The sequence below is a fragment of the Anopheles coustani genome, chromosome X (assembly GCF_943734705.1).
Source record: "Anopheles coustani chromosome X, idAnoCousDA_361_x.2, whole genome shotgun sequence".
Lineage (NCBI taxonomy): Eukaryota > Metazoa > Arthropoda > Insecta > Diptera > Culicidae > Anopheles > Anopheles coustani.
In genome coordinates this window covers 6,949,376-7,072,865 of record NC_071290.1, presented here as the reverse complement: position 1 = coordinate 7,072,865, position 123,490 = coordinate 6,949,376, and the positions used below count along the sequence as shown (strand labels likewise).

The 123,490-nt window shown below is 45.8% G+C and overlaps 6 protein-coding genes across 6 annotated transcripts; 4 read left to right on the top strand and 2 right to left on the bottom strand.

Annotated features, from left to right (window-relative positions):
- The first annotated feature begins 14,030 nt into the window (after nucleotides 1–14,030).
- Nucleotides 14,031–33,033, top strand: LOC131269156 (otoferlin-like). The gene is made up of 17 exons (XM_058271484.1): nucleotides 14,031–14,660; nucleotides 21,420–21,478; nucleotides 22,197–22,398; nucleotides 22,532–22,599; nucleotides 23,881–24,644; nucleotides 25,776–25,959; nucleotides 26,050–26,112; nucleotides 26,587–26,671; nucleotides 27,191–27,347; nucleotides 27,419–27,605; nucleotides 27,710–28,082; nucleotides 28,155–28,367; nucleotides 28,739–31,526; nucleotides 31,604–31,850; nucleotides 31,921–32,171; nucleotides 32,252–32,767; nucleotides 32,853–33,033. Exons 1-17 carry the CDS (start codon nucleotides 14,582–14,584, stop codon nucleotides 33,031–33,033), a joined length of 6,417 nt encoding a protein of 2,138 aa, XP_058127467.1. The 5' UTR covers nucleotides 14,031–14,581.
- Nucleotides 33,034–34,503: 1,470 nt separating this feature from the next.
- Nucleotides 34,504–36,444, bottom strand: LOC131268920 (TNF receptor-associated factor 1). The gene is made up of 4 exons (XM_058271217.1): nucleotides 36,358–36,444; nucleotides 35,724–36,158; nucleotides 35,010–35,639; nucleotides 34,504–34,833 (listed from the first exon to the last, which is right to left on the bottom strand). The coding sequence occupies exons 1-4, from the start codon at nucleotides 36,442–36,444 to the stop codon at nucleotides 34,504–34,506; spliced, it is 1,482 nt and encodes a 493-aa protein (XP_058127200.1).
- Nucleotides 36,445–38,090: 1,646 nt separating this feature from the next.
- LOC131268683 (UDP-N-acetylglucosamine transporter) lies at nucleotides 38,091–41,638 on the top strand. The gene is made up of 2 exons (XM_058270936.1): nucleotides 38,091–38,310; nucleotides 38,410–41,638. The coding sequence occupies exons 1-2, from the start codon at nucleotides 38,295–38,297 to the stop codon at nucleotides 39,483–39,485; spliced, it is 1,092 nt and encodes a 363-aa protein (XP_058126919.1). The 5' UTR covers nucleotides 38,091–38,294; the 3' UTR covers nucleotides 39,486–41,638.
- A 2,574-nt stretch (nucleotides 41,639–44,212) lies between these two features.
- Nucleotides 44,213–104,997, top strand: LOC131268917 (E3 ubiquitin-protein ligase Ubr3). Its single transcript, XM_058271215.1, is given in 13 exon segments — nucleotides 44,213–44,399; nucleotides 55,262–56,432; nucleotides 77,989–79,140; nucleotides 79,229–79,464; nucleotides 80,086–80,241; nucleotides 95,107–96,573; nucleotides 96,575–96,665; nucleotides 96,719–100,468; nucleotides 100,806–101,054; nucleotides 101,142–101,569; nucleotides 101,650–101,781; nucleotides 102,410–102,549; nucleotides 102,623–104,997. Coding segments are annotated over 12 exon segments (8,214 nt in total). The 5' UTR covers nucleotides 44,213–44,399; nucleotides 55,262–56,137; the 3' UTR covers nucleotides 102,741–104,997.
- Nucleotides 80,440–83,735, bottom strand: LOC131269123 (uncharacterized). Its single transcript, XM_058271447.1, has 5 exons — nucleotides 83,144–83,735; nucleotides 82,821–82,962; nucleotides 81,957–82,545; nucleotides 81,524–81,889; nucleotides 80,440–81,444 (listed from the first exon to the last, which is right to left on the bottom strand). Exons 1-5 carry the CDS (start codon nucleotides 83,702–83,704, stop codon nucleotides 81,096–81,098), a joined length of 2,007 nt encoding a protein of 668 aa, XP_058127430.1. The 5' UTR covers nucleotides 83,705–83,735; the 3' UTR covers nucleotides 80,440–81,095.
- A 1,118-nt stretch (nucleotides 104,998–106,115) lies between the features above and the next one.
- LOC131269122 (uncharacterized) lies at nucleotides 106,116–108,995 on the top strand. The gene is made up of 2 exons (XM_058271446.1): nucleotides 106,116–106,334; nucleotides 106,431–108,995. The coding sequence occupies exons 1-2, from the start codon at nucleotides 106,249–106,251 to the stop codon at nucleotides 108,634–108,636; spliced, it is 2,292 nt and encodes a 763-aa protein (XP_058127429.1). The 5' UTR covers nucleotides 106,116–106,248; the 3' UTR covers nucleotides 108,637–108,995.
- The last annotated feature ends 14,495 nt before the right edge of the window (nucleotides 108,996–123,490 follow it).

Genomic DNA, 123,490 nt, shown 5'->3' with positions numbered 1-123,490 from the left:
CCCGCGTGTATATAGATTGTTTGCCGGCGGAAACAAAAGCGTTGGCTTTGTTGGGCGGGAACCGGGAAAAAAAACCGGGGGGAGAGGAGGGAGGAGGGGGGGGGGGGGGGAGGGCAGCGGCAGCTATTTTAATTATGAACCATGTTCCAACATATCCGCGACCGGCCGGGGTCGGTGCCTGCTACCGACACCGTCGATGGCGTCCTCGGTCCTCGGAAAGATTTGTCACTGACAGCCCCGGACCGGATGTTGGACGGGGGAGGGCAGGCGGGGGAGAACGGGTAGACCGTGAAGATGACGCTCGTTGGCAGCACAGCGGCACGCCCGGAAGGAAACGAAATTTGTCGCGACGGAAAGATAATTTCGCCTTGAAGATATGCAAATGAATTTCATCTTCGTTTCGCGCCCCGGTCTACTGTGCGGCGAGGAGGCGGGATAGGGGGTGGCGTGGGTGGGACGAAGACCTACTTTCGCTTTGACGTTCGACAAAGATTGATTTCGCTTGGCGAGCTTGGCTTACGGCTCTAGCCACCCTTGGCGAGAAGTTGGTCCAGTCCAGCTCCAGGAATCCGGAACTGTTGTGGACTTCAATTCGCTTTAATTCGATTTGCGACGACGCGGGCCTCACGTCCCCCTCCCTCCCCCCCCGGGGACCTTCAGCTTCCGGCGTGGTCCGTCCGGGAAGCAATATGAAATTCATTTCGGCGCCACACCAAACGGCATTCCCTAAAGTTATTCGCAAGGTTGAGCGAGATCCAGGTCCCGGCGGTACGGGTTTCCCCAAAGGTCCGTAGGGTTCCTCGCACGGTGTGGGAATCGTGGCAAATATCGACCGAAAAACCCTGCCACGTCCTGGACGCTTCCAAGATTGATGGTAAATCATAGGCTGTACCTAGCTCTGAGGCAAACAAGATAAGCAGAAGGTAGCAAACAACATGTATCGACCTTTAAACTTCGACTTCGACGACCCGAAACGTTTAGTTTCCTCGCCTTGTACGAGAAAGTTAGTTAGGAGTTGAAGCTATGGCATGTGTGGGAGGTTGCAAGATTTGGCTGTGGGCCTCGAGCAGCTTCCCATTTCCCGAATTGAAGATTAGCTCCACAACGTTTCTGAACAATGCACATCATCAATGGTTTTTTGCGGAAATACGTCTACCGTGTATGACAGTTGGTTTTGAGTAGCTGCCACTTCCCAGAATTCAAGGTTAGGTCCTGACAGGCTTTGAAGAATTGACTTCTTCAATGTTTTATATTGGAAAGTTGGTTCCCACACTTGAAAGTTGGCATCGAGCAGGCTCGCATTTCCAGAACTTAAGGTTATGTCTACAATGTTTTGGGAGACTACAATTCATCAATGTTTTTGGGGAAATGATATTACTATGTTTGAAAGTTGGTTTTCACTTGCTTTCACTTCTTAGAATTCAAGGTTAGGTCGTTACATGTTTTGAAGAATTGTCTTCAGCAATGTTTTATATTGTAAAAAAAGGTTCCCACATTTGCATTTTCAGAACTCAAGGTTATGTCTACAAAGCTTTGAGAGAATACAATTCATCAATGTTTTTGGGGAAATGAGACTACCATGTTTGAAAGTTGGTTTCCAGTAGCTTTCACTTCCCAGAATTGAAGGTTAGGTCCGTACAGGTTTTGAAGAATTGAGTTCATCTCTTGTTTTATATTGGAATGTTGGTTCCCACACTTGAAAGATGGCATCGAGCAGCTTCGGATTTCCAGAACTTAAGGTTATGTCTACATAGTTTTTAAAGAATTCAATTCATCAATGTTTTTGGTGAAAGGAGACTTCCATCCTTGAAAGTTGGTATTGAATAGATTCTCATTTCCAGAATTGAAGGTCGGAGGACCTACCTCACGTCGTCAATGTTTTGTTTTCTGCGAAAACGGTACGGTTTAGATTGAGTGCTGAAACAAATGAAATGTTCATACCGATGGAATGAACCAAATTTTAATCTGCTAATGTTCGGTTTCATCCGGGTAGTCGTCTGCGGCAGATCTGCGACCATCTAATCAACTGCAAAACGCCTCGAAAGCGTAGGACATCTGGCAGCGAAGTTTGCGCTTCGAGTACCGTCACCGGACCGACATTAGTTTTATTGCGGGCGTTATGTCGTAACATCTTCCGCACGGTATATGGTTTTTCCTGGCGTTCACCCTCCCCTCCAGTGAGTACTTCTCCCCTCTTCTCGGCGGGATGTTACCCATATGTGTGCATGACTATTTTGGCTCAGCAATCAACCCACCAACAAGTGAGCTCACACCGGGCACTGAATAAAATTAAATGTCTCAATTTCCCTTCGTGCTCGTGCTGCCCTTTTGATTTATCGCCCAACAGCGTGTTTTCCCAAACTCGTGCCGGACTTTGGGACTTCAAAAAACAAAAAAAACCAATCAACACACACGCGCACACACACATGCGTCGGCGTCCGAGCGTGGAAATTCCCATTCAATTTACCCTTCAACGATTTCCCGCTCGTTCGCCCGACGCACGTCCTCAAGCCCACACCCTTCGCAGCCTCCGCACCGAGCTGTTGTTGTGTATCGGTGTGTATGTATGCGTGTGTGTGTGTGTGTGATTATTCGCATTTATTTTCATCGACTGGCGACACGCACGTGCTCGCTCATTTGCATTGAATGGCAGTGTCGGCGAATCAAGGACATGGTGAAAATGGTGTCCCTGCTGAAAGTAAGTAAGTAAATAAATAAATACGAAACGGAACGGAAAGGGCTCCAAGCGCAAACACACAAAGAGCACAACGGGGGACGCGCGGGCGAGCGAGCGGAAGCGAGTAAAATGGAGGGGGGCTGAAGGATACTAGCCGAGTGCGAGTAAAACATCGTCCTTATCTTGTGCGAGGCAACCTTTCGAACAGCTACGAACGCTACGATCGTCGGAGAGTGAAACAGGCGCCGCATAACGCTTCGTGTTCTGCTCATCCGCGTTTGCCTTCGGTGTGCTCGCTCGCGTTTGCTCACCCAATCGCCGTAGTGTGTGTTGGGGTTTGTGCGAGCAAAGAGATAAGACAATAGAAAACATATCAAGTTCTGTCAAACTTAAACTAAATAACACTATCAGCTTTTCTTCCACATACTAGCCGTATGGAATTTTTTAATTAAAAAGATTACCAAAAAACGAGCAATGACATTGTAATTCGTTTGTGGCTGTTACAAGTACAAATGAAAGACAAGAATTTAACAACAAAATATAGAGGACATATTGCACGATGTTAACAGATAGATGTCAGCAAAAGGAACCTAGCCAATAATTATGATTGTGCAAGGTAAACTAGCAAAACAATCATGCCCGTAGGAGAAAATGTTTGGATTACTCTCATTACCCAGCGACCGAACAACGAATTTACCTTCCACTACAATGTAAACAAATCTGTTAAAGTATGAAGCAGAGTGAATTAGTTCGAGATCTTACTCACAATCTCATAGTGTTCATTTGCAAAACTATGAAAGCAGGATGAAATCGATTCCTATTCTACCATGTTTCAAGTAGTTTCGAAAATGTCAAAGTCCTTGCAATCAACAGTTAGTATTTAATAGATCAATAGCAACTTAGTGCAACAGTCGACTCTCGATAATTCAAACGTTCGATAATTCGAAACTCTCGATAATTCGAAGTATATCAGTAGTCCCTTGGAAAACTCTCACTATTTCGAATAAAAACAATACGATTTGGTACACTCGATAATTCGAAGTAAAATTCAAAGCTAGTTTGCTCTCTTCACGCGGTAATTCGAAGCTGTACCCACTCAACTCGCAACAATTCGAAGTTCTGAGCAAGTTGAAACGTGGTAGAACGCGTCACATTGTGGGTGCCCTGTAACACTCTGTTGAATGGATACGAAAATGTTCGTCCGAATTAGACTACATGGTGTAGACGGACGGACGGACATATTTGGGGCACAACTGCTTTGTTGGAAGGTGCACAAAGAAAAGTGAAGAAAAACAGTTAGCGAAAACCGTAGCTGCTTATTTCCTACCACTCTTGGTAATTCGAACTCTCGATAAATCGAACTTTTTTCTGGGTCCCTCCAACTTCGAATTATCGAGAGTCGACTGTATTTAGTGGCATAAATTCGTTACGTAAACAAACTGAGCCACTTCAACCTACCTAAGATCATCTCAACTTTAACACTGTCCTTTCCCATTAACTATTTTTCCTTTCTTCTAATTCTGTTTTGCTTTAATTTACCTTCGTTCTGCTTTCTTCACTACAGCGTAGATTTGGACCTTTCTGCTTCTTGTTTACGGTATGAGTTAGGGTTTAGTTTGGCAGTCTCTGTTTGGTGTGTATTAATTTAAATTACCTAAAAGTGGAAGCTCAGGAAGCTCCTGTTGCCCGTTTTGGACCCGGCTTGCGCTACGGGTAGTGTTCGGCCGTACGCTCTTGCTCCTAGTGAGCGAGCAGTTGAGTGAGTGGGAGTATCGCGCGCTCTGGACGCGCGTGTTCTGGTGGTGGCGGGCCTGCGAATAGGTGTACGTCAGTCTGGCGCGTTCGTGGCACTGCGACTGGTTGCGATTGGCCTCGTCAGTCGTGAGTGGATCGTCGAACAAAGCGAGCCTACTCTGGCTCTAGTTCCCAGAAGCGGGACCTGCCCTTAGGATCAGTCCATAGTTTCAGTCGTCAGTTCGTTCCAACGCACACGCACACGCGCTGGTAGTATAGTGCTGCTAGTGTCGGGGCCACTGTTGCTTCGCGTTGCTGCAGGTGGTGCCTAATTTTCGCCTGCCTGCGTGCCGTCTCCCGCGCCAACCGTGCATCCCCGCCTGCCCTGCGGTGTCGTCATGCGCACCAAACCCGGGGTCGCTGCCACGAGCAGGCGGAAGTAGGGCGACGTCGGGCCGGAAGGGGACGTTTTGACACATTGTTTGAATTTCGGAAACCGCGGACGAACTGTTTCCCCTTCCCCCCCCGCTCTCTCACTCCGGTCCCGCAGTTCAGTGACTGGAAGCGCTATAGCCTCTTCGCTACTTCGTAAAGCTCACGCCATCTTGCCCGCTCCGGTTTGGGTTTCAACAAAACATCACGAAACAAAAAAATACAACACACACACACACACACACCCACGCGTAGAATGTTCTTGTGATCCCAGTCCTAAACACATGCTGCAGCAGAACGGTGCACTCATCCGCACATAGTGTTCCATCCGACACAAAACAAAACGACGTCGTTCGGATTCGGACAAAAAACACGGAACACACAGATCACTCACACGAGGCGAAGCGTGACAATGCGGCATTCCCGTGTCCCGAGCGATCCGAAGCGAAAGAACGGTACAAAGGAAAGGCAACCGTGCGTATTGTTCTGAGCGATCCAGCAACAACACCAACAAGCACACAGGTCAACCGGGAGCTGGAAACACCGAGAAACACATTAATAGTAGCAACAGCACGTAGTGGTAAGTGTGTAACAAGTTCCTTTCCCCCCCCCCCCCCCCCCCCACCATTGCCCAACGTCCAAAATGCAAGGGGCATCTTACTTCGCGCCACCAGCCTTCGACCGTGACGAACCTGCCTGCCAACAATCAAACCTCCTTGCAAACGTTGCCCTGCGCCCTTTTCCCACGCGGGGTCAAGTGGTTGTTCTCTGCCCGCCATTCGCCACTCGGTGCGAGGTGAGTTGAGGGAACCGGAACAGGAAAGAAAACGTACGTCCTGCCACGAGCATGTGCGATTGTCGGATCTTATTGTGAACGTCCTAAACGGGGAAAAAGGATCCCCCTTTCGAAGCCACACCGGGATGTCTGTTTCCACTTACGGGTTTTTATCTAACTGCCCGGGATAAAGCTGTCTTCCACCCTTTTCCGCTTTATTACCCAAAACTTTAGCGTTATCAATGGTTTGTTTTCTTTCAAGAACGCGAAAGATGGCCTCGTTTTGCGATTCACAAGGTTCGCCTTGGGTTCGCTTTGCATACCTCTCTACTCTATAATTACCACGCCGGACTTTACTTGCCCATTTTTATACGTTTTTAAAAACGTTTTCTGTTTTGTTTTTCCTTTTTATTTCCCACTTCCAGTCGCTTCCCATGCATGTATATACTTTTCTATTCCATCCACCTCGAGCGAAGCCCGTAAACCCCGCACCTGAGCATAAGTAGGGATTACAATAATGCGGTGGAAAATTAATGCAAACAAAAAACAACCGAGGAAAAGTCCGCCAGCGTGCGATTCGCTTTCGCCCTTTTAAAAATATTAAAAAAAATACACACATAAAAAGCTTTCGCGCTTGATCCCGAACTCCAGATAATGACTATTTCTAGCCCCCCCCCCTCCCTCTCCACTCCCCCGAGCTTGGATTCTGCCCCGAGTTCGTGGTCATTCCCGCGGGGTTTTTATGATTATTACCACCAGCAAACCGACACCAGACGCCCGGCAAGCGTTGCGCGCGCTATACGGCTTGCATAAATAAATATAAATAAATATGTTTTTTCGCCCTCCCCCCCCCCCCTCCCCCTGTTTTTAAATACAGATTGAATTATCCAGATCCCCTATCGGTTCCCCCCCCCCTGGGCTGCCCCATTTCGTCCCGTCTTTTGGGAAATGGGGAAAGGCTGGGTTCGGCTGATGGAAATTCATATCTCGAATGGTTTTACGATGGTTCCGAAGGAAGAAATACACCACACGCCGGAGGAGAGAGAGAGAGAGAGGGAGAGAAAAAGGAATGTGAAAGGGTCTTCGGTTCGTTCCGCTTTAGGGTTTTCAGTGTAGAAAAACTTTTCTCGCTTTCTTGCCCCCCCCCCAAAAAAAAAATAAATAAATAAAAAACTAAAGCCAAGCCACATATCACCCGACTTTTACGATGTAATGTATCGTCCATGGCTGTATTTGCAAAACCATTGTGCGGCGTTGTGGCGGTTTTAAAGGTTTAACTTGTTCCCTTTTTGCAACCTACCGCCGTACCGTGTGATATTTCGGACTTTTCCGCTGACATGCCGGGAAAGCCGGGAAACGCCGCGGTCCCCGCAAATCCCGCGCGCGGAAAAGCGTGCATGTCGGGTTGCAGAAAAAAAAGGTGATGATGATTCCATTCCGTGCGCCCATCTATCACCAAGTTTATACATTTATGGCCCTCGACCCGACCCGACCCGAATGTCACGTTTTTCTAGCTCAACAACGGTGGGAGTTGCTCTGCGTGTGTGTGTGTGTGTGTGGATTTTATTTTTCTTTTTTTTTCTTTTTTTTTGCTTGGTTGTCGTCGGTTTTGAGTCCCTCACCGAAATGGTGAAGTTATGTGGGGATTAAAATTCACACACACACATAGGGCACGGTTAGTTTTGGGGTTCTAGTTCGCTTTCCCGAGCTCCCCGAGCGCAAAACGTGCGACACGTGTGTGGGATCAGCCAGCTTTTTTGAAGGCACGTTTGGGTACGTGTGTGTGTGTGTGTGTGTGTGTGTATGCAACGAGGGAAATGAACGTCGGCCCTCGAGCAGAAAGCGCACGGCATACAGCAAGAATGAAATAACATTAAAACTCCCCCCCCCCCCCCTCCCCCACCAAACTCGTGCGTCACGGTTGTACAGGTACTTGAAAATTCCGAGGAAATGGGAGGCAAGCTCACCAGTTAGCACCGGATGTGTGTGCATGTGTGTGTGTGTGAGTGTCCTGCCAATCGAAAACCGAGCGGGCACACAATCAACCCGCCCTGCAGGTTCGTGCACCCCACCCTGGCCTAATTGTCGAAGCAACAATCTAGCACGGGATGCAACCACTCAGCATTCAACTGGTTAGCTCGTACCTCGGACGGCCGAAGCCCGCCACGCTTTCCCATCGCATGGCGCATCGATCGAAACCCGACCGACGGCAACAAAGGGAAAAACGAAAAACGACTCCACCACTCTCAGCTGGATGGAGGCGCCCGGTGGCGCGTGCCCAGCGTGGTGGAGGCGCCCGGTGGTTCACCTGCCGCGTCCCGCCTGCCACCATACGGTTGAGGGGCGCTACGTGTTGCTTTGGTACTGGACGCGCGCGCGTGCCAGCAGTACTCGTCTGCGGCGTGGAGGCAGGTGAATAATGGCCGAATTGCCAGTGAGTGCGCGCACCTTGCTGCCGACGAGTGAGTGGTAGCGCAACAGCAGCACGGCTTTCCGTCACGAAATAGTACGCTCGCACCGTTCGTTATCGATTGCCGAACCGCGTGTGGAAATGTCGAGTTGATTATGCGAGCCAATTCACACAGCGTCAACCCGTGCCAACTTCGGACGCTTCAAAACGTTCACTCCCTTCTGCTCCGTTCGGTTCGGATTTCCACTCATTACCGTTTTCCCTCCGACGATTATGCTTATGAGGGGGGGGGGGGGGGGGGGGGGGGGGGGGGGAAAGGGGGGAAAGGGTTCGGAATATCTGCGGTAACGCAGGTTAAAAATAAAATCCTTCATTCACGGCACGGCTTTCCAACGAAGCTTAAGCACGAAGCTTGCGACAACAGGTCAAAAAATGAGTTGGAAATAGAATTTTACAAACATGCTTTACTGGAACCAAATACACGATAAAGGATAAAGCAAATTTCACTTTTATTGCTTTCGACCTTTCTAGAACAAACCTCCAACGGGTCGTCTGAAAATTATAGTTTTTCGTGCCCGTGCTGGAATTATAGATTCTCACTGAGTGTTTTTTTCCAATGTATGTATTTCAAGCGTTTCTTGTTTCTAGTATTTCTTATTATCCTCTCTTGGCTGCCAAAATTATTATGCGAAACTCCTGCTATTTATTCAATCTTCACAATAACAAAACACAAGAGTGGTGAAAACTATAAATATCTAAAGCATGCTAAAAACTATCAGAAATTTAATTGTTATAGTAAATTACGGTAAACATTGATGTATTATGTTTGATAATAGTTTAAAATATTCTAGTCTCATATAAGATGCAGAATTTTTTAAATTACAAAAAATGTTACTAGTACCACATGTATGTAATGATAAACTAAATTTTTGACATCTTCCTAAATGCAAATGTTTTCAAGTTTCTGTTCCTCTGCTGATGGACAGGAAGAGAGATACTAGGCGTCTCCATCGCTTTGTTCATGTTGTAAACTTCAAGTCTGCTACAGGCTTGTGTTGTACACTTACATTTATATTTGTTGGGCCATCAGCTTAATTTTTGTGGAATTGTTATTCTGAGATGTAGGAACCGGTTTGTAAATAAATCCTACAATAATTTATAAAGATTCAAAATAGATAACGTGATAGATAGATAGAAATAGATGGACTTTTAACATTTTTCAAAGATGTAAAACCATCGGTAGAAATGGAAATGAACGAAAACAGGTATTGAAAAAGATCGCGCGTTCGACTTTGAATGTCAGATACGTACAGCTACGAGAACATGGTTCGACGCAGCAGCTCGCGATGGACGTGGACGGAATAGGAAAATAATGAAAGAAGGGTGTGACGAAGAACCAAGAAAAAATGAAGCAGCGAAAAGACGACGGGAACGAATACGAAAACATAAAACTGTGAGTGTGAAGAGCTAGTGGATGGTGGTGGAAAAGAACACCCTGATGCAAATGTGAAACCAAGCGGTTCCGATGAGTCGAGAAGAAGAGGGAAACAAGAAAGAGAGGATGGGAGCGAAACGAAAATGCCTCTTACATAAAACAACAGAAGGAAGCGTTATCTTTCGCAGATTGTCGGAAGTTTCCAGCACGTATATTTCCATCCGCGAGGCTCGGCACGCCGCGCACACACTATCGATGTTGACGGTTCCGGGTTCGTGTGAAAACGGAGCGAACAGACAAAGAGGGACGAAAAAATAAAAGGGCAGACGAGAAGGAAATAATGCTGGCACAAACAGCTCGCGCGAATGGTAGCTCAACCTGTAGCTCATCGTGTCAAGAGCACCTTTTGTGGCTGGTCCTATTAAACAGAAAATAAGAATAGCAAAACAAACACAATAACAAGTTCTCACACACCGTCACTCCCTTCACCCGGCGGTTGTGCCCTTCCGGTTGCAGTTTTCCGGTTGTGTGTTTTCTCTACCCAGCGACACTTCCCTTTTCCGAAACGGAAAAACCACTCGTTACAAAACACCCGCTTAAGCTGTTCGTATGTTTCGCTTTCCCGCACGTTTCTTACGCCGTTTTCATCCCATGGTTCGAGATTTTCCCTCACCTTCCGCCATTTTAAGTCACCGCCAGCTGCGCTCGATCGAGGGGGGGGGGGGATTTGCCCTTTTTTCCCGGTACTCTTTCCAGCAGGGGCTTTTTATCCTCGATCCCCGTTGCTAGCGATTAGTTTTCCCCACTGTTTCCTCGGTGGAGGATGTTTTCCGTTCACTTTCCCACAAAACAGAACAACAAAAGCATGGTTTAGTGTAGTGTGCGACACTGCAGACAGAAAACAAACAAAACATAGTTCATCGGAAACCATTTTTAATGTTGTCTTGTTCCAAACATATCGCTATTCCAAAACAACTATTTGCTCGTAAATTTCTCGCAAAACAGGCTTGCAAAATTGAAAGTTAAAAAAAATGAAGAAAAGTGTGCAACTCAACTTCGAAAAATAAAATATAGAAAAAGAAAAAGATGTTTTTGAAACATTTCGTTCCCGGAAGCATTTTTCAAAAAGAATTCTTTATGTTCTTCTTCGAAGTAATGAGCGTTTCCGGTCGTGTATATCAATTAAGGGTTTTAGTAGGTTTTTCCTGTTTGTGTGCGCGTATAATCAGTCCTGAAAAAACGTGTTTTCTCGTTTGTCTCGCACAATTTTTATATACATTAGTTCGTTTGAGAGTGTTTTTTCTAAAATGAGAAGTTTTATCCTTTATAAACACAAAAATCAACGTATTTAATTAGGTTTCTCATTCCTAATATATCGAATTAATATATTTCAAGCTCACATGAGTTTTTCTAGTGCACTTTATGTTATCCCACTTTCCCCTACCTTGCAGCCAGCTTCCTATCTAGGCTACAAAGAGCAGCTTTGCTCGCCATCAAAGCCCGGGTGCAGGTAGGCTTTCCCTTTTCCCTCTTTTCCCCCGGTGTGCGGTGGTTTCGGGGTCTACTCCATTAGGCCGGCTTTCCGTCACCTTCAGTGTCCATTATGCGGTCCGAGCCTATTTTAAGAGGCTCAGTTGTACTCATCTGTGTGAATAAAATGAGTCCCGGGTACGGAGTCGCCTTTCGAGTTGGGTTGAGGAAAGGAGAAGGAGGGGGGGGAGAAAAACCCTGTCGTTGTATGCAATGGAAATTCGTACCCGGCCATCACCGGGGGGGCCGGATCTCGCTCGTCCTTCGGATCCGTTTCCGTCACTGATCCAATTTTCCTCCCAAACGGCCCGAGATTAGTTTAGTTTTCCGAGCGTGGTAAAATCTTTATTGTACAAGCCGCCCGTTTCGGGGCATGCGGGTAGGAAGGTAATTGAAGGCCGGGTGTGCCATCATGACTTTTCCGGGTCCCTTTTTGACCTCCCGGGCCCGGCGAGACCTTTTTCTTTTCGGTGGCGGGAGGACGCAAAATGCGATGCGGTTTGGTTGCGGGCGAAAGTTCCCTTCGGAAGACGCTTCGTCGATGCTGCGGGCAGGTGGGAAAGCGTTCCGACAAAGACAAAGAGCCTTTAAAAACGGCCGACGCCATAAAACGTTCGACCTGCCACGGGAGGGAGGCCAAAAGGACAGTGGGAAATTTCCATTGCGCGCGCGAGCAGAGCGACGATTTTTAATGTGCAAAGTGGTTCGAACAAATGTTGTGAGTAAAACGCTTCACCGCCGGAACACATTGAACTTTTCACCCACCCATCCCACCCCGTGCGCAATGGCATTCCCGGGAGCGCTCTGCTGATTCTTGTGATTTGATCGCCGGAAAACCTCGCGGAAAAAGCGGGCAACCGCACGCGTTAAGATTGAAACTTTTAAAGCGTTCCTTTTGTCTGCTCCTTTCCTGCCGTCCGCTTCGGCGAAGGTGTGGAAATGTAACGGAGCGGGAGAGGATGGGGCGGGATGGGACAAAACCAGCAACTTTATCCGAAAAATTCGTGACAAAGTGCCGTAACTTTCGCTTGCCGCTCGGAAAAGAAAGGAACGTAAAGTGCGTCAGTGTAGTAAATTTAGCGGGGAGGAAAGCCCTTTTTTAAAAATTTTCATTCCAGCTTTCAACTACATTTGCTCCGGGGCAGCGTTTTTAGGAACAAAAAAGGAAAAATAAAACCTTTCGAAACAAACCAGACAGATTTACCACTCGTCTTGTTTCCTCGGTGGAAAACCAATCGCAATTTCGGTTCAACTTCGGCAGGCAGTGAAAGTAAATAAAAACTTAAAACGTTAGTTAACATCGGCGGCTTATGGAGTTGCAAATGGGTCTGCCTTTTTCGTGCCCTGGGTTGATCGAAGCTGATCGAACTTGAGGCTGTTTTTGGCAACTTCAAAGTTTCGCTTCCTTCAAATGAAATTATAATTTAACGAAAATGAACTTGAATGAACAAGCTAAATGATAATTACTTTTCCTTACTATAAGTTACGTCTTCAACATGTTGGCAGAGGCGGATCATAGCTGCTCAGGGCCACGTCCTTTTATCCCCTTTGTTTTTTTATTGAAGCTATGTTGCAACAAAGTTGTTTTTTTATCGAATGCGTGTCCACTTTGTAAATTTATCTTCGAATCAAAGTAAATAAAGAATATGAAAAAGTGAGAATGATCCAAAGAAATGGAACTATATTGATACAAAAAATGAAATTGATGTACTAACTCAAAGTAAATCAAAGGAACCAGTGTAAAGATGGAAGAAAAGGAACATTTTCCAAATAGAGGATAATGGACATGGTATTCGTGGAAAATGGTTCTCATGGAAAGTTATTAATGGTTTCGCATGCAATAAGGCTTAAAAAATCAGGCTTCTGGCAATGAAAACTTTTCAATTGAATAACATTAAGAAAACTTGTAACAAATTTAAATTTGATTCCTTATTAAAAATGTGTGGTTTACTCAAAATTGAAATTTTATAAATTTTGAAATGGTACGAGTATTGCTTGTAAGGCCTCAAGTCTTCAACGTGTAGTGTAACGAACGTGAACCTTTTGTACCTTTCATCTTATCATATCGGATTAATTCCGTTCATTCCTTCCCTCTGAAAATCTTCTGACAAACGCTTTTACAAATATCGCTTCACTTATCTTTAAATTTCTTTATGTAAGCAATTAAGGTTTAAGGAGACATTTTTGCGTTGTTTACTGTCTAAAACCTCTTTTTGCTGAAATTTTATTTAAGTTCCAGATATAAAAAAGATAGATTAAAATTGATTACAGTAACAAATACTCTTTTTTCTCTTCCAAAAGAACATCTTTTCAATAATATCTTACTCTAAATAGACGTGTCAAATGCGGTTGATGTTCATGTAATCAAAGCGATAAAATTTACATATTTGGTTAGTTTGTGAACGCAATAATTAAACCATCGGGTAGAGCAGTAGAATATTTTGGGTTTATCCTTTGTAATATTACTTTTAATTTCATACCCCAAATCCCCTCTCCACCATTAAGTAGCTGCCTGTGTGATTTCCTTATTGAAATGGAAAATTCTCGAGCACGGAAGCAACACCGAAACGTTCGTTTTGCCGTCTGGTTCGATTGCCCTTTTCAATAACACTCATCGGGCCCGGCTATAAAAACCCGGCTGTAAAGCCCTCATCAACGTTGGAAACAGTTGACAGCACGGTCGGCTCGTCAAAAGTGCTAACGTACACTAACTTTAGCCCTCTCGTGCGAGCAAATGAGTGCTTGGCGAGCGAAATGACACCAGTTGAAAGCAATTCAATCAAGTCGGTCAACATGGCGCAGCCTTGATTGGCCTGTACTGTGGAAATGCGATAAAATTGCATGGCACGAATGCAAATGCCACTGTTTTGCGATTCCCTCGCTTCCGTCCGGCGGCAGGCAGTAAATTAATGTGATTGAACATTTCTTTCCCCCATCTTTCTACTTCTCTCGATTTTCAGATACCGGGCGCCAATTCCATCAGAAAGTGCGAAAGTTGAGTGTCAAGTGAACTGCCGTGCAAGCAACGCTCGTAATGAATGGATGCTAGGCGTGAAAAGTGAGGGAAAAAGAAGCGACATTGCAAGGGCTTCGAAGCAAGAGCACTTTGAGACGAACGGAATTTCAATAAGCCGCCCGGCCAAAGGCTCGGCCCCGGCCCGAGGACTGCTGGGAAAAGATGAAACGTCCAGCGCTGCAGAACGGCTGAAACTGGAAACCTCAAACGCTCGGGAAAGCGCGTCCGGATGCGGGCATGACAGTGCGTGCAGTGCGGGTGTGTGTTTGTGTGTGCGTTTGCGGGTTTGTTTGTGCGTGCCGTAATGTGAGTAGCCGCAACCGATTGAAGCTTTAAAACTCAACGACATATCATCACTACCAACCCCTTTGTATCAACCTGGCGACGATCAACCGAAAGGCCGACGCTCTCGAGGGCGTCTGAGACGCCGGACTGATTCCGAGTGTCCACAGCAAAAAAAAAAAAAAGGGAAAGAAAGCAAAGTAGCGTAGAGCAAACAACTTAACCAGTTTACGGAGGAAAGAAACGGACCCACCCACAATCTCGACCCGAGCCCGACCGGAACGCCAGCCATGTCGCTCACGGTGCGGATAAACAAGTTCCAGCTGCCGAAGTCGAAGGCCAACCTGCTTGGCCGGGTCGAGTTCCGAGGTAAGCAGCACCATTTTTTCCTCTTATTTCTTCATTTTCATCATTTTGCCACAAAGTAAAAAAGCCAGAAGTCCCAAGTCGAACAGCTGCACTTTGCGAAACGAGAAAGGTCTAATCTCGTCCGACGTTTGACTGTCAAATGTTAATGAAACATGAAGCATAGCAACTCTTAGGGCGAGTTTTGGACACTAGAATGCTAGAATGTCCCATTTGCGAATCTTCAATTCTCGTTCTTGTTCATCGTAAAAAAAAGAGAGAACGATGTATCAAATAACAAACTCAAGAAAAAATATTACTTTACTCATTTTTCCATTCCAATCTGATTCAGACAACTGGTTGGAAGAGCATAAAAATGGTTTATTATACGTTGTTTTCCATCACAACGACTCGTTTGGTTATAGAATGAACATGTAAAATTATTTAGAAATTGTTTATCTTCTTTGTAATGACAAAAAGGATAATTTAAGTCAAATCTCGTGGATTTTAAAAACATACTTCACTTCATTGCAACTGTAGATGATTTGATAAATTGTTAATGCTATCACGTGTTTCTTTTACTAAAAATAAAAGTCTGTTAATTGGACTCAAAATTGAAATTTGAGCGCAACTTCACTGATTCCTGAAATGCGATTCCAGCATCACATGATTCATGGAAAATGAAAAAATGGTTTCCATTTCACGTTTGATGTTTAGTTTTGCTTTTTTTTTTTTTGTAAAAACCCGCAAAAAAAGCGATTCGCATTGAAGTACAAATGGGCGCAAAAACGGTTTTTGCGATAGGATTATTTTTCAACCTGCGTTCTCCCATCCCGGGAGTAATTATTCGTCCAGGATTTGCGAGAATCGAATCGAAACCATTCCAATTTCAACCGACAAACTGTAAGGAAAAAAGAAATGAAGCCGGTGAAAGTACGGGAATCCATAGCAAAGGGACGCAAGTTAGGAAGCAATAACGATGATTTTAATAGCAAACGTGATGAACATAACCAAATGAAAAAAAAAGAAATCAATCGGATAGCAAAAGGAAATTACAACCGCAGAAAATTAAAGGATAGCAAGTAGGCAACGAGCGCCTGTTTTGTGGGTGTAGGGAAAAATGGGGCCATATACACCGTTGGAAACTAATAAAATCAGCTGATTTGCGATAAAAAGCGAAAGATATTTCTCGCGTTTAGGATTTTCTAATGAATACTCCTCTCATTATTCGTAACTCACAACTGTAAAAAAGAGGTGTTGTTTACACACATTTATGGTTTTGGTAGATAGAATTGAAAGATTCAACATAATCTATCGTTGATTGCCTGTGTTCACCGACCTGCGAGACAATATCTTTCACACCTCGGAGGTGCATATTGCCTCACCTTTCCGTACACCATAAAATACGCTTTCCTATCGCCCCACGCACGCAACCGGTGAAATCGAGTTCAGCGAGCCAGCAAATTTGTCTCCTGTCAGCGGGGCTTTTCGCCATAAATATACATTTGTCAACGATCTGCGAGGGCTGCGCGACGGTCCGGCGGCTTTCGCCTGCCCGGTTTCATGATGGAAATTTCATTTCCACCTTCACTCATCGGTTGTGCTGGCAGCCAGCACAGTGAGCGCAGGAATCATGCTGAAGATTACCGACGTGGCAGGACACGGACAGCTGCTGTTCGGTGTCGTCGATGCAGATGGGACGATTTTGTCAGACAGTGCTAAAGCCGATAGCGGTACGATTTTGTGCGCATTGTTGTGTTATTAATACAGTTCTGTTTCTCTTTCAACTTTCTATTCCGAACATGCAAGCATCTGCAAAATAGAAAAAAACATTCGAAACGGATCGATTCCAGTGTACTACATCGCTTTTTCAAAATGAAACACAGTGTGTTCTATCTTCAAGATGAAAATATTAAAGTTACAGGATTTCTATTCATATAATGGAGCATTTCAAAAGCATAGGGGATATTTTCAACCGGTAAAGATAACTTTGCAATCATATAGGGGAATGTGGCAGACAGCTAGGGGAATCGTGCAATGTCACTGGGGAGCTTTGCAAACGGTTAGGGGAGCGAGCTGTTAATTTCACTAAACTCATAATCACGGAATGTTATAACTGTGGATAGTAAAATATTCGAAAATCGTATAAGTTATTTTCAACTAAAACACAACAACATTCTCCAATTTTGCATCTGTTTCGTTTCGTTCGAACGGTTCTGTGAAACACTCGATCCGCTTTTAGATCAATAATTAAACTGCTGGGGGGGCTTAAATCGAAGGAATTACAGAATGATGTGCACGTTACTTCAAGACTCTTATCAATGTTAAGAAAAAATAGTATTTTATTGAAGATAATTCACAGTTTCGAGTTCAACTAGTTCAATTTTTATGATTTTTGTCAATTAATTCAGTACAATCATTAGTACTGTGCAGTATATTTTAGTTGAAGCTATACATTTCTTTTAGTTGAAAATAACTTATACGATTTTCGAATATTCTACTATCCACAGTTATAACATTCCTTGACATAAAAATGATGAGTTGAGTGAGATTACCAGCTCGCTCCCCTAACCGGTTCCGAAGCTCCCCGGTGACATTGCACGATTCCCCTAGCTGTCTGATACATTCTCCTATATGATTGGAAAGTTACCTTTACCGGTTGAAAATATCCCCTATGCGTTTGAAATGTTCCCTCTACCTATTGAAATATTCCATTATATGAATCGAAACCCTGTAATAATAAGAGAAAGGTAGCTTCTGGAATTTCAAACAAAAACAGTGAATTATAGAACCTATCTAAAGACAAGGAATGGATGAAAAAAGGCCTTTTAAGGCCATTTAAGAGAGCACCTTGAGCATTTTGGGAACGCTCCAGTCCCCAGTGGGGATTATACAGCTTCCGTGCAAACAAATTTGCAAACCTTAATTAAGGCAAACCGTAAACTTTCACCAAACTACACTCGAGCGCGCCCGCTTGGCCCCGAAAGTGACAGTTCAAAGTTTACCAGACGCTGTTTTGATTTACGAGCAGGGTTCGATCGTACCAACGATTATTGTAAATAATTAATCAGATCGTTCACAAATCGGCCAGATTGCCGGTTCGGGCTCCGAAAAGGGCCAAGGGTGGCCCGAAAGGTTTTGTGGCCGGGAAAATTCGTACCGACTGATTTCGTACTTGCATTGATTTATGGTTTTCCGAAGAGACAGTCTGGCCTGTACTGGTAGTAAAAAGAAATAAACCTCACTTCAATCCGGTATGGCTTTTCGATGTTCCATTGTTGGCCGTGTCCCAATATAGTTCTCGATTAAAAAAGGATTAAATCGACCGGGGTAACTTTTATCAGCATTTTATTTTCCCTACACTCATCGCATGTAAGCGGGATTTTTCGATTATTCGTAATATTTATGGAGAAAAACCTCTAACTCGGGGAAGTTGTTATCTGAATCGGTTAGAGTACGTTGCAAACTATTCCCAGAGATGGGTTTTCCATTAAGCTTAAGCCGAACGAAACAACCGGAAAGGAAATTATGACGAAACGCAGTGAGAGCTCTCAGGCTCTAAGCAAGCACTAATGATTGTTGTCGCGCGATTAATAGAAGCTGCTGTGTGCAAGCAATCATCTCCCCATTTCCGAACACCGTCTTGAGTCGAGTGGGTTATCCACTCTATCAATTTCCGATTAAAACAGGCAGCTGCCAGCCCACTGTGCCGTTTCGGAATCTGCTCGGGTTTAAGCAGGTTTTGTATTAAATCCTACTTAATTCACCGAGCTGCAGACTGGAGGCGTACATATTTCTTTCTAAACACACACACACACACACACACACGTTCGCAGGAAAAAAGCAGACGAAGATTAATAGCAACCATTACGCGGTACCCGACCGTGAGCGTTTCGTGTGACTTTTGGGTGCTTGCATTAGCAGGTTTGAAAAAGAACCAAACGAACAACCACTCTCGAGGAGGCTCGAAGGCCTGCTTTTACAGCCACCGCACTCGCACTCGCATGAATGGAAAACCGACTTCAATTTGTTGCTTAGAGATTGCGGCCCCGTTCCGAAACCGGCCGGAGATTTGCGTTTGCGAGCTGACGGTAATCCCGATTTTTATATCCCCCTGTCGCACGCCGCAAAAGAGCATGCCGGGCCAACGGTTAAGGTCTGCCGTGTCTGTGGTGTCATCTTTAAAAAACAAAAAAAAAACCAAACACACCACCCACTTGCGAGTGCGAGTCCGGGCCAGCCTGAGTGGATTGGCGTCGAGATATATCTGGACGGGCCAAATGGAAACGGGCTCCCAATATCGGTGAAATTGATTGCACGAGACGGTGGCGAAGTGAGCGGTCGTGGGGGGGCAAGGAGGAGGTTAGCCGAAATGATTTCCGACGAAAAAAAAAAACCCAATCAGTAGCCTCGGACCGCTCGTGCCTCGGGGGAGGATAAGCAACATTGGGTTTGTCTTGCCTCCGCTGCTCATTCGGTGCTACGCGATCTTCGCTTGGAAAAAAAGGAAAAGAAAAACAAGCATCTTTTATGTTTTTATTACGCTTAGATAACCATTTACTGAATATTTATCGCTGCGTTGGCGAGCAGTGAAAAATGAAATAGAAAAGTGAACGGGAATGCTTAGCGCCGCCACGATTGACTATTAAAGGAGCACAGGGAAGCCTTTCGGGGGGGTGGGCAAGGTTGACCGAACTAGTATTAGATGATCAAACACAAACACGAACCCTTCACACCATGACACGTAGCCCTATGTAAACTTTACCTAGTGTGTTACGTACTTCTTAAAGGTCAATTGCAGCGCTGATAGCAAACATCGTACAACACGATGGGAAAATCTAATCTCTTGGTTGTTCAATTTGGTTTTGTTTTGTCAGAAAATTATATACACCTCGATCTTTCACAGATATAATTTGTGATGTTTCCTGTGATTCCCATTTAACAAAATAAAAACCTACACAAATGATAGTCCTCAGTTGAAAAGCGGTAAACAAACACGACAAACTGTATGTTTCATATTTCGGTAATTGTTTGATTACTCTTTGCAAACTTATATGTTTCTCATAGTAAGCAAAACAAAGTCTGAAGACTGGTTTTGACTTTAATATGGATGAAATCCTATTAAAGCTGCTCCCAACCAATGTTACAGCATGCGGCATGGAGTAAACAGCGGGATGAAATAGTTTTTCAATGGCTTGAATGTCAGACTTTTTTGTTGTAACTTTATCCCCGAAGTCTTTGTAAAAAACTTTGCCAAATCAAGTCTTACGCAGGAGAGTGAAACTACAAACGAGAAGCATAAAGTCAAGAGGAGTTGAGTGCAGGTGAGAACATGGAGCTTAAACTTCACAGAACTGATATCAAAATAAAATACTTTTACTTTAAGACTGTAAACTTTTATTACTAAGATCAATCGCTATTTTATCAGAATGATAACTCGCACTTTGCGCTACATTTTGCAAAAAGCATTCTAACTTCTTTTCTAACTTTTCGAGCAGTTTTGTTGTCAAGTATAGAAAAGAAAAGATTGGTGGCATATAATGCTGAGAAAGAGTACAATAGGCGGATTTCCACAAACGACAGCGGTTGGAAAAGTGAAAGAGTGCATTATCATGGACACAAGCTAGAACTTTTAACGATGGAGACGCCCAGTACCTCTGCAACTAGGGCATAACTGTAACAATAGGGTGGAGACATTTGCAATTTTGAAATAACCTTTGAATCTGCGCTTATTTACATACAAACTCCTCCATAACATGATCATTCGTTGGGAAAAAAGGATTGGTTACGAATTCTCAACCTTTTTTTATTTTGACTAGATAAAAAAATAACATATTTATCCTCTTTCGGGGTGAATTGGAAAGAAATATTTGCAAAGTCAAGTGAAATTAGTTGAAAGTCGATAAATAGTTGAAATTAAAAGAAAAAATGCAAAGTAAAAGACTGTAATTTCGTTGAGGCTAGTCAGCACCGTTAACGATGGAGACGCCTGGTGCCTTTGTCGTTGGCATTAAGTTAGAAACAAATTGCAAGCTCTTTCCAATAAGCGTAATTTGTTCAACTATGACCGTTTTTTCTTTTAACGATGTTGACATTCAGTTTTTAATAATTTCGAAGAGTTTTTCATCAGTTTTTTCAGTAACCGACTTTTTTTGAAAATGTTGGAATGAAACCCAAACTTAAAAGTGACTTGTGATGGAATCCCACAGTGTGCAATATTTCTCCGTACTGTTTTAGATTATTCCGGGTAAATATTCAGGCCTTTTCTTGCGGCAAACGCGTCGAGTGCCAACGATGGGCAAACAGTTTGTATAATTTATTCCGACCGAAACGTTGTCGTTATGGTGTCGAAATGGGTATCTCAGGGTCTTGTCATCAATTGATCTACCTCCAAGCTTAGGCGGCTCAGATCTAAACGCCGCTGGAACACGCCTACATGATCCGATATGATTTGCATAAAATGTTTTTCTTTTAACAAACTGAAGTGTCCTGCTCGGAAGAAGGCAGCAATGTTGAAGTTCCAATCCCCCAGAGCTGAATTGGATTTGGACTTGTACGAGGTTCTTGTCCTAGACACAGAGGGATGCTGTAAAATATCAATGTCGTTTGGTTTAAGGAAGGTCATTCAACAAACAACAAAGAACACAATCTTTAAAAAAAATCACGTTTCAAATCAATTTAGAAAACGAAGCTAGAAAACATATTGTTTATATCTAAGAAAGTTTATTTCATCTGTAAGTCAACCTGGTTATTTTTTTATTCTTGTCTACTTCTTACTTACAGGGGTCGCTCACACCACGACTGAGCTTAACTGCGGCTCGGAACATGTGGAAGTTAACCAGGTAAGTTTCTTAGAAGTAGAGAAGAGTTATGGTTTTTACTCTTTCAATGAGGGTTATGTTTTAATTTAATACTTACAATAACGGCATATTTAAAATGGTGTTGTATTGAGTTAGTAAATCGGAGCTCATTAAAAAAGTGATCAAACAAATCTTCAAAAACATTTGCAGTGCTTGAAACTGTGTGGAAGTATTAAAATATATAATATGTAATAGATTTTCACTATTCACAATACTATTCACAATACTATTCACAAATACTAGTTACATCAAATATAAGTCACACTAGATGATATGATGTATTACGACTTCAATATCTGTTAAAGAAGACTTTAAAATAGCGAAAACTATTTGTAAAATATAAAACTGAAATTTGAATCGAAACTTAACAAGTTAATAAGAAAAGCCTGTAAAATATGTACGTAACTGATCCGTAAGTTAAACCGCAACCGGATAATTAACGAACGCTATTACAAAGTTATGACGAACCTGCGAGGATGCGTTGGCACGGAGCTACCTAGCTTCGCTCGTAATCATCGCCAGCGTCTGCTCCGACGGCTTCGCCCTGGACACAACTTCAACCTCCAGCGTCCAGAGGGACGACAAAGTTTGCGCCCCGCAGCGCACCGGCAAACATAAATAAGCTCGCCGTGACCCTCCCCAGAGGGCAAACGAATTAATTCCCTTTCGACGCCCTTCTTCTGCCGTTCTCGGGTCGCAGAGCTTCATCTGGCCGCTGGCGCGGGCGGCGGACGAGGCGGAAACGATTACCGTCGAGCTGCGGCAGCAAACCACGAAGATCCTGCTGAAGACCGGCATCGGGATCGCGTCCGGCGGCGGCAACGGCTCGGGCGGGCCCGCCAACCGCGGCAGCATCACCAGCAGCACCAAAATCATCGGCCGATTCGTCATGCTTGCGCAAGGTAAATCTAATTTCCCGGAAAAACAGGATGGGCCTTTCCTGGTTGGGCGAAGGTGACCGGAAAACACGGGCCTTATTATATCCAGCCACGGGCGTGTCCACTCAAACCGACTTCCGCTTTTCCCTCTTTGAAGCTCTTATCAACGAAGGCCGGCTGCGGATAGAGGACCGTCTGGTGGATCTATCAAACAAACCAATCGATGTAAGCATCTCACCCGTGCCACTCGTTTCCGCTTTTAGTTGGTAGTTGAATGTCGGAGAATATCCCCAAACGACTGTAGAAGCTGTGTCTTTTCCCTCTCTACTCCTTTATCCTACCTTCTGACATTTAACATCTACTCCCGTTCGCTCATTTAATACAATTTTCATCAACACAATTGACCCTTCAGCGATCCATTTGTGCGAGCCGTAATTATGAAAGGCCGATGGATGGTACAACTCCACTCCGAACACATTAATAGCCCATAGCACTCTCGCCGGGAACAAACCGAGTCGAGTTTTTCCCGTTTTTCCTCCCCCCCCCCCCCCCCCCCCCCCGCCCGTTTCGGCACTTCAAAGGGTCATTTTGCCGCTAATTATTTGGATGAGACCGGTAGACGTCGGACGTTCGCCTTCCATTTTGGATTTGTTGTTTTCACTCCATTTTGGCCTGCGTCGGTTGGCATTTTGCTGGTAAAGTGCTCGAGATGATTTACAGTGGTCGGCAATCCTTTAAGCGTGATTCGATTTCGAATAATGATCCTTTTTTATTTTGGTAAATAAATGTCAAATTACGATTTGGCGAATTAATCAATCAAATTTATTATGTAAATATTGTCACAACACAGAAAATCAATTTGGTTGTGGTTTCAAACGTGAGGCACCCTTCTCAAATCACCCAAAATAGTATCACTTTTTAATTACCTTAAATATATCTGTTGAAATTTACTTATAAAGTTTTTTGCCAACATTGTTTTACATCTATTTCGACCGCTGTATTAATTTTATAGTTGAATTTTTCTCTTCGTATCGATGATGGTGATGCTTTATACAACTTTGTTTCGTTGTATTTGTCTCATATTCACTATTTGAAACGCTCTAGTGATCTATTGAGCGGTATTTAAAGCTCGATTAATATGTTTACTGAATGGAAGGGTGTTTTTCTTTATAGATAGATTTAAACCATCACAGATAACTTTTACTGAACTGCTTTGGATTTATTAAACGAAGAATTAATTATGGCTCGTCACAGAGCCTCTTACCCACTTGCTTATTTGCTTTTCTCGATGGGAACTTTCTTTGCTATGATTCGCATCCCTGTTTAAGGATTTAAATATCTTTTGTTGAAATATTACCACCACCCCTTTCCGATTTGACAACCTGTTCGTTTTGTTTGTTAGAAATGGTAGTTTATTTTGACAGCCTGTCGCTTTACATTTCAGTGAAGAACTGTGTCTCATATTTATTGTTCGTTTTGGGGTGTTTTTTTTTTCCCTTTGCTCAGGCGTACGTCAGCTTTGACGTGTGCTATCAGAGCCCGGAGGATGAGTCCGGGAACTTCTACGCGCCCCGCGTGGTGCACTCGCTGCACCAGCAGTCCAGCCTCGACGACGACCAGCAGATGCTGCTGGACATCGAGCAGAACATCGCCAACCTCGAGAAGAGCCTGTCGCAGAGCAGGACGGCCGACCAGCCGTCCTCGTCGTCCGGCCGGACCCGCTCGAGCCGGGCGCCGAGCAGTGGTGGTGGTGGTGGTGGTGGTGGTGGCGGTTCCGACCGGAAACCGAACATCATCAAGCGCGTGATGTCTTCCGGTTCGGGCATCGGCGAGCGAAGCGGCGGGCCCGCCAGCAATCAGCCGTCGGATCACGCTTCCTCCGATAACGAGGCGTCCGCCCGGCCGGCCAAGTCCATCTCGGACAAGAAGGTGACGCTCCGGACGGTGCGGAACTTCATGCGGCTGGGCCGCTCGAGGCACTCGTCGCGCGAGAGCACCGCCAGCAGCACCGAGGACGAGGGCAAATCGCTGATCACCAGCACCGGGCACGAGCGGGAGCAGTCGGCCGAGCCGGGCCGGACTTCCGGCGGCGAGCAAGGGCACGCGGCGCCAGGGACGGGGACGGGGGCGGCCGGCGAGAGCCCGACCAGCGCGACCGGCAAGGGGGCGGTGCCTCCTGGCGGCTACGAGAACGTCTCGCAGACGTGTAGTACCCACTCGAATGCTTCCAGCGACGGCGAGGACGTCACCACTAATGAGAAGCTCAAGAAGTAAGTGCAGCCAAGTTCATTCGCTTTGCCTCGGAGTTAAAGGGTAGGAAGTGCTCAGCTTTTACTAGCTTTTACACCATTCATTTTGGATTATACTTGTAGAAATGGGAATATATTATCCAAGCAAGTGCGCAACACTATTTCGACGCTCTAAAGACATTTCGTCAACAGGCTCTATTTATTTCACTTTTCACATTAATGTTGACAACTTTTTATATACTCACAGGTTCATGACGTCCCGAGAATAGGAATACTCTCTGTTGTAAAGCAAAGCGGGGTAAAAATGTGCACTTAATGATTTGAAAATGATTTATCAGTGACGTAAACCATGGAGAAAGTGATTGTTCAGAGGACCAAAATGTATATCGTTCCAACAGCATGTAATTCTAGAACTTTGAAGTACTAGTTTCAGCTTTGAAAACAATTGATGACTTAATATTTATTATTTGCAACCTATCGGTAGACTATATTTTTCTATTAAAATTTTGTATCAAGACTTCTATTATGGACGCATTTGTATTTTTTTTTTAATAACTACAAATAACACTTAATATTTGTGTTATATTTATCACGGGTCTTCTAATTTTAGCATTTAAGGGCATATGAAACATATTACATGTCAACGTTATTAAAACTCACCTTAGACACATTTAATTATTTTTTAAATTGAAAAAAACAACTTGATTAAAAATGAAGCACTTTCTTTCTTTGATTCACTGGAAAAGTTTTGCTTCCACTGGCAAACCGTTTAGTGGGAAAATTAAAGGTTCAGATGTAATTTAAAAATCTCGTTGCTTTAATCGCCTACTTATAAGAGAGGTGCGATATATATGCAGGTATATAAGAAGTGCGCAATTTTGCCCCACTTCACTCTGTATTTTGTTTGGAAGCATTCGGTATTGGAACATCTGATAGTTCTAACTAACACTTACTATCTAAGGCACGTAATGGCAACATCGAGGGAGTATAGCTACAGCACTGTTGGGGATTCAAAGTTTTGCGAACTAAGACATGCACTTGCCCGCTTAGTTTCAGCGAAAGAAGAAAGGCTTACATCGAATTCTACTTGCATCGCCTTTGCGAAAACTTCCAATGACACGTACCCATCTTCTCACTTTACCTTTCGCTCAGATTAAAAAGCATGGCCAAGGGAAATGATCATCTGAAGTCGCAGGACTTCCAGGTGTGCGTCACCATCATCGAGGCACGGCAGCTGCCCGGCCTGAACATGGATCCGGTCGTCTGCATCCAGGTTGGGGACCAAAAGAAGTACACCAGCGTGAAGGAGAGCACCAACTGTCCGTACTACAACGAGGTTAGTCAGAGAAGACAGTCGGAGCCTGAACATAGCGCCTGCAGATACTTACCGGCACTATGTTGCTCATCGCTTTGCTTCCATTTGCAGTATTTCGTCTTCGATTTCCACATGCCACCGGTGATGCTGTTCGACAAGATTATCACACTGTCTGTAAGTATCCGCCATTGGTATTACCCCCGTTCACAACCCGTGTCCGGAAGGGAGAGAAACCTCCCCCTCCCCCACCACCACCCTCCCCTCCCCCCCGTGAGCAAACAAGATCATTCGCTTCCTGTCCCGCGAGTCGTACTTCTGAAGACTGTTGACCTAATTTCTCGCTGTAGAATATTGTTTGCATTCGATGCTAGTTAGACGCGAAATTGGCAAAAGGACATGACAGCGGACGAAAGAAAGTAATTACAAAGTACAAAGTTAGCGGGCAGCACTTATCGCTTGCCTAACTTGTAGCGACTCGCGTATCAGGAGGCACCACACAACTGTACCGAACCCTCGATTCCAGCGCATGAATCCCGCGCCTCGAGCGGGATAGATTGCTGACTCTTCTCTGAACCACGTCACGAGTTCAGATGCGGAGTGCGGAGGGAAAGCTTACCATTAACATTCATTCGCTTCGCCTGTTAACAGGTCATACATTCTCGCAAGTTCATGCGCTCCGGAACGGTGGTGGGCTCGTTCAAAATCGATCTTAAAACAGTCTACGATGCGCCCGGTAGCTACCTTCTATTTTAACCATTACTGTGCCCAACCAACTTACTTTGAATTCGTCCTTCTCCTTATTGTTTTGTGTATGCTCGCCTATGTGTGTGTGTGTGTGTTAATTTTGGTTTTGTTTTTTTTTATCACAATGGAGGTTGTTCCCTTCAGAACATTTTATCGCAAAATACCGCCACTCAAACAACGTTTGCCTCTCTATGCGTGCGTCTCTGTGTGTGTTTAAATTATTTTTTTCCAATCACTCCATGAATGCCTTGTTGCGATGGTTTTGTTTCCTGTTTCTGCACCGTTGCACCGTTTTTTCTCGTCCATATCTGTTTGTGTTTTCTCCATTTCGTGTACATCTTTCGTTGTTCTTAAGATCCACCCTATTGTCATGCTTGTCTCAATGCTGTTAGTATCATCGTGTTCGTTTCGTTTGGGCTTTTCCCTCGACGCGCCTGACTCCCGTCTCTATCTGCTTTTCATCTTTTGCGTCGACCCGCCGGCCTTTTGCTTCCCGCGCCACCGACAGACCACCAGTTCTACCACAAATGGGCGCTGCTGTCCGATCCAGAAGACTTTGCGGCCGGCCCGAAAGGCTACCTGAAGTGCGACGTCGGCATCATCGGCAAGGGCGACACGGTGAAGGTGCCGCCCAAGTCGGAGAAGGATCCGGACGACATCGAGGCGTACGTTGGCGTTTTCCGGTCGGGTTGGCACCGCTTTGATGTGGCCATATCTTTTATCTGTCCATCCGCAGGAACCTGCTGCTGCCGGACGGCGTTCCGATCGAGCGCCAGCGCGCCAAGTTCATCGTCAAGGTGTACCGGGCGGACGGGCTGCCGCGCATGAACTCTTCCATCATGGCGAACGTGAAGCGAGCGTTCACTGGCGAGGCGAAGGATCTCGTCAATCCGTACGTGCAGGTGTCGTTTGCGGGACTGACGGTAAAGCGACTCTTCCCCTTTGCTTAACCACGCGCGGTCCGGTGAAATAATAATAGCTTGTGTGTGTGTGTGTGTTTGGTCTGAATCTCTGAATATGTCGGCAGGGTAAAACGAACGTGAAGAAGGCCTCCTACAACCCGGTGTGGAACGAGCAGCTCGTGTTCACGGAGATGTTTCCGCCGCTGTGCCAACGCATCAAGATCCAGCTGCGGGACGCGGACCCGATGAAGCCGGCCATCATCGGTACGCACTACATCGACCTGAAGCAGATCTCCAACGATGGCGAGAAAGGCTTTCTGCCCACGTACGGGCCGTCGTTCGTGCATCTGTACGGGTCGACGCGGGACTACAACCTGCTGGACCAGCACTCCAACCTCAACACCGGGCTCGGCGAGGGCGTCAGCTATCGGGCTCGGCTGCTGATAGCGATCCGTACCGAGATCACCGACAATGTGGAGCTGTTCGCCGACAAGAACGGTAAGTAGCGCGGTGTTCTGGTCCACAAGCCCAAACCATACTAACGCACCTGGCACACTATTACCTGCACAGTGGAAGTGGAACCAACGCTGCCTATATGCGAGTCGTCGTACTGCAAAAACGATGGCTTCTTCCTGTTCTCCACCGTCCTGGAGGCGTCGATGCTGGACAAGAAGGTGTGCGATCGGTCGGTTTACTTCGAGCTGAGCATGGGTAACGCCGGCAACTCGCTGGATGGCCACAACGAGAGCGCCACCAACAACATGGACGACGACGAGGAACCTGGTGAGGGAGGGTCGCGTTTGATTTTAATCTAGAGTTGTGTACTTCCGATTCAAATTCATCAATCTGAATGATTCTTGGCGTCGTTTTTGAGATTCATAAAACTTTTAGTGAGAGGTTCCTGAATCCCAAAGATTCATTAATGTAAAAAAAGTCGCTTTATTCGTGTCAGTGCAAGAATCACGAAGATTTGTGAAACTTAATGAAGGTTTAGAAAGATTCATCTAAATTCGAATCCCAGAAGATTCATGAATCAATCTGAATGCAAATGAATCTCTCCTAAAGAGCCATAAGGCACAACACTATTTTAATCCTTATTTGTTTTACAAACTGAAGGATCTCTAATGTCTGCCAAAAAACTTTTATTTCCACAGTGTCGATCGATACAACTGCGTACAATAGCACGACGAGTGCGTGCAAGCCCATCACGCATGACAAGAATCACTACTACCTACCGTACTGGGACTACAAGCCGTGCATGGACGTTCGCGCCTGGTTCCCGGACCTCCGGCGGCGGATGTACAATAGCAACATGATTTCGAAGATTACGGAACGCATGGAAGTTGGGCTGGCGGAGACGAACCTGCTGCTCGAGGAGGAGGACCCAACGGCCGAAGTGAAGCTGCGGGGCGTCCTCGAGGAGGTGGCTTCCAGCTGCAACAAGTACGTCACCATCACGAAGGGGGCGCTGGTGGGACCCGGTACCGGCAAGACGAAGCTCGACAAGGAGCGAATCAAGCTGTGCCAGCGCGAGGTGGAGTCGATCGGCAATATGTCGCGCAACCTGCGCGCCCTCGTCACCAAGAGCTCGATGAAGGAACGCTACAAGACGGCCCAGAACTACCTGGCGAAGTTGAAGTTCCTCATCGAGGATCCGCAGCACGCCCTGCCGGACGTGTTTGTGTGGATGATTGCGAACGGCAAGCGCGTCGCCTACCATCGGTTGGACGCGCGGGACCTCATCTACTCCACGATCGAGGAGGAGACGGGCGTGTTCTGCGGCAAGGTGCAGACGGTCTTCCTGAAGCTGCCGGGCAAGCAGGCGGACGGACCGGCAGGGTGGCATGTGCGCGCGAAACTGTCGCTGTACCTCTGGCTCGGTACGCTCAAGCACAAGAAGTTTTTCTACTCCGGCCTTCCGCGGGGCTACGAAATGCTGCACGAGCTCAAGAATGCCGAGAAGAGCAACGTACCGGCACCGACGACGGTGCACTACGTGGAGAAGTACGTGTTCCAGCTACGGGCGCACATCTATCAGGCACGCTCGCTGATCGGCTCCGACGCTTCCGGGCTGAGCGATCCGTACGCGACGGTCTACATCACCGAGTACTCCAAGACGACGCAGGTGATCGAGGAAACGCTCAGCCCAACCTGGGACGAGCTGCTGGTGTTCGATGAGATAACTATCTACGGCTCGAAGGAGGAGATCAAACGGGACCCACCGACCATCGTCATCGACGTGTACGACCAGGATAAGGTGGGAAAGTCGGACTTTATAGGGCGCGCCATCGCCAAGCCACGCATCAAGTTGAAAGAGAACCACTACAGTACGCCCGTGCTGGAGTGGTTCGAGATCACGCGCGGGCTCGACGGTGCCGGCGAACTGTTGGCGGCTTTCGAGATGCTTGAGCATGGATCGGACGATGTGCCGCGTCTGTCGGATCCGAAGTACATTGCTCACGGCGAGTATCGGGGAGCCGGAGAGACGTCGACGGCGATGCAACAGGCGCTAACCATTCTCCCGGTGCCGCAAGAAGTTCGTCCCAATCTGGCCCGCTTCCGCATAGAAGTCCTCTTCTGGGGATTGCGTGATCTCAAGCGGGTGCATTTCATGACGGTCGATAAGCCCCGCATCGACATCGAGTGCTCGGGCAAGATCATGAACTCCAGCATCATCCAGAACGCCAAGAAGAACCCGAACTTTGCGAACATGTTGAAGTTCTTCGACCTCGACCTGCCGATCGAGGAGCGTTACGCGCCACCAATCACGATCCGAGCCGTCGACTGTCGCTCGTTCGGACGCTACACTCTGGTCGGTACGCATCAGATCACGTCCATCCACAAATACATGCACCGTCCGCCACCGAAGGAAGACCCGAAGCGGTTCAACCAGGATGGTCAGGTAGTGCTTTCGCGACGCCGAGGATCGGCGGGCAACCTCATTTCACCAGCAGCGGATTCCGCCGCAGTCGGTGCCCTCACCAACTCGTGGTCCGGCGAAAACCTCACCCTGTACGGTGCCGCCTACGTTGGCAAGGCACTGCACTCGAAGGGCAAGAAGGCGAAAAAGAAGCTGGAGTCGCAGGACGCCTCGTTTGACGCGCAGGGCGGCGGCGGTGATGACGACGACGAGTCCAGCAAAGACTGGTGGACCAAGTACTTTCTGTCGTACGAGAAGCTGATCGAGTCGACGAAGCACTCCACCTCCTCGCGGCTGCTGGAGCAACAGCAGCAGCAGCGGAACCAGCAGTCCCACCAGCAGGGTGGCGCCCACGACTCGACCGAGAATGGCCGGAAGCTCGGTGTCAAGACGTCCAAGTTTGTGTCGAAGCTGAGCCCCAAGTCGACGCCCCAGAAGAGCTGCCCCGCCGGGTCCCGCGTGGCCACCTGCAAGATATACCCCAACGAGCTGGAGTCGGTCTACGAGTTCAACGACTTCAAGGAGTGGCTGCTGTCGTTTCCGCTGTACCGCGGCAAGAAGACGGGCGACAGCACGGAGGACGAGACGCGCATCGTCGGCTACTTCAAGGGTGCGATCAAGGTGTACAAGCTGCCGATCGAGAAGGGCATGGAACCGGCGTTCGCACCAACACTCCCGCTCAACGATCCGATTCACGTGCTGGTGCGTGTCTACATCGTGAAGGCCACCGATCTCCATCCGATGGACCTGAACGGCAAGGCAGACCCGTACGTGGTACTGCAGCTCGGCAGCAAGCGTATCTCGGATAAGGATAACTACGTCAGCAAGCAGCTGAATCCGGTGTTCGGCAAGTGTTTCGAAATCGAGGCCACCTTCCCGCAAGACTCGATGCTGACGGTGCAGATCTTCGACTGGGACCTGGTCGGCTCGGACGACCTCATCGGTGAGACAAAGATCGACCTGGAGAATCGCTTCTACAGCAAGCACCGGGCCATGTGCGGTATATCGACCAACTACGAAGAGTAGGTTTCCTGCTAACCTCCTCCAATCTAAACTTCGTCTACAGTGATTTTGTTTCTTCCTCCCATTGCCTATACAGCTCCGGCTACAATATATGGCGTGATCCGATGAAACCCACCCAAATTCTGTCGAAGTTGTGCAAGGAGAACAAACTCGAAGGCCCACAGTACCTGCAGGATCGGGTCACCATTGGGCGCTACTGCTTCATGTTTTCCAGTGAGGAGATCCAAACCTGGTCCAATCCAACCTCGATCAAGTACCGGGACGAGCATCTGGCCCTTGCCGTTCTGCACCGGTGGGAGGAGATGCCTCGCGTAGGTTGTAAGGTAAGGCATCTAGTGAAAACCCAACAGACCGAACTCGATCACCTCGATGTTTTTGCATTCTTGCTGGTAGATCGTGCCGGAACACATCGAGTCCCGCTCGTTGTACAACACCGACAAACCAGGCATCGAGCAGGGTAAGCTGGAGATGTGGGTGGATATGTTCCCGATGGATATGCCGCTACCGGGTCCACCGGTTGACATCTCGCCCCGGAAACCCAAGTCCTACGAGCTGCGCGTCGTCATCTGGAACACGGACGACGTGGTGCTGGAAGATGATGCCTTCTTCACCGGCGAGAAAATGTCCGACATTTACGTGAAGGGGTTCGTATCTCTCCTTGCTGGCTCACCATATACCGCCTACTCCTATATCTTAAAGACATGTTTGGGTAATTTCTCTTCAGATGGCTGAAAGGACAGCAGGATATGCAGGCAACGGACATCCACTACCGCTCGCTGACCGGCGAGGGCAACTTCAACTGGCGCTTCATCTTCCCCTTCGAGTACCTAGCCGCCGAGGAGCGCATCGTGCTGTCGCGCAAGGAGTCGCTGTTCAGCTGGGACGAAACGGAGGTGAAGATCCCGGCCCGCCTGGAGCTGCAGGTGTGGGACGCGGACCACTTCTCCGCCGACGACTTTCTCGGCGCCATCTCGCTCAACCTGAACCGCTTCCCGCGGGGCGCCAAGTCCTCCAAACTCTGCACGCTCAACATGCTGCGCACCGACAACGTGCCGACGGTGAACATTTTCAAGCAGAAGCGCGTCCGCGGCTGGTGGCCGTTCTTCATCAAGAAGGAGAACGACGAAATGGAGCTGACCGGCAAGGTGGAGGCGGAGATTCATCTGCTCACGAAGGAGGAGGCGGAGAAGAACCCGGCCGGATTCGGGCGGAACGAGCCGGATCCGCTGGAAAAACCGAAGTAAGTAGCAGTTCTGCTGAGTCCTTGCCTCATAACTTTCTGCTCCGTCACGAACTAACCTGATCCGATGCGATTTTCTCTTCAGCCGACCGGACGCATCCTTCATGTGGTTTCTCAACCCGCTCAAGTCGGTGCGCTACATCGTCTGGCACAACTACAAGTGGAGCATTATCAAAGGGCTCGTCATTATCGGACTGGCGATACTTCTGCTCCTGTTCTTCTACTCCGTGCCGGGCTACACGGTGAAGAAAATGCTCGGAGCGTAAGGCGGCGCCCTTATTTACAAACACGCACAGCCACACACACGCACACACAGCTGCTAGTTTATTTGTGCGCGAAGGTGTAGGAAAGGTCTTTGAAAAGTGCGCCCGTCGTCGAACGCAACTGTTTGCAGGTATCTTAAACATAATCAAGCAAAGATAACAACCACGAAGCGAATACCCCGTTACGCAATTATGTTGTTCTCGCAACGCATCGCACGTAGTCGGTAAGATGACCGAACGCCAACATTCCTGGAGCAGAAATGGCTCGCGACAAGTGCGCAAGCGAGTGACAATTTCTCCATAAATAATATCGACCATCGATTAGCAAACATAGTAAAACCAAACATAGCCAGGCCAACGCTTAACAGGTTTAGTTTAACCATGGTAATGAAAGCAACGAAAAACCGCAATCAGATGCACCTATAGTGGAAGGTAACGAACACGCAAAACTTATTAGAACACACTCACTAACCAGCGCACACCGATAATAATGGAATTTTCACCGTACAAAGCTAGAGGCACACGTGTACATAGAGCGGTGAAAAATAATGAGTAAGAGCCACGGCGGCAGGAAAGGGGAAGCGGAAGAGAATGCACAAAAGGTATGGCTTCGTTTGAACGGATTGTCACACGGGATTTAACCCAGCGCATAGAGGTGTTTCGAACATATTTCCACAAGAAGCTACTTTGTTCCTAGGACCAACAATTTTGTTGCTATTAAAACGTCAACATATAGAGCTTAATCAAAAAAGAAACGGAAATTTGCAACAACAAACGATATATACACGCATCAAGAGAGCGGTGTACTTTAAATAATTGTTTTATCGATAGTTAAAATATTACAAAATATATTAACTGTTTTCCAGAGTTCACAAAAACATTTCATATACAATCGTAGGATCGTAGCATAGAACACATACACACGTTTATGAATATTATATTATTATATTATATATTATATTATATTATATTATATCAAGTATTACAACTACCCTCACAATTCGTTGTAAGCGTATACTGTGAAGTAGATAGTAAAAATCCAGTTTATCCAAATTTACTAACGCATCCATTGTGCGCTAGAAGGCATTCAAGCTAAGGCCACTTTTTTAACACCACAATTGAACCTTCTTCTCACCACTCCTATCTCTGTAACGTGCACCACCAGAGCGCACACTATTTTACCATCCATGCAACGGTTACTGTTATTTTCACTTGAAATGACTATTACGAAACAAAACTACAAAACATGTATCAAGACACAGATAATAGCTTTAAAATAAACGAACACAATCAGAATTCTAGCGTACATAGCTCGGAAGCGTGTCATGCATTTCTTTAACGTCTATGATGAAACCAAACGGCAGCAGGGTCGAAGTCGATGGAATGTATGGGGTAAGACGACGTCGTTGGAGTAGAACGGCTTGAAAGTGAGCGTGATAGAGACGGAGGCGGGCATTTGCATTACAACAGGCATTATGGAGCTGCTGACTCCTGATACTCTTGGTCGAGTATCACCTCTATGAAAATGGTATCGTCCCGGATGAAGTGACGCGACCGCAGAACATCGTGCGGTACGTAGATGAACTGATGTTTATCCATCTTCTGGTCCTTGCGCTTGGCGATGATCGACTTGCAGATGTCCATGGCACCTGATCGCTCCTCCGGCTGATCCCGCAAACGTATGGTACCAGTGAGCATGCATGGCCATTGCAGAAGCGCGTCATAGGAACCCTTTAAGATGGTAAGTCCGGCTATTAAGTTACGTCCACGCCATGTTCCTATGCCGTAGAGACTTGCTTCTAGCTGATGGGAAAAAGTAGAGTGAAAGAAAGTGTTATAAAAAAAGTTGATGCACCGAATTCTCATTTTACGAAAATCTGAAGCCATAGTTTCTGACTCAACTTCTTCGATTCTGTAGTCTTAGCCTTCATATTTACATCTCTTTGGTGTAATATGGCAAACAAATATTAATGACATACCTGCAGCACGTAGCCATATGGCTGGTTGGTAAAGATGGGACCCTTCAACATGGTGTCATTATCCTTCGACTCTAGAAACCGCTTCTCGAAGTCATCGATGCGCCATATAACACGCCCGTCGGTGCTGCTGAGCGCCGCCAGCTTCTCTTCCAGCTTGAGGTTAGCCTGGAGCGCATCGAGGCGCTGCTTGGTGTAGTACGTTTCCCGTCTGTACCGTTCCAGCTGCTTTGCCATCTGTAGCACCCGCTCCTCACACTCGAAGGTCTGCTGCAGTGCCTCTTGTAGTCTGCAGGCAGTTTTTGCGTTTTTCTCCACAACCTCAGCCACAACGCCTTTGATGTGTTCCAGGTCGGCGGTTCTATTCGTCTCTGTTTGGGACTCGCTCAACACTTGCTCCTGTTTGGAAGCCGCCATTTTAGCAGACTCTTGCTCCGCTAGGAGATGGGCATTGGCAAGCCTCTCGGGAGCCTGAAGTCGTACCAGTTCGTGCTCAACGCGATCCAATTGCTGCTGCAGGGCGCATACCTCATCACTGACCGAGTAGGACGGCTCGGACTCGGCAGAGCTGTACGATTTGCTTTCGATGCTGTTGAACCGAGTGGTCAAGTCAAGCCGCCACAGCTCAAGTTGCTGTAAAGTAGACAAAGATGGCCGATTAAAGTATGTACTAAAATCTCGGGGTTCAAGCCATCCCCCCGATTGCTTTTCACTTGCGTTTTGGCGCTGCTCGAGCCCGGAAACATCCACACTCCGTCGATTCGACTCGTGGCTGACCAGCTTGTTGAACGACATCAGTGCGGCGTTCACCTTAACCGTCCACTTATCGGCCAGCTCCGCACGTCTTTTCAGCTGCTGCAATTGCGCCATCAGCTCCGCTCGCTGGTTCACCTCCTCGCCCACGGCTAACCGCACGGTATGGAGCTCGTGCCCCAGCATTTGCACCTGGTCGTAAATGGTGGGCGATGGCGCCATCTCCGCCACGGAGCCATCCACGTGGTTGTCTACGTCTTCGAGCGTGCTTGTTCGATCGGAATCGCCAAACGCCTTCACACAGCGTCTCCAGTGAGCCTGCATATGTTTGCGCGGCAGAACAGTGCCACAACCGTCCGGACATGCGATCGATTTTCTGCTGCATTGGATCAAATGGTCCTGAAAGCCGGTAGACACTTCATCCAAAATGTTGCACTTTGATGTTTGTATTTGCAATGCACGATTGCCGTAAGTTCTCCTTCCCAACAGGGGAGGTAAATATTAATCATAATTCATTACGCAAATAAAGAATGTCCCACGATAAGACCGATACCGCAACCCCTCAACCACCACGCGGTTCTTTTAGCCCTCTACTCACGTCGATTTCGTCGTCATCCAGCCATTCACTACAAAGATAGCAAGACGTCTTGGAATACCTCAAACGAGCTTTCGCTGAATCAGCCATTTGTTTGGTGATGATAATAAAACGTGGATGCTAATTATATCTACAGCCACACTTGCAGATACCGATGTCACATGTGCTCTCTATAACTGAACCACCATCGGTCTAAAACCACCCGAAAAATAATAAAGAATAAAGATCGCACCAAATCTTTTACAAAAATCTATCACCCTTCAAATGAGCGAGTTGAGAATGAATGCAAGAAATAGTTTTCCCTTGCTAATGAAACGATCGAGTAGAATCTACTGACCCTACATACAGCTGCCAAAGGAAGTGCACGTCTTAGAGGTGCTGCTGCTGATAAAATACTGATAGTAGAGTCAGTGCTCCGGGCGCTTTGATAAACGTAAATTAACCCTTAAATTGCCATTAGTCATTAGATTCCCTTTAAAACCTATGCATACCCCACAGTGTACATATCTCATTACTTATCTTCACCTACACTTGATAAGATATTTCACAAAAATTTATTAATCTATCAATTTTGAACTTATACTCAGAGCCTGAGCCAGAGAAGTTTCGATTGTATTATTAATACGTGGCCTTTTCAACAACCTGCCGCGTAACGATCAAGAAAAGTAACGGTAAAATTATGTTTTTGAAACATCAAACGCTTGCTTGTAGACCAAAAGTGCGTTGGATCACATTATTCTTCAGACTAAGGCGATTGCTTCAAACAAAGGTTTGCCTTATCACCATAAATATTCATCGTGATTTTAGAGAATTTTTGCAGGCGTTTACTAGAAATACTTTAAATTTTCTTACAAGTGATATTCAAAATCGTTATTTGTGTGCCAACGTGCAAGCTTGCTGTGTTTTGTACCAACCAAAGTGGCTATGAATTAATTAGGTTAAGCAAAAGTTTGTATTTATGGCCACAATGCCGTCGAAAGCAATTATGCGTAAAACATGAAAACTCCTTAAATAAAATGTATATACAGTTGGTCCCCGCAGTACGCGAATGTTTGGGACCGAACGCAATAGCGTATATCGAATTTTCGCGTATTGCGGATTTCCTCTGCCATATCGTTTATACCTCATATTGAAGAGTTGACACTGAGAGGGAACCGCTTATTTAACATATCTTTTATCCAAATAACTAATAAGTGTACCATTTTTTATATTGCATAGTTATATCTCTGTTAAAAAATGCATATTAAAAACTTCATTCTACCAAAACAAAGTAAAATTGACTAATCAGAACTCGAGCAACGCTATGAGCTGTCAGTTTTAAAAAATCGCGTATTGCGAATTCGCGTATATCGAGTATCGCGTACTGCGGGGACCAACTGTATATTAACATTGACCAAAATGAGAATAATGAATACCTCAGACCGATTCCTTCCGGGACAGCCTATCTATATTCCAGTATATTATCTATCCTATCTATATTCTTTTATTACATTGTAACCTGTGACTAATTGTTTGTGAAATGCATAAAATCTGTAGATAGACGTATAGTAACAATAGCGTTTTTGATGATAATATTTTAAGCAATGTAACAATCAACAATGTGAAAGTGTCTTTAACCAAACGTCAAACGCTTATTTACATCTTTGCTAAGCAAGTGTCAAAATTATGCAGATGTAACGACCTTAGCTTGAATTGCTAGCTTTGTGTGTTTGGACGATTCGGTGCATATCAACGTCATTCAACAAACCAAGTATTTGTTTTCGTCATCTGCCGACGTCGGGATGCGGATTTCAGCCGAACCGGATAGGCGGTGCATCAAACTGTGTCAACGTAATCACTTTTTGACATTCGATAAAATCGTGCAACGGCTGAATGTGGTCGCTGCTGCTGTGCGGAGTTTGGATTGAAAATTTGTCCCGTGTACCATACAACTGGTCAAGATGAAAGTTGCCACAAGTGAGTATTGTTTGTTATTGACCTGTCACCCCGAGGCCGGGAATATTGCTGACGTTGACGAGTTTCACATACGCTGCCGTTCCGGTTTCGCTCCCGTAGGCCACAGTAACAACCTGAAGTACCTGAGTCTCGTCACGCTCACGCTGCAGAATGCGATCCTCGGGCTGAGTATGCGATACGCCCGGACCCGTCCGGGGGACATGTTCCTGAGCTCGACCGCTGTCGTTATGGCGGAGGTGGTGAAACTCTCCACCAGCCTCGTGCTGGTGTACCTCGAGGAAGGTCGCCATTTGCCGCGGCTTTGGACGGCCCTGCACCAGACGATCGTGAAGCAGCCGGTCGACACGTTCAAGATCTGCGTGCCGTCGCTGCTGTACATCATCCAGAACAACTTGTTGTACGTGTCCGCTTCCCATCTCGATGCCGCCACCTATCAGGTAACGTATCAGCTGAAGATTCTAACCACAGCCGTCTTTGCTGTGCTGATCTTGCGCCGGCGCCTCCTGCCCACCCAATGGGCCGCCCTTGTCTTCCTCGTCGTTGGCGTCGCGAGCGTCCAGTTGGCCAATTCCAGCGGTGACGGCGAAGTCCAGGCTGCCACGCGCCAGCAGACCATACCGACAGGGAACGGCGACCAGAACCGTCTGGTCGGGTTCAGTGCCGCCCTCGGTGCTTGCTTCCTCTCCGGGCTGGCCGGTATCTATTTCGAAAAGATGCTCAAGGGCGCCGACATATCCATCTGGATGCGTAACATCCAGCTGAGTCTGCTCTCGTTGCCCTTCGGCCTGCTCACCTGCTTCCTAAACGATGGTGCAGCGCTGTCCGCTCGCGGCTTCTTCTACGGTTACGATTCGTTCGTCTACTACCTCATAGTGCTGCAGGCCGTCGGTGGGCTGATCGTAGCCGTGGTCGTCAAGTACGCCGACAACATTCTGAAAGGTTTCGCCACCTCGCTCGCCATCATCATTTCGTGCGTGGCGTCGATTTATCTGTTCGAGTTCCATCTATCGCTGCAGTTCACCGTGGGCGCGGCGCTCGTTATCGGTTCCATCTTCCTGTACGGATACGATCCGTCATCAGCGAAGGGTAAAGCGACGGCCACCGGACACAGGGGCAGTACCAAGAGCCAGGCCCAGCTCGAAGCAGAAGAACGGCTGCTGGCAGAGAAGGTGTAGACAAACACACAGCTGTATTTGCACAGCTATCGCTTTTTAGATCGATTTTCTCCCTTTTTATTTTAGTTACCCAATCGCAGATCTCCTGTTGGCTAAAAGTATAACAACGTCGAATGGAAATAACCTACAACATCGGCAATCTAGCTTGCAAATACCTGTATAGGTTATTTTGTTCTAGAATGTTTAGAAAAAATTGCATTATATTGCGATGATAATTTTCATGACCGTTAAGTTTATTTCAAATATTACCACATGTTCTACCGTAATCGGTAAAAACAAATCATATACAGTAGACTTCTGAATATCCATCGTATAGGATAGCACGTAAACCGCAGATAATCAGCAAAATGCTGGAAATATGAACTCGAAAAAGAAGTTAAGTTTCAAACGCAAACGCAAGATACTTTTGTCCCTCTCAAACTTATGTAGGGGTAAGCGGTGGGACTCATCATCATCAAAACACACAAAATTACGAAGTCAACAGTTGCCGTATTTTCGCGTGTATAACACGACCCTTCTCGTCCGCGATAGTATGCGTCGAGTAGGGGTGAATAGAATTAGACTTGCTGTTATTTTTGTATCAATTTTTTCTACCGCAATATAGAAGGTACACCTAATGGAGAATTGGTGTTACCAATAAATGTCAGGGACTGTATAGACCGTGTACAATATAGCTTCATGTATGCGAGCTTGCGAACACGGGTCGAATCCTTGGGAGAATACTATTACATTGCTAACGTATAAGGGGGATGAGCCGTAGAGCATCAATCCGTTGATTAGATAACAGAGAACTTCGTTAAAGTTTGCAATTTAAAAAAGTGTACTTTTGATTTCTTTTTGTAAATAAGTTAACACAATTAACTTTTGTAGGAGTTACAAATATGAAATGCAAAGCTGAATGCCGACTTTCCAAGTACATTCATTCTGCATTGTTGCATTGTCCAGACAGAGAAAAAATCATGTAAATCATAAAACAATTTACTTCTGCACTTTCGAAGAACGAACGGAATGCAAATAATTGAAAAGAACGTTCAAAAATCTAGACAGAATGAAGGCCTCACAGTAAAGATTTATAAGCTCAATCGTAAGTTTTTTTTATTTTAGAAAACAAACCAATTGTTTCTTCGGTTTTCTGTAGAATGTTGAGCAAATGCAGCAATACCGGCTTCATCGATCGCGGTTATTCGGGAGTTTACTGTACATGTTTTCGAAAATGACCATACACAAAGTGACTTCATAGAGAGAGAGATCTGTTAGTATTAAAATGGAAAAAATATATAACATACGTAGAGCGGTAGGTATGTTTTTAAATATTCTTATTTTTGACGTAATATGAAAGGAATGTTACTTAGCACGTGCTGTGGAACGGAAATATCTCCGATGTCGAATGCGATTCACATTTGAGCACCTTAAAAGCGAGGAACTTACGTTCAATGTTTATTCAGCTTCCACTGTTGGTGTCCCAAAATTTGCAAAACAAAAAACATGAAATGCGCATAACAATACGAAAAGGGCATTTGAAGTAACGAAAGTTGTGAAAAAGTTTCGATTTATCTTAAAAAGAAAGCCAATTGATAATGACAATGAAGGGTGAAGAGGTTATTTTTCTGCGATGTGCATAGCGTAAGATTCGATTGAACGAAACATCCACACACACCGCGAAAGGTGCCTCCACTAGAAAATACTTTAATTCTGCAAACAGTGATTATATGACTAATATAATAATTATAACAATATTTGTAGTAAAGAACTGTCAAACTGAAGACACGCATATAAATCACGAACAGTTTGTTAGTACTTGGCCCATAATTTAAAACGTAAATTCGTTTCTGCAACTGCTTTTTTAAATGACAATGCTAATTGAATTAAGCTATGGTAAGAAATGGGATCTTCTTACTTTCCAGCACCCCATTGTAGGCCTTTTTCAATACGAAAGGTATTGAAAATATCTCTTCGTGGCGACAACTTTTCCGGTTTGAGTGGAAGCTTCGTAACGTTCAAAAATATTTTATCCAAACGATTCTAATGCGAAATGGTAACGTCAGCATTATAGTTAGTTTTTATTGTAAAGTAAAATTAATGTTTTAAAGTATTAGTTATTTCAGAAACAATAATTTTAATGGGGTTTGATTTAATAAAATTTACAACGAAGAAAAATTATTATAAAGAAAATAATTTGCATATCTGCTGTGTTCGGACGGGAATGAATATTTTCGACATTTTCTTTTCGCATTATCGGAAAGAATCTCATCGTCCTCCTTTTTCCAGATTCTATCGTTTCAATCGTTTTTTACTGTTTTGTGGTTTAACTGCTCTCCTCTATTTCCATATCAAATCATGAAGTTAGGTACATTTCGATAGTTTGATCGTGTCTTTTGAAATTGGAGAAGTTATGGATCGGACATGACCAAATGATGATCTCGTCGTCGTGCATTCAATGTTCCTTGAACATGTTGGAGCGAAGCTGCGATTGGTCGATATAATTGTTCTTCAAATTACCAATGAAATTTCCTACGCTTTAATAACATTCTTTTCCAAAACATTGATCAGTTTTTGATCGGTTTATCATTTGAGTGAGAGGTTTGGCGTCCACAAGGCGTTGTTTCTAATCATTTCGGTTGAAAATTTATAATTAAAGGGTGAAATTTTCCAACGATCGCATGATAAACATTTAGCTCGTGAAAGATCAGGCATATTGAATACTATATTGAGATCTATTTCGTGATCAGAATTCTTATAATTACTTTATCGTTTACTTTTTGTAAACGTGACATGTTATAAACATGAATTGTGCTATAAAACTCTGCAGTTTTTTACCAGGAGTGTCTACTGATGGGCAGAATGGGTATGTAGGACTCGGGTTCGAGCCAAACCCGGCAACATTTCGATCCGAGTCCGGATCCACAGGTGTTCTTGTGTTCATACTGTCAATTTGCTCCCCCCTGCGAATCCATTCCGGAATTCCTATCTCTAGCGTAAACCAATTGGCGGTTCCTTAGACACCCCTTTTTCCGAGCAAAATGGTCCGATACGAGAGTGAAAAACAAATCTTTCGCTCCTACCACTTCTCTGAGCTTTCTAAAATTTTCTCTACAATTGATTTGTTGGAAAATATTAAGTTTTCGTGGAAAACTGAGAATTGTTTCATCAATTAGTCGTATTAGAAATACACCGACCCAGATATTGTGGGATCTGATATGAAATAAATTGAATTCATGAACTGAGCTAAGGTCACATACATCTCGATCCGTTCTATGAAGCTTTCGCATGTGACCGCAGGTCTACACGGCGCTGCGACTTTCCTGCGACCGGGGTTTCTGCGACCACGGAAGTGTCAAAGTAACCAAAAAATAGCCTAGGTCGGCCATCTCGTATGTCAAAAGCGTCGCAGAAACTCCCGGTCGCAGGATTGTCGCAGCGCCGTGTGGACCTGCGGTGACCGTGGTATGAATTGCATACAGTCCCTTACGAAATTCAGTCGCATCCCAATAAGATCCAAATGCTACCTGTTATGGGTTCGAACGAGTGTTGTGCATAATGAATCTTTTCGCGAGATTCATTCATATGAATCTTTCACCTAAGAATCATTCAGATGGATTCATGAATCTTTGCGGATTCGAATCTTCAAAGCTTAATCAATCTTTCGAAACCTTAATGAATCTTCATGAATTTTTCATCGATCTGTCACGAATCTCCTCGATTCTTTCATAGGCGTGGAAAATGCGACCAAAAAAAGAGACCCCAACCCATTTTTGGCTGGTGACTTTTCATCAGTTGGTGTGGCTCTCGACGAAAGATTCATGAATCCCTTATAAGGCACAGATTCATTCAGATTCATTAATCGGAATCAGATTTACACAACTCTAGTTCGAACCTCTTTTAACTTGTTCGTTACTAATTAGAATGAAAATTGCAACTACTACACCAATATGTATGTTCATCTTGAGAACAAATAGAGTTTTGCAGAACCCAAAGCTTTTGTAAACTAATTTTAATTAGATAAAGGTATGATCATGAACTTACGAAACGATTCAAGGACTCACTCATCCTGTTCCAATGTATTATAGAATCCAATCGATGGAGCATCTACGCTAGACCGGAGCCGGAACTGAATTCACAATCCGGAACAATTTCTTATAAAATTGAGTGGCACATAGAGTTGGGTATGTCGGAATCAGATTCATTGATCAGAATCCGGGCTTTTTGTAGCGAATGAATAAATATGAAACTTTGTAGGAGGGTTTCACTGTTCTGCTAGGTTGTAGGATAGTGTAAATGGATTATGATTACAAATTTCTGTGCTACAGATTTGAACGAAGCCATATCCGTTTCAAGAATTTAGATTAGAAAATAACAACAATATTTTTCGAATGAACTGAACTCGTCTATGGACCTACTGAATCCTACAGCTAGGATTGACGTAGCGATACGGACTCATTATTAAACCTTACTAACTCAGTTGGCCACTCTAAAAAAACAATATAGCACATTATTTGGTTTTATCGTAAAATATATTAATCATTTACGATCATTTACAACTCAGCTGGACTGAATGATTTAACCTAGCACGGAGGGTGACGGCTATGTGCGTGAGTAATTTTTTTACATCAATGGCAGCCCTTCACACCCTTCCTTGGTTCATTCACAACCGGACCGGGATGAGAGCTTGCGCTTGAGTTCGCGTTCGCTGTAGCCAGCAGTCAAATGATAGACGCCGTACGCGAAGTACGTACGCGTGAATTCGAACGTGCGCAAAGCGTTGCTTAGCAACGCCGGTAAACGTCGTCCGCAAGTGACAGTGACCGTGCCGAGAGTGGTTGTGTTCAGTGGGTTGGAAAACCCGTTTTTTGAAGCACCATTTGTTGTGCGTATACCCATGTGCATAATGTAATTCCACTTCGCAAACGATCACCGGTCGGTATTTGCTAGCGTGTTTGCTGATATCGTTCGATACGAAAAGAATTTCTTAGCAAGAAAAGAAAACGTCTTAATAAGCACCTAAGATAAAATGTGAAATTCGAGATGCTGTACACGTTGCGACATGTGAAACCGTAAAATGTGAATATCGCTTACTGTGGTGTGTGTTGTGTTTGACTGGTGAAGCCGTGCGAAATGTTGGGAAGGGCGGGAGAGTTACAGGGGGGGAAGAATGTGCTACGTTAGACTCGGTTCAAAATATTCAACATTGTGCAACCGACGAATAAAATCGATCAATTATTTGCCATTTTTCCGGGCTATTTTCCAAACATCCGTAGGCACACACATGCACCGCACACCCGGTCCTCTACCTATCCGGCTCTATTGCTCTTACTCTGTTCCCATATATCTCTCTTTTTCTATTCATCAATCTGCCTTACGGTCGGTAAAATGCTCACACATCGGCCCGATTGATCCAAGGAAGGTAAACCAAAATGAGCGCCATGTTCATCCCATGGTCGGACACGCATGAATACCAACATGGCACGGTATCGCTAGGGAGGATAAAGTCGGCATAAAACGTGGCTTTCGTTTCCACGATCGATTCAGACTGTTGCTTAACCCATTTCAGGGCGAGTATGCCGAAGCATAGATCCTTCGGCATTCGCCCTATGTTGGTGCTCGATATTCCTACAGCAGATGCACGGCTCGCGTTTCAGCAACTAGCTGATCCATGTTTTAATCGGCTGTAATGTTTGTGTGTGTGTGCAATCGCTTTTGCCTGGCACAGATGGCTACTTGGCAGCGCAGGTCTGGTACTGCAAAAGGTACCGGAAAAATCTGCAACCCGGCTGGGTAACAGTTCTTTCTCGGGGTTTTGCCTGCCTGTTTACCTAGGGCTAGTTTGACCGAACAGGCATACAAAGAAATAAGCCTTCCAAATCCAAACGAACCTGCAAAGCAGTTATTAAAGTTGCTGATTCATCGAAAAGATGCAATTGCCTTCATTGGCTGTTTATAAACAACAAATTAGTTGATTTGCTATACGAGTCTCCGTCTCCTTAGTCGGTATAGACCACACCGGGTTGCGTGCAATCGCACGTTGTTGGTTCAACCCCGGTAACTACCGATTGGGCTCTTTAACAGCCCTTTTAGCCTCAAAATTTAGTTAGTTTTGTTTTTTTTCTTAATTCTTTGTCATTATTGCTAACACTTACAGAGGTGGTCGTAACGCTTGCTGTCACTTGAACAGCTACACGCGTTCCGCCGCGGTTTCATGGTATGCGAGCATCCTCAGATCGTTAATTTTTCATCGGGCCCGTATTCGCCGTTCATCTCCGTGAGTCAGATGTGTAGCGCGAAGGAACGTGGCCACTGGCCACCGTGCTGGTGTTGGTGAAACGCCCAAGGTAGATTAGATATTTGTGCGGTCGGCGTAGAGCGGCCGTCATTTCATGCTCGCTACCTCGTGTTGCTATATATGGCGATTGGTCAATGTGGATGGGTTATGTACGCCACGACGGGTACGCCTGCGCACCCGATCCATGCATCATCATCATGCTTTGAGTGACCTCGAGTTGTGATGCTGACCCTCGCTGCGAATGTCCTGAAAATTAAATGGTTCATTATTGGTTCATCAGCGCTGGGTTCCTGGCAATCCGGAGATGCGGTGAGCCATCTCACCTAACGTCAATTGCTGAACCTACACAAGTACAGGCTCGTCCAGCTCCGCGATAACCGTGTTTACGGAGATTTAGCTAAAATCAAAGGGGTCATATATGTTATCGACAAATGCACTAAAGGAAATAAAAAACAAACAACATTTAAAACATCAAACTGCGTTTTTAAAGCCCGTTTTCCCCACGGGTAGAAGTAACAGGTGAGACGACGTGAGAACTGTCAAGAGATGCCACTCGTAAGAAAATGACAACCGAAACCAAAACCTTATGGTAAAAATACTTTGATTGGATTGCAAATACTTCAATTCAGAGTTTTTTCTGATTTTTAAGTAGTATTCCGTTCCTTTTTCTCACTCTGTGTTGTGACTGGACTTTGCTCTGTGTGGGTGTTAAACATCAAAAACCGACCGCTGACGTAACAGCACAATCATCTGCACGTTTGATGTTTGAAAGTCACTACGATCCTTCTAAAAGTAAACAAAGCAAAACTGTTACTAAACACTCCAATGTGAAGCAAATCCGATTCGAGGGTGCATGATTCCGTTTTTCAGAGTGGTTTTAGATGTCAAACACGATTTGACAGTGAGACCACCCCCAATTGATGGCAGCAAAAAATGGTTAAGGGGACGGCAACTTCCGGTCCGGTGCAACATTTAATGGAAATATTACACTGACTTGTTTTCGCATGTTATTGCAGTAAATATCTTATCACCAGAGTGGTTTATCAAACTCGCTGGTCATTGCAATTAATCGCTTATTTTAAGCTATCTCATACCGATAATATGTGTCTTATCGTTTGCGATCAGCTGCGAGAAGAGTAATTGACTGTGCACAGGCAGCGATCACGAGACTACAAATGATGAACTCAGGCGTCAATCCACAGGGAAACGATTGATCACCAGTTCGACTTTGGCCTTAATGTTTCTTCTTCTCGTACATCCATTCAAGTACCTGTAGCAAAGGGTCAAAGAAGACAAGCAGATGATCTGTCAGTGTGAACTTTTGTTTCCTTAATTTCGCAGCCTGTCAATGATTCAAATACCGGGAAGGATCGTGTCGGCTGCATCATGGGTAGCCTGTGAGGGTATGATATAAATATCTGACGTTCCGTTTCATCATGTGTTTTATCAGGCAAATGGAGAAAGAAACAGCTTAAAACAGAAGCAATAGAACCCATACTGTGCTGTAATGTGGCACTTGTGAATTTCCGCAAGCATTTTTGACTAAATGCTAAATAGCATTTTTAATCAATTACGTCGGGGTGACTTGGATATAAATAGGTGTAAAGTTGAGTAAAAAAAGGAAGGAATAATTGAAATATTCAGTAATAATAGATAATTGTAATAGAAAAGACTATTAACTTTCTCGATGGAGGCGCCTGGTAGCTATGAAGACGCAATGAAGGAGAAATAATTGAAATAACTTTTCAATTAACGATTATTCGGAGAGAAAATCATCATAACATGAGAGAACATACACGACACCTTTACCCGTAGGACCACCATTTACTGTTTTTACACAATTGAGGTACCAAGTCAATCAAGCATCTCTCTTTTTTGGCTCGTTTGGGATCAGCATTGCAAATTTACGGTAAGATGTATAAAACGATTTATACAACCATTGCCTGGATTTCAATTTGGTTAACTCTCACAATTCTGCTAAAATATATGAGCATTCCCATATGCATATATATATCCGCCCTTAAAGTATGCCAACCAGACTAAAGTTTATTTCCAGAAATAGAATTTCCATACTGCTGCCGACTTTTGAGTCGTTATCAAGTTTCTTCGAGTTACTGACTTGTGTTTTGTAAGGCTTCTCAAAAAGAACGCTGTTTGCGTAACGGGTGTAAGAAAAATTGTTTCCAAAAATATCAACACCGATTTTTTTAGCGTTTGTCACCTGCAATCTTTTTTTTTCCATGCAGCTTAATGACACGTGTACACCACGCGTCATACCTCACTTGCAACAAGTGACGGTTTTTACGATTTGCTAGCAATTAGCTATGGCAACCTTCGTTTTATGAAAAGGCAGTTATTACTGTGCAATAAAATACCAAGCACCATTTGTTGTAAAGTTTTTCATTTTTTGAATGACTACTTCGAATAATACCTCTTTATTGACATGCACTGAGCGGTCATAAAACGTGCCCTTTGGATAAGTTTTCGCAACAGAAGAAAAAGTTCAAAACTTACGTGCTAAACTCCGCAGGTCTTGATAATTCCCTCCATACTAGGTAAGGACCATTCTTCCTGTTCATCAAAAAGTTTTGTTATGAGATTGGTTACATGTCTGGTGTTGGGTGGCAGATGTAAATGTTAGCTGGTCTAAGATTTACTGCTTTGACCTTAAATTACAGCAAGTCTCACCGAGTTGCTTTGATGGTAACAATTCTGCTACTCTTACTAGTCTGTGTAAGACTGTTTGGTTGGTTTAGGACTTTTTCTTTGACCGCAAAAGCCACTCCAATATGCTGTAAAAATACTGCTTACACTTTAAAAAAAAGCTGTTCATGTTTTCATGTTTAGTCACATGAATTCTCTAAAACCGAGGTAACAGTTTTCGAATGATGTTCAAATAACGAGTGTATAAAAAGAAACAGAACCTGATTTTTCTTTTAGATCATTATTTTGGCTTTAATTGGCTTTTTGCTGGAGTGCATAAGTTGACAAACGGTTTGTTTCATCTCCTTCACCAAGTCAATTGCTCCTATTGTCGAAGACTAGATCACTATGTCCTGCTCAGTTCCAGCTATGATATGCTGACAAATGGATCCGAATTAAATCACATCGCAGCTATTTTTCAGATCCGAGATTTTGTAGAAGAATTCCAAATTCTTGAAAAACCCGAATGACGATTACTGATGTCTTCCATCAGTCGAAGCTTGGAAGCAAACTGTGGAGTACTTTGTGACCACAGACAAAATGTGCAAAGTTTGCTTGAATACTTCAACCATGCACCGGAGAGGGCTTTTGAAGATTCACAGGTGAACACTTTGATGAGTATCTTCTATAAATCACCAAATTTTAACTATTTTGTACTTTTTCGTACTAGTTTTTTTTTTCCAGTGCTAATAAACCATTTTCAATCTATGTTGATCGAACAGATGTTTCATCTTCTGAAGTAGTTTAGTTCCATGAAGAAGTTTCATGTTCTGAAGTAGTTAATTTTAGATGTTTGTGGCTTGCTATGGTAGACCTTGCCCAAGCTAATTCTTCGTGCGTTTTCTTCCAACGCAGCGCATTAGGAATTCAATGTTCCATGCGTCTGTGGTACATACTGCCTTCCAGAATCTAGCCGAGAATAAGTGTTAGTTTCGATACCTCATCGGTAACGTGAACACAGCATATATGCGAGCTGACACGCGAGGCTGGCTCTGCGTCTCACACACCTGCCTGCTTGGTGGTTCGCCAGTCCGTTTTATAGTTTGTTTTGAATACCCGCACCAGCTCCGGCAGCATCAGCTAGCAGGGTCATGTTCTCGGTGTGACTGCCACTTCGCAGTTCTGTTCCACGAAGCAAAACATACAAGTGCGGGACTACACCAACATACTGACAGCGAGGTTCGTTACCTCTCGCGCTGCCGTGCGTGGTTCCAGCGCGAGGCTGAACGGATTCGCAGGTTCAGGTGTGTGCTGGCTGCTAACTCGGAAGCGAATGCACGCCGTGTTCTCGCAGCTCAAAACCACTTACGGCAAGCGATCGGCATAGGAAGGGCAGCAGCCGAGACACGGCGGGCGCGTGTATTGGTACATGGCCACGTTGTTCTGCTGGGCCCCGCGGGCGATCCACCTGACCGAAGCACATTTCTCGCGGTGCAAGCACCTTACGGGTGCCGCTGTCGACGATCGCGCTGCTACCTACTTCACCTCCAGCCCGGCCAACCGGCGTTGTGTCCGTTGCCACCAAGCCGAACCGAGGCGCACGCAACCACGGCCCAAGAATGTCCAGTCCGGGCCACACATACGAACGCGATCGACCGCGATGTTCCTCAACCACCACCCGGACCGCCACGATCTAATATAGAGCCCGGCGAGCGGCTTTATGTATGCGTTGCGTCATCTAATCTGCAAAGTTCTGCGCTCTACGTTGGCAGCAGCAGCGCGTACACGTGAGCAAAATATAGGCTCGAAATTTGCTGCCACGGCAAGCTTCGGTGTCCAATTTTTCAGGCTATGGTGTTCATGGCATCGAGTGTAAGCGATATATCCAATACGCTTGCTTCATTTCCACATACCATAGCCTTACGGAAATACTCAAAGCGAAGATCAGGTTAGCTCTGAACAGAAACGTTCCCACTCAGTTCTCCAACCCTTCAAGGTGAATAAGTAAAATCGTTCCATTTCTACCCTATGATTCCATCTTGCAATTTTACATTCTTCATTGATGCAAAGAAAACGAGAGAATACTATCGAATACAAAACTTTTACGTTATCATAATTTTATTCTATGAGATAGCGGACATTTTAAAAACCAAGATCGAGAAAGTATTCAGAAACTAAACATTTCCATTCAAATGCATGTTTGGTTTGTGTGTAAAATATCAACTTAAATATCTTCATTTGCACAACATTCTTCCGTTGCTATTTTGCTTACCAAAGCTGTCTGTAACGATAACGGTCTATGAAAATGTTAAGCTAACCTATTTAAGCTTTGAGTTATGCTCCCTCCTGAAAGCCGATGGCAATGATTTCTTTAGACAAAACCCATCGCGATTTTGAGGCAAGTGGCTAATTTTGAGTCTACAGCTCAATTTGGCAAAAGCAGAGACACTCTTTTTATTCATTTCCTAAAAGTACTAGTAGTAATAAATGAATAACACATATTAAAAAGGTCCTATTGAAGATGTGTTTTTGAAAACAATGCCTTATTTTGCACGGTTTGTTTATGTGCAAATTTACCTACTCTGGCGGAATACTCTACCTTACTATTAGTGCTAGGGTATTGGATTACCTTTCACGATCTAGTTTCTTGATTGAAATCGAAAACCGAAGCTAAAGATCAGGTAAAATTTAGAGGACACAGCGAGTTGATCGATGAAACGGCATCCAAGCGTCATTTTGTGATCGTTGCTCTTCAAAATTCTACGTCTTCTAAAAAAACGTTCCGGAGTAGGTGAGAAAATATAAACAGACCCACAGCATCACCGTGTCGGGTGATTCATTTATCATGTTGACTGTGTACGGAATTTCACGCGTTGGTTTGGATTTTATCGTTTTGCTTTTTATTTCCCTCCGCATGCAATATATGCAGGGTCGGGGTTGGGTTACGACGCCGACGCAACCACTCATTAAAAGTTTTCCTTGGCCTGCAACCACCGGCATATAGGAGTGGACCGAACCCAATGCACAGTGGCTCTTTCAGAACTGCATCTCGCGTGCATTCCTCCAACTCGAATACACCCACACACACTTACTTCCTGCGGACATTTCATCATTTCTGTGTTTTATACCATCGAGTTAAAAAAAAACTCTCTCGTGCGGAGAAAATGTCGAATATAGAACGTTATAAACCTGCTCCAGCCAGCGACCAACTTCGTGCGACACCTTCCTAACGCCATTGTTTCGCTTGCGTCGGTCGTCTCTCGCCTCTCGGCGTATATTACTTTTTCTAAGCCTTCCTTTCATCGGAAAAGCTTATTTTCTAGGCAACCGTAATGAACTAGACGTGTAGTTTTTCCCTTCCTTTTTTTTTCTCAATTGAGCGTTCAGAAATAGTATCCAATGAACGACATTAATTAGCAAAGGTGGCAAGCGCCTGTCTAACGATGAGCAACAAGCACATTCGCGCAATAAAAGGAGGTTAAAAAAAATAGAAACGTGTTACAATGGTAAGACCAATGGAAAACGGTTGGAAAAGCAGACGGATATGGAAAATTGTACACAGTTTTGTTGAAAAAAATATACTATAATAAACATGACAACGCTTCTGACAAAATACAGATATGTTCTATGAGCCGATGCTTCAAACTTCGCACTGCAGAGAATATTTTCCCCGTGAAAGTTGTTAAGCCTCATGCACTGAAAAGGTGAACATGGGCGGCAATATCGAGTTGCGCCAGTGCTTCGTGCTATCAAAACAATGGCACTTGGCAACGCACTGAAAAATAAACTTGTTAGCAAAGCGCACCAGCATAATGAGCGGAAAACGCAAATATTTACAACGTGCCTCGCGGATGCTGCCGTTTTTCCCGCGAAGAGGCAGAATGGCGAAAACTCTGCACGGAAAAAGCATCCTTCGATTGCTAGTTTACAAATCAATCGATCGAGTTCGAGAAGAAGCGAAGCGTGGTTCGGTTGGGCGGGGGGTGGGCACCAGCGCTCCTATGCACAAAATAGACGCACCACGACTTCTCATAATTGTTGTACTAGCTCGTTATCTTGTTTACCCTGCTGCAAGATGCCCGTTTGCACTGGAGGCGCCCGAAGGTTTCCCAGTGGGGGTGGGGGTTTTCCCAGTATTTTCTGTTTTCCCTCCGTGCGAGAGCATGCCATTTTTCGCACCTCGCTGAGCTTTCTTGCGCGCTTATAGTAAATATAGAACGTTAACGATGATGCCCCGGGTGTTTGTCCGACCGGAGCAATAAGGATATTCGCGCTCGCCTCTGAACTACAACAATTGATTGCTAGTTTAATGCGAAGCAAGCTATTCCGTGCACCGTTGGACCGTCGCTTTCAATGCCGAAAGAGGATGAAAGTAAGGAAAATGATGTGCACTGAGATGCTTCCCATCGGCTTGCGTTCGAACACAACACCCGTCGAAGATGTTGAGCTTTGCAGGTGGGAGTCGCGTTTTCCTTCCACCGAGAACTAATCGTTTTATTTTTCTCGCGAAATTGCAATGCAGACCTAAATAGCACTTTAATCATCTAACCACCCGCACATCTTTTATGTCGTACTTTTGTACTTTTGTATGCATTTTTTTAAGTGTCAAACGATGAATTTAAATTGCGAAGTACCCAAAAGAAAACCGTATAGTTTTTTTCTTTCTTACGCCGATACTGACGTAAGCGGACATCAAATCAAATAAACTAAAATTGTATTTTTCTTATCTAGGACATATTGTGACGCTATACACACTTTTATCCTGAAAGAAACAATCCACTTTAGTTTATAGCTCTTATGGCCATAGAAAAAGCAACATCAGGCACTTTCAGGATACCTAGTTTATCTTGAAAGCGATTCAGTTCCAACATTGATAGAAAATAAATCCATGCGTTAAAAGCTTATACCGTAGTCTTATTTCACTCGTTTCACAAAAGAAAGATGCTTACTTGTGTTGCTTGTTATTAGCTTTCCATTACGCAAATGGTCTTGAGAAACATTTGATAGTTTTCCCCCTTCCGAGTCAACCAAACCTATTCTATCCTATTACAATTGATTCATCCAGGTTCTAATAAGATTATTGAGCGGAACTGCCACGCAATCTATCGGCACGGTGAAACATTTAACGCTGAAGAAGAAAATTATGTGAACCATTGATAAAACGCGTAAAGTCGTAGAAAGAAATATTAAAGTAATAGGAAATACTAGCAAAATTGTCTATCAAATGTTTAGCAATGTGAAGGCAAAATCCGAGTAGTTCAATTAAATGCTCAAGAATTTTGCTAGTTTTGCCATTTGTTATAATTCTTCTTACTTTTCGTAAGCCCCTTTGCGGCTTTCGTTCAAGACGATACGTGTTTTGATAGCCTTTCATTTACTGCTAGTTTCTAAAGAAAAAGACAAAACAACGTTTTAATCGTTTGCTTTGCTTCACATTCGTTGACCGTATCGAAATCGGGAACGGCTTTGGGTACAGGGGTGTACTAATGCAGGTATTTTACCAATGTTTAGTTTAGGAAATTAAATGATGCTAATTTGAATTTAAAGTGTTGATTTTACAATAATTCTTATTTGTAGTAAACTTTCATTATGCCAGTTTGCCGAAATATCATGATAATCTGTTCATCTAGTGTTGAACTTTTAATATAGAATGGTTCAAATTCGGTCTAATTCTAGAGCCAATTGGCTAATTTAAATTAAAATCAAATTAATGTGTGCAAATTTCATCTAATTTTTGCAAGATTCCCACTAACCTTGAGGCTGCAATTGCTTTCGTTTCGTTTTGTACCGTTATTTATGTCGCCCACATTGCACCGTTATTCAACGTTCTGCGTTGGTTTCGGGAACAACTGCTTCGATCACAGATCCGCACTTGTTTTAAATATCATAAACTTGAACTTTTACTCGTTTAGACAATATGTTACATACAAATAAAATAAAGTACTACACCAATTAATTCGATCTAGATTCTTGTACTGTAAGTCGCGACTGAGAGTTATCAAAAGCTTGCTCAACGGCAAAACATGAAATTGCGAATGAAAAGGTAATGGGGATTGGTAAAACTCGAGAACACACTGGCAAAGTGATTGCAGGTGGGAGAAGGGAGCTTGCGCAAGCGTTTCCTGGACCCACCTTTGGGGCATACACCGAAAGAGGGAATCGCCACGGTGGACAGGGCCAGCCACAACCTAGAAGAGGGGGACAGGGGTTCTTGGTTCTGCGCATGCCAGCGATAGCCAGACTACCGATAAGTTACCTGTTGATAGCGGTTGACGGATTCTTCGGTGTCAGAACCGTTCGTTCCGTCGCTTCGTGCAGACGTTGGAAACCTTGCTCGTGCTATTATTCGGGACAGTTTTTTTTTGGGTGTGCGCGCTTGTGTGTTCTTGCGAGGGTGTCCACTAAAGGTAGTACCTCTTTTTCGAAACCACATCTTGGTCAGCAGTGTGCGATAGTTACTAAACCGGCAGTAACAAAACTATTCCATTTCATCTCCGTTTAATAGAGCTCACCAAAACCTACGTTAGCAAGCGATAAGCATTTCAGGGTAAGTCACACATTTTCTGATGAAATCACATCGTGTCTATTCTTTTCATTATCATTTAAGCTGTTTTGTGTTATGCATATTGCAAGAACCAAAGTTTGCTTAATCATATCATGTAAATTGGTAAACGTTACTGAAATAGTTAAATGTTTGGTTGGATGAGAGTTTAATCAAATTGCTTCTACTTTCAAAGCGGTGCGTTGTTGAACAGAACGAAACGATTTCAATAGAAAATGTGTGGCTATTGACCTCCGAAGAGGCGAGCCAAAGCAGAATAGTCCCTTTTAACGAATTTTATTTTTCATCTAAAAGGTTAGTTTAAAACAGTGCGTTAAAATATTCGGCGCGTCGGCCATTTTGCGTTCGTTTGACCAAGCAACAGAGAAAAAAAAAGATCGTTGAGAAACAAGTAGCAGCAAAGTGTGAATGATCAAGTGCGAAGCAGCTGCTTGCTCTACAATCAAGAAAAGCAAAGGAAAGTCGTCCACAACCAAACGGGCGTCACACACCCACCTGTTGCCGTGTGCCGTCCCTTCCCACCCGTTCGGCGTACCCGTTATCAATCAACCGAGGGAGAGGAAAACACGGACGGGGGAAGAAGCAAAAACTGTAACAATCAAACACGCGCCACAACAGAGATTGAAGGGCCCTCCATTGAGGCTGGCTGCCAAAAAAACACAACAATCAACCGAACCACCGAACGCCGAACGGAATCAGCAGCAGCAATTCGAGGGTGTGATACCGAGTGAGTTGCCGGTGGTCACGATCCCGCCGACGATGGTTCGGTAAAATGTGGAGCTTCAGCAAGGCCACCGCCGAGCACACATTGTTGCACACGGTGCTGATGGGCGGTAGTGGTGGAGGTGGTGGTGGTGCTGGTGCAGGTACTGCTGCCGGCCGTGCTGGGTGCATCTTCGATCAACCCGAAAATCCTGTTCCGCGCGGTTGCGGCGTTGTTGGCGACGCTGGAGGCGACTGGAGTACCAGCAGCAGCAGCAAGTGGATTGGTGGCACCGAGAACCACCGGAACTGCTGGTAGCCACGCGAGGTGAAAAAGTCACAGCAGAAGCAAAACGTGTGTGAGAAAGCTTGGACAATTGCAAACGCTCGTCGTTTGGCAGCAAAGCGAGACTAAGGGAGCGGGGTGTAGAGAGGGAGAGATAGAGAGAGAAAGTGCCGTGGGCAAGGATGGCCGACGAGCACGGCAGTAGCGAGGATGGTGGTGGCGTCGGTACGGCGACCGGTCCGGACGGAAGCGCGAACGCTCAACCGCGCAAACCCAGGTGCCTGCTGGGCCGGGGTAAGAAGATGGCCGCGGCCTACATCCACCGGGAGATCGCCGTCGAGGGCCACTCGGAAAGTCTGGACCTGCTGCTCAACGATCTGCTCTCGTCGGAACGGCTCATCTCGAACAGCGAAACCATCGAATGGTGCCGCTGGCTGGTGGCCGGCGGCCGTACACCGGCAGACTTCGCATCGATCGGTAAGTTTTCCATTCCACGAGTATTCTTTCTTCGCAACCACCAGCATTCCTAAATACCCTGTCGTTATCTAAGTGGCAAATACATAGTACCCTACCGATTACTACCAACGGTTCTAAATTACTATCGTTCAATGTTGACAACTGCCTTTTTATTATCTGATCGTAATCGCCAATTAAACACTACCCAAATTCACAGTGTTCAGATCTTGACGATTGACAAGTTGAATGGAAATGATTTTTTTCCAGTTGGGTAAATAGTTGGAATCTATGATAAGACTACGAAATACGTCACATTGAGTGATCACATTGTTTTTACAATGGTAACCAGACTAACCATTTCGCAACAAGCAAATTTCATTGTTGAACTTCCACTCTTTCGCTCCTTGCGAACAGAAGAATCAGTAGAAGTTTTCGAGACAAGCCGATTAGAGAACGTATTATTTAAGAAATAAAAATGTTTAACAACTGTGTTTACATATTGAATACAGACGGGCACTAGTCAAATTTCGTTACGTTATGCTAATACTTACCATCGGTTTTAATGCACAAATGAACAAAGGTGATGTACCTCGGGCTGCTGACAAAATCGATCCAGTCAAACTAACGTAGAAAGTGCCTACACAGTCTATTTACTACCCCACCAAAGCATCACTTTTTAATCTCTGGTACCGATTTTTAAATTATTTTTATTGAAAATCAACCGAACACGAAACTCATGGATCACGAAACATACACACGCACGGAATAAGTAAGAACTGCGTGGTAAGTTGACAGTTCGTTACTTGCTAGGGGAAAGGTAGGAAATGTCATCGAAGCATATTTCTTCAAGAAAATGGTACAAGCTCGACCAAGTTATATACAACATACAAGAGGATATTTTCAAATCAATATTTTATGAAAATCAAAACAACCGTTGCCCTGTACTGGTCCTGTTGAGTTGAAAGAATGGTTTTTGTGAAACCACAAGCAGTCAATTGCTCATTTGCCCTACCTGCTAACGATGGTCATTTATGCACCTTCAGCAAAGCCTTTGTCCTTTCATTATGTATCGCGTAGAAATCGGACATGAACATCTTGGACATAATCGTCTCAATAATCTTCAACTTATACTGCATTGCTAAAGGCAACCCTTTGTTTATGTAATCATCTTATTGCATATAATAAAAGTTTGATGAGTGAATTAAAAAAAAACAACACATTGATAATTCATTCGGGGAATCCAAATCGATCGGGTAGAAGCTAAATCGATCCAAAAAACCAGTTGAAGATCGATTTAGCTTCTACTATATTCTACTATTCTTCTATTTTTTTTAAAATTATTTATCATTACATACCGCAAGCTAAAGCAATAAACCATCTGAATAAAAGCATCAAGAAAGAATGAAATGTTCATTTTCTATAAAGTGAATTGGGGACAAAATCGGCGCCCACCATAGTATTGCTGCATTTGATCAGATTTTTAGTGAATGGAAGCTGGCATGAAAAAGTCGAAAGACGTTGTTGGCACCTGATGTTTGCAGCTTCGGGTATCCGTATGCCCAACCGGGTTTTGTCGATACCGATGTGAACCGGATTCTTTCACCTACCCGATGCTAAATGTACTTCCGCACTTGCAAAATATCTCAACTTTTACGAATATAACAGCATAGAAAAACGCCCATCCTAACCTAGCCTTTGACGTAAGCATCTTTTGGTTTGGAATGTGCTGGAATGGTTTGGAATTTGGAATGGCCACGGTTCTCGATTCGCGTGCTTTTCTTAAAAAACGTGGAACAGGTAGAACCGCCGAGGAATATAGTACGCAAAACGAAATTGTCCAGGGTGCGAAAGATGGCTGGAGAAAAAGAACGATATATGGTGGCGGGAGCGTTCAATTGGAAAACCGAGAAAAAACGCGAGAAGAAGGGTGTTGCATCATTTCGCCCCCATCCGCGCACTGTCGCGGGTCCGATACCCCGCAGAGGGGCCGGGTCGTAAACCTCGTCTGCGGTTGCGCGGATCGGACGTTTTGGAAAAAGATTATTTTTAAAATTGGACACCGTTTGGGGTATTTGCATGGGAAGCACCAATATTAATTAAAACATCCGGCATGATGTGCTGTCAAAGTAAAAATACGCCCACATTGCTATTGACTCGCGATCACTAGGAACTCTGGTCTTCAAAGAAGCAATCGATAGAACACGTTGGAAAAACATCGATCACCGTGCAGATATCCGGTTCATCAAAACGGTGGAGAGAAACGTTAACCATGTTCTCATAAACCTTGAACACCATTTTTTTTCGATCAGCTCCCGGTCCTAAAATTGTATCGGGTAAGAATTTGAAGTTCAAAAAATATGCTGCTTTAAAAGGCTATACAAATATTTTAAAGGTTTTCTTTTGAGAAGGAGTATCAATTGTACTGCAAGCTTTATGTTATGCAGGATTCGAATCGGTTGTCTATGCAGTTGGAACTGATGTGACGGTACTGATCTGTTTTACTAAACACCCTTCGTCATCTCCAGGAGACTTAAGCAAGTGAGTCTGTAAATTCGTGTTCATCAGCGCAGGAAAGGAACCAAACCAGCTAGGTTGCAAATGATTTTGACAAGAGTACAGAAGTTCAACCATTTTCCGAATGTAGTAGGCATAACTTTTGATGTTTCCGATCGTGAAGCACTCAAACTATTCGTCAAAGACAAATTATTAATCTTTCCACACTCTGTCCGTACTTTCACTCATATTCTTTTAATCTATTCTTTCATCGAAAAATCTGTAACTGTAATAACCGAATTGAAAGTGTCCTACACGTTAATCTGCGTTGCTCCAAACTAGTTTCCATCTGAAGAGATGTGATACATCCATGATTTGGTATTTGGATCGTGATTTTTATCGCTCGCTGATGGTTTGTCGATGATGTTATCGTTCGTTTGAAAATATCTAGTGCGAGTTAAACGAAACGGAGTCGCAGCAGCATTGTTGCTGACATCACCTCTAGCGAGATGGCGACATCTTGCACGGTGAAAGCATAACCGATCGTGCTCATGGATGGGTTTCACGTCCCACCAAAATCTCTAAAACAATTTTATCGCCAACAAATTCATTCAAAAACCGCCTTTTACTCGACCGTTGGATCTTCGCCACGTCTTCCACCGATCCACACTGGAACTGGACCCTCTTTTTTCGTCTCCCGCGTGGTGAAAACAATCCCGTCATTGTCAAGGTCGTCGATCGGAAGAAAGTGACGTAGATTGGTCCAACCGTCGCCGCCGTGTCATGCCCGTGGCGGCCCGCTGTACATGTTTGCTGTGGTGCGTCCGTCGATTGCTCCACGATCAGCCGGGGGTTAGCTGTGTGTGTATGTATCGCACCCGCCTGTTGCTGTGGATGGTTTTTCTTCAGTTTTCCTACACTTCTCCTTCACCGGGCTCTTCCTTATGCTCTCCGGTGCTGCGCTACGGTCCGGTTTTCTTCACCCCGCGGCTCTGTCGGGTTTTCCCCGGGTCCTGCTTTGTGCCCGTCTTCGTCTCAGCCGGTTCTTCGCTTCACCGTTTTCTTGAGCGTCTTGTTGCGGCTTCATTCAATGCCCTCGCATGATCGGTGGTGCGGTGGTGGGGTTCGTACATGAACAGCCTGCGATGTTTTTCTTTTTGTGCTACTCGAGTGCGATGAACTCTCAGCCACCGAAGAAGTGGTCGATTGAAGTGCTGCGCAGAGATGAGTCTCTCTTTCCGTCGTACACACATCCATCCGCGAGTGCGCATATCTCGTCGCATGTGTGTGCGTTCAAACGAGAGGTTCTCGCCTTTTCTCGGATGTATCCATCGGATGTGGCCCCGCGGATCGGCATGATATAAATTGAACAAGTGTCGAATTTTGTTGAACCTTAAACGAGACAAAAAAAAGGACAAAATCAATCTGACGTTCATCAAGAAACTGACGCAGTTAGTGTGAATGTTGGACAACGAAGGAACGACGACTACTCTTCGGTGGTTGCAATTCTTACCATTTACGTCGTAATGTTCGCGACAGTGGTTCTAATTTTTTTTAGAGTATATCCAGTCTAAATAGAGCAAGCACCAAGTCCCTTGTTCTCTGTCAAATGTTGAATATTGGGCTGAAATGTAAACTGAATTAATTCTCTATTTAGATGTAGTTTTGAATAACACGATTCTGCATAAGTATTACCAAGCGGCCAGGCGTGTTGGAATTTTCCATTCAGTACCTCGTCTCAGTTGGATTGGATTTGATGATCTGCGATGAAGCTTGCGCAAAAAGAATCGAAATTAGACATTAAAGTAGACTAAACCTCAACACAGCTTAAGTGGGCATAAATCGGTGATATGCGGATGAAACTAATGCGATGATGATAAAGATCGTGACGATGATTATGATATTGATGTTGATGATGGTTTGTGTCAATAAACCCAACAAGAAAAAAAACAGCTTACATTACCACGCGCAGCGACCATGCGTACATATCTTGAACGACGATGGTATGCGTGTGTACGAGACTTGGTTATGCTGTCCTTCTGGACAGAGGGGGATGTTGTTTTCCGGGACGGACGCGTGGTGGAGCAAACGATGCGTATGGCAATGACCCACACCAGAGCGCACGCACACAGGGGCACACCCAGATGGCGCGCTAAAGAGAGATGTGTGTGTTTGTAGTAAGTGGCAAGTAACAGCGCATCAGCAAAACCGATGGCGAGGCAGGTTGAAAGATCGGCAGGATAACACCACGGCGCCACCAGTTTACAAGGATGCGCATTCTGAAACGGAAGTGTGCGACATCCCTCACCGTTCAATGTCTCCACAATACTGTACACGCAAAGTCGGCTGCCGCGACAGATGCTACACGCGTCCTGTTCCGCGGTGATGATACCAGCTAAACAATTGTTTTGATTGATCATTCTTCCAGTCATTGGGGTGATCCAATCGATGAGCGTTGGCAGCCGCGGTCATCCGAGCTGGTCATTCGGACAGTCGGTCGCGGTGCTTCTCGCACACACCTGCAGCGAGCCGTCGCGGGGCTGGTGACTGACCGGCTGGCGAACTCATACCGACAGCGCAAGCACCTGAGCTCGTTGTTTTATTGAGCGTTAGATTTAAGGCCCGATTAAAACAGGCCATTTTTATCCCATCGAATACAGTGGACAATCGAAGAAAGAGAGAAGGAGAAAAGGGCACCGATTTCTTGTCATAACTAAGCAAAGCTTCGAACATATAGTTTATAAAATTTGTAGCAGACAAGTAGAATAGAATCAGAACAAAAAAAGAGTTTTATATCGCGAGTATTCCACCTATTATCTACTTTGCCCCACGGATAACACTCAAGTCGTATGCGTTTTTGCTACGGCAAGAGACATCATTCCGAGGTTCACAGACAACTTTCCAGCGTACGAAGAACCTTTCAAATTACATCATTATTATTAGTTGTAAAAACAATACGAAAATTATAAAACTGTGGTAAGTTTCTACATTTGGCGTCGCTTAACTTCATACTGGAGATAAACGATATAAAATAGGCGTGTTGTTTTTCGACTCGCCTTCCATGAACTAGAAATCATACGGTTAGGCAAGCAAAGCGAACCCAGAATACACAACTTTACTGTGGAAACATTGCCCGGTCAATGTTCAACATTTCCAGCATCGAGAAATAGTGTAAGTTTGAGAAAAATACGTTGTTGATATATTCCTATTTCAACCGTTGGTGAATAACTTTGTACGTAACGTTAATTGCTCATATAGGAGTTCTGGAGCACTCCACTATTCTAAGATCTATGCAAAATTAAGATGTGAATATAATGGTAGCTTATTTAGGAACTTTAAAATTACCCTTTAGCTCACAAGCTGAACAGGGGCTCTTGCATGCGTGCACGATGATATACTTGCTAAAACTTGAGTTACAGGCTGGGAATATGGCTGAATACATTTAACCAACATGCAACGCAATTTCGGGCATGCTGCTGGAATTTGGTGCATGCGCTCAATTATTAACACTTTCGTACTTTTGTACACTCATCACTACTTCTAGAAGGTCACTAAATTATATTGGGCTCCCATGATGATGTACTTGCTAAAAGTTGCGTTACAGGCTGTTAGAATGGCTGAATACATTTTAGCAACCTGTAACGCAATTTCGGGCAAGCTGCTGGAATTTGCTGCATGCGCTCGATTATCATCACTTTCGTACTTTCGTACACTTATCACTACTTCTAGTAAGTCACTAAATTATATTGGGCGCCCATGATGATTTACTTGCTAAAAGTTGCGTTACGGGATGGCATTATGACTGAATACATTAAACCAACCTGTAACGCAATTTCGGGCAAGCTGCTGGAATTTGCTGCATGCGCTCGATTATCATCACTTTCGTACTTTTGTACACTTATCACTACTTCTAGTAGGTCACTAAATTATATTGAGCTCCCATGATGATGTACTTGCTAAAAGTTGCGTTACAGGATGTCAGAATGGCTGAATACATTTTAGCAACCTGTAACGCAATTTCGGGCAAGCTGCTGGAATTTGCTGCATGCGCTCGATTATCATCACTTTCGTACTTTCGTACACTTATCACTACTTCTAGTAAGTCACTAAATTATATTGGGCGCCCATGATGATTTACTTGCTAAAAGTTGCGTTACGGGATGGCATTATGACTGAATACATTAAACCAACCTGTAACGCAATTTCGGGCAAGCTGCTGGAATTTGCTGCATGCGCTCGATTATTAACACTTTCGTACTTTTGTACACTTATCACTACTTTTAGTAGGTCACTAAATTATATTGAGCTCCCATGATGATTTACTTGCTAAAAGTTGCGTTACAGGATGTCAGAATGGCTGAATACATTTTAACAACCTGTAACGCAATTTCGGGCAAGCTGCTGGAATTTGCTGCATACGCTTGATTATCATCACTTTCGTACTTTTGTACACTTATCACTACTTCTAGTAGGTCACTAAATTATATTGAGCTCCCATGATGATGTACTTGCTAAAATTTGCGTTACAGGATGTCAGAATGGCTGAATACATTTTAACAACCTGTAACGCAATTTCGGGCAAGCTGCTGGAATTTGCTGCATACGCTTGATTATCATCACTTTCGTACTTTCGTACACTTATCACTACTTCTAGTAAGTCACTAAATTATATTGGGCGCCCATGATGATTTACTTGCTAAAAGTTGCGTTACAGGATGTCAGAATGGCTGAATACATTTTAACAACCTGTAACGCAATTTCGGGCAAGCTGCTGGAATTTGCTGCATACGCTTGATTATCATCACTTTCGTACTTTTGTACACTTATCACTACTTCTAGTAGGTCACTAAATTATATTGAGCTCCCATGATGATGTACTTGCTAAAATTTGCGTTACAGGATGTCAGAATGGCTGAATACATTTTAACAACCTGTAACGCAATTTCGGGCAAGCTGCTGGAATTTGCTGCATACGCTTGATTATCATCACTTTCGTACTTTCGTACACTTATCACTACTTCTAGTAAGTCACTAAATTATATTGGGCGCCCATGATGATTTACTTGCTAAAAGTTGCGTTACGGGCTGCTATTATGACTGAATACATTTTAGCAACCTGTAACGCAATTTCGGGCAAGCTGCTGGAATTTGCTGCATGCGCTCGATTATTAACACTTTCGTACTTTTGTACACTTATCACTAAGGCTGATTCGCACGTCGGCAAGTGGCAAGTGCAAGTGGCAAGTTGCCGGGTACCTACCCCGTGCGAATCAGGACCTAGCAAGCGGCAAGTGGCAAGTAGCTACTTGCCACTGGAATAGAACCGAGTCTATTTTTCAGGCAAGTGGGTGGATGTATTGGTAGACAACTCGTGTAATTACAAGTTGTCAAACAAAAACTGTTTCATTTTCGTGATTTGTTTAGGATAATTTTCGACTAATGTTCGAGAAATATTATTTGATAGTATCATTGATCGATCTTTTTATTTATTGATGATGAAATAATGGTAAATTCAAATTAATTCGTCATTGTGTACTTGTGTGAGTGATCAAGTTACTGGCAAGTACTTGCCTGCAGTGCGAACGGCTACTTGCCACTTGCCTGCTTACTTGCCACTTGCACTTGCCGACGTGCGAATCAGCCTCTACTTCTAGTAGGTCACTAAATTATATTGAGCTCCCATGATGATGTACTTGCTAAAAGTTGCGTTACAGGATGTCAGAATGGCTGAATACATTTTAGCAACCTGTAACGCAATTTCGGGCAAGCTGCTGGAATTTGCTGCATACGCTTGATTATCATCACTTTCGTACACTTATCACTACTGCTAGTAGGTCACTAAATTATATTGGGCTCCCATGATGATGTACTTGCTAAAGGTTGCGTTACAGGATGTTAGAATGGCTGAATACATTTTAGCAACCTGTAACGCAATTTCGGGCAAGCTGCTGGAATTTGCTGCATACGCTCGACTATCATCACTTTCGTACTTTCGTACACTTATCACTACTTCTAGTAAGTCACTAAATTATATTGGGCGCCCATGATGATTTACTTGCTAAAAGTTGCGTTACGGGCTGCCATTATGACTGAATACATTTTAGCAACCTGTAACGCAATTTCGGGCAAGCTGCTGGAATTTGCTGCATACGCTTGATTATCATCACTTTCGTACTTTCGTACACTTATCACTACTTCTAGTAAGTCACTAAATTATATTGGGCTCCCATGATGATGTACTTGCTAAAAGTTGCGTTACAGGATGTTAGAATGGCTGAATACATTTTAGCAACCTGTAACGCAATTTCGGGCAAGCTGCTGGAATTTGCTGCATACGCTCGATTATCATCAATTTCGTACTTTCGTACACTTATCACTACTTCTAGTAAGTCACTAAATTATATTGGGCGCCCATGATGATTTACTTGCTAAAAGTTGCGTTACGGGCTGACATTATGACTGAATACATTTTAGCAACCTGTAACGCAATTTCGGGCAAGCTGCTGGAATTTACTGCATGCGCTCGGTTATCAACACTTTTGTATTTTTATACACTTATCACTACTTCTAGTAAGGCACTAAATTATATTGGGCTCCCATGATGATGTACTTGCTAAAAGTTGCGTTACAGGATGTTAGAATGGCTGAATACATTTTAGCAACCTGTAACGCAATTTCGGGCAAGCTGCTGGAATTTACTGCATACGCTCGATTATCATCAATTTCGTACTTTCGTACACTTATCACTACTTCTAGTAAGTCACTAAATTATATTGGGCGCCCATGATGATTTACTTGCTAAAAGTTGCGTTACGGGCTGACATTATGACTGAATACATTTTAGCAACCTGTAACGCAATTTCGGGCAAGCTGCTGGAATTTACTGCATGCGCTCGGTTATCAACACTTTTGTATTTTTATACACTTATCACTACTTCTAGTAAGGCACTAAATTATATTGGGCTCCCATGATGATGTACTTGCTAAAAGTTGCGTTACAGGATGCTAGAATGGCTGAATACATTTTAGCAACCTGTAACGCAATTTCGGACAAGCTGCTGGAATTTGCTGCATGCGCTCGGTTATCATCACTTTCGTAATTTTGTACGTAACTTCTGGAAGTGGTCCAGTACCAGAGCACCACAAAGGAGATGTGGTCAATATTGAGCGATACATTTGCTGGAAAATCTGTGGCCAGTCAAACGCGCTTGCGAAAACAGTTTGGGCGTCTGCGCATGAAGAAGGAAACGTCAATGCGGTCTCATTTGTTGGCCCTTGATGATCTGGTAAGGCAACTTAAAACGACCGGTGCGAATTGAGAACAATGCGATCTAGTGTCTCACCCTACGCTTACGTGATTCAGCCATCTCAGCTAGCACCGGCCCAAGCGTCCACATTGCCGCCATCGCAACAAAATGACCAGACCAGAAAACGCCATCTTACTGCAAACTTTGCACGCAATGCAATTGCAAATGCAGCATCAGCAGCAGTTAATTTCGCAAATGATGCAACAGCAGCGAAACGTGCCACAGCCCCAGCGACAGCCCCAGGCTGCCAGCCCACCGAGCAGCACTACTCCGCCGTGCTGAATAATCCCGAGCTCATCCTGGAAGCTTTGGGCCACAGCATCTCAGAGATCCGGTACGAAGCCGAATCGGGTTCCACATTCGAAGCGTGGTTTTCCCGCTACGACGATTTGTTTAGTCAGGATGCGTGAAGATTGGATGATCCTGCAAAAGCACGATTACTGGTGCGCAAGATCGGCACCGCAGAGCACGCTCGTTATGTGAGTTTTATTCTCCCGCGTGACCCACGGGAACTCACCTTCGAGGAGACGACGGCGAAGCTGAAAGCCCTGTTCGGAAAAACAGAATCGACCCTCGGCAAGCGCTACAGATGCCTCCAGACGGGAAAAAGAGAAGCGGAGGATCTAGTGACTTACGCTTGCCGTGTGAATAGAGCATGCGTGGATTTCGAATTGGCCTCAATGAGTGAAGAACAGTTCAAGTGTCTCATCCTTGTATGCGGATTGAAGGACGAGAGAGACACTGACATTCGGACAAGGTTACTCGCCCGCATAGAGGAGCATTTCGACGTAACCTTGGACCAGCTCACCGCGGAGTGCCGAAGCATAGCCAGCCTTAAAGGGGACAGTGCTGTCATTCAAAATAACGAACGGCAAATACAAATGGTGCATGAAACCAAACACATGAATAGATCGAAAGGTTTCCAGCATCAGCGTCCTTCACTGCAAAGTGCCCAACCAAGTAGGCCATGTTGGTTGTGTGGTGCACTTCATTGGACGCGAGACTGCCCGTACAAGGCGGAAAGGAAGGCCATCGGGATGGATTCACCTGGAAAAAATAGGCAGCCCGGCGTTAGCACCATCATCCGTCATAGCGAAAACTGCATCGGGAGCCGCACTTGAATTGGATGGGGAATGCAACTGCACCGTTAGTGTTGGTGGTCAGGTGAAACAGGCAACACTGAGCGTTTTCGGAGCAGCAAAGCTAATGCTACTGGGAGCCGATTTGATCGAGGTTTTCTCGCTTGGTTCAATACCAATGGATGCCTTTTGCAACCATGTTGCAGCGGCAGGACAACAGCCGTTCCAGCAATTATTTCCAAAGGTGTTCGCGGGAACAGGGCTCTGCACAAAGGCAAATATTGCATTTACCTTGCGAGATAACGTTCGTCCTGTTTTTAGACCAAGCCGTCCGGTAGCTAACGTGATGGAAGAAACCGTGAGTCGAGAGCTTGACCGACTCCAGCAGATGAATATAATTACCCCAGTAACTACCTCAGAATGGGCAGCTCCGGTAGTGGTCGTGCGCAAAGCCAATGGTCATGTACGAATTTGCGGCGACTACTCTACGGGATTAAATGATGCGTTATACCCTCGCGACTACTCGTTACCAGTACCGGAGGATATATTTGCCCGGCTAGCAAACAGCAAGGTATTCAGCAAGATAAACCTTTCAGATGCCTTCTTGCAAGTAGAGATTGATCCCCAATACCGTCAGTTTTTGACTATTAACACGCATCGAGGGCTCTATACGTACAACCGACTTCCACCCGGTATCAAAACTGCACCTACAGCATTCCAGCAATTAATGGATACAGTGCTATCCGGCATCCGGGGCGTTTCGGTTTACTTGGACGACATCATCATCGGAGGCCCGACCGAGTCTGTGCACGATGCAATCGTAGAAGAAGTTTTGAAGCGCATCCAGAACTACGGGTTTACACTACGAGCGGAAAAATGTTCCTTTAAAATGCAGCAGATTAAATACTTGGGACACATTATAGATAGCCATGGATTACGGCCGGATCCGCAGAAAGTCGATGCTGTTCGCATGCTCCCTCAGCCGACAAATATAACCGAAGTCAGGTCGTTTTGAGGCGTCATTAACTATTATGGTCGATTCGTGCCAAGGATGAGAGAGTTACGCTATCCGTTACTGTTCATCTCCACATAGCGAACTCATAGGAAACTCTGGTGAAACTCCTGTCAAATTTGTATGGAGTTTCGAGTTTCCCGAGTTCGCTAAGTGGACACACATTTGTTTCTGTCTTCTTCGCTTCTTCTTAATCCGTCAGTTATTAAACGTCAGAACGAGGGGCTTTGCTAGTGCTGTCAAGAGTTTCCTACCAGTTTCCTACGAGTTTCCCAGCTGTTGCGGGAACTGAGTTCGACAGTTCGACGGAGGAGAGTTCGCTATGTGGAGATGAACAGTTAGACGAGTTGTTAAAGGCAGGAGGCGAATTTCGCTGGACACCGGAGTGCAGAAATGCTTTTGAGAGCTTCAAATCAATATTGGCGTCTGATCTTCTGCTAACACATTACGATCCTCGGCAGGAGATCATCGTGTCTGCCGACGCCTCATCAGCCGGCTTCGGGGCGACAATCAGTCATTAATATCCCGACGGCTCAATTCAAGTTGTCCAGCATGCCTCGCGCGCTGCTTTCTGGTGATCATCGACTCGTTCTCCAAGTGGCCAGAGGTTATCCCAACTAGCAGCACAACAGCCCTGGCGACGATAAGTATTCTTCGAAACGTATTTGCCCGTTTTGGCAACCCGGAAACGCTTGTATCAGATAACGGCCCACAGTTTACTAGTTCGGAATTTGAATTTGTTTGTAGGCAAACTGCGGTTGAGCACATAGAACAGCGCCGTATCATCCGCAGTCCAACGGGCAGGCCGAAAGGTTTGTCGATACCTTGAAGCGCGCTGTGAGGAAGATTTCCGCTGATGGTCTCACAATGCGAGAAGCCCTGGACACCTTCTTGCAGACCTATAGATCCATCCCAAATGCGCAATTGGTCGGAGGGAAGTCTCCAGCCGAGATTATGCTGGGCAGGCGTCCAAGGACTCTGCTAGAGCTGTTATTGCCGCCTCCACAAATTGCTCAACCGAATCCCGGCATACGAGCTCGAGAGCTGAATCTGGGAGATTTGATCTACGGTAAGGAATACCGGCTGAACGATTGGAAGTGGATAGCTGCTACCGTGGTTGAACGACAAGGACGATTCATGTACCTGGTTAGGACCGCCAACGGGAAGTCCATCCGTCGACACATTAACCAACTACGTCGACGCACAAGCGTAGGAACACTACACAGGCCCATCCACCGTTACCCTTGGATATACTGCTTGATACTTGGCAATTGGAACCGTCATCAGTATCTGCGTCATTGGACCTTCCACCATCTTCCGAAATATCGCCTCACCGCAGGAACCTGTGCCAACCGATATTTTAACATCTGAGACTAATGCGAGCAGCCGTCCTATACTAAGAAGTCAACGCAGGAGAGCTGCATCCCGTATACCGGATCAATCTATCTGTTCGGTACGACAACCACGACGCTGAAGAAAATTTTGTGCAAGAATTTGACAACAGGTGTAAAGTTTGAACCAGGAATAGGTGAATATGGTCCAATAACGCAAAGGAAATGTTACAAGCAAAAGGATATAAAAGTTGAGTCCACCGTTGCATGTACACCTCAGCAAAACGAAGTGGCTGAGCGCTGCAATCGAACATTGATGGAAAAAGTCAGACCTATGATGATTGATGCTTCGATGGGTAAATCGATGCTATGAAGCAGCTGCAACGGCGGCAAAATTAATCAACCGTAATCCAACAGTGGCTTTACCGGAAGAAACAAATTTGGCGGTATGTTGGTTCGGAGATAAGCCAGATAAGGGCCTATTCCGAAAGAAGTCGTCAAAGGTAAACGATCGTTAAGCCAAACATAAACGATCGTTTTGAGTGAAACCCTATCACATCCGTTCAAACAGACGATCGTCGAAATAATCGTCAATAAAATCGTTTGAGCTCTGCCATCTGTGATTAAATTTGTCGAGCAGTTGAGTTAACGATCGTTATAGGTATCACATAAGCTTATTCAACAGCAATGACGATCGATGTGTTATCGATGACAAAAGACCAGTCGATAACGCAAATCCGTCCATGAGGGAGCTTGAGATTTGTAACACCTGCTCTACGAACAAATTGAAAAGTACAAAGATTAACACCAAAGACGCACACAAGTTTAGAAAAGCAGCTTTATTCACCGTTGGTGCTCCGCGTTGGTTCCATTTGGTTCGTGTGAACCTGGTTAGGGTAACGCTCGGCAGTCTGTGGAATATTTCTCATCGAAGTGGTATCCCGTATTATCGGTTTTTATTTGTGAAGTGTGTAAAGTGTAGATTGAACTAAAGTTCTGGATAAAAAAAAGTGAGTACAAGTGTGACTGCATAAAAAAAAATATTTAAAGTGTTTTCTTTCAAGTGTGATCATTAATTAATTAAAAATATATTTTTTAGCTGCACTCGTACGACAAAACAACAGCAAAAGATGCTGGTTGAATTGATTGAGAAAAATCCTGACGTTGCATGCGGTCGTAGGACAAATCAAAGCTACTTTTTGGAAGTTGCGGAGAAGCTCAATTTAATAGGTCCTCCATTAAAAGAAGCAACTACATTGAGCAGTCTGCATTTGAAACATTTCGCAAATGAGTTACTTTGAATATATTTTTATGATTTACTTATTTTTAGGTTTGGATAGAGAAGAAGTACAACACAAAAAGAAAATTGAGCTACAATAAAAAAGAAATGAAAGACGGGTGGTGGAGTAGCAAAAAAGGCGTTATTGGATGACATAGATGAGCGCGTTTTATCAGTTACGCATCTGAATAAAAACGCAATGGGAGTACCTGAGAGCATTTGTCTAGGCAATTGCAAAAAAAATCCAGAGGGCAATTTAAACGATAAATGTGATCAAATAATTGAGATCATTGAACTTGAAGTAGGGCTATCCATTAGCAAAGATTTTAACGTTGAGGAGGAAGAAGGCCCATTTAACAAAGGTTCAAATGATGAAGAGCGAGCAGAACCATCGCACTCCACCAATTGTAACAAGAAAGAGAAAGTAGGGTCGTCGGACAATAATAAAGAGGCTGGACGGTCACCCAACGCCGTAGAAAAAAAAAAGTAAAAAAATATTTAAAAAAAAGATCAACTAGCCAGTCTCAGGACGGAAAAAGCATTGATATTTTGATTCGTCAAAATGATCAAATGATCAAAATCTTGGGTGAGCTGGCCGACACACGATGGAGCGAAGCCGGGATAAAAATCAAAAATTCATTTTTGGATTTCAGAAAAATGAGATATGTTTTCTTAAACTACAAGATGAAACTAAGAAATGACCCAAAAACTAGAGCCTCTGTTCTTCCAGGTTCTGAGAAACAGCCCGTCAAAGTCAAGATTTGTGAAAATATTGCGTGTAAAATTGAAAAAAATCCATCAACTTCGAAGGTCTGTAACTCATATAATAATGGCCGAAATCGAATTTCAAGTACAGTTTTGGAAAGGTATATTATCATGCTTTAAAATTGTTGACAGTTTAAGTAAATTGAAATTGAATGTCACATAATATAAAGCATTGTTTTTAAAAACTCCTGGATAATTTTTCAATTTTCTGTTTTTAACCTTTTTCCACCGCTAAGGGTTGTGAAAGATTGTAATACGATGCATACCCACTTACAGTCTAGAATCTTTTGTAACAATACATGATAGTTTTTTTTGCGCATACGCGCGCATCTTTACGTTATTCTGTACTTTATATGTGTAGCTTATAGTTTATCACCTACTAGGCGTCTCCATCATGCCATATGCATGTGTGGTAAGAAATATATGAAATTCTCATTCAATAATATAGGTCGATGATCGTACCGTAAAAATGTGAAGCAGGGTAGTGGTTGAACATCACATAAAAGGGGAAAGACAAGCCAAGTCAATGGCAAAGAATGAAATTTGGTTTGGTTTGCTTTGAATGTATCAGTTCGCTTTTACTTGTTCTACAGCTCACAAACCCATCTTTTTATACCCAAAATTCCTATTAATAATGTACCCTAAACTAACATTTTTTTCTGTTTGTACCCTTACCTGTAAAAGTTGAAGTTAATCTTCAAGAGTTGGTGAATCACATTGCGTGTAGATTAATTGAAATGCAAAAGGCAGAACGCAGATCTTGTGGCATTCACTAAGCGTCGTATTATTGTGCTCGTGGGGCATTGACGGATCTAGTGGACACAACATTTACAACCAACCGTTTCATAGTTCCGGAGAAAATGCTGCATCACACAGTGATTTACTAGTATCGGCATAAACTCCTATCCGTCTTTCGTTCATTAGTGACAATTCAGATATCATCTGGATAAACTTGATGCCCCTACTTGCAGGCCACTTGTGATCAAGTTTGCGAAAGATTCAAAAGAAAAAGTTATACAAACAGTAGATGAAATCAAAAGCCAAATAACTAGGTTAGTTCCTTATACAATTCAGCTAAATGAAACAAGTTATGTGACGGTAAATTATTCATTTTACATGAGTTGAATTGATGGAAAAATGTTTGCATATTTAACCGACACTATGTATACGCAAACATGTTGTGTATATGGTGTAAAACCAACAGAAATGAACAGTGCACTTATAAAATGGATTTATTCCAAATCCTGAGAATTTATCTTATGACTTATATACCACTACACTGCACTGTTGGATGAGATTTTTCGAATGCTTGCCTCACATTTCGTGCAGAATTGAATTTAAAAAACGGAAGGTTACTAAAAGTTATAAAAAAATGTACAATGATCGAAAAAAAATTGTATTGGAAAAGATGTACAAGGAATTTGGTTTTAAAGTAGATGAACCAAGGCAAATGGGTGGAAATAGTACGACGGGAAATGTTTGTCGTCGGGCATTTTCAAACATAGAAAAATTCAGCGATATTTTGCAAATAGAAACAGAACTTATAAAAAGGTTTCAAAATATTTTAATAGCCATCAAATGTTCACAGCCTTTAAATCCAAAAACTATTACTCTATATTGCAAAGCATACATGTTTTACATACATCATCACAATTGGTACAAAATGCCTTCTACTGTCCATAAAGTTCTTGCGCATGTAGGTGAAATAATTTTAAATGCCCCAGCACCATTGGTATCCTAAGGAGAGGAAGCAGCAGAAGGTAGAAATAAAATATACTGAAGGGATAGAAGAGAACACGCTTGTAAAATGTATCGAGAAATATTAAAGACATTTTTATGAGAGCATTACAATCATCCGATCCATATATTTCAACAATATCTCTGGCTAAATCGTTGAAAGATATACAACAAATCCCATACCCAGACGCAGTAAAAACATTGTTCGTAGATTACAGCTCCTCAAATCATAACAGACCCTTGCCAATTCAAAACCAAGTAGATGATGGTACAAGTTCATAATATTCAGATAGTTTCTCTTCGTTAGGAGACGTTATATCCGCGTTAGATGCTTTAAATATCAATTATTTACCAGATAACAATATTTTGAAAGAAAATTTTGTTGTAAATTTAGTTTGTTTTACATCAAACTAAAAAAGTCTTTAAGTAAATATAAAAAAAAAGATTGAAAAAATAATGCACCCATAGAAAAGTCCAAATTTATGTGGTTTTTGCAGCGCCACCTGGCGGGATTGTCCAGAAACATCATAATTTCGTGTAACATAATAGTATTACACGATTACAATGAAAAAATTGCAAAACATTTGATTCCGAATTTTATCCCGGCAATTTGATCTTTTCGCTCCATAGTGCCATGATCAGGTGTAAAATCGCATGGAAAGCTTGAAATGCCGCTAGGCTCAAACCACAGCAACCGACGGAGCAGGCGGAACCATTGCCGCAACAGCAACCAAACCAACCAACGTAACAGAAAGAAAATTTATCACAACAAAAATAGCAACAACCAATTTAAACACAGTAAAACGGACTCCACCAATCCTGGAAATAGACTCGCAGACCAATTAATCCAAGAGTCCCAAGAAAATAGTATTCTCCAGAACCGAATGCACTGTCATTGCAGCCAAAACAGCAGAACAAGAAAAACAAAATGCCGAGAAACAGATCCCCAACTTCAGCTTCATAAAGCACGAACAAAAAAAACGCTAGACACACTAACTGAAAAGGGAAAATTCATAATACTGCCAAAAGCAAAAGCAAAGTAACAAACTTACCAGGAACCAGGGTCGACGTCCATACCGAACTCCAACATCGTTCATACACACCGTGCTGACGGCTACGGAGGCACTTGCTTCTGCATAAAAAAAGTTATCCATCCAATTCACAACAAAAACGGTCACTGATATATGCCACAAGATACAAGATACACTAATTGAAACCACCAAACCAAAACTAAAAGTATATGCTCATTCTAAGCAGCACTTTCAACAACAACACAACACTTCGACAAATTGTTGGCCCTACTAATATAAGATTAGCCAAAGGATGATTAAACATAGCCTCGGGCAGATATCGGGCAGTTCTCGATATTGGGCGGTTCACAGAATATCGCCATCACGCACTACCGACGCCGTGGTTTTCGTAATTGTAGCGGGAACCGGAAGTACCGAGAGAAACTTTGCAAGATTTACATCTGTCATCTACATCTGTCATCTACATCTGTCATCTACATATACCTACCCTCGGGTTCATCACCACAAGGTGCATAATGTAATTTGCATTTTATTTGTGTGGGATATTTATCTAAATATTCTAAAATTATTGGATATATGGCATAAATCGTTACATAAAAATTATTGTTTGCCCTGAAATTGATGTAACAAGTGGCTAGAGTGTCCCCAATTGAGACAAATCACGATGGTATTTTAACACGTTAAGCGCGTTGCACAAATTGCACTGCTTTCCGTTCTGCCAGCGATTCGTAGAAACGCCGACCTACCTAACGGGCTCTGTCGGTCCGAGCAGACCGACGCCGGCTTACGGGAAAGAACACTGTCGGCTCCACGGGACCGACGTAGCGCTTAACGTGTTAAACGCAATTTAACACATATTTAATACGCAAACAAAATTGTGGTCGAAATACGGTGTAAAAAGACAGGCAATAGATATAATTTAATTTTAAAGCATATCTAGCATAAGTTAGAAAGGATAAATATGAATGTGGACTTAATGCTTTGATCCAACCTAAACTATGCATTGTTTGCCCAACGAAAAATTTTTGTGTTATTTTGAGGTAAAAGAATTCTCTTCAGAACTGCCCGCTCTTCTTTTCAGAATACTTTTACCCCTTCTTTTGCCTCAGATTTCCTATGCAATCTAGGCGTAAAACGACTTCTGAAAAGAAGTGTAAAACAATTCTCTTAACACTTGCGGTACACCTCAAAAGAGAACGCTTTTGACGTGACTGTGCGTTTATAATACCTATTTCTGACTATACGCGCAAAAAACGTATACCCATTCGTAGTAGATTAGGCTGAGTGAGGATATTTTGGCCCACGTATGTAATTTTGGCCCACTAGAAAGAAGATCAATTATTTCAATGATTTCAAATAAAAATGCCCCCTAACATTTTTTTAGTGTTGAGGTCAATTTATTCTTGTTAATTACCAAATTTCGAGGCGATTGCATCAATATTTTTCGAGAAAATTGCTTAAAACTACGGAGCTGTCTCTTTTTCAAAAAGATAGTTCGCCCACCTTGAGATCGAAACCATCACCTTGACCATCGAAATAATTTTAATTTCGATGCAAAAGTGGGCCAAAATAGATGCAAGGAAATCTGGTTTCGATTGAAACGAAATTTGTATGCATTCTGACACTGACAGCTGGCTGTCAGAAATTGTCTAAACGAAAATCCGATGATCTTGCAAAAAAGTGGAAATTAAAATATCAAATTAAACATTTTATCTTACTTATTTAACAAAAGTAAGAGTTATTAGCACATTCTAAATTATTATAAAGATTATTAAAACCATAAAACACATAAAAAAGGCATTTTTCAGGTGGGCCAAAACTGGTACACAGGTGGGCCAAAATAGAAGCAAAGCGGGCCAAAATAGCGACAAAAAATGTGTTCGGAAATTGATAATTTTTCAGTGAAAACATCAAATAAACTAAAAAATATGAATTTTAATGCATGCTGAGATAGCTACTCTACATTATCATACCAAGTTTACCATTATTGATCGGTACAATTTGCATGCAACGATTTCTTTTGTGGTAACCCTTCCCCAAGTGGGCCAAAATTGGTCCTTTTACCCTACCCTGCGTAACACGGGACGTTATCTGACAGCTCTAGACCGGTGACAGGCACACTTCATTTTGGTTTCCGCCGTAGAACATCCGTGTAAGAACTTAAGCGAGTAAGTATTTCCTAATTCTTTTATAGGAGTTTTCCTTAAAAGCGACAATTGAAGATCTTGCGTGTTACTAACAGCGGTTGTAAAATTCTTAATTTCAGGCGTTCCCGATGTTCAGAACCGTAAAGCAGACAGACATGAAACTAACCAAAAAGGCAGACATGAAACCACGCGTGCAGACCAATTCAGATTCGAAGAAGAAGAAACAAGTCGAGCTGGCCGACATGCCAAAAGGACTCGTGACTGTTAAGACAGAGGAAGATTATTGCTCCACAGCTTCACACAAGCAAGTGAAGGCCGAAAAGGATGATCGTTTGAAAAGCAAAGCGAAGAAAACAGCGGGAGGAAAGGTACAAAAGAAAACGACAGATATGAAGCCAACCAAAAAGGCAGACATGAAACCACGCATGCTGACCAATTCAGATTCGAAGAAGAAGAAACAAGTCGAGCTGGCCGACATGCCAAAAGGACTCGTGACTGTTAAGACAGAGGAAGATTATTGCTCCACAGCTTCACACAAGCAAGTGAAGGCCGAAAAGGATGATCGTTTGAAAAGCAAAGCGAAGAAAACAGCGGGAGGAAAGGTACAAAAGAAAACGGAAAAGAGAGAAATACTTTTCCGAGAATGCAAAAACAAATCAACACTTAAAAGTCTCCGTATTGCAGCCTCCAAGTAATTAATTTTACTTTGCTTATTCTTCTATGTTTTCAAGCATCTTAATGATTTTCTTTCATGAATGTGTGAGTAATTTTTAAATACATTCTACAATCGAGCTGAAGTAATACAAAAAAGAATTAATAAAAAGGCACTCTCTGAACTTACATGTGTTTTTTTAATGCGTTATTATTTAAAACCTGTACGAGGTAGTTTTTACCGGTGTTGGCAGCTAATGGGAAGATGCGACGAGCCCTGCCAACTGCTCAATCCTATCGCGATCCGGCTCATGGAAGATGTGGCATCGGCAAGTGCAGCCACCGATCATTGACAATGCCATACTTACCCGAAAGCATAGTTAATAAACTTGCATACTGTCAGGTTTCGTTTGTTTAAAAATTTATTCTGCATCAGGACGGGCTTTGATTGAATCAAGTTACCATCGAGTTAGATTCGATCGACGTCCGTGCTAAGAGTGAATATCAGCAAAGAAAGATCGATCGGATATTTTGATACGGGTGATGATTAGGATGTGGTTTAGTGTGGGTAGTTTTTATTGTATCTTTTGTTTTGTTCCGGTAAAGCGGGTCCGGGAGGGAGGGAATGTATTGCTACCGAAAAAGATACGACAGCTGAAGTAGGAAATGTTTGGTGGTGTCTGTTGCGTCCGTCGTGATATGCAAGTGATTTCTCCAACGTATAATGCTTGTTCTATCGTTTCAGTGCGAGCCTACGACAACCACGCCAAGTGCGGCCTGGTGTGGATACCGCATGTGGTCGCGTACCGGTGCCGGACGTGCGGCATCTCGCCGTGCATGTCGATCTGCCGCGACTGCTTCAAGCGGGGCAACCACGAGAACCACGATTTCAACATGTTCCTCTCGCAGGCCGGCGGGGCCTGCGACTGCGGCGACACGTCGGTGATGAAGGCGGAGGGCTTCTGCAGCGACCACGGCATCAACAACTGCCAGAACAAGGCGCCGGTGCCGGATGACCTGATGCTGGTGGCGGAGGCAATGATGCCCCGGCTGATCCTGCGCATGCTGCTGCACTTCCGCGAGTTCAGTGCGATCTTCCACAACTCGGCGGACTGCCGGCGCACGGCGGAGCTGTGCAACGACTACTGCAGCATGCTGATGGAGTTCAACAACATGGGCGAGCTGATGCGGCGCGTCATGACCAAGACGCTGATCGATCGGGGCGTGTACCGGCGGCTGCAGGAGCGCCCCTACCCGTCCGCGCAGTACGGCATCTACCTGGAGGAGAGCCGGCGGCTGTACGAGGAGGCGCTGCGCAAGTTTCCGTCGCCGGAGCCACCGCACGACTACCGTCATCTGCCGGCGCTCGGGCGCACGATCGTGCACGAGACGCTGCTGGAGGAGTTCATCTTCTGGACGTTCAAGTACGAGTTCCAGCAGCAGGTCGTGTGCTTCCTGCTCAACATGCTGCCCGACCAGGACTACAAGGAGCACCTGACGCGCACGTTCGTCATGCACTACTGCCGCATCCCGAGCGTGCTGGAGATGTCGAACGACCCGGACACGCTCAGCAACCGGGTGGTGCACATGAGCGTGCAGCTCTTCTCCAACGAGAGCCTCGCGCTCAAGATGGTCGAGGAGCTGTCGCTGCTGCACGTGATGATCATCAGCCTCCGTCAGATGATGTCCAAGATCCTGACGCCGCACACGCTGCACAACCCGGTGCGCAACTTCCACTACGTGGTCGACTGTGCCGAGCGCGTCATGAAGGAGCACTGCTACTGGCCGCTCGTGTCCGACTTCAACAACGTGCTGTCGCACGAATCGGTCGCGCTCGTCTTCCTCAAGGACGACGACCTGATCGACATGTGGTTCCAGTTCCTATCGATGCTGCAAGGTAAGCGCCCTCTCACCCTCCCCTCACCACAACTTTTCATCACCCACTCACCACGCTTTCCTCCACTCCCATTTTTTTTTTGCCGCAGGAATGAACGTTAACATTCGGGAAATCATCAGCCATGTAGAGTACGAGTCCAGTTCCTACTACGCAGCGTTCAGCTGCGAGCTCGAGGCCAGCGCCTACCCGATGTGGTCCATCATCTCGCACCTACGCGACCCGTCCCACGGACCGCTCGCCAAGAAGATCATGATGTACTGCGTCAACTATCTGCAGGACTGGCTCGACGCGGTCAACTTCTACCAGCATCCGAAGTTTGAAAAGGTACTTGCTATAGGGCAAACGGGTTCATTGATTGGTGAAGCAGAAATAGAGGTTAACTGAGTTTCTTTGGCAGATATGAGAAGAATGGGAAAAAAGCAACAAGCAGGTTTAAAAATCATTCTTGAGGGAAAAAAGGTGCCACCATGTTTTCGATACGAATTTAACTTCTAGCACAGATCAATTAATCGTGTTTTAATATAGTCAGATTAATAGCACCGATGTGTATCACAAACTCTGCTTCCGTAGATTTACTTCTTGCGATGTAATCAACAGTAACTTTATAAACAGAACGCCTGAAAAGTGGCACTAGAACCAGTAGCTAAGTTAGAGCTGAATGTTGCAGTGTATTTTTTAAAAGTTAAGTTTGAAAACAATGGAATGTTACCAACCCACCTCCGCTCAGCTAAACTAAACCAAAGAAAAAAGGATTGATTAGTGATTCTGCGGCAAAGCGAAATAAGAAGCATGGGAATTTTATTTCATTTTTATTAGGTAAACAGAAAAGTGTCATTTTTCGATTTGCATGACTGTGCTGGGGGAAATTTCACTTACCGGCAATGCGTCCACACCATGTTAATAACGCCTTTGGTTTTGTTCTTTCCAATGTTGGCCCTCCCGCAGGATGAAATGTCGCGTGCATCGTTCCATTTCCCGCTCCATCGCTACTTGGCCGCATTCATCTGTCAGGGCGTGAAGACGATGGGCATGACGCTGAACGACATCCTTCCGTCGGCCGATCTGCTGCCGCGGCTGATGATGCATCCGCTGCGCGTGCAGGTAAGTGTTTACGAGACTAATCACAACGCGAGCGAATCGATACGAGGTGGGACGAGATTTGCAAATACACAGCGGATTAGAACACTCCTCGCACAAACCCTTTGGGGGGCACCTTTTGCGTGCGGAGGGGTGACACAGATTGTCACAGTGAGCTCGGTGAAAGGCAGGGCCTGATGGCGTTCACACGAAGGGTTCAGTTGTATGTAGGATAGTTGTTTATTCGCAATGATTTGCTGTCAACACCCTCGTTTTGCATATGGTAATAATGTTTAGGAAAGCTAGCTTACTCACGCGAGTTGCGTGCATAATCGACTATCGGCTTTGATCTATGCATTCGGTTCGATACCCCTCACGTCACGTGATTTATTCAATGTAAATTGCTCACTTCGCATCTTGCAATCAACATGATTTAATTTATCTGACCAGTCGCTGCACTGTATGTTTTGCTGTGCGAACAAAGGCGCAAGTTGTTGAAAGTCTCGTTTTGTAAGTTGGTTCTCTAACCCTATAAACTACACGCAAACCAGTGTGAACCTTTGTTTTTATAGTTCACCGACGAGCCTTGACGAGAGGGGGTGTTTTTTTCAATTACTGATTTGAGCATATGTTGCCTGTTTTTCGACTAATTTTACTTTTCGGGTGCCTTTTGGAAACCGCCATTATGGTACTATTATATGTTGTTTATCCAATCCTGTTCTTTTTCCACAATTGTTTTCCACCTAGTGTAACTTTTCGGTTTGCATACCGGCATTATGGTATTATTTTCCTTTTCTACCCTATGCAGTTTCTCTACAGTAATGATTTTCGTTTCGTTGAGAAGGTGGCAGTTGTTCGGTCGGGTACGGCCCGGCTACCTAGCCGAAGTTGGACCGTTCCTCCAGCTCGGACCGCTTAAGCTGCTCGGCCGCGAACCAGTCGTCGGCGGGCGTCTGGATGTGCGGACCGAAATCGTAGCTGAACAGCTTCGGCGCGATATACCCACCGAAGTTCGGCACGCTCTTGTAGAGCAGGCCGGCACCGGACAGTGGGCCCGGTCGAATGGTGTAGACGGGCTGCGCGTCCATGAACGGGATGGTGGTTTGGTGTGCATCGGCCCGACCACCGGTTGGGCCGAAGCGCAGAAACTGGCCGGTGCGCGACACCGGGACCGATTTGCCCGTCGCGCGCGTCGGAATGTCTTTGTACTTCATCGCAATCTCGGTGCTGCGGAAGAAGGAAAGTTAAAAAAATAGCGTTTAGTTGGTGGTTAGGAGAGAGGGACGTCGCGAAAGGCTGTTCTTACCGCTCGGTGTCGTCGTTTCCGATCCAGATGCTTTTGTCCAGGTCGATCAGCGTGCCGGAGGTGAAGTTCATCTCCGTCATGCGGATTTCGAGGTTGAGGTGCGAACCGAGCAGCCGGAAGCGCACTCCCGTCAGCACGTACCCGGCGCTGACGCGGATGTCGTCGAGATCGATGGCACGCTTTTCGTACGTGAGCGTGTGGTAGTCTTTCTCGCTGCGGATGCCACGATCCAGGGGACTGAACCGTGCGGGCGTGACCCACTCGATCGTGTCGTTCTGAATCTCCCCGCCCGGCATCAGCCGACCCTGCTGCACGATCAGATGGATCACCTGTTTGGCCTTGACGAAGCGCAATCCGGTGACGACTCTGCGGAAGAGAAAGAACACGAGTGTAAGCATAGCTCTCCTCGCGGCTCATGCAAATCTGCACGCACCTGTTGTTCGCAATGTCCGAGACCGACTGGCGCAGGCTGACGTAGCGATCCGAGTGGCGTCCGGCGTCGTCGCACAGGCAGAAGCAGTAGCTGCAGTGCCAGAACAGCCAGCGCCACCACGACTGCACCTGCGTCGTGCCGTACGGACAGTAGCTCAGCTTCCGCCCCCGCAGCTCACCGTTCTCGTACTCGATGTACTCGTAGCGCCGCTGGCTTCCCGGCGCCGCCGGGCAGATCGTCATATCCGAATCGATGAACTCGCACTCGTAGATGCGACCGGCACACTTGGGCTGCTTCGCGCAGTACAGCTCCTTGTAGCACTGGTGCTGCTCGTGCCCGTACTGGTAATGGGAGCACGACTCCCAGCACGTTTTGTCCGTGTTCATGTCCACCTCGTTCTCGATGTAGCCCTGCAGCAGGCGCGTCACCTGCACGTACGTTTCGTTCTCCCGGTGTGCACCCTGCTCCGGGTCGCACCGCCAGTAGTCGCTCCGGGTTTGCTGCATCACGCGCTGGAGCAGATCCTGCGTGCGGTTCAGGCGCGTCTTCATCTCAAGCTTGCGCTCTTCCGACTCCACCGTAAAGTTTCCTGCAAGGCCAAACAATTAGCAACTTTGATCCACTGCAACTAAATTAACTTAACACCCACCAACATGCAGAAATTGTTTTTGATATAAAAAGCAAAACAAAACCTCAACCACTTGTTGCTACCGACGATGGTGAAATAGCTTGACAGAATTTAAATGATTCCAATGGGAATGCCTTGGCACCGATCGGGAATAGTGTTATTTACACTACAGTTATTTACTTCATATCGTTGGCATTTGGTTTTCGCTTTTGAACACTCTAGTGGAAATCACGTACCTTTGCCCTGGGTTTTCAGCAGCATGTAGGAGAACTGCATCATGATGTAGCCTTTGAGCTCGGTGAGGGCGACCGACTCGTACAAGCTGTAGATCATCTGCTGGGGCGACAGTCCAAAGCCGCACATGGCGGAGCTCGCAGTCTGCGGGGGAGAGAAGCAAACGAACGAACGAGAACGAGATCAGTAAACGGTCCTGCGATGGTGGCGAGTTTCGCCAGGGACATAATCATCCCCTCCCCCCAGGAGCAACGACAACGTGACAACGATGATGATGGTGGTTACACCTCCAGGATAGAGCCTTATAGTGATGTGGTGAGCGTACCAGACTCGCGCGGTAGTAGACGGCCTGGACGACCATGATGTTGTAGATCTGCTCGAGCTGTTTCGCGATCGGGAAGCGCTTGTCGAACAGTATCGTCTCAGCGAGGTCAACGATGTGCAGGTGCAGATCGCTGATGTCGTCGTGTACGGCACCGCTAACCTCGTTGCTGACGTCCGTTTGGTTCGCTCGCTTGGCCAGCTGGTCGCGCTGCTCGTACAGAAACGCGTACACCACGCCGTACAGCTTGTTGACGTTGAGAAAGTTCTGCTCGAGCTGGGCCCACTCGGGCTGGCGGCCGAGTAGCCGGTAGTCGCCCCGGTCCTCCGGTGCCAGCCGGCTGTCGGCGGCGAAGCGCAGGTAGTTCTCGAACAGCTCGCTCAGCACGACCGCCCGCTGGCGGGCCGTGTCCTCGTGCAGCTGGTTCGCTACCTTGTCCATCTGGTTGACGATCATCCAGGAGAGCGCTTCCTGCTGGAGGTAGCTTTGGCGCAGCACATCGATCCGGCTTGCCCCGGGCAACTGCTTGGCAGCGACCCCATCCGAGAGGGCAGCGGCCACCATTACCACCACCGCAACGGCGGCCACCACTCGCCACGCCGCCATATTGTCTGCAATTTTCGTTGCGCCTGATTTGGTACACATTCGCATACGCGCACACACTTAGGTTCTTCTTTTTCGTTTTCCGTATCTAACACACACCGAGGAAGGCCGCGACCATACTGGCGCCTTTCACCTGACAACACAACTTTGGTACACGGCAACCGGGGGGAACTAATAAAATGTGATGAGCGAATATAACGACACTTTTACGATCACCCGTTTTTGCCATACATTTTTACAACAATATACTCCCTAATGAGGGAAGCCCTACGTTCAGCTGTGCAGCAGCAGAAAGCTAACGATTTACCATTACCACTACCTAACAACAACTACCGACCGCTCAAGAGAATGATCCAATCCGAGCGTGTTACAGGTTTCATGTTGGCGTGCAAACTAGATCTCGATGGAAAAAAGTCCATCGTGGCAGAAGTGCAGAGACAAATATGACCGACCACAGTCGTCCATCGCTGTTATATGTATGTATAGAAGGTTGATGTAACCTTAATCCGCTCATTCCACCCATTGGTGTGAAAAAAACATTATTTCCTGAAACTAATCATTCTGTCCTTCTAATGGGAATGTTTTTTTTTATTTTACTTTTAGAAAAACAAATCATATCACGTTATATGCATGGGAGGATGGAATATAGACACACTTGTGTGCCACGACCGATTTAGTATATCGATAAGGACTTGAGTTTGATGCAGTGTGCGAAAAGGTACTGGAACTTGGAGCCACAACGGCAACGATGGCAGTGTAAACAAGGCTATCGATTTGCGGTGTAGCGGTCATCCACTTTGTGACCTCCATTTAGCAATAATTCCCAACAACGCTTTGACCCTGTTTTCCAATCGAATGCTACGTACTCGTCCCTCCCGTATTAGTTGAAGACAAAATATCAATCAAATCGGCGACATCTACATAGCATGACATGCATTATTCCTGGTGTGTGAGATTTGCTAACGCTTTGCTTATCCAGTAGATTCGTTTTTCTGGAGTGCACGTTGTGTATTATGGCACGACGATCGATTCACTCTTACCAACCATGTTTGACACTGTATTCCATAGCTTTTAATTTGCATTGGAATGCACCAGTTGCTGCTTATAGCAGCACAGATAGACATTCTACACGTCGATGGGTCCTTCCGGTAATGGACTATGGAATGGCTCTAGCTTGTTATCCCTTTGTCTCATTCGTGCAATTACTTCCTACTGGCACCGTCGTTAAGGTAGCATTAAGGCTAGGTTCAGCAACGGTCAGTCGATGCGGAAGCACGTGGTGAGCCCAAAACAGGAATCAAAAAGGGATGGTTGAATGTCAACGTTCCTTTTGTGTGGTTGGCAAACACTCGGCGAGAGTTAATGTCCGTTTGATAGACACCGTGCGATGCAGCGTAATGTGGTTGATAAAAGTGCTATTGGTGCGTAGTTGCTCGGTCATACCTTCGTCACCGGATGCTACGGCTGCAAGAAAGTAAGAGTAAGTGAGCAACGCACGATAAAAGAAGCGTATGTGTACGGATAAAGAAAGCTCGATGTGGTTGCTTTGTTCCAGCCATGACTCATCGAATGGCATCGTTCGCGTGCGTATGCCGGGAGGGTCAAGATCGACCGAAAGTAACGCATCTGGTCAATTCCCAGAGAGCTGACGTCAGCTGGCGGTCCTAGTGTGGGTGTGCTGTCGTAGATGCTGCCTATGTAAACAGCACGCTGCTGACAAACAGGGGGATGGCAGGACGCCACCATTGAGTTGTTTGGCCACTTTTTCAATTAAACTCTCGGCTGGACGGTGGAAGGTGGCCCGTATAACTCTGTTGGTAGTAGCGAGGAACAGATGAACGGTGGAATAATAAGGGGACAAGCGATCACAACTGAGGGGAAGTGTGCAGGGTATGCGGTTCACGTTATCGGCAAGCGACCCTCACTCGGTGTCAGATAATACCATAAAACCAAAGGAACGGTTACATCTTTCATACTTTAATACTAAATGGCACAGCAACGATTAATGGTTACAACAACGTTTGTTAAAATCCATAGTAAAATCAGATCAAATCGAGTAGGCTTCGAATGTAATGAAGCTGCTACCGGATAACGGGGCAGTAGAGTTGCATTAGGTTGGCCGTATGACTGTGTATCAAGCATGCGGCGAAAAGAATATGAAATTCAGCTAATATGAACTTCAAACTGTTGGCCAGATTAGGACGAAGTCCCGTTCTCGTTCTTGTTTCTATATTTAATTTCATTTTCAACAATCTACTTGATGACGGTGCAGTAGTTTGCGGTTTTGTTTCTGGTTTCTTCTACTCAGTGGTCAGGCGTTGAAGCCATAAGGCCCTGATATCTCTTGCGGTGTGCGGGACGGAAGGAACTGGTGGGTTTTTCCCATCGCCCTTTCAGTGCTTTACAGATCGTGTATCGCGTGTACTGTGGTACTCGCTTCCGCTCGGTGCACTTCCGTTCCGCGCGCTAGTGTGACGTTTGCTGTACGGTCGGTTGGAGGCATTCGAATTTATGATGATCATCGAAAATTCTACCGACGCCATCAGCAAACACTGTCTACCAATACACACGTTCGGCATGACGACCGGGTAGTGGAGTTGTGCGATGAGCATCTGAACAGTGGCTTGTTCCATCCAAGCCGTGCTCTGATGGTTTGATCGTTCGGTTGTTTGTTGTTCGGTATGATCACCCGAAAGACACGAACACCATCCCCGCACGTGGTCGTCGATCTCGCACACACGCTTCTCGGTTCATTCATAATTGGCAACGCTGTGGCCACACGGCTCTTTAACAATGAATTCCATAATGGCGCGACATTTACGGAGGTAGCCGAAATGTTTGCGCGTTCGTCTCACGCTCACTGAATCACTACCCTACCCTGCTTTATTTGCGCGATTTTACCCAAGGGTGTGGTAAAAGTTACCGACCACCAGGTACAACCGAAGGGGTTCTGTTTTTCTTCTTCCCTTCCTCCTCAAACACTACACGGTTTTCGTGACACCACCGAGACAAGGCACAAACAACGCGTACTAACTCGCCCGCTACCACTCTGCGAATGGCCACCGGACGACGGTGTTCCTAGCCCTGAACCGCGAACGCGCGACACGGCGAACGAAATACCGAACTTGTCATCCTTGTCAACGGCGCCGTAAAGCAGGCTGGAGTGTAAAAGAGAGAGAGCGAGTGAGATCAACAGACTCAGAAAAAAAAACGGGAAACGGACGAGCGAGCGTGTTGGTCCGCGCGGGCCTGACGTGGATGCGGGTGCGCGTGATCGATGGCAAGCCTCGCGTGTGCTGGTCTCGGCTCCGGTCCAGCGAAGGCTGAAATGTGAACGCCCGCAAACTATATTGGTGCCCATACAATGGCACCCAGTGTGTCGAGCCATCGGATATTTTCGATCCAACTATGGTTTTCTGGCCGGACTTCCAACTGTGCCTGGTTGATCAAAAAATGTAAACCATTTTCATAACTGCATATCCAAAAACTGCAGTAAGGGTTCTGTACAGAACAAAGTAACGATGTGGCTGGCATTACTTATATGGGTACGGTAACCTGGAACCCATATAAGTCCAACGTGTCACGCTGATAAATGTATATTGTTTGTTTTCAACATTTCATTATTATGTTCTTTTCTCTTTCGAACATTATATAATTAAGAAAATTCAAACAACAACACTCGGTCCCATTCTATTTTTTTTTCTAGTTCAGCTATGTGCGACTGTTGTATGTTAGTCGGATTATTTAGTTCGAACGTGCATGCTTTCACAACGGGCAATAACTCATGTTCACTGCGGCTTAGCACATTTCTTGCTTGTCTAGCGTCTAATATCGAACTCTTGTTAAACATTGTTGCATTTTATCTTACTTCTTTTTATCGCAAACAAAACGCGTGCAATATTGGCGTCGTTAGGGAAATAGCTCACAGTGTTTGAGAGCAGTTGTGAATTATTGCAACCCCTTTAGTAGGAATCTGATCGTCAGGGGCAGGGGGAAAAAGAGCGTTGTTGTATGTTCCGATTATGTGCTGCGGGGATCGTATTGCCATACGACCAACCCCCGGGGGTGTGGTGGACAATAATGCTGCTGTTTTTTTTCATTTTTGTTATAGTCATTCCCCGCTTCTATACAGACCGTTTCAAACGCACATTGTCGCTTCGCTTACCGTGCACATTTTGGTTCCGCCGAGCAAAATGTCCCCACGACGCGCATAGTGTGTTTAACAAACAGATTTTTATGTGCCCCGTTTGGTAAACATTTATGTTCCATCGTGTGGTGTGCAACTTTACTGCAGCCAAATCGGATCAGCCATCTTTCGATTTAAGTTACGGGGTTGTTTGTTGCAATATGAGGTCCGTTTGACATTAGAAATGCCGTTTCGGCAAAATTTAATTCAATCGCGCTCGGCCAACATCAGCTACTGTGGTATTAGAACCAAACGCGCTCGGGTTTCGCCGAACTTGCGTACTTTTGCCCGATGGAAGGCGCCTTCATGCGGGCCCAAACCTTTTCCAGCTTCCAGCAAACCACAGCATGTTGCCGTAATTAAAAGATTCCGGCCTTGCCATTGGCTAAACCGCAACCTGCAATTAAAAGTACAATCGTAAGCACAATGCATCAGCCTTTTTTCCCCTAAATCGCTATGGAAAAATAAATTCTCACGGAACAGTTATTAAAGGCCATTCGGTAGAAGCGCACGCGCCGCCTCCCCTATTGATGCCCTTTGTTATGGTGCAGTGTTTACTTCCCTGTTTCCAAAGATACATTTTTTAAATATAAAATGTTCATTTGCTTTGTGAGTAGATTAACCAAAGTGGAAAAGATATTCATCAGATATGTAGGGCCACTGAATGTGAGATAGTACAGAGCCATTGCAGGATTAAGGTTAATGGAGAATGGGTTTCTATAAATATACACCTCAAGGCCACGTTAAAACGAGAGCATCCTTAATCGAGCATACAACGTCGTTGCATACCAGTATCATTATTGCCATTCTTGGCACACAAACCTTTTTTTCAAACTTTGTCAAACGTAGGCAAGGAGACGACTTATCGAAGCTCCGTGGTGATCTTTGCTCAAGGCTATGACGTCCGTCTTCTTGTCTCACTATAATTAACAACCCTGTAAACGCCCCATGAAATTGTATGTTGTCCGGCTTTCCCCGCCAGAGGCCACTGCCCTACCTACCTCACTGAGCTGGACGAAAATGTTCTGCTTTTCAACCGGAAGCGATATCAGATGGTCGCCCAGCACGAGCGTCTCGATACGGTGCATCAGCTCGACGACGCTGTCCCCGTTGCTCATGTCAACCGTGGCCAACGCGAACTGGGTGAGGGTGAGCGGCTCGTGCGGATCGGTGGCCAGCAGTAGCGCGTTCATGGTTCGCTCCCGGCGCGCGATGATCCCGATCAGGGCGTACAGGGTTTCGATGCGCTCGATGAAGCGATTTTGGACGCTCGACATGTGTACCACCTCAGCCGTGTAGTGTTGAATGTTGGCCACCATCTGCGTGTGAAAGCGAAGGTTAATGGGTGGCCGATCGTCAAGTAAAGCGTGATGGTTATTTGCTAAAACAAGCAGTTTCAAAGTTAGAAAGTTGGGAAGGATTTGCGCTGCAAAAAATGTGTCCTGCTTTTTACGTTAATCCTAGCTGATAAAACAAATACGCTCTCGTCTAGCCCGCTAGTTAGCGTGACATAAAATGAAATAGTCAGAAATGTGTGTGTTTTATCCAAAAACGCATATGATTTTGCAAAGATTCTTCAAGCTAGATGTGCTAGCGATTGAACGGAAGCCGGCTACAAGGATCGAAACAGAACCTTTGGAAGAGCTGACTTAACGGAATCTCGTGAAAGTAGCTGCAGATGAAAGGAAAAATTCATAACCCAGGGGTGTCTCTGGTGGTCAGTTCTTTGGCTGTGGCAATGGCCAGCCTCCAAGATCTTACCGATGCCTGGCCGTCCATCAGCTGAAGCGAAAGGTCGTTGAGCCGCTTCAGAATCAGCTTGTTCTCGTTCATCACGAACGGCAGCGTAACGTTCGCGTCCTCCATGGCGGCGGCGATGCGTGGCACAATCTTTATCGCTATCTCGGCCACCAGGCCGATCACGCCCGCCGATTCGCCCTCCTGTATCGTTGCCGACGGGGCACCCAGCACGAGAAGTAGCAGCGCGGCCGGAAGCCACCGGGCTGGCGATCGGTTGGCCACAGTTCGGGCCTGTTTGCTCCACGCCATCGCCGCTGATCCTTCGCCAGATCCGGCACACATGGTTGGTGATGATGATAGTGCGGTGCGACGGTTGTTTGCTGCTTGTTGATGAAGTGTGTCTGCCTATTGAATCAGGGTTCGAGGGATGATGGTTGATTGACCGCCGCCGCCGCCGTCGTCGTCGTCGTCGCCACACCTACACCCTGGGGTGTGTGCGGCTGGTGGTGGAATGCACCGCTGGCTTTGTCGTCCCCTGCGGTGCATTAAGTTCTACGCAACGAGCACAATCACACACAACCACAAATAAACCGTAGGAAGGGAACGAAATTATCACCAAGCTTACCACCAATTGGGACGAATTAGCGTCTGCCAGCCGTTTTGTCACCTAATGGGGTGCGCGTTTGCTACCACTGTGCGTCTGCGGAGAAAGATACACCAAGAAACACACACAAACAAAAATGGCTGCTGGCTGCTTCGCGAAAAAAAAAACCAAGCGAAAACCGGTGGGCCCTGCTGTGTAAACTGCGCGACGCGGATTGCGTGGTAAGAACGCGTTTTTCTCTGTTGCTGTGTGGATCTTTGCTGTTTCTTTATCTTCACCAAAACCCACCACCATTGAGGTTTTTGAAGGTAAGCCACACGCAGCTAAGCGCTTGGGAAAAAGTAGCCGAAACACAACACTTTCACCGTTACACACACTTTTCCACAGGTGTTTGTTTTATGTTTTTTTTTTGCGCTCTCTCTTTTTTTGCACATAAAAAAGGGACACGACTGCTGCACGGAAAGGTTCCGCGCCCTCCGTGCCTCGTATACTGTTCGGTTTGTGGAGGGTTTCACAAACGGACCGATCCTGTGTCCGACCGTTCGAGCTGCTGGTCGGCGATCGAATGAAGGCTTCCCAGCGCAACCGGGGCGAATCATATAGGCGTGTGCGGGGTACAACCGACGGCGCACACCACCACCAACACCCTGTCGCACACAGCGCGTGGTATAACGGTTGTGCGTGTGCACCGCGGCCTATGCTTGTGCAGCATAAATTATATATGCTGCGATGGCCTGCGATCCGCACGGAACGGCATCTCGGCGGGCGCAATCTCCCCCAGCAGTTCCCTCCCTAGAACCGATAACCTATCCATCCACGCCAACCAACACCCGGTGCGCCGTTCCAGGAACAACGCCGGGGACGATTAAATGCGATTGGCATGTTTTTGGTTGGGAACCGCCACGCTAATGATCTCCTTTTTGGCTGCCCGACGCTGCGGCGGCGGCGGCGGCGGAGGATCGAGCTTTTCCAGGAACTCCTCTGACGTTATCATCAGTCGCGCGTTCCTAGCGTTAATCAATGATGTGTTTTTTTAAGAATAATTCGACATTCAATTGTTCAACCTTTTCTCTCCATATTGGCCCTTACCGGAGTGCTAGTATACAAGAAAATAAAACCCGTATATCTCGCGAAATATCCACTACATAGGGTGAGAAAACTAGAAGCCATAACAGTAAAAGAAGATACGTGATAATCTTCATTTATGTGAAAACTAGTTCAAACATAGCCCACAATGGAATCCACAAAGCGCAAACGAATAATTTCTACCAGGTTGTGGATGCGGTGACGGGGGATTCCCGAAAGGAATGTATTAGGAAATTAGGAACACTTTCGTGTTTTTACGACTTTCGTAATAATGTTATCTACCTGTTTGTTTTTTTTTTAAATTTTATTTCAAGACCATTGTTGAGGTACAATTTATTCGTTTCTACCCTTCGTTTTACGACGCTTTCATCTTTACCTTTACCGTTTCCTTTTCTGTTAAGCAAGTCTAATTTATTCGTTGCAGAATATTTGTAAAATTGTTGAGTTAAAGCAAATCGTGTTAGTATCGGTTTAGTGCCTGCGAAATGAGAAAGTTTGGTCCTTCGTGTGACTATTCTTAACGTTTCCCACAGACGATAGCATTTGCTGCTTTTGGTTTTCAATCCAAAATAGAATATTTGTAATACTTTTCGATTTGTAGGCAACGTTCGACAATCTACTTTCAATTGAAATTTACATGAAGAAATTAATCGTGTCCATGTGATAACGTTCGGGAAGGGGGAAAAAAACCTCTTGAGCGTTGGAAATTGATTTCTAGGAAATCATGCGGTGTCCAGTTCTGTCGACAGGGGGGAGTCCAGGGTGCAATGATTCCCTTCCGCATATTGACATCGGCAAGTGACTTAAGATATCTTGACCTATTTGAGCTATATCGTTCTATGAGAAATTTTTGGTTTGACGTATAATTTTTATTTTTGGTGCGTTTGTATGCAAAACAGGACACTCTAAGCCACTCAGTTACTGTGACATAAAACCCCAATTCCCCTATCCGATAATCGCCATACGCAATTGATTCGTTTTAGCCTCCAACCCTGGGCAAGACAAGGCGTTTGAACAATTTTGCTTTGCAACAATGTTATTTCATTTACTAATTATTTCTTTCTTAGACTTCTTCTTAGAGAGTTCGAATCAGGGTTTGACCTCCTTGTTTGTTCTAGTGGTTTTCCCCACTGAGATTGTACACTTACGCCTTCTAATGCCGATTTTAAGCAGCAGCACGCCATTTGCTTCTTGTTTCTTTCGTTCTGTGCAAGGCATATAAAGCGACGGCCATTTTGCATTTCCATATGCCGTTAGGTGGCATACACGATGGCTTTATACACCATTGGAAAGGATGTACCCAAGCAAAGGTCAACTTTGAATAAAACCTGCTGACGCCGGAGAAAATTAGACGCACAAATAAGTAATCCGTCCGCTGCGAGGAAAAGTTAATCCAGAGGAAACACAGAAGTTCCAGTTTTCGCAAGAAGCCCAGTGATTCATTGGCCTTACGCTGATGACGTGTCCTAAGAGCCAAGGATATACCGTACGGTGGTATTTGATTCGGGAGCTATCATTTCCGATTTCGCACGAAATGATCGGCATAATGGCGCACCATTGCATCGCCTCTCTTCCGTTATGGTTGCCGGATCATCGGCGTCCTTGGGCCCGGATGCAACGCAGCATCACCCGATAGCGAACGAAGGCACCACATTATCGAGTTGGAGAAAGAACAAGCGGTGGGAATGGGTGCTGGCGTGCCGATTCTTGGGTACCCCGATCGCAGAGGCAACTGCGTCGACGCGTCCGATTACCATTCTGCCATCGAACGTGTCACGTTGTTGGTGCTGTGCCGCTGGTGAGTCACTGGTCGGTGTCCGGTGGCAATTACATTGTTGCCAGTGTGAAGTCATGCCGTCACGATAGCGGCGCAAAGCGGCGTGTTCTACTTCTGCACCATGTTCTACTCTTGCGTCGTTCGGTAGCCTCAACCTGATCAGCGAACCCTCTACCATTCCACCATTGAATCATACTTTCGTAATGTGAAATAAACTTAAGCTTAAAAGGAAAGAAGTTCAGTTTAGCTAAACTCAATAAACATTACTTCACTTACAGATCTTCTGTAATAGGCAAAGTTGTGCTTTCCGTCTGTTATGTATGTCTCGTAAGTCCTAAAACCTTCCAAAGTACTTAACGTGATATTAGCATTGGAAACATAAGGCCGAAAAATGCACAACCAAATAGAGAATCACATAAACCATCATCCACAGAAATGTTCTCAACAACAGATCAGCAAAACAACTCAAATCGCCAGCGTTAAGCATCGGCTCTTAAGGCTCTGGGAGAAATCATAACTCTCTGGGGAGTTGTTTCCCACCGTATTTGATTAAACAATCACGTTTGATTAGAGCATTTTTCAGCGTGCGATGTTCTTCATAACCGAACAACTGAACGAGTGTGCAACGTTAACGAATGCAAAAACAGAACAGCAAAGTGGCAAGCTTACTCTGCTTTTTGCTCGTTTGTTTATCTTCTTCTTCTTCTTGGCGTAACGACCTCTTGGTCATGCCTGCCCGTTAAGGGCTTACGAGACTTGTTTCCCTGTTGTACGTGGATAGTCAGTCCTCTCGTACAGGGGAGGGTCCGGTCTCGGTTGGGATTCGAACCCACGCCGTCGAGGTGGTGAGCCCCGGCGCTCATGGGCCGATTTTCTAACCGGCGCTACCGCTCGGCTGTCGCGGACCCCCCTACGTTCCCGCGGATCGTTTGTTTATAGTGTTCCTGAATTTAATGTTCAAGCAACTCATATTGAAAGAACAGAGCGTTTTTGTTTTGAGTTTTGAACTAAAATACTAGCTGGATAGAATTAGTTGTGATTGCTGTTCACCGATCGGTTACTCTTATATCTCTATAGGTTCCACAACTGCAGTTAGTTTTGGAAACACTAACGAATTGGTAGTTTATCTTCCGGAGGCTGCAAACCTCAACTAGGAGATAAAATGCCTTTCAGTTTTGAAGCAAACGTAAGACTTATCGATAATGTTCCGCTCTTTTACTCGGGATATCGGTATCGGGAAGTGTGTACCTTATCCTGGGCCTTTTTTTCGCTATAGTAATAAAGAGAATGGTCTGTTTATCGGTTTTTACCTCAGCTAAGAGATTATTTTATTTGACTTTCACTGATCGTTCGCACGAAATCTCACCAAAACGTCTCGATTCGAACGAATAGGGGTACCTTATCTATTTATTTAGGTCTGAGAGCGAGAGAGAAATGTTTGCCGGGGTTTGTTTTTGTAAGATAACGCTTGATCGTGTCCTGTGATCGTCTGTTTAACGACTCCCGAGTGACATGTTGTGCGGGTTTGAGGCAAATATTGGTTTGTCTGGCCTAGCGTTCGTCTTGCCACGATAGGTTGAGCATTTATTTATTTATTTTTTTATTTTTTGTGTAAGAAAATTGAAGTTTTAGTATGATACAAATATTTACATATTTAATTCTACTTTCTTGCTGCTTATATCTATTTGTCTTAAACTAGTTTATTGACTTATGAAACTATGTTACGAATCAATTCATGTATTGATAAGAGACATTTAGCTCTTGTTGATATATTTGTATTGGTCAACTGGATGTTTATTCGTTCCACTCCAGCAAGCTCCAGAACACGATTTGTATAGGGGTCCTCCAGCGAAGGTTTAACATCATTTTTGGTATCTTGTTTGCAATGCTCGGGTATTTATTGCCGTAAGCCGTGTGTGTGTGTGTGTGATTGCCCATTTCATTTCTCCCTCTTTCGTCCCGATTCGCAGAGCCTCTTCTACGAGATCCTGTCCGGTGTGTGGGTACGCAACGGGCTGCAGATCAAGGGCCAGGCGATGACGTACATCCAGGCGAACTTCTGCAACTCGATGGTGGACATGGACCTGTTCTTCCTGCAGATCTGCGCCACCCAGCTGCCGCCGAACCACTTCCTCGGCGAGTGCATCGCGATCTTCGGCGTGGACGACTGGCTCGGCATGTCGCTGGTGAGCACCGCGCCGGAGATGGAGCACGACTCGATGCTCGAGGGGCTGCTCACCTTCCTAGCGACGCTCATCACGTCGCGCATCAACCTCGGCAACGACGAGACGACGCAGTGTATCATCGAGATCAGCGCGCTGCTGGCGACCGGCGACAAGACGCACAGCCAGCTGCTGGAGCTGATGCCGGAGCGGAGCGGGAACGCGCACACGCGCAACTTCGAGCGCTACCTGCGCGAGCTATCGATCTACCGGTCGCCGCCGGTCGGCTCGGAGAACCTCGAGCAGGGCTTGTTCATGCCGGTGCCGGACGTGTGGGAGCGCTACTACGACCCGCTGCACGTGCTGCTCCGGGCGGTGCACCGGCGCGACTTCCAGAACTCGCTCGACCGGTTCGGCGCGTACGTGAAGCAGGCGGGCAAGATGCCGCGCAGCGGCAACCTGTGGCCCCCGTTCCGGCTGCCGGGCGCCTGCGGCCCGGCCTACAGCGACCCGGGCGCGGTGCTCGGCTCGCGCATCCTGCACGCCACCATCCTCGTCATCTTCTACCGGGCCGTCCACACGCACAGCGTGTCCGAGCACATGCTGGCGCTGGCCGTGTTCCTGCTCGAGATGGCGGTCAATGCGGCGGGGGCGGCGGGCGGCGAGGCTACCACCTCGCGCTCAACCGTGGGCGACAGTGCAACCGGCGGCAGCGACGACGTTCCGAACACCGCTGGCTCGTCGGCGCAGAGTGCGGCGGCGGACCCGGCTGCCGGCGACCGGCGGGAGCCCTCCGTGCCCGATCTGCTCAACTGCTACCCGAGCAACTGCCTCAGCGACAATCTGCGCATGCAGGTGAACCGGATCTCGCTGATGCCGGCGACGCGCCGCTCGCCCGTGTCCTACCACAAACCGCTGGACGACCTGTCGTCGCCCCCGTTCGACAGCGACGTCGACTGGGACCTGTCCGAGGACGAGACGCTCATGATGATCGGCAGCAGTGCCGACACGGTCGAGGGCGACGTGCTGCTGGCCGGGATGCCGCCGGCGGCCGCCGATGGTCCCGAGGGCGGCGGGGGTCGGATGGTGCGCTCGTCGGCGCTCGTGCCTGCCAGTCGGGGGCTGGCGGGCATCGGCGTGCTGCCAATGGCGCGGGCTGACCACGCCCTCCGGGCGATCCACGCACCGCCACCGCCGGCATCGTCCGCCTCCTCGCAGATGGTAGTGGAAGAGGAGGAGGAGGAGGAGGAGGAGGAGGACGAGGAGGACGACGCCGAAAACAACGGTGGCGATGTTGATGAGGACGCCGACGACGACGACGACGACGACGACGTCCGCGATGGGCGGCCGCTCAGAAATCCCGCTTGGTTGGGCGACGGCAACATTGGCCTTGGCCACATGCCGTTGACTGCGATGCAACGTCGGCGGATGGTTCAGATGGTCTTCCAGAGGCGGGAGCAGCAGCGCGCGCAGGAGGCGGCGCCGAACGAGAACATGCTGTACCATGTGATGGACGAGGACGACGATGACGCCGACGACAACGACGACAACGACGACGACGACGACGCGATGGCGGAGGACACTACCATCGAGGCCTTGGCGCGGATGGTCCAGCTCCAAGCGGACCCCGATTTCCAACACCTTCACCAGCCGCAGAGTGTGCATGTGCTGCCGAGGCGGCGTAGCAGTGTGGGCAATGCCAACGTCGTCCAACCAGCGGAGGTGCACGTGGACTACATCAACGACGACGACAGTGAGGAGGAGGAGGAGGAGGAGGAGGATGAGGTGAACGTCGATGGGGACGTGGAGGTAGAGTTGGCGGATGAGGATGAGGAGCTGGACGTGGCGGATCCGGACGAAGCGAGCATGAACGCCGCCATCCAGTCGATCGTTCCGCGCGCGGAAATTGCGACGCGCCGGCGTCGCGGAGGCACCCGCCACCATCCCCACTACCGGCACCATCACCACCGTGCGGCGGGTGTCAATGCTGCGGCACTCGTGCCCCGCAGCGAGGGCGGCGAGACTCGAGCGGACCCTCCGTCGATCGAGCTGATGGTACGGCACGAGTTCGTCTCGGTGGACGACAATGAATTGGGCGAGGACGAGGATGAGGTGGAGGAGGATGAGGATGAGGAGACGGAGGATAATGATGGGCATGTGCCGGAGGACGGCGCTGTTGCTGGTGCGCAGAGGGTACGAAGTAGGCAGCAGAGGCGGCGCCGGCAGGAGATAGCGATCCCGTCGCGCACCCTCACGCCACCACCGGGAACTGACACGCCCCGCTCGACGGCCGGTGCCAGTGTTGGCCCAGGCGGGGGTACTGGCGGGGGCGGGTTCAGTATGGTCGCGCACCAGCAAAACCAGCTCCAGAACTACTACGCGGCAGCGGCCGCCAACCATCACCATCACCACCATCGCCATCATCATCACCACCGCCATCACCATCACCGCAACCACCATGCCGAGGGAGGAGGAGGAGGAGGAGGAGCAGTTACAGGCGGTGCCGCCGGTGGTGGAGGCGGTGACAGTGTGGCCACCACTGGGCAACAAACGGCCCAGCAGCAGCAGCAGCAGAGCCAACAACCAAATCCACAGTCCCTGCAGCAGCAAACGCCGCGTCACTTTCGCAGCCTCCAGGGAGTTCCGGGCCAGCAGCAGCACGGTGGTGGTGGCGGTGGCGGCGGTGGTCCAGGATCCACCCGACCCGGTGGTGGACACGCGCACCAACAGCCACTGTGGATGCGCTTCCGGCGTAGTTACCTTCCGAACGCACGGTACCGCAACGTGCCCGCAACCACACCCACTACAACGACGACGACGACGGCGGCCACGACGGCTGCACGCGACGCCATGAACTTGATACTGGGCGACGGCTGCAGCGGTAGCGATGGGGGTGATTGCTGCCCCGACACGATCACCATAGCGACCACCAGGTCGGTTGTGCTCGAGGAGTCGATCATATCGCTGCTGCTGAAGCTGCACTCGCAGCTGAGCGGCGCGCTGGACAGCTTCTCGCTCGAGGACGAAACGGAGGACGAGCTGTCGGCGACCACTTCGTCTGGCGGGCAGCCGAATCCCTCCACTGCAGCGACGGCCGGTAACAGTAGCAGCAGCAGTAGTAGCAGCAGTAGCAGCAGCAACCAGTCCCAGAGGATGGAACTGGACGAGGACGCGGAGGCGGGGGTTGGTGGTTCTAGTCAGCAGCAGCAGCAGCAGCAGCAGCGGTCACCGAAGGCGCCACCAGCGGTGGGCCGCATCTCGGAGTCGCGCATCGGCGACGGGCCGTTCTTCATCGGGAACCTGCTGCGCAAGATCGCGGCACTGGACGAGAGCTGCGCGGCACGCATCGACGAGATCCGGAAGCAGCTGTGGCCGAACCAAAGAGAGCGGCAGGCGGAGCAGAAGGCGCGCGAGGCACGCGAGAAGGAGGAGCGCACCAAGCGCGCCAAGGAGCGCCAGAAGAAGATGATGGAGGAGTTCGCCAACCGGCAGAAGCGCTTCATGCAGATGGCGATGGCGGCGATGGGCGAGGAGGGCGGCGCCGGTATGGACGCGTCGTCATCGTCGTGCTTCGGCGAGGAGGACGCGGAAGCGGAGCGGCGCCGCCAGGAGGAGCACGCGCGGCAGCAGCAGGAGGCCGAAGCGGAGGCGATGCAGCTGCGCGAGAAGGAGTACACCTGCATCATCTGCAACACGTCCGCACCGAGCACGGAGTCGAACCCGATCGGGCTGGTGGTGCTGGTGGAATCGAGCAGTGTTGTCGGCCACCGGCGGACGCGCTCCGAGCGGCTCTCGCTGCCACTCGGCGCCGACGATCGGGCCGCGCTCGAGCAGAGTGTGACGCTGGCGGGCGAGTTCAGCCGGCGCATCGAGCAGCTGCAGTGGAAGTTCGGCCCGACCTCCTGGTTCCTGTCGCACAACATCGGCTGGGAGGGCGGCGTGCACATCCAGTCGTGCGGCCACCACGTGCACCTGTCGTGCCAGGATGCGTACCTGCGCTCGCTGCACACGCCCCGCAGCCCCAACAATCTGAACGTCGAGCTGGGCGAGTTCTTCTGCCCGGTCTGCCGCCAGCTGGCGAACTCGGTGCTGCCGCTCAGCCCGGCGCTCGATCGGCCCGCCCCGCTCATCCGCTCGCCGACGCCGGCGCATCGTACGCTCGTGCTCGAGCTGATCGGGCTGTTCCAGGAGAGCAAGCGCACGCCGATGGCGTCGAAGTTCAGCGAGGCGATGGGGCGCGCCATGGGCAACATCACGGCGTGCACGCAGCGCAACATCAAGCGCTACCCGGTCACGCTGCAGAGCCTGTTCTCGTTCGTCATCTCCATCGCGCGCACCAACCTCGAGGCGGAGGTCATCCAGCGGGGCGGCTCGCTCTGCACCGGCAGCACCGACGACGTGCGCTACAAGCCGAAGCGCGACTGCATCGTCCCGCTGCTGCATGTGCTGTCGCTGCACGTGCGGCTCATGATCAACGACGACTGGCCGATCCGGTTCAAGGTGGGCGACGACTGGCCCTGGCATTCTTGGTCCCGCCTCGCCGGCCTACCGCTGTCGTACAACGCCGACGACGTGGAGCCCACGCCGACCGATCGGGATGCCCAACCGAAGCCGGCGGCCAGCTCACCACTAGCTCCGGCAACTCCGGCCACTCCGGCGACCGAAGCCAGACCGGCAGGGGGCGCGAACACCACCGGTGCCGAGCTGCTCGAACCGGACCTGGCCATGGCGATAGTACCGTCGACCGGGGGTGGTGGTGGCACAACCGCACGTCGCAACCGGCGCTCGCACACAGCACCCGACGACACCGATGAGGACGACGACGAGGACGACGACGAGGACGGGGTGTTGTGCGGGCTGCGCCGGGTCGCTTCCAGCATCCGTGGCATGTTGCTACCGCCTCCCCGCGCCGGTTCCGGCGATGAACTGACGCACGGAACGGACCCAACGCCGCCCAACAACACCAACAGCCGCCGAGCGACGATAGCGGGCAGCGGCGCCGGAGTCGGAGCGTCTCCCGGTGTCATCGCACCCTCGACCGCGAAGACGACGGCAGCGGCCGCCGCCGGCAGCACCATTCCCGACGGTGACGCCATTCCGGATCTCATCAGCGACCCGACGGCGCTCATGCTCAAGTTCATCCTGCTCGCACCGTTGCACCTTGACCAAGGTAAGACCGTAGCGAACGAAACCAAGCAATAGCACCATCTTTTGGAACCTGTCTTAATACATTCAACACCCAATAGAATATACATTTTCACCAAGTTGGCAACGACTGTTTCAGTCAACTTTGGGTTGAAACACTCAACATTGCTTTGTGACTGATAACAAGAGAGTTTCTATTGTCGTCTTCAATACAAACTTGTTATATTTGTCAAAGCATGTATTATCTTCTCATCGTTAGAATAATCGGCTCTGTGAGAGTGCATGCTTAAAGTCGTCAAGTGTAGTTTAAACGAATCTCCAGATGAATGCTAATACGGTTCTTATCGTTACTTCCATTGCAGCCTACTTCACGTGCATCGTGAAGGTGATGTACAACCTGCTGTACTACCAGATCGTGCTGCAGCTGTGTACGCACCTGACGGACGAGGAGTGCGACGAGATAGTGGCACGCTACGGCACCAAGCCGAAGCAGAAGCCGACGGTGGTGCGAGGGAGCGGTGTGCCGCACATCGGCGTAGCGATGGCGTTCATGCTTGCGCAGCTCGAACGCTGCCGGCACATTCGCAGCGACAGCATTCTGATGGGCGCCGGTTCGTCGTCGTCCACCGCCAGCGACGCCTCGCCATCCGGAGCGTGCACCAGCAGTAGCAGCAGCACCGGAGCGTCGGCGATGGAAGTGAGCGGCAGCGGGTCGGACACGCCGAACGCGACGGCATCGAGGCGTAGCGAGCGCGTGAACCTGGACGTGCTCGAGAAGAAGCTGCAGCGCCTGTGCTTGCCGTTCCTGCGCGTGGCCGCCCTGCTCCGCCACCACATCTATCACGCGGAGATACCGGACATTGCCGGGCCGCATCTCGAGTTCGCCCGGCTCGTCTACTTCCTCGAGCTGGTGACCGTCTCCATGGACTGGGACAAGTTCAACGCCAGCAAGGCGCTGTGCTTCCTGCCCGGCACCGAGATGGTACTGCCTCTGCACTGGTGCGTTCAGCTGCGCAGCCTCCGGCCGACGTACGAATCGACACGCTCGCTCATCGTCAAGCAGCACATCGAATGGCGCCAGCCCCGGCTGCTCGGTTTGCCCCGCGAGTACGAGCGTCTGTTTACGGTTGGTGTCAAACTGCGGGTCGAAGCCCGCCCGGCCTCTGCGCTCCAAATCACTGACGTACTCTTTGTTTCCCCTTTCAGTACTACCACGAGCAGCCGTGCCAGAAGTGCAAGAACGTGCCGAAAGAGAGCTCCATTTGCCTGCTGTGCGGCACCATCGTTTGCATCAAGCAGACGTGCTGCAAGGAGCAGGATTGTTGCGAAGCCGTACGGGTACGTTTGCCATCATTGCCATGCTGTGTGACGATCGTTCGTTCTTGAAGTGAAGTGGGAGTGTGATTACGACTAAAGAACGTGTCCCAGAGACATATAAATTGGCATGCAATCAAACAGCTCTCGCAAAAAGTCATCAATACGGTTTATACTCAGATGCGCTGGATACGTTTTATATAAAACAAAACTGTATCAAAGAAAAAGAAAATCCCAAATGACGCCAAAACAATCGCCTCAAAGTTATCTGCATTTCGTTTGTACGGTTTCCACCAAGACACGAAGATGTTTCATGCCAGGCTAACATATTTATCGGATCTTTAATTACTCTTCGTTTTTTTTCCTTTGGACTTTTCATCTCAGATCAACTGAGAACTCGTTTCAAAATGTTGGAGAATGCAATATTACGATTCCTATAACTTTATGCAAGTTGAGGCAAGCCTCTCCTCGAACCTTTTGAGCAGTTACATTACTTGGATATTTCTTCAACCTTTGAACCTTTGGTACTTCCATACTTGGTTGTTTAGCCATAAACAATTTATTTACTTAAATTAATTTAATTATTCCTTCGTGCCAATTTTAATTGTTTAATTGTAACCGTATTGTTCTCATTTGTTTTTCGTTGACACAGCATTCGATCAGCTGCGGTGGCGGAACCGGTATCTTCCTCGTGATAACGTCCACTTACATCATAGTTATACGAGGTCATCGGGCGTGCCTATGGGGTTCACTGTACTTGGATGACTACGACGAGGAAGACCGTGACCTCAAGTATGATGAAAGCACGTCCCTTCAGACCTCTATTGTGGTGCTAATCGTTTATTTGTTTTTATTTTTTTTCCAGACGCGGCAAACCGCTGTATCTCAGCGAGGATCGTTTCAATCTGCTCGAATCGCAGTGGCTTTCGCACCGGTTCGCCCACACCAAACACAACTGGGTCTGGCATCGGGACTCGCTGTAAGCCCGGAAAGTTTCGGCTTCCGGCCCCGGAAGCATCAGCATCCTGCAGGCCAAAGAGGAAGCGATCGTGTTTGTGTATGTTCGGAGGCCAAAGACTTAAGACGAGAGTGATCGACGGCAAAAGAGGGATACGAGCTAGGTTGATGCGACAGAGCAAGGATAGGAACGAGAGGTTAATTCCGTAGCGTTATATTTTGTGATGAGTTGTTTTCTCCTCTTTTTTGTTATATGCTCCTTATCACGGCTCCAAACCACGAAGCGATGGATATGATGATTGTAAAAAAAAAGAAATACCTGTAACGTTAGAACAAGATAAGGTGCAAGATCCAACGAGTCTAGCAAGCGAATACCATCATCAACTACGTACGTCAGACTGATGCCTTATGCTGCTTGAAATGAAGGTGTGCCGTTGTGTATTCAAGTCCATAACGAAGCACGACAAGAGGAACAGTTACAATAAGAAACAAGAGGTGAAACACATAGCTGTTATATTGATGCCCCATGCATCGGCATTTCGAGATCCAAGCGCGCCCATTAATTGTTTAAAATGGAACACTTTCGGTAGGGGGATGCCTGGGTTCAGTGGTTTTTTTGCTGACCAAATTGTGATATGTTCTTCACCACCACCACATGGCTTTACACAACTCTCCAGAACGCCACCCACTTCCGCCCACTGGATCTCCATCGAAATGTTCCTGTACTGATGATGGTGGTACCGGAACTTGCACCAGTTCCGGTCCGCTTCACATATGTACACTCTGCGGCAACAATACGATGTCTCGAGGCAGAAAACTCGATGGCACCCTCCGGCGCGTTGGCGTCGATGATAAAAACGTCGTTGTATTTAAGTTGTTGCTCCTAAACTATGCTTCGTCTCAGACAGATATTAGCTACATATATAATGCAAATGAAATATTTATATAGATAGAGAGAGATATATATATAGAAGAAACAAATAATGAACTAGCTAGACCGAGGGCTACAAAAGAGAGAAGTGTAGGCAGGGTGAATATGGGGGCATTGAATGTTGGTAGCAAAGACGAAACGAAGACGACGTGACTGAAGCAAACAGCAAAACACAAATCATGTTTACCGTTACTATTACTGATGGAACCATACTTTGCATATGGTGTTTGTGCCCTCCAGATTAAGTTCAACGTGTTGGTCAGCTTTCCTCTAGCGCTAGGTATATATTAATGCAAATTAATCTAACCACTATGTCCTAAAACCAGCCCCCTTCATTGTTCCCTTTCCTCCCCTCTCTTCAGCCACTTGCCATCGCCATCGTGTTCGAACGTTGGCTAGCAAGCAGCAAGTCGATTGCGATACTTCGTATCGCTTACAACGTCGTATATTTTTTTGATATATATACGATTATATATAAATATTTGTTTGTTTTGTTTTCCGTACGAAGATCGTGTTTATCTTTTGTCATTGTTATACCGCGGATTGTAATATTCGGCGCGCACCCAACAACCCCCGTGTCACGTTCTCTAACTAATCGTTCCTTTGCTTTACTTTCACATTGGAGTAATGTAAGCAGCTGGCAAAAGCAAAGATATATAGATGAGGCAGTAAGTAAGCTCGTTAGAACCGGGGCGGCGGTTAGCAGATCCCCATGCCGGATACCGTTTGGCATAGCCCTTAGCACGGAGACTATGGACTATGGGCAACCCTCTTCCCCCTAGTGAATGATAAAATAAAATTTTTAAGAGAACTCTGTAATGTAAACGTTTGTATGTCTCTACAGGCTACTAGTGCCTCCCTCAAAATTCACTCTCTTCGGTGGTACGGTGTGGGGGATTTCGGTTTCCCGTTTCCAATGCTTGAATGTTTACACGTGAAAAATGAATGGTACATGTTGGGTGTAACATGGGAGACTTCTTGAACAACCCTCTCCTCCATCTTCCCACTCTGACTGATCGTGCCCATTTTATAAACCAGTAAGGAAAACTCGAGACCGAGAGAAAACTATGATCCATAAGCCTTCTCTTTCATCTCGCTTTTAAAATGTATCGGAGTTCGTAAAGCAGGGAACAGAATTCATCGACCCTGCAATCGCTTTATTGGAGAGCTTATATTATCTAACCTATTGCTGTCAGCTACATGTGCAAATCAAAGTATGGTTGAAGAAAACCACTAGCGTCATCTTGAGCTGTTTTTCCCCAAAGAGCGAAAAAAAAAACACACCTCTGGATAAGGGCAACGATGAGAGGGAGGTAAAAGAACTTTCAAGTTCGGAACGGTTGGTGGTGAAAGGGAAATTGGAAACGATAGAGGTACCGTTTAACTGAGGAGAAGCAAAGGATATTGCATGTCGCATGCAAGGAAACGTTAGCTGCAAGTGGCAGAAGACATTTTGACTGAAACACTCGCACTATTCAAAACTGTCCAGACACATTAAAGCGAGGCGATGTGTTGTGCGGGATTTAAAGCGAGAACGAACGTGAAATTCATTGTAGTGTTTAAATGGAAAAGAAACTGCTGTTTACTAGCCGGAAATGATGAATAAAATGTCGACAGCTACTAAAACGTGATACATGGAAACGATAACAAACATAGCGTTTGATTTCTTACTGCATTTTGACCATATAATTCATGCAACGTCATCTCAACCACTTCTAAAATATTTTAGGGATATCCCTCATCAAATCCCAGCAGGGTATCGAAGAGGATTCCGTAGGTTTGATCTGTGATGTATTTCGTTCTAACTCGTGGGTTCTGAAGGTATTTCCTTCGGGACTTTTTACCCAGTACTCTAGAAATAAACGGAAGGAGCGTCTTATTTTCACCTGAAGCGTCTTAACATCCTTTTACCGTACAGCACTTGAACATCAAGTAAAATACTCACAGTGTCGAGCGCAAACAAGAGCCCGATCACAATGCACATGTACGTGCAGCCTCGGGTTTAGATGTTGAACCGCGCTGAAACGTGTCTTTCCTTGGAATTAAATTGCATTTCAACAGTTTCTGCTGTTTCTGATTTAAAATTAAATAAATATATGTTTAACGTTTATATTTTAAATTAAAATCCAGCGCCATCAAGGTTCGTACAACAGTACGTTCTGTTGTACAAATCAAGGTAATTGGAACGAAGCTTTGACATCCGGATTCAAATGTTAATTAGTAGAATGAAACGATTTAGCTGCTGTTGGTAATCATCAAAATGGATTGAAAATCTTGCGGACATCGAGAAAAAATGAAATTGTTCGGGTTGGATACTGTTTGCGTCAATTGAATATATTTTTTGTACAACCGAAGCAAATATATGACCCTCGTACAAGGGGATGACAATGTAAACAAACTACACAACTGGAACGTCAGACGAATTACGACGCAACCGCAACTCTCAAAAACATTTCGCAGAACGATAGAATTTGGCCGTCGTGAAGCAAGAGGAATATATATTTTTACGCATTTTTGTTGTTGTTGTGTTCGATAAGAAGCTATGTGCAGCTGATTGACGCCAATAGCGGAAACATTCGAAACACACGTTAGTTAGTAGCACGATGGCCACATTATTCTGCGGAGTGCGCCTGCTGCTGAACCGGTCGAACTTGTTCGCCAACTCCCGGCGACATGGATACATTGTGCTGTAGGTGTAGAGTGAATGGAAAACCCCTTTCCGTGGCTCTCTCGTAAGTAGTGCGTGTTGGCCCCAAATAATATGTGTTGTTCCCTCCCTCCGCAGGGTACCGGAAATCGGCGAGGATCTGCCAGAGAAGAACCCGCTGTCGAGTTTACACGGTTTGCCGGAGTTCAACAATGTTACCATCGAAAAATGTGTTGGTGCCATCGGTCAGCAGGCGATAGCGGTGGAGAAGAGTGTCCGTACGCTGGAGGAACGGCTAGCGCAGAGCGACGACATCGATGGCGTGGTGAAGGACATCATTCTGCCGCTCGAGGCGAAAAGTGCACCGCTGGAAACGACGTGGGGCATCGCGAAGACGCTCTATCTGGGCAATAGCTCGCGGATGCCGACGAAAAGCTACATGACGATCCACGAGCGGGCCCGCGGTGCGTGGAGGGCAAAGTTCAACAGCCTACCTATTTACCGGGCGCTCAAGGGGGCGCTAGAACCCGAGCCGAAACAGTCGCCGGAGGAGGGCGATAAGAAGCGCCCGGTGTTGGACAGTGAGTTGACCGGCGAGGAGCGCCGTTTGTTGCAGAAGTATGTGCTGGAGGCAAGGCTGAGCGGGATCGAGGTGCAAGGGCCGGCGAAGGCCGAACTGAACGAGATTCTTGATCGGCTCGCGAAAGAGCGTACCCAGTTTCAGAACAAACGAAACGTGGCGGTTAAGAAATTCCAGCAGGTCATACAGGATCCGGCGATAATGAAGGAGTTTCCACCGACGTTGCTGCAATCGCTGGCAGCCGATCCCAGCCAGGCTATGAAGGGACCGTGGAAGATAACGCTGCAACCGGCGGTGGCACACAGTTTCCTCGAGTACTGCTCCGATCGAACGCACCGCTGGAACCTCTGGCAAGCGGACACGCGCAAATGCTCCATCCACACGGACAAATCGCTCGAAAATAGTTCTCATCTGGAGTCGATCCGCGCGCTGCGCAAACGGCAGGCGAAGCTGCTCGGCTACGAAAGCTACGTGCACATGTCGATGGAGACGAAAATGGCCGGCTCGATCGAGGCGGTACGGAACGTGCTGGACGAGCTGCATCGGTACGCGCGGCCAGCGGCCGACCACGAGCTGACGATGCTGGAGCGTTTCGCCAACGAGCACGGGTGCCGTACCGCGCTCGACATCTACGACGTGCCATACTGGAAGCGGCGACACCTTGCCAGCGTGCACCAGTTCGATCAGGAGGCGCTGAAGGACTACTTTCCGCTGCCGAAGGTGCTCGGCGGCCTGTTCCAGCTGGCCGAGCACCTGTTTGGGGTGCGCATCGAGGAGCGGGTGGGCGTGGACGTGTGGCACGAGGACGTCCGATTCTACGACATCTACGAAGCGCGCGGTGGCGGCGGAACGAAGGAACCGATCGCGGGCTTCTATACCGATTTCTACTCGCGCGAGGACGAGAAGACGGCCGTGCCGGAGAATACCGGCTGGATGGTGGGCATCGTCAACCGGAGCGTGGCGCTCGATGCACCCCCGCTCGCCGCCCTGATTGGCAACTTCCCGGCGCCACTCTACGGTAAACCGTCGCTGCTCACCCTCGACGACGTGCAGATGCTGTTCAAGCAGTTTGGGCGCGGGCTGCAGCATCTGCTCACCACCTGCCAGTACAGCGACGTGGCGGGCCTCTCCAACATCGAGTGGGACGCGGTCGAGGTGTGCGGGCACGTGTTCACGCACTTCCTCCACGACGGCGCCACGCTGCGCTCCATCTCGTCGCACTACACCAACGACGACCCGCTGCCGGAGGCGTGCGTCGAGGCGATCCAGCGGCGCCGGACGCACCTGGCCGGCTACCGGCTGTGCCGCGAGCTGTACCACGCCAACCTCGACCTGCAGCTGCACCTCACCAGCGACTACTGGCTGGACGTGATGCGCTCGCTCTATCCGGCCTACCATCAGTTCCCGCTCGACCGCAAGGATGCGCACGCGTGCTCGCTCCTACCGATCGTGTCCGGCGACTGGGGTGCCGCCTACTACGGCCACGTCTGGTCGCGCATGATCGCCGCCGACGTGTACAGTGCGTTCGCCGAGGCGAAGGAACCGGCCGCCCGGCAGGAGGTGGGCCTCCGGTTCCGCGATACCTTCCTCTCGCTCGGCGGCGGCTGCCATCCGGGCGAGGTGTTCCGCCGGTTTCGGGGCCGCGATCCCTCGCCGACGGCGCTTCTGCAAACGCTCAGCATTTACAAACAACAGCCACACGGCGGTTCGGGTGCGGGCCCGTCCTCCGTCGGTACCTCCGCCGGCTCCAAACCCGAACCCTAGTGCAATTCACCCCTCAAAAAAGAACCCCCCCTAGTCGTCGCTCCCCGTTACAACGAAATTCGCAGTGTAGAAAAAATCCCCAGCTCTACCCTAAATTAGCAGTTTGTTTTCCTTTCGGCACGCATGGCGTTGCGTTTGAAAATTACGTAGTGTAAATCCATCTCGGTAGTGCATCATTTTATTTCTATTTACCCCATGTATATTGTTTGTTTTGGCCCGAGAAGCGAAATCTTGCGTGTTTTGTGCAATCAAGCGATGCACAATTGAACCGTTACTTGCTGGAGGAAGAAGAAAAAAAAATTACTATATTAGAACCCGTGTAAAATAGCGCATAGAAACGATTAAATACAAATGATTCAAAGACAATCTGTGGCTCAGTTCTATAACCGCATTTGGGGGGTTTTCCTTTTCGAATGCAAACCTAATTCGGTCATGTTTTCCTACACTTACATCCCGAACCTAAGTGGTACGTGTCATTGGTAGAAATGTAGACGAATATTTTTTGTTTGAGGTTGGGGTAATTAGTACAATCTTCCAATGGAAAAGTGAGCTTGTGTTTCATTGCACCGGCTGTTGGTTGGCTTGTTTGAGTCTTTCACGTCGTGATCATGCGTCACAAAGGGATAAATACTTCTCTTTTCTTACATACATTAATAATATTATTTAGAACTGTAACTGACTTTGATACTTCTTGTATCTGGTGGATGGAAATGTTTAAGAAACAAATAGGAAAATGGTTTATTATTAAAGTGATAGATTCCTTGTTCCTTGTCGAAACAAGTTTGCCAAACTCTGGATGGGTTCTGCCAATTTCATCATATTAAGAACTTTATCTTCTTACTCCGCCATTACAAAAGTTCATTGGAATCTTTCTTGTGGTTTTGACCTCATGCAACGAAAACTCCCTCTCTTTCTCTCTCCCTCTCTCCCTCTCCATTGTTGTGGATTTAATTCTTTGATTGTATTCTGAGTAGGAATCTACTTCTTCAAGCTATAAACTGGTATCATCGGGCAGTAAACTTGTATCGAAACGGGAGCGATCGGAATCTGGCGCTGTTGGCCAAATGCGAGCCTTCGACCGACTGTCGCAGGACCTTTAGGCAGGCAGGGGGGGGAAGTATTGGCAATTAGTGTCGAAAGCCTGGGACGGACTCGAGCTGAATGCTACGCATTGGACCGTGAGGTCATTTCTTCCAGCTCGGTCTCGGGGGCCGCTTTTCGGTTCGGATACACGGTTCGGGAAAACTGTCGGGAAAACGGCGCACCCGGAGTTTTTTGGCAACAGGACGGCCACGGAAGCAGCAGCACCCCTGGTGTACGCCGCCGGTTTTAATCTTAATCAATTCATCTACTCAAACTCCCCTAACGCACACACACACACACACACACTTGCTTTGCCTTTTCCCGCACAGAAAGAAAAACCTTGGCGCGTTACCGTCGTGCTCCGTCGCACGCAATCGTCCGGTTTGCCATTTCGGCGTCTCAAACCCTCCGTCCCTCGCCCTCATCCCCCCCCCTTCCATCAGCGTTATCGGGCCCGGTGGGGGGGTGGAGGGTGTCATTGAAAAGGGAGGTCACTGGCGTTGGAATTTTCGGCCCACCCCCTCAGGGTTTCAGTTTTCCCTCCCGTTTCCCTCGATATCTCCACCGTTTTGAAGGGAGTTTCGATTTTTCGGATCACCAACTTTTCCGCCCCCCCCCCCCCCCCCCCCCCCACATGCAGGTGTTGGCGTTAGTCTATTTGTTTAATTTGTGGCACTTTTTTTATTGTTTAGATTCGTTTTTCTCTCCTTCTACTTCGGTTTGCGTTTTCCATTTCTCTTGCAGGAAGGCGTATTGCGTCCGGTGAAGGTCCGCGAAAGGAAATGTAGGTTACGTGTGGGACACGTTTGGCGCTCCTTGAAGGTAGAACCGAATCGGGGTCAGAGTCCCTGAACGCTGGCTGTCGCAACTTGGTAAATCTGTGCGTTATCTGTCAAAGCACCGAAATGGCCCCCAAAACCCGATGCAGTACAATCTCATTGTACGCTAATGATTGCCCCCGTTCCACGAAATCTTTCCCTCTCCGGCTGGTAACTGTGACGGACTTGGCCGGAAGCGATGGTGGTACCCGTCCGTGACTTAACCCAGGGGTCGGCAAAGGCCGGGGCCGAAAGAAAAAGTTAGTAGTATTTTATAGAACAACTCATCTCAATTTGTATCGAATTTGTTCACGGTGTCAGGTTTGTTTTTCCCAAAAATTCGTCCTACACTTTTTCTATCGTATTTGCATTATTGATCGTGCTAAAATTTCCTAGTCTCAAGATTGCTACATTCGAGGAGTTTTTATACCTATTACGATATAAAATAAGGAAAACTTCTCGTTGTTGAGTAATGTTCGCTGCTGAGAGAATGCCACTAAACTAATATATTTTAAAATTATTTGAATAAAGAAGAAGAATTTTAAGCGCAGTTAAAGAAATTCATTGAAAGTACAACGAATCTAAATTTATTTGTTAAAAAAAGATCGAAATTCAACGAAAAGAAGTATCAACATTTTTAATTCAGTTTAATGGTGAAATTTCTTATATTTTCTCTTACACCCCTTTTTAATGTAACTTTCCTGTTTAGAAAGTGGATACTCTATTCAAACGGGTTTAAAATTACTTTGAAAACATTCAATCATCATTTAAGGTATCTTCATATCAACGCTTTCGATATCGTTTTGATTATTGGCCCTTCTAAGGAAATGTATGCCGACCCCTGACTTAATCTATTCCACACTACTTTACCAGCTAAACCATTTTTCCATCTGGTTCAAGCGGAGTTAATGTTAACACTGCTACGCTGTTTTTTATATCATAAAGTATTACAAATTGCTGTCAAATAATACTGTTTCCCGGCAATTCCACCTAGTTTGCTACTTATTTTAACTTTATTGTACAGCTCAATATTACATCTTGCAATCAGTTTCATGCCACCTTGCCACCTTCCAGTTATTTTATTCATTCGTTCTGCTCTTTCCTTGGCTAAGGATCTAAATAATTAGATGTTGGTAATTAAAATTATTTTGCTACTCGTGCAAGAACATTCCCGGATGTTATATAATTCCAAAATGGTACTCTATGAAATAAAAAAAATCATAAATAAATAATTGATCGTAAGCTTCGTAGCTCTATCTGTTCTAGTTTAAAAGTTTTGATGGAGATGCTGGGTAGGTGGTAAATGGTAACCTCAATGTGTTAAGTACGAAAAAATGTTCAATACTAGCTGCTAAACCGTGTCCAAATAGGGTTTATTTGCATGAAGTACAATAACTATGGTATATTTGGATGGAAAAATTGTTAAATGACCATATGGGTTTTCTAAACTTGTAAAGTAATAAAAACAAAACAAACAAGTTCAAACCACCATGATACTTCATTTTAAATCAGTACTTAAATTCATACCTGGAAAAAAAAAAAAAAAATGTTGATGTGAATGTATTTTCTGGGTGAGATTAGAAAAAAAGTATTATACACTTTTAAAACTGTAGCCATATAGGCCAGTAGAGTTGTGTACGGATAATTAATAAATGGGGAATGCGATCGAAACTAAATAGTCGCAATTTTTGCCGGAAAATTTGTTATCTGCCTAGATGAAGTCGAGTAAAGCTGCGAGTGTGTAGATAAGGGCGGGACGCAAACAACGCGTAAGCTTTTCCACGCAAGATTAGCAGCGCGCTCCTATTGTTTATTCATCGAATTCAAATAGACTTTTTTATTGACGCACGGCGTCCTTGCTCCTGTTAGCGACAACCTTGAGTGCGATGGTGTGCTGACGTTCATGAATGAATGTCGTTCGACTTATCTCGCAGCGATTGTGGCGGGGAAAAAAAAAACAGGGAGCATAAACGGTCCCAAGGTGATCCGTTACACGCCCAAGTCCTTGCCGGTGCCGAACGGCGAACGTTTGGAAATGAATGTGAGCCGCGCTGGTCCAACGTCGGCAAGGTGAGTGCGATTCGGAATGCGTGAATACATTTTTCATGACTGATAGAGAAACTGGTTCATAGGACGCTTAGGTGAGCATTTCTTTTTCAGGCTGGGAATTATTCTCGATTTCGCAAAACCATGAAACAAATGCCTTGAAAGTGTGGAATTAAATAAAATACACTGTACAGTTAAAATAAAGTTTACTTTTAAAGTGCGAGCAGAAAATTTTCCTAAGCCGATAAAAATACTCAACGTACAACCTAACAAAAACATTGCTTGATTATACAAAGAAGTTTAAAGAAGTTTAAACTAAATAACAAAAGTTTAGGAAAGGCTAGAAAACTGCCTTACGATAAGTTTTCACAAATAATTTTGCTCATTGACTGAACTGTCAAATGAACGACCAGGCGCCTCCATTTGATAAATAGTTTGATAGTGAGTTGCTAATTATTAACATTTTGCTTACAATACAGACATGTATTGACGATTAGAAAACGTACCAAAACACATAAAAATATTCAAAAAGCAATCCTAGAACAGATTCAATAGAGAATAAAGAAATGTAACAAAAATTGAAGCCGTCATCTGGGAAATGCTGCTCAACACTCTCTTTATTGATCGCTAGGATTGCTTCATGATCTTGTGTACTTCCAAATGATTTGTTTTTTTTTTTGTTGTTTTATTTAAATTAATACGCTTTGTGAATCTTCTACTTTTCTCCTTGAAGGGTAAACAGTATTATCAATTTTTCATTTGAAAAACACAGCATGAATATGTTCGACGGTTTTCCCTGTGTTTGGTTGCGTTTAACTCTTTTAGCGTGTTTTAAAGAATTCATTATTGCTCGCTTAGGGAAAAGTTTTTTCAACAAACGATTAATTTCTGCGTTCTTCGATCGGGAAATCTTCAATTCGCCGTTTTTTTTTTTTTATTTTCTCTTTCAATTCGATCCATTGGAGACAAATACAAACACGTTACAGATGGAAAAGCTTTCTGAAGCTTTCCATTGTCGTAAGCTTTTGCTAGAAGAAAATCGAAAGTATTTGCAGGGCGAACTGCGAAGAAAAGCGGGCGTGAGAAACGTTCTCGGAAAAGTAGCATGAGCAGAAGGGGGAAAGCTTTGGCAACTAAATGGTTTGGTATGTCCTGTTGTCTAGTTTCACTTTCACTTTGCTTCGGTTTCTCGAAACACGATCGTGATGGTGACAGAAGCTTCTTATTTTCTTTTTGCAAACAAATTTCCCTGAGTTAAGAGGTTCTGAAATGGGAAATTTGCCGTTTAACTCTTCCGAGTTGAGACAGTTTTTCCAGCAATGGTTGACAACCTGGTCGACCGGGAAGGCGACAGTGCAAGCCGTTCGATGACGGACTGACCTTGTGGAATGTTCGCTTGCAGCTTGTAAAAGTACTCCACGTCCCCTTATACCTCCCCCCCCGTCCCGTCGTCATCTCAGCGCTCAGCACGTTCGTGTCCAGCGCGTTCCCGAGCGATCGCCATTCGGGCCCCCCCTGCCTTGGTGTAGGTGTCACCAGCGTAGTGGTGTGCCGTTTTGCAGGTGGTCGTGAGCCCGCGGGGTTTTGCTCGCGTGTCGCTTTTTGTCCAGCTCGCTGAACTTTTGGGCTCCGCGCTAGGTCCGAGATTAGATTTTCCTTCGCTTTGTTTCCCTTCGGGGTGCCCATTTCCCCAGCTAATTACTCTACCGTCGTTGTTGTCGTCGTCGTCGTCGTCGTCGTCGTCGTCTCGGTCGTCCTTTTCGCGCGCGTATGGGTTCCTTCAGAGCAGGTGAAATTGCCCTGACCCTAATATCGGAACCGCTTCTGCGGAACTGCCAACCCTCCCCGCCCCTCCCTCCCCCCTTCGGCCACTCTTCGCAACCCACACCCTCTCCCGTTCCTGACCACTCCCCTGGGGTGGGGGTAGTTAGCACACTTCCGTAATATTTGGTCAGTTAATTGGACCTCAGTCTGGCAGCGATCGCTTGCAGGGCCAGGTTGGATGATTAGAGCCCCCATCGTATAGTGCTTCGGCCAATTTGGCGCTGGTTGGTTGGTTGGTTGGTTCCCGTTTTGGCGAGCAGCCAGTAAATAAGCGAACGCGGCACGCTGGGCTGCTTTTCCCTTCCCGGGCAGGTAAAACGTCCCACGCAAACTCGCGGCCCGCTTTTCCAGGCGCTGACTGAGGTTGCCGTACTCTGCTGGACGCTATACTCGGCCGTTCGTGTTCGCCCCGAGCTGGCTGTGCCGTGTGGTTACCGTGTGAAGTTGTTCCGTTCGGGAGGGTGAAGTTATTCCGTTGCGCTGCTGCGTTGCCAACGAGCCTCCGGGGAAAAAAAGCCGCGAGATCTATCGTGCAATCCATCACTCCGGTGCCGCGAGACGAGTGACAGCGGTCAACACGGCCGCGCGCGCGAGAAGCTGCGGGCCGGAAACGGCACGAAAACAAACGTACTGGCAAACCGGAAGTGCTCGAACCGAGCACGAAAGTGTTCCGACGCGAAAGCGCATAAACTGATCGTGTGAAACGCGAAGACCCCGAACACTGGCAAAATGGTGTACAGCGCACACACAAGGGAAATAACAGTTGAACAACAGGATCGCTAAAGAAAGCGCTCGAGGCTAGGGACAGGACTGACCGGAGCGTACAAGTAAAATCTTCCACGGCAGATACTGTCAAAATGGGGAAAAAGCAACAGTGAAACCGCGTTCCCCAGTCGTGTTTATCGTGCGGGCAGTCAAAAGATATCCATTTATCATCATCAGTAGCGCCATTAATCAAGTATAATAAGACAAAAACCTGCGCCGTAAAATAACACATGATTGATAATCAGTTTAAAAAAAAAAAAACAAAACTACGCTTCCAATCGTGCGGTTTGCGTATTTCGAACAAGTAAACAACAGAGAGTTACAAAACGAGAACGAAAGTTTCCATCGATAACGGTGTTAATAACGTAGAAAAGAGGAGAAAGAAAGCAAAAACAAAAAACGTTGTGACTGTTTGTTCAAGGTGCAAAACGCATAACAAAACACTTTCGTCCATCAAATCCGGCCACAATCAAACGAAAACCCAACTAACGCCAGTGTAGAAACTGTGTAGAAACAATTGCAAGCCACGCCGGCGAATTAAACCAAACGCTCGTGGATAGAACAAAGAACAAACGTAACTCGAGAGCGTATTAATCGATCGAGCGAAACTTATTTGTCCACCCCAGCATTGCTTCCATTCCATGATCGCTCGTTTTTTTTTTGTTTTGTTCACGAATGTTTTTCTTCTATTATTTGCTCCTTTCCACGCAGGATACAAGAGGAACCGTCTAACGAAAAGTTCAACAAGGATCAACGAACAAATAATGGTATGTCTAACCGAACCCCGCTGCACTCGATCGTTTTAGAAAAGAATTAAACTAACCCTAACCAGGAACAGTTAAGTCCTGTTTTGTGCTATAATTTGCTATAAAAAAATATTGAACTGCTATTTACTCACATGTAAACCAACATATAAAACGAATCATTTCGGCTCTGTATCGTAAATAAATTACTTTGCTACTTTTTCCCTCTCAGAGGCGACATTCAAGAAGGAAATGTTTGGTTTCAAAACAAGCAATAGTGCTGTTTCCTTAAAAAAGCGCAGTAATTGAACATAATTTGATGTTTAACACTGCTATTCGATATTTAAAATAACATATCTGGTTATTCCAGTTTAAATCAGTTATTTTTAAGAGTGGGCATAAGTGCACTGGTCCGGTTTTGGTAACGAAAACCAATGTTATGCTTAGCTTATCTAATATTTGTGAACAATGTTTGTTTGTTTTTGTGTGAGCAAAAATTAACCCTCTTTTCCGATAGTTCTAAAATCACATTTGGCATACTTTGACCGCCGTTTAAGATGATGATTCATGATTTTGCTGGTGAAGAAGTAGACGAAATGAAGAAGAGATTCCCTTTTTGCTAAAAAAGCTTAAAAAAGGTTTAAAGAGCTCCAAATTGATGGAGTGTACAAAAAGTAAAAAGGAAATGTAAAAAAAAAAGTTAATGTGACCTTATAAACTTAATGAAATAATAACATTATTATACTTAAGAAAAATGGAGTATTTTCGAATGCATATTCCACCAAGTTAACACGTTCACTGCTATGGCTATCTTTTTTGATGGCCAACTGTCATTAGTTCTAAAAAGTGTTTGTCCCATAAATTAATGAAAATGTAGCTTCAAAACTATGGGAACATTTAATATCAATTCTTTGGGAAGCTTAGTTTTTGTTTAGCCATAAAAAACTTTCGGTTTAACGAATGTCATAAACTAATTTCATTGAAATAGATTGTACTAAAAAAGTATGCTAAAAGCGCTTGGGAGTTAACGTGTTAACACCTTGACTGCCAAGTGTTTTTAGCACACTTTTTTTTACATTTTTTTTAAATAAAATTTGTTTATAACATATATGAAATCAACAATTTTTGAAGGCTAAGCAAAGACTAAGCTTCCCAAAGAATTGATATAAAATATTACTATAATTTGTATGTTGCTTTTTTATTTATTTATAGGTCAAACACTTTTTAGAACTGATTTCTGCTGTCACCCACTTTGCGGGAAATGGAAGTCAACGTGTTAAACAAACAAATAGAATTGCTATACCAGTTGTAAATGATTTCTTGAAACAACGTTGCTTTTATTATTTCAACTAGAACGCGGTTAAAGTTAGTTATTGTGTGAACCTCTAAAGATTGTTTACATTTATACAGTAGTGTACAACATACACGAGTGATGTTAATTTAGAAGGAAGCATTGAATAATTCATATCGGATGATTTTGGAATGTCGATCGTTTTGGTTGGGCCACCGGTCAACCACGTGATTTGCCCAAACATCCTACCATTTGGCAAATCGTTAGAAAAAACTGCACACGTTCAATGGTACGCAGCGATAGCCTCGCGCCCTGCGTCACTCCCAAGCGCTGTTGGTGCGAGTGAGCGCGAGGAATGAAAATGGCGCATAACTTGGCGAAAGCATGCGACATCGTGACAAACGTATCCATCTTCGTTGGCACGTTTTGGGGGAAAAAACCCAGATTTATTGCGGACGAAACGGTGAGGTTTGGTGGATGTCGCACCTTCACCGGAGGCCTACACACACACACACACACCACACACGCACACGACGTTCAAGGGTATTCGTTCGGGGGTTTGGGGAGTTTTACTGCTGTCAGCCGGTCGTCTCGGGTTTTTTTTTTCGGGATCGTAGGGCTTTTCGCGATTTGTTTGGTACGTCATATTTTATACCACATTTAACACGTTCCGTACCAAGCGTTTTAGCACAATTTTTAGTACAATTTTTCAAATTACAATTTGTTTATAATATTTGTTAAACCGATTGTTTTCGAAGGCCAAGCAAAAACTTAGCTGCCCAAAAAATTTATATAAAATATTACAATAATTTTTATGTTGCATTTTCATTTATTTACGGGTCAAAAACTTTTTTGTACTAAAACTGCTGTCATCCATATTTCGGTGACGCGGTACGAAACGTGTTAAAGGAGAGGGAAGGAAGCGTAAGTAATTAGAGACCGAGTCTGTCGAATCTTGGCGTGGGAATGAAAATGGAGTGGAAGGAAGGAATCGCTCACTTACCCTCAATTGGTCGCAGTCTTTTCGCAAGTGAACCCACCCTGGGGCAGTTTGGTAAATCGAGGTTTGCCAAAGACTTTTCGCCAGCATAACCTCCCACCCCCCCCGCCTCCTGCCACCCAATTGAAATTCTGGGGTCAGTCGATTAATTGCGGGATTGCGTTTCCCTGCTGGCACCAAAATAAAAAAAAAACAAAACAAAACGAGGAAAACCCATTGGGGTCAAAAATTTCGCTCTCCACTATGGGCATGTCCGCTAATTACCTCGCCCTCGGAGGAGGAGGGGCTGCCTTTGTGCCTTATGCCGATACCTTGTTGATGCTGCCCCACGTGTAAGTACTGTATGCATATTAAATTCAACCGATTTGCTTACTTTTGGGGGCGTGGAGCTGGGCGCGAGGGCCGATTTGTATGCGGCCTCGAGAAGATCCACCTGCTTTTTGGTTGGCATTTGCTTCAGCAACACACGGACATTCAGGATAGCGCTGGAACTCGACCTAGACACTTGTCGTTGAGCAAGTTTCCTAACGCTTCCCTTCTCGGATAGATCACTCTGTCACAGTATCAATCGCCAAACTCCCAACGGATGTTAGGGTCTTGCAACTCCTCCACTGTCGGAAAACACCTGCCCGCTGGTGGAGCCGTTCGATTCGGCCACTAAATGCCGTATCTGTTAGAGCGGACGACGTCCTTCGACCGCCCTGAAGGTGCTCGACTATGGGCGGGGGTTAAGGACCTCGCGTCACACTCCATAAAACTCGCGGGCCGGCGGCGTGAGAAGAGATGCCACCCTTACCTGCCTCTATGACCGCCCGATCCGATTGGAGGCACGCTGAGCAAGTGAGCAAGTCCGTAGCATGCCATCATAAATCGTTCCATAGGCGACACCTTGGATCGTATTGTGCGAGGGTGGAGCAGCTCGAGAACTCCAGCAGGGCCAAGACACGGCACTATACCAGCTGCCAATAATAATAATAAGGTTGAGGCGATGAAGAAAGCCTCGTTTTATATTTAGAACAAAAACGGCCGTACAGAAAACAAAGTTGGTAGTTTTAAACGTCCCATTTTCTTTGGTCGTGTTTGCCTTTATTTCACAATTTTCATTACTTTACTTAATTCACTCACCCGAAATCGCAGCATGGACGCTTATTCACACTGGGAAAATCACTCGCGGCAAAAAGGTTCTTCGTTTCGCTTCCCATCCTCCGTTTTGTTTTTATTTTTCTCCTTCCGTTGATTTGTTGAAACTTTGTAAAAGAAGAACCGCTTCGTTTTTTTTTTTGTAGGTAAGTTAAACTTTTACTGTCAGTTATTTGTGGGCATTTTCATTATTATGCAAAGTTAAAATACTTTTAAATTGATTTAGAATATAATTTTTCATGGTGAATTATGAGAAACAAGTTTTTTCCGAACTTACATTGTTATCTTTGCGAGTTATAAAAAATATGTAAAAAGCACAACTTGACCTACATAACGAAGCTTTCTTTCCTGTTCTTCGAATACATAAAACCGTTATGGAGATATTACAAATGAAAAGTTTATATTAAGTCAAAATAATGCGCTGATATAATTAGAGTTAATATATTAGCAATGATTTAACAGCAGTAAAAGTTAGTTTATTTAAACATAAACGAGCAAAGTGATGTAAATACTTTTATCAAGAACTGATTAAAATGCGAAAGTAATGATTTAAAAATCAAACACTGTTATTATTTATATCGTACAGGAACCTTGCTTTGCTCTGGCCACCATTTTTGTTGTGAGAATAATCACCAATCAGCATTAGAAATGAAGAACAACATCATTTAAGTGTAGACATGTATTAATTTAAAGAAGACTCGTTGCTTCAATGTTACAAAACTTTGATGTTTGTAGAAATAATTGATTTGTGATTGATTATTTGAAATGGGTTAAAATGAAATGTCATTCATAAAACTAGAGCATTCAGGTGAAAAGTTGATAATAACCTTATTTTCCTACTAGCCATTAGAAACATCAGCTTAAATGTTCTCGTTAAGTTTGTATCAACAATACTTCTGAGATTATAATGTTTCATCCTTTGATAAAGTGGAGTTTGTTTTGGTTCTTTTGAAGGGGACGCTTTTATTCAGACTGAACATGCTAAAGGGAGTGAATCAGTTGGTTTAGTTGTTTACTAAACGAGCAAATAATGAGGGCCCAGCGTTCAGGGACGTTAGCAGTGACCTCATATAGGAAGAGGGTCGCACAGTGTTGCGTCTTGAAAGGATGATTAATCGACCGGTTGTTATGCGTTTGTTTTGCGAAGCTTAGCACTGTTACACGCTACACATCCGACAGCTTGTCTTCGAAGCCAGTAGGCCAGAGCTAGGATACCACCGAATTTGACACCTTCGCCGTTGTTCGGCCTAGTTCTTGGTCAGGCATAATCGGTCGCGAGTGGGTAATTTCGGGCCGTTACCGTTGCCTACTTGTAGCTGTTTACAGCTGGATGATGGAGTGCTGATATTATCCCGTCATAGCCAAACATTGCGTATCTTACAATTTTACAGTTTGTGGAAGTCCGGGGTCTTTCCATAATATGCACTAACACAAAACCAGCTAGCGTAGGCCGAAGTAGGTAGCGACAGTTTTGAAACTGTTACAACGTTCGTCAAACCCTGCTCTCCTCCAACCGAGGGCTCGGGCTGTCGCAAGCAGTTTTTCAGCACGGAAGTCATGATTTGACGTGCCAGATAAGGTGTGTTGGAATGTCAATATTGCTGCAGCGAAAAAGAAAAAGTGAAATTAAAAAAAACTATTTATGCGAAATTACCCAAAAGTGAAATCTCTTCGCAAAGGACCCTTCGACGAGGGTAATTACAAGCACAAGCCCGAGCCGTTTGCTAACATATGCGTGTCGAAAAAGATTAACTCTACTTACTTTAACGCCCCCCTCCCCCCCTCACCACTCTTTCTTTCTTCCACCCACTGGAGGGGTCCAGTCGCCTCAGTCTTACGAATAAAAGAAGGAAAATCACGGGGTCTTTCCCTTTTTGAAAAAGGGAAAGGAAAAACCGAGTCCTCGCCTTCGTTTCGACGTTTAAATTCCGTATCTTCTTGCAACCCACTTGCTGTGACGAAAAAAGTTACCGCCCGGTGGACGGTAATAAATTCACAGCACCGTGCCGCTCGTGTGCATGTGTGCGAGTAAGGGAGAATAAAAATAACAAAACAGGAAAAAAAAGAAACACTTTCACCACTCACCTGCATAAGAAAATGTTTTAATTCGTAGGAAAGTAGGAAACAAAGAAACGGTTCAAGATGAAAAAAAAGAAAACAATACAACGTCACCATTTCAAAACCTTACGAAACCAAGCAATGGAAAACAAACGCCTTTTATTGAATTTTAATGAAATAATTAGGTTTAGCAAACAGTTAATAACACAGTATAAAACAACTAAGAGCCATCGAACCGAGCACGTTATTAATCCTAATATTTACGACCATATTCACGATTGTGTGTGTGTGTTGTTAGTTGAAATGATAACGCGTCACGGGATTTTTTTTACAAATTGGCTTAAAAGCAATTTGAAAACATGTTTTCTGTTATTTTTCTTGATGAAACCTACTTTATCTCTCTTTTGTTTCTCTCTTCGATGAGGTTTCTTCGGAATGTCGTACATTTCATATGTGTTTCCATTTGTCACAATAATTTTGTAAAGTATTTAGGAAGTGTTTTAGTTTTGGATATGTTTTATGTAAAGTTCCTTTGCACCTTACTTTATGTTGTCATAATGTCTAACACACCGGGTATTGCGGTTAAAGAGAGGAACGGAAAACTTTCACGCCTTTGCATCGTCAGTCGTCTAAAATAAATAAATGAATAAATAAATACACGCCTTTTTTCCACCACGTGTTGGGTGAGCATTTTTTTTTTGTTCACCCCGAGCCTGCTTATGGACTGTTGCTGTGCCGTTTGCTATCGGCTCGCATCGTTTGCGACATACTTTTCCCAAGGAGCGCACCGTAAAGTTGTTGCGACCAAGCGAAGGCGGAGTTTCGGGAACGTTTGCCGAGCAGAATGGGTGGGAAAAAAAAGGAACGAAAGGAAATAAATAAATATGATTGGAAAGGACAAACCAATCTCGTTCGCGCTTGCCTGTGTGTGTGTATGTGTGTGTGGTTGTGTGTGGCAAACGTGGCAGGCGACAAGGCTGCACGGAATCGGGTTCGTGCGTCTGCGTCGTTCGATCCTTTGGAAAGGAGAGCGTGCTGCGAGCGAGCAGAAAATAAGGCGAAAACAAAACGAAAACCAAGAGCCCCCGATTTGGTGACAAATTTTCTTCGCCGCGGGCCGTGAGTGGCATGACGGACGGCCTAATTTTCAATTCATTTATTAGCATACCTTTTTTTTCTCCCCTTCCCCCCACCCCACCCCGAGCCAGCTCAAAGCCACCCAGGGATAAACAGGTTGGTGATGCGTGTGAGTGGCACGATCTGACACCCGGGTCTGGGAATGTTCGGACATCCCGTTGGCTTGAAAACCGAAAGCGTTGGGTTCAAATATGGGTCAAACAAATCAAAGCTTCTTTCGCAAACCGACACACTGCACAATGGGTACCAAGCAAGGAAACCACCTTGCTTGTTATATAAAACAACAGTTTTTACTTCGAGATAGTTAATAGTTGTGAAAAACCTCATTAAAAGAAACATAAAATTTGAAAAATATGTTCTATCTTTATGATGTTCTTATAGGAATTGTGTTTGTCTTTGGAATTGAAACAAAGCTGAAAAGGTTGCTCGTTTTTTTTAAACAAGAAAGTTAATAAAAAGAGTTTTCACTACCGTTTGCTGGCAACACTAGAAATACTGGGCGCCTCCATCGTTATTAGTAACACCAGAGATACTGGGCGCCTCCATCGTTATTAGTAACATCAGAGATACTGGGCGATCTTTATGATGTTCTTATAGGAATTGTGTTTGTCTTTGGAATTGATACAAAGCTGAAAAGGTTGCTCTTTTTTTTTAAACAAGAAAGTTAATAAAAAGAGTTTTCACTAGCGTTTGCTGGCAACACTAGAAATACTGGGCGCCTCCATCGTTATTAGTAACACCAGAGATACTGGGCGCCTCCATCGTTATTAGTGACAGCTTGCATCAGGAATATTACGATTTTTTATTTTACGTTTAAATTGTGTTCCTTTAATTTCAACTTAGTTTTTTTTTATTTCACTCCACTTTTTACTTATTTGTGTATCGAGTTCTCCCCAAAAACCACAGTTCATTAATTTTATTTAGTTTAATTTGATTAATTAGTTACTTG

What these genes read in the sequence shown, in the direction of transcription:
- LOC131268920 (XM_058271217.1), bottom strand. Translation starts at nt 36,444, where the DNA reads ATGGCTGATTCAGCGAAAGCTCGTTTGAGGTATTCCAAGACGTCTTGC. An exon ending in TGGATGACGACGAAATCGAC is followed by an intron (nt 36,159 to 36,357) that starts GTGAGTAGAGGG and finishes ACCGGCTTTCAG; the next exon opens with GACCATTTGATCCAATGCAG. An exon ending in CATATGGCTACGTGCTGCAG is followed by an intron (nt 34,834 to 35,009) that starts GTATGTCATTAA and finishes TTTTCCCATCAG; the next exon opens with CTAGAAGCAAGTCTCTACGG.
- LOC131269156 (XM_058271484.1), top strand. Translation starts at nt 14,582, where the DNA reads ATGTCGCTCACGGTGCGGATAAACAAGTTCCAGCTGCCGAAGTCGAAG. An exon ending in AACAGTCTACGATGCGCCCG is followed by an intron (nt 26,672 to 27,190) that starts GTAGCTACCTTC and finishes CGCCACCGACAG; the next exon opens with ACCACCAGTTCTACCACAAA. An exon ending in GATCCGGACGACATCGAGGC is followed by an intron (nt 27,348 to 27,418) that starts GTACGTTGGCGT and finishes GTCCATCCGCAG; the next exon opens with GAACCTGCTGCTGCCGGACG.
- LOC131269123 (XM_058271447.1), bottom strand. Translation starts at nt 83,704, where the DNA reads ATGGTGGCCGCTGCCCTCTCGGATGGGGTCGCTGCCAAGCAGTTGCCC. An exon ending in GCTGAAAACCCAGGGCAAAG is followed by an intron (nt 82,546 to 82,820) that starts GTACGTGATTTC and finishes TTGGCCTTGCAG; the next exon opens with GAAACTTTACGGTGGAGTCG. An exon ending in GGAAACGACGACACCGAGCG is followed by an intron (nt 81,445 to 81,523) that starts GTAAGAACAGCC and finishes CTTCTTCCGCAG; the next exon opens with CACCGAGATTGCGATGAAGT.
- LOC131269122 (XM_058271446.1), top strand. Translation starts at nt 106,249, where the DNA reads ATGGCCACATTATTCTGCGGAGTGCGCCTGCTGCTGAACCGGTCGAAC. An exon ending in CGACATGGATACATTGTGCT is followed by an intron (nt 106,335 to 106,430) that starts GTAGGTGTAGAG and finishes CTCCCTCCGCAG; the next exon opens with GGTACCGGAAATCGGCGAGG.